Source organism: Nyctereutes procyonoides, unplaced genomic scaffold (assembly GCF_905146905.1).
Source record: "Nyctereutes procyonoides isolate TBG_1078 unplaced genomic scaffold, NYPRO_anot_genome, whole genome shotgun sequence".
NCBI classification, from domain to species: Eukaryota; Metazoa; Chordata; class Mammalia; order Carnivora; family Canidae; genus Nyctereutes; species Nyctereutes procyonoides.
In genome coordinates, this window is record NW_026575125.1 from 89,744,082 (window position 1) to 89,881,798 (window position 137,717).

The window sequence follows — 137,717 nt, forward strand, 5'->3', positions numbered from 1 at the left end:
AACCATACTGCAGTCTCCATTGAATGCAAAGAGCTCTCAAAGAGGCCTGTTCAGAACGCGCACCAGGATCTAGGGAAGGGGGAGGGAACGAACTCAGACACACAGACACACAGACAAACACACCTAAAACCTCACCCAGAGACCAAATATTAATCCTCCAGATCACATTTAAGGTGAAAGGAGGGCAATCCATTTTTAGAGTAAGATATATCCATCTCTTTGTTTGCGTCCAGGCACATTATGCGCAAATCTACAAGCGAGGCGGACCCTGCAGCTGAGAGACCTCATACAAACCGCCTCCCCAGGAGAAGACAGTAAAACCCCGCCGCCCGGGGGCTGGTGCTGTTTTATTTAATGGGGATACAAAGAGGGAGTGGTCAGGAGGAGACCAGCAAGGTTCCCCTCGTCCACCGCCCTCCCCTCCCCCCGCCCCCCCGCAGCCCGCGCAGACCCTCGAAGCCCGTACTGTCGAATATCTCTGCGGATACCGCATCCTTGGAAGGTCCTACGCAGGTCCAAGATTCTGCTATTCGTCATTTCCCACGCCCTCCAAAACCAGCGCCACAATGACCACCCCTCAACAATCCTCTTACAGGTGCTGCTTTATCTCCATCCCTGCTCCTAGAGGAGCTGCTCCCGTGATCCCCGCACCCTTCTTCTGGCTGTTATGTCATATCCTCTACCTCGCTTGGCTGATCTCCCCAAACCAACACTGAACCCTCTGGTGTCCTCCAGCACCTCCAAATCTCTAGCCTCTAACCCCTCGTCCGTATGCTGGCCCCGTCTCTATCCCGACCTCCATCATCGAACCCCTTACCCCGTCCCTAACCCGACCCTCACACCTTCCTCACCTGCAGCCCAGGAAAACGTGGTTGGTCCAGGCGGCGGAGAGCGCGAGGAGCTGGTCCAGGGCAGCCCCGGGATAGCTGTGCAGGTGCCGACAGATGAAGCTGCGCCGCAGAGCCCACTGCCAGTCACTTTCGTGGCTATAGCGCCACTGCTCCAGCACTGGCTCGGGCGGGGGCGGCGGGAGGGGCGGCAACGGCGGCGGCGGGAGGGGGGGCAGCGGCGGCGGCGACAGGAAGTCGCCCCCCAACAGCAGACGTCCGCCAGCCATCTTCTCCGCCCCCAAGCAGGGACCCCAAGGAAGAAGCCGGCTACCCACCAGGAGCGAGCGGGAACGGGGGTCGGTGGGAGGGGCCGGGTGAGGAGGGGCGCTCCTAGGCGCGAAGACCAACTCTCAGGGGACTGGAGTGTGTGCGGGGGCGGGGGGCGACCGTTAAAAGGAAAAGGCGAGCACGAGCTCACGTCCCGACGCCGGGGCTCACGCCGGCAGCACTCCTCCAACTCGTGGAGGCGCAGGAGAGCGCCCGCCGCAGTCACACGCGCGCCGGGGAGGCCAGGCCCGGCCCGGTGCTCCGCACTTCCAGCGACCCGCAGACCCCCACACTGCGCGGCGACCCGGGGAGCCACCAGCACGCTCTGCTCCCCCTCCTCTGGGCTCTAGCCTACCTACCCGCGTGCCGCCCCGAGGTTGTGAGGCCAGTGCGCGTGCGCCGCGGCTGTTCCCTAACTTCGAAATTCCGTCGCCAAATCTCGCGCGAGGTACATTTTCCCCTCCTGTGACGACTAACGGCCTTTGACGCACTACGGTGACAAGCGGAGGGCGGGGACTTTGGGAAGGGAATTTTGGAAGGTTCTCTAAGCTTCGGGAACAGGATTCCGTGAAATCCCTGGAAGGCGCCCTCGGATGATTGTTGGCCCGACAGCTCGCCTGGCGCTTTTGCTGGGTTTTTGAGCCGTGGGACAGTAGGACCGTGCCTTTTGGCGGGGGTGACGGAGGGGTGGACACTTCGGTTTGGATTTTACACTTTATAAAAAATGTCAGCCCCCCGAGGGGCTTTTTCTTCAGAGTCCAGCTTAAAAATCTCTGCATCGTGCGCCATTAGCTTTGTATTTTATTGTGAAAACATAGGGAATATGTGACACTTGCAAAGAAAATCATCCACAGCGCCACTTCTCAAGTCAGCCACTTGCATCATCCATATGCCATTCCAATTGCTGGCAAATACAGGCACCATGTTTACACAGATCTGATCGCAACTGCAAATAATTCTGTGTGTCATGTATCAATTTAAAACGTGCAAAATATTACTAAACACAAAAAGAGCTCAAAGTAGAAAGTTAAAAGCTGCACAGCAGCAAATGGCTAAATCACTCTGTCGTCACACGGATCACTCCACCTGTGGATCTGCTCCAGGCAGCTTCCTCAGTCTGTGTCTGCGCCAACCTGCGATAGTCGAGTAATCAACAAATGTCTCTCAGCTGGGATTGACACAGCACCTACTGTACGCTCAATACAGTAGAAATACAAAGGAAAAAGAAACAGGGTTTTCTCTGTTGTCCTAGAACTGATTACAGTCTTGGGAGGGAGAAAATAGTCTTGCATCAACCTACCATACCACTGGCAGCAGGACCATTGGATGAGGTGGCTTTGACTCACTGCACTCTTTAACTCTTTAAATGACATACTTCTCATTATATGACACATCTTATGTGTAGGGGTATATTGGACTAAGAAGAGCAGAAGATAACAGTTTTCACACTGTTTCATAATGATTTTATTTCTGTCTGTCCCATTATGCAGAGTGTGCTTTGTCTTTGACACAATGGTAAGCATTCATGTTTATTGAAGTAATGGCTGTCTTTAAACCATCAAATCAGAGAACATGATACTAGGAAGGAAGCTTTGAAATCATACATTCAAGGCACCCTTGTATGAGTGAGAAAAATAAGGCCAGAGAGGTGAATTGACTTGCTGTAGGCTGTACAGATTGTTCCCGGCAAAGCTGAGATCAGAATCTCTGTCACCTGACTCCTTTATCCGGTGTTTCCCCAGACATTTGCCACTGCATTGCCCTGGGTTGTTTCTTCTTCTCCTTCTCCTCCTCTTTCTCCTTCACAGCATGTATCAACTTTTGAAATTTATTTTTTTAAAGTTTGACTGTTCCCACCCCCCAGGAATGTTAGCTCTATGAGAACAAGAAACTCATCCATCTTGCTTTTAGCACCTACACCTAGCTCCTGTAGACACTCCAGAGATATTTGTTGAATTAAATGAATCATTGAATGAATGAATGAATGAGTGAATGAAGGTTCTTCCCATTGTTCCAATCTTGAGAAATTCATTTTCTTGGAGCCTACATTTTAAGCCAATTTGTTATTTCACAGCTGGATTAATTTCTGTCTTAACTGCCAACTTTGATCAAAATCAGCATTGTAAAAAAAAATCAGCGTTGTAATCAATATCCTAGAAAAATATTTGAAAAAATAAAAACAACTTCCTCTCAGCTTGGATTAAAACTTTTCCATCATATAGCAACAAATTATTGTAATCTGAGTTTGAACTTGGATTACAAAATGAGAGGCAGTGAGACTGATATTAGAGGCCATTTGCTTTGGGACAGCCATAACTGGATTCCATTTGTAACTCCCACTTGAAAAAAACAGTTCCATCCTCTGGAAAACGGAACAAAAATTTGCATGACTCTCCATGACCTTCTTTCCCTGATAATCCTTCATTTTTAAAAAAGATTTATTCATCTATTCGTGAAAGACACAGAGAGAGAGAACCAGAGTCACAGGCAGAGGGAGAAGCTCGCTCCCCACAGAGAGCCCAATGCGGGACCAGATCTGGATGCCCAACCACTGAGCCACCCAGGTGTCCCCCTAGTAATCCTTATAATCAAAAAAATCCTTCAGCCAACCTATGTTCAGCCCATTCCCTTCTCACAAGCCACAGATATTTCCTTAGTGAGCAGGAGCTGAGATCTCTAAACAGAAGTAAATTATTTGAATAATGGTTGAAGAGAAGTGTAGGAGGGAGCAGTGATAAAGGCAGCCATCACAATTCTAAAATGATCCAGAAACTTCCTGAAATCATCCATCCTCCTCTCCTTCATCATCTTTCTCTGCTCCAACACAGGCTCTTGCCACTGTCTTTACACACACTAACAGCTCTGAGCTTCCCTCCCTACCCTTTCCTATGGAAGAATCGGTGACTGATTAAAGGACAAAGGACAGAGACTTAGAGCCTGGCCCCACCCCCCATACGTTATCCCAGAAATTAGATCACCAAAAGTTCTTGACCAGAGTAGTCTGCACTACAATATCTTCTTGAGAAATGTTTCCTAGCAGATTAAAAGCAATAGCTAGGAGCTCCCACTGGCCAAATCTTGGTAATTTGAGCATCAAAATTATTAAGGACAGCAACGAACTATTGAAAAAAATGGGAAGCCATAAGTCCACAGTGTACTAAGCAGATGAAGAAGTAATGTGGGAGAAAGGAGGGCCTTGGCTTACAATCGAACACTATGTGCTGACTGATAAATATGAAGGGAGTGCTGGAGTTGGAAAATCATCATTTTGTAGATGGATTCAGGCAAGAATTATCAATAGATGCTAAATCTCAGGGGAAATATTTAACGAGGAGTAGGATATCTGCATGGACTTATAGTTTCTCCCCACAGATTGTTTATTAGTAGCAAAGAAGGGGGAAAAACCCAATAATTATATAGTTGAGAAATTGGGCAACAACTTGACCCAAAATGAGAACAATGTATTTTTTTAAAGATTTTATTTATTTATTCATGAGACACACACACACACAGAGGCAGAGACACAGGCAGAGGGAGAAGCAGGCTCCATGCAGGGAGTCCAATGTGGGACTCAATCCCAGGACCCCGGGATCATGCCCTGAGCCAAAGGCAGATGCTCAACAGCTGAACTACCCAGGTGTCCCAAGAACAATCTATTTTTAGATTGGGATTTTTAAAATATCAATGTCATGAGGTGCCTGGCTTGCTCAGTTGGTTAAGTGAACCACTCTTGATTTCATCTCAGGTCATGATCTCTGGGTTGTAAGAGCGAGACCTGTGTTGGGCTCCACACTGGGCATGGAGCCTGCTTAAGATTCTCTTTCCCTCTGCTCCCTCTCCTGTACATGCATACATTGATAATATTTATCAATGTCAAAACAGACAAAGGAAGAGTCTAGATTAAAGGAGCATAAAGAGACAGGACACAATGGGTGATCCTAGACTAAATCCTATATGGCAAGAAAAAAATGCTATAAAGCATGTTATTCAATAGATAGAGGTGTGTAAAAATGTTAAATTTACTGAACTTGATAACTGTGATTATATAAGAGAACATCCTTATTTTTTTTATTGGAGTTCAATTTGCCAACATGTAACATAACACCCAGTGCTCATCCCATCAAGTGCCCCCCTCAGTGCCCGTCACCCAGTCCTTATTATTAGGAAATGCCCACAAATATTTACGGGAAAAGAGCCATGATACATGTAAATTACCTTCAAATAGTTCAGAAAAAAATGTATAGCTATCTATAGATCTATATCTGTATACACAGAGCACCCAATGATAAAGCAAACGAGGCAAATTGTTATCAACTGGTGAATCTGAGTCAAGAGTATGTGGATGTACTTTATAGTATTCTCATAACTCAATTCAAAAATTAAATGTTTGAAAAGTGCAATAGGGGCAGCCTGGGTGGCTCAGCAGTTTAGCGCCACCTTTAGCCCAGGGCCTGATCCTGGAGACCGGGGATCGAGTCCCATGTCGGGCTCCCTGTATGGAGCCTGCTTCTCCTTCTGCCTGTGTCTCTGCCTCTCTCTCTGTCTCTCATGAATAAATAAATAAAATCTTTTTTTAAAAAATGAAAAGTGCAATAGTCGGGCACCTGAGTGGCTCAGTGGTTGAGCATCTGCCTTTGACTCAGGGCGTGATCCCAGGGTCCTAGGATGGAGTCCCACATCGGGCTACCTGCAAGGAGTCTGCTTCTCCTTCTCTCAATATCTCTGCCTCTCTCTGTGTCTCTCATGAATATATAAAATTCTTTTTTTAAAAGTGCAATAGCTCCCTACACTGCTAAAGAATCTCAATCTAGCTACCTCTTAATTACATGTTGTTGTGTATTGGCTCTTGACTGGGCTGACAGGCTATAAATGATGGTTCCTACCCGTAGGAAGCTTACCATCTCTTGAGGAGGGAGGTCTCTCAAACAGGAGGCAGAAAAGATTATAAAAGTTCAACTAGAAAGTATGAAAATGGAGAAGAGATCAGGATATTTGGATGGGATCAAGAAAGACTTCAAGGAGAAAGAGGGGCCTGGGCCTCAAAAGCAGGATTTCAATCAGTAGAGGATATTTCAGACAAAGTTAACCAATAGTTCATGTAACTCCAGGAGAGGCATGTGCAGGCTGAGCTGGAATGTTGACTGGATATTAGGAAGGATTGAAAAATAGGACTGAGTAGATAAGATGTGGCTAGTCTGTAAGTCCTTCAAGAGCAGTGTCTAACTAGATCTCATGCAACAATACACTCCATGGCATGGGGCACAGGGCCAAACCCACCGGGAGGTGTCCAATATATCCTTATTATTGGATTGAGGATAAGTAATTTAAGCCCCAAACCAAGATAAGGTGCTTGGCCCCAGGTCTACACGTAATAGATAGACTTATAATTTTTTATAGGTATTGAGCCTAGAGCAGGTACCTTCTAAAGTCCAAGCCAAACAAGGTAAGAGGTAGTGCAGGATCTGGATAGACACCAATATCAAGGTAGGACCAGGTGCCAAAACTACTGTGAGGTACTACTGTCTGATGCACAACTCTTTCCAGGGGTACCCACATTTTAAAAGAATGGCTTTGCAAAAAATGTGCTTTTAGCAAAGCAATGAATCTCCCATTCAGATGAGTGAGGATACTGATTAACCTCAGTGCTTACAACTGGAGCCCTGGCTGCTAGGCCTCTTGGAGGGTTTCAGAGGCCCAGTTCTCTCCCTAGAAGCAGTTGGCATTGTCACCTGCTCAGCAGTGCTCCAGGAGCAGGCCCTCAATGCCACAGCAGCCCCCTGCCCCACATCTATGCTCTAGCAAAACTGTATGCAAATTTTAGTTAAGCCCATTCTTCCCACCCCCCAACTTGCATTAAGTTGTCAGCTATTTGTCTTCATTTTGGATTTCTCTTGACTGGCCAGTTACTTGTAACACCTTTAGGTTCAATGATACACCAACCAGAACTAAAATGCATTAGAAGTGGGGTCGGCAAACTATGGCTCACGGCCCAGTTCTGGTCCCACTGCCTGCATTTGTAAGGTCCTCATGCTAAGGATGGTTTTTACATTATCTGATGGCTGAAAAAAATCAAAAGAATAATAATTCAGGACATGGGAAAATGAAATTCACTTGTGAATTTCAAATTTCAGTATCTTTTAAAATAATTTATTTGTTTATTCATGAGAGACACAGAAGGAGAGGCAGAGACATAGGCAGAGGGAGAAGCAGGCTCCCTGTGGGGGAGCCCAGTGCAGGACTTGGGACTCGATCCCAGGACCCCAGGATCATGCCTTGAACCAAAGGCTCAACCACTGAGCCACTGAGGTTCCCTCAAATTTCAGTATCTATAAATAAAGTTGTATTGGCACATGGCCATGCTCACCCTTTGACATATTATCTATGGCTGCTTTCGCGCTACAGTGAACAGTTGCAGAAGCCACATTGCCTGCGAAGTGTAAAATAACTTACCAGATGGTCCTTTATAGAAAAAGTTTGCTGACCCCTGGCCTACAACAATGATTCTCCATATGGGACGATTTTGCCCCCCAGGAGACATTTTTGGTTATCACAGCTTGGGGGACGGGAGGGTGCTAGTGACATCTAGTGGGTAGGGATGCTCCTAAAGGTGTTACAAGGCATAGGACAGCCCCTATGACAAAGAATTCTCTGGCCTCAAACGTCAATAGTGCTGAGGTTGAGAAACCCTGGGTAAGAGGAGCCTAAGGTACTTCAAGTAAAGGGAAAACTCTATCCTTAATAAGGGATATGGTTTATTGAACAACCAGGTTGTTAATTTACATTAGCCCATGTAGCTTTCACAATCACCCTGCAAGAGCATTACTTCTATTTTCCTTTTACAGAGAAGTTTTTAAACCAACTTGCCCCCGAGCACACACCAACAGCAAGGGTGTCTGGCTCCAGAGCCGGTGTTTTTCCACACACTCGGTGCCTGCCACCGCTCAGTGACGTCACAAGCCACTGCTCTCTCCTGCCCTCTAGTGTGCGAGCTGCGCATACGCAGGTCAGTGTCGTTTCCTCGGGTTCGGAGAGGATAGGGACCGCTCTACAGGTCTCAGGTCTCCAGTCTCCAGCATTGGGCCAATCGGGAAATGAAACCGAGGGGAGAAAACCCTACCTTGACCGCAACCAGAATTGTAGAAAGCTAACCCTTCTCCCCTCTTGCCCACCTTAATAATGCTGGGGGCACCAGGAGGCTTCCCTCTCTGGTAGACCCAAGACATAAAGTCCTACTTACTATCTATACAAGTATTTTCAAGTCTTTTTTTTTAAAATATTTATTTATTTATTATAGTCACGGGGAGAGAGAGAGAGAGAGAGAGAGAGAGAGAGAGGCAGAGACACAGGAGGGAGAAGCAGGCCCCATGCAGGGAACCCGACGCGAGACTCGATCCCGGGACTCCAGGATCGCGCCCTGGGACAAAGGCAGGCGCTAAACCGCTGAGCCACCCAGGGATTCCATATTTTCAAGTCTTTTTTTTTTAATTTATTTATGATAGCTACAGAGAGAGAGAGAGAGAGAGAGGGAGAGACACAGGCAGAGGGAGAAGCAGGCTCCATGCACCGGGAGCCCGACGTGGGATTCGATCCCGGGTCTCCAGGATCGCGCCCTGGGCCAAAGGCAGGCGCCAAACCGCTGCGCCACCCAGGGATCCCCATATTTTCAAGTCTTAATGGACAGTCAGGTTCATGAATTTCCGGGCCGCTCCCATCACAGGATTGAATGAAAGATGACATGCAGTGCAGAGTTCTTTTCCTTCAGTAACTAAAACTCACCAGAATCTTGCTTGGTAGGATCTGGAACTCCACTTCCTCCACCTTTTACCCTAGATGATAATCAGCTCAATGCATCAGTTAAATACATGCTAATGAAGGAAAAGTAGGACTTCCTGCTCACCCCCACACTGCCCATGGGAATTGCAGGCCCAAATGGAGAGGGGGGCACAAAGTAGCCCACCTACGAAGTTTGTGTATGGGCTTGCCTCCCTGAGCCTCTTCAGTCACCCACGTGGAAGGCAGCTACCCACTCCTCCTGGGGCAAACCGTGGTGGAATACTTCACCTGACGATTTAAGATCAGATCACACAACCATTGAGCATTTCTTTGAATTTTATTGAAAATTGACATGGACATTAGAAAGGTATCAAGCTAAACAGTGCTGGTTTTGGGATGTTTCTCCTGGCGAATGAAAGCCCCAGAGGGGCAGGGACCGGTCACATTTCTGAACAAAAAGAACAAAGGAGAAGAAAGGAAAAACAAACACAGATTCTGGAAAACATGCAAAGAGGCTCTCTCAGGAGATGCCAGGACAGTGGAATGGCAATGGTTGTAGGGATGTACGGTAATGAGCACACTCACACGGATTTTGATGCAAGTTAAGCCAATGAATTCAACTCAGATTGATCAACATGAAAGCTCTCCTTGCCAATCCCAGATTGTGCAGAAACCTCTCTCAAAACCCCAACTGGCCCTGGAGGGTTAAATGGAGTAATTTCGCTTACTAAGCTTAAACCCCCTCCTGCCTTTCTCTTCCCCACCTGAGTGTGAGTGGATCCATTTTCCCCCTTGCTGGGGGCAGGGTGGTCTGCAGAAGGCCCGTGAATGCTGAAGACTGGACTGTCGCTTGACTTTCTCTTCCATACTCAGAAATGTTTAATAGTGGCTGTAGACTGTCAACTGGAGAATCGGTGTTTAAAAAGGAAAATTGAAAAACGTGGACAACACTTCCACACCCACAGCTGAGGTCCTCCTGCCCCAGTCACTTACACTTGGGTGAGTCGTCCTGCAGTTGTCTCTCTGAGGTTACATTTGGTCCATTCTCCAGCTTGGAAGGTTCTTTTCCTGCCTTGGTTAGGTCAGGACAAGACATTTTCATTGAAAATACCATGTAAGCCAGGAGAGAGCTTCTTGCCTGGACACAGGACCACATGAACACCTGTTGAGTGTGTGGTGTGAGTATGTGCGCAGTTTGAGGGGAGGGGATTGGGTAGTTTCTGGTTTGAGACAATATAATGGCAGTCTTCTCCTTTAGACTTAGTGCAGCTGCTGAAGACAAGATTAAAAAAAGCTGGAGAGGGAGAGAGAAAGAGAAAGAAAACAGGAAATTAGCCAAAGAAAAAGGACATTCAAAGAAAGACAAGGCAAGGGGAGTGGGCAGCGTTAAGGTAGCACAGATTATACTCTTGAAGAAGACAGGTTAGAAATGGAGTCACGGATGGACCATAACCACTTGGAACTCGGCTGAGAAGGTTTTAAGAACACCACACACCGGTTGAAGCTTCTTGTTTTAATGGAAAACAGCCCCATGTGAATGCCAGATGATTAAAACCAAAACCAAAAGTGATCTGCACTGCAGCAAGGAAAAGCAAAGTTCTCGGCTTAAAACAAATGGCATGTGAGTGTATGTGATCACATATGGGGATTTTTCAGGAAAGCCTTTCCATTCCAGTCTGGGAAAATTAAAAGCGCAGACCATTTCTGATGACTGGATGTGTTTCACCACAAGTTAACAAAGTACTCAGGGTATTTTAAAAAAATAACAATTGTACTGATTAAAAACTTTCTTCACTGAATGGGGGGGGACACCCCCTTTCCGTCGACAGTGAGAAAAGCTACCCAGGAAAATAACTATTTTAATCCTTTTAATCAACTTTCTAAAGGCCTTATGTTTACTCACAGGTTAGACTTTTTTGTTTAGCAAACTTCCTTGATTACAAGGATCATGTAGGGCACCTGTTGAACATTCACAGGCCTGGGCCCCATTCCAGACTTCCAGGAAAACTGACCAGCCAACAGGCGCCGTCAGCAGAAACGCTCAGTTCAGGAGCTGGCCTGGAGTCCTCTGCTTTGTCCGCTCCTACCCACTCCATCCTCAGATATTTTTCTATGGGGGGAAAAAAACCCTCAAAGGCCCTGCAACACTAACTATTCATTTTCTCTGAACATCAAAGGACCTTGGTATCCAGCACCATATAGGAGAGGTTGAATCCATTTGTGAAACGGATCCAGAGTCAGGGGGACACTGAATTTCGCCTGGCTTCTGCCGCCAAGCAGCACTGGGACATATTGCAAGTCCCTCGACTTCTCCAGGTCTGTTTCCTTTGGGTTGCGTCTGACAGACCAAAATTTCTCCCTTGACACGAAATTCCTGCTTGGTCTCTGAAGTTTTCCCAAAGGCCGGGGGGCAGTCTGCTACTTAAGAAGTTTTCAGAGCTCCTCAGGCCTCAAGCAGTTAATGTGTAAACAAATGCAAATGAGGGCCCTATTATTTGTGATGCAAATAATAACCAAGGGAAAAGGAGATCAGCTGGTCGTTTAAGTTTGAGATTCTTAGGAAAGCTGTAAAACTGGACGGAGAGGCAGCAAAGCAGCAAATAAGATGCCTTTCCCAAGGAGACGTGACAGCCCTAATTTAGCATCTCTCAGAGCTACTGGCTGAGTATTCACGTTTTTGTTTTGTTTGGAACCTCCAAGCATGGGGTCTCCTAAAATGCTCCACTGTGAGACTTGGATTTTTCTCAAGAAGCTAGTGTATACTTCAAACTTGCCTCTGGCCACTAACCAATCAGTGACTCACCCCACAATACCCATCAAAACTGCACTCTTGCTCTGCCAACAAGAAAATATAAAGGGTGTGTGTACGTTTGCTTTTTGTTTGCTCTACTTTACCACTTCCTTTTATTTATTATCTATTATGGAAGAGAGAGGGAAACCCCTCCCTCCCCATTCTCAATGCTTCAAAAAGCCCTGAAAATTTGGCACAGCCAGGTTTAACTGTGTGTTTTGGAAAATAAAAAGAAAAAAAGGCGATCAAAAAAAAAAAAGAGAGAGAGAGAAGGGTCATGATCAGTGCCAGTGGACTCGGAGGCAGAACTCAGAAGAGGTGGGACTCCAAGTGGAGGTACACAGCAGGGACAGGGGTGGGGGCTGCTGCCTGGCACCCCAAAGGAAAGCTGTCAGTTAAAATCAGAACCTTGGCTTTAAAAGGCTAAATGGAGTCCAGTCCAGCTGTAGCGGGGAATACTATTCAGTACACAGCCATGGATTACTGCAAAGGAAGGGCAGAGAAACGGAGCATTAGCCACACATCATTGCCAGGTGACCTTCAGCTGGCTCGCTTGCTCGCTCTCTCTTTCTTGCTGGCCAAATACCAAAGGCCATCATACCTCGTGGCCCTGACAGTGGAGGGTTCTCTACTTCAAAGGGGTTCCCAAAGCCACCAGCAGATGGGCCCATTATAAAAATTGGGGCTGGAATCTTTTTTAAAATATCACATCCTTAGACTGGAGATAAAGTCAGGGAACCTTCTGAGATGCAACATGTCTTCTTTCCTCCCCAGCCGATTGTCTCACCTCTTCCTATGAGGGGGTGGGGGGGTGGAGGGTGGGGAATGCATGCAAAATATAGATCAAAACTCATCACATGCACCAAATAAACAGACTGGAAGACTCAGTAGAGCAAAAAACTGAAAACGCTGCTTCTCTGGAGTTTTTTTGTTTTTTGTTTTTTTCTATCTCTAATTTCTCTCTTGATCTCATGGAATATCATTGCTTTAAACTTCATCTGTGTGAAGATTAATCCCTAATTTATGTCTCCCTGGTTAACACTGCTTCTTTGACCACCCAGTTTGGCAGCTTCCAACGTGAACCTGCTCCTGGGCCCTGCCAGACTGGGATGGTGCAGAGCCCTAAGGGAGGTTATAGGGATAGTGAGGCACTGCAGAAGAGTTCCAGAAGTCTATCATTGAAGACACTAGGCTGGTAATAATATTCAGGTTTATTCTCCCCTCTGCATTTGTAGGGTACCCAGAATTATAGAGAGCAGAAATGTATGCCATTTTCTTCAGCAATCATGCTTTCTGGAAAGGGCTTGGCGTAAATAAACTCGTTCTGGACTTCTAACACAACTTTAGTGCACTTACTTAGAGCAACTCAAAACTGGGAAAGACTGGGCTGAGAGGCCAGAAGAAAAAGGCATCAGAGTGTCTCCTTTTGGAGCCCTCTCAGAAGGGGCCAGGCTCCCGTTGGGGGTTGGGGGTGCTCAAGGAAGCCCAGGGCTTGGACAGTAACGGGACTGATCATCGCTTACCCAGCCCTGGTGGAGGCAGATACTTCAGGGAACCAAGCACCAATCAGAATTGGAACAGGGGAGCTGATGGTGGAGACTAGCGGATGGGACCCTTGAACATGTTAGGGTCTGGCAAAGATGGTGGGGAAGGGGTTGGTGGAGTTGGGGGGGAGGTTGGCAGGTTGGGGGGGTGGGGCAACAGGAGGGGGACTGGGATGCACAAGCCATCTCTGAGCCATGTGACTGCTGGCTTCTTGACCAGAGGCCAGACACCATCCTCAGACCCCCAAGGCTCCTATAAACTTTGGCAGGAAGAGAGGGGAGGGCATGGGCTGTGTGCCCCTTCAGACGTGTTAAGGGGGAGTTAGAGAAAGTGAAGCCCAGCTCTGGTGCGCAGGAAAAGGGCGTCTACAGGAAGCCCAAACTGAAAATGAAAAGAGAATTTGGGTTAATGAATGGATGGATTAATGTACAACAATAACAACAACAGCAACAAAAAGGTTAGAAGAAAATTGTCATGATGACTAATGGATAAATTAGAATACAGCTATGTTAGAATAAGGTCTCATCGCATTGGCTCCTGGGAACATGCTTTCATGCGTGCACCCCCACACACCTCTAAGTGGCAGTAGAGTGGCACGAGCTAAGCAAAATAATTATCAACAGCCCCGAGAATACTGTATCTCTTCTGAATTACTAGGTCCTAACGCCCACCCAGACACTATACAGGAGTCCTGTCACCAAATCTCTGGGGTGCCTCAGGCCACTGGGTAGAAGGCCAGGCTCTCAGCCACGAATTGCCTTGTCCTATAGGGAAAGCAGACAAGGTGGAGGTTTCTCCTCAGTTAGACTCTGGAGCAGCTCCAGTTAGCTAACTGGTACCCCCCTCCCAGGGGCAAGATTGCTTGAGAAGTATCTAGGGATGGCTGAGGGGTCTGCAATAGGGTCCAGACCACAGTTACCTGAACACCTGAACTATGGCAATCCATTATGGGTCTGTGTCCACATAGCACTTTGACTTTTCTCTCATGTAAACTTCATGCCAGGGACATTTACAGAGCAAGTAGCATCAATCTCCATTCAACATAGGAGACCGGGGAACACAGATACCAGCTGACTTTTCCGTGGTCACAGAGAAAGAGTCACAGGGTCAGAGATTGTTTCCCTTGGCTGTTTGATCAAGACTCTTTCCATCACTCCTTGCCTGTGTTTCTAAGCCTCTGTTTATTGCCCAAAGAATACATCTATCTCATTAAATCAAGGCTGTTAGATGTCTAGGGGGGCTGTTACAAGCACATGCATATGGGAGTATGTTTGAACATTGAGTCACTTCCTCAGACCGAATACATCCATACAGCTCTCCACACATGCACCTCTTTTCTCCTCTCTCTCTCTCTCTCTCTCTCTCTCTCTCTCTCTCTCTCGTAAATAGCCATTTATGCTAGGAATTAGGAGTTCTGCATTCTTGTTCCAGTTCTGCCACTAACTTGCTGTGTGACCCCTGGTAAGTCTCCGAAATTCCCCACTCCTTCATTCGCTCATTGGCAAACTGAAGATGATTACCTTCTGCTCTACCTCACAGGACTGTTGTAAGGTGAAAGTTATATGTCATCTGGGGAAACCCTTTGAAAAGCATTAAAATGCCATATGAATGCTCACCTCTTACTTTAGTCTTTGTCTACTTTCCCCGGGAAGAGAGACTTAAACAACCCGGTGATGGCCTATATTCTGGGCTGTGTCGGAAGGTGGACCTATTTTGGCACATGTATACTGTCCACATACTGTGCACACCTCCCTAAGAGCCAAGGGGCCAATAACCATTGAGACATAGTAGCCACAACTGTGTAGGATCCCAGGGGAATTTCTCTTATAATTGCAGAGTGCGGGCCCCTAGCGCCTCCAGCAATTTCAAAACCCACTGAGGAACAGCAGGCCTCCCCTCAGCCCACACTCCAGTTAATGAGGCCTGGCCTTTGTGATCTGTGCCTGGAATGAGGGTTTTGGGGAGGGGACAGGCTGCCTCTGTGGCTTTCAGATCCCTTGGAGCCTCCCTCCCTTATTTGGTTTGGAACTGCTCTTGCGGTCCGCTGGGGGAAAAGCCTGCCAGGAAAAGCCAACCTCCTTGGAGTTGGGGTTGGCTGTTCCCACTGTTGGCCAATTGCCTCTCACTTGTACAGCATGGCTTTAATTATAGTTTTGCCAGAATTCATTTTCATAATGGCTACTAACAAGGATTTACTCGGGGAAACCTGAACCAAATTGTGTCAAGCCATGTGCACTGCAAGCTGAATCAACTGAAATCTAACCTCCCAGGATACATCTTTCTTGTGGTCCTTACTGAACATGGGCGAACAAACGAACTGAATTCCTACAAGTGCCAGACACTTCGCTAGGCATGAGAGTCGGCAGTAGACTGATGCTCTAGAAATTCAAAGTCTCCCCAAATGGAGATCTCCAGTTTAATTCCCGTCAACTAACAGGGGCTCCACCACTTGCCTTCAAGCCAGACAGTATATCATTTCATTGTTCTTTTAGGGTTATTTCCTTTGGCCCAATTTCAGGGGCCTTACGTTTCAGAAGCCTCTGTGGACTTCCTCTTAGAGATTTGCTTGAAAGTAGGATGTTCTGCCAGCTGCCCGAAGTCCCCAGAGCAATAGCTACAGCAATCAGTTTGGCGACTAAACAGCAGGCTCTCTATTTAAATCATAAACTACATTGGTGAGTGGGGAGAAGTCTTCTCAGTATTTTATATTCCCAGATCCAAACAAACCAAACATAAAAGGCATTTATGAGACAACCAGGGTATTCGGAGCACTGGCTAGAAATTTTATGTTAACAAATTGTTAATTTTGTAGGTGTGCTAATGGTGGTGTTGTTATGTTTTTTTTAAGAGTCATTATCTCTTAGAGATTCCTGCTAAAGTATCTACAGATGAAAAGATACAGCTTTTGCTTTACAATAATCCAGCAGGTTTGGGATAATAGATGAGATGGCATTGGCCATATGTTGACAGTTGTCTGGGGGCTGGGTCGTGGGCACATGGGGTTTCATTATACCATCTTCTCTCTTGTTCCTGTTTAGAAGTTTCTATGGTAAGGTTTAAAAAATAGCAATAAACCTAATTATGTTCCTAATTATGTTCCCTCCCTACTCACTGAGTCTAAAAGAACAGATAGAAGGTGCTTAATCATTGGTATAATCAACCTATAAACTATTACAAGCTGCTTTCACTTTTATTATAGTTTTTGGGGGAGGCACACAGCGAAAGGAAATTTGAGAATTTGAACCCCTTGGATAAGAAATAGCCACCAGAGGGAAATAGAGAAGCAACTTTCCATTGACTTGGAACATTCCCAAACCTGGGGGTCAAGGCCACTCTGACATCGTAAGACAGACTTGCAAGCCCAGTGATTTCCCTCATCGCTACACGTTAGTTAATTTTGAAAGCAATGATTAAGGCATGAGATACTGATCACAGGATCTACCTATGCTACTTAACTGTTCTAGCAGCAAGTCTGAAAACACTCCACTTTTCATCATGCAGGCAAACATTCCACATGTACACTTAGACTACAGCAAACTATTTCTTAATACTGTCAGTCACAAGAGCTAGGAGAGTGAAGCACTTTTTTTCGTGATTAGATATTTGTGTTGGGTGGGGGGCGGGATTTGGAGAGATGTGTTCTAGAAGCCACCGCCAGTTCTATTTAGAGTTAATAAAGCTTACCAGGACCCAGGGTCTCATGCAGCATGCAGCAAACAGCAGAGTTAACTGTAAAACAGTAAGAGCTGATGAAGATGGAGTGAGCTTGAGGAGAAATCCAATATTATGAGTTGACACAAACAACGACGGTTAGCGATCAAAGGAAACAAGGAAGAGAGGGTGGGGGAGAGGGACAGTGGGCTGGTAGGGACCCCTAAAACACCGGTACACTCTTAATCTCTTTAAAGGCAGCCAAAGGAAGTTCTCAATGTGTGACTCCATTAGATCCAACCACCATCTTTTAAGAGTAAGTGCCTACTACCCCCACTTCTGCCCTTAAAACCTACCCCCGCCATCATCACCATGGGACCCGAGTGGCACAGATGTAAAGAAGGGTTTTCCAGAAGTTAGCCAACTTTTCATGGAATTACAGAAGCAGCCCAGGCCTGGGGCCACTTATATATCTGGAAGGAAGGAAGAGGACAGTCTATTTTGTCAGAACCTAGTCACTAATATGAGGTGCCACATGCCAGCAAGGCCTTCACCCATCTCAGAGTTGGGAAAGGTGCTGTCACCAATCCCAAATATTCCTGGAGACTGGAGAGACATGTCTCCCTATGTAGGGTCTTCTGCCTGGAGTGGGAGAGGGGAGATCAGTTCATGTGAGACAACTAAGAGAGAGCCTGGTCTGGGAGGAACTTCCACTGAACATCTGAGTAGGGAATATTTATAGTTTAGTGTCAGTGGGGTTCAAACAAAGGAATCTTCTAATTCCTGCAAGCAGGCTGTGAGGCTGCCCTAGGGATTGAGTTAATAAATACCACAGGCCAAGAAGGCAACAGGTTAGAGCGAGGAGACAAATTTAGCTTTTTCTGACCTTAAAAATAGGAACCCTTTCCTGCAGGTGCAACTAACACACAAGGCCCAATCAGTTAATATACAGTATGTCCAAAGAGGCTTTTTTTTCTGACTAGTTAAACTTTATCCATCAGGTAACACCAAATCAAGGTCATGAGTGAGTGAATCTGACACAGAGTGTGGTGACTCGGTAACAAAAATCTGTGGACTAATGGGTGAACGTGTTCAAATTACACTTTTGAATAAGTGGATCGCAAAATCGAGTGCCTTCAAATATTAACTGTCGTACTGTTGTACAGAAGTCACTGTCTCATTCCTAAGTGATCAGCCAGGCCCAGAGGAAAGGAGGATGTTTCCCTCCTTCTGGCAGATATCCAGGGACAGGTGGCTGAGAACAAAAGGTATCGACCACGGGTACTTTTTGGATCCTCAGGCCCCTTGGGTAAGGACATGGCCCAACACTCCATGTGAGGGCCCAAGTCTCGTGGCACAAGCAACTCCAGCATAAGGGACTCCGGCATGGTTTCCTGGCGCTGCCCAGGTCCCACCAGAAATCCTTTCCTCTCCTCTGGTTCCAGGACGATGGATGGGGAGCTCCAGCCAGCAAAGCCTGCAGTCAGCTCAGGGTTATGGACCCACACGTAAGCAGGAGCCCCTGCTCTCCTGCCTTACCACACACCAGGGGAGATAGAGAGACAGACTGCGCCATCACTGCCCAGCTTAAGGATGGGGCACGTGGAGTCTACTAGCATCTGGGGGCTCCCCAGCAAGCTCTCAGCACCTCAGGCCAGGAGCAGCCAAGAGAGAGGGATGGCATAGGGTGGGAGAACTGGACTGGGCTGCAGCTAAGTGAGAAAATGGGGCTGGGGGGCTTCAGGCATGGGGAGGTGAACCCCTCAAACACAGGACAAACAAGGCGGTCTGTGAGCCAGATCAGCGCCAACCTCTCGGGGAGGAAGAGGGTGCCCAGAGGCTTCCGCTTGAGGTGCCCTCTCTCCTCTACCCTCTAGGGGGGTCCCTCTTCTCATTCACCTCTTTCTTACAACACTACAGATTTCATGGTTTCCTCCTTGCTTGCTCCCCTCCCACATTCCACATTCCATTTGCCTGTCTTCTATCCCTCCCTCTCCTCCTACCTGGAGCTTGCAGGGCTTTCCCAAAAGCAAAGCAGAGGGGCTGGGCCCCTGGGGACTACAGCCCTCCCCTATTCTCACCTCCCCCAACTCAGGGGACACAAAGACCAGTTACAGGGACCCAAACGCATTTGTCAGTCTATGGGTCACCTCTGGCCACTACCCCCCAGCATGAGGCCTCCACCGGAGTCTCCAGGCCCTGCACTTGAGGGGATGAGCAGGAGGAGGAAGGAGTCACAGGCCCAGAGCAGCCTACCACTTACTTTTTCTTCTCTTTGTCCCTTTTCAGAGTCTGTGAGCCTCCAGCCTGCGAGCCCTGGGACTGGAGCAGCTCAGCTGCTGTCTTTCTCTGTTTGAAGGCGTTCACTTCATCGTCCAGGGATTTCTTCTTATCCTCCAGCTTCTTCTTCTCATCCTGGTGTAGTTTCTTCAGGCGGTCAAACTTCTCATGCAGCTGGCAGGGGAGCACAGGGAGTCTGAGGAGTGTCCCCTGGGAACAGCTCCTCAAGGAACCAAGCCCAGGGTGAGTGGGGACCGGCAGGGTTGCCATCCTGCAGGACTGGGGGACCTGAGGAGACATTTCTGCCAAGGACTGCCCCGATGGCACCAGGGCACCATGGTCTGGGGAAGTCCCTTCTCCTGTCACTTCACCTCCACATTTCTGCTCTTGAATGTAGTCACAGAACTGTTATTAATGAATAGCAATTAATAATTAGCATCAAGACATGTTCTGTGATTCTCTGTGTTTTATGAGGAAACAGGAGGTCAGAAAAGTTAAGGAATTTGTCCAAGGTTAATCCATTCTTTAGAGGATTATATAGCGAGATCGCCCAATGTGAGTGGGGCCCCTGCCTTTCCTTACCCCCTCCGGTCAAGGAGGATCACCATGGGTTGCAGAGAAAACCTCAGCAATGCCAAAGCTGGTCAAAGGAAATACTTGTCCTCAGACATGGAAGGAGATAAAAGAGTTTTATAAAATGGAATGAGGGCAGAGACCTCAGCTTTGACCAAGGGGAGACTCAGCTAGCCCTGAATAGAACCAGACACCCAAAGGAGAACAGTACAAATGCTCTGGCACGCCAGAGTATTTCTTTTGAGGATTCTGGAGAGAATTTAGGATTCCATAGCACTCGAAGCATACCATGTACCATGTAGGAGGTCAGGGCTCCAGGTCTTACAGGTATTTGGGACTTAGTAAGGGGTGGTGGATGACAAGCCTGCTGTCTAGACCAGCTTTTTACTAGTCCCTTGGGGTACGGTGGTGGTCAGTTGCTCTAACCTAGTTTTTGTCTGCCGGCCTTTCATTCATTTATCTTTGAGATCCTCTCACCTCTCCTCCAAACGTACTGGGTGGCATTTTCTTTTGGAAAGGGAAACTGAAAAAAAAAATCCAATATCCATGCCACAGACTCTGGTCTTGACTCCTGAGCAGTATCACCCAACAGAACTTTCTACGGTGATGAAAATGTTCTATATCTGTGCTGTCCAATAGGACACACAGTAGTTGCAGGACAACTTAGCATGTGGCTAATGGGACTGGGGGACTGAGTTTTAAATTTTATTTAATTTAAATTCATTTAAATGTAAGTAGCGTGGCTACCATTTGGGAGAGGGCGGCTCTAGAGAATAAAGTAACCACCTGGCCTTGGGGAATGAGGGATGAAGAAGACACAGATCTTGCTGCGGCCTTCCCTTGGTACCAGCCAAGCAGGGCTGCAGATGCCTCGCCCCATTCCTGCCTGGGAGCTGCAGGGCTCTGCCCAAGCTCAGCCCGTCTTCCTGCCTGTTGGGCAGTCAGGGTCACATTTACCTCTTTCTCTGCCTCTTTAAGTTCAGCTTCTTTCTCTTTGACTCTCTGGACGAACATCTGTCTCATCTCCTCTTCTTTTTTCTGGAGCTCCCCTAGAAACTCATTCCTTTTGGCCTCATATGTCTCCTGTAAGCTGCAAATATGGTCAGGTTAATTCCCCTGCCTTTAGAATGGCTCCTATTCAATGAAGACTGGCTCCAGTGGTCCTCCTTGGGTTCCACACCACCACCACCATCCTCCTTTTCCCCAATTCTGAGACAGGTGCAAAAACAGAACCACAAAACCGTAGGCAGCTGGCCTGGCATGTGACAGCAGGGTCACAAGGCTGCTTAAGGGGGGGCAGGGCAGCCCTGGTGAACTGACATATTTACAACTGGAAGTGACTCAGAACACCTGTTTCTCTGCCCTGGTGATACAGATGAGGAAAGAGGACCAGAGAGGCAAGGTGATTTGCTCAAGACCACACAGCTAGTTACAGGCAAGGGAGGGACCAGAAGCTGGGTCTCTCATCTCTTAATCTGGGTCCTTCCTCTGCACCGGACCCCCAGGTTCTGGCTCTAAAACTGACCACATTAATGAACTATTTCAAAAAAACACTTGGTGAGATTCCATTGTGTGCTAGGCACAGGACTCAGTGATACTATGCTAGTCATTCAACATCTCAAGCCAACAGCCACTGTGCCCACCATCAAGGAACTCACGGTCTATCTGGGAGATGCCTGAGCCAAGTCTCCCTGCCCCCAACCTCAGGTTTAAAGCAACAGGAGCCAGCCTAGTGAAGAAGAGGAGGAATCATGCTCCAAAGAGGGCAGATGTGGAAGGGCACACATGGAGAGAGGATGATGTACTTGGGGAGCCAGGCAGAGTCCAACATGGCCGGAGATGATCACAGAAGCTGTGGAGTACAGGGAGGTGGGGTTCCTGAGTCTGGCAGGAAAGACTGGGTGTTGGATGCCACATTACAGGCCTGGTCATTTATCCATGGCAGGGTTTCAAGCAGAAGGACTGACTTCATGCAATTTGAAAATGAGAAAGACCACCCTGGCTGTTGCGTGAAGGAGAGACTTCCCAACAATCCAAATAAATGATTGGATCTCTCACTTCCATAAGAAAGCCATAAAAAATAATGAGATCTTGCCATATGCCCCGATATGGATGGAGCTAGGAGGTGTAAGGCTAGGTGAAATAAGTCAGTCCGAGAAAGACAAATGCCATGTAATTTCACTCATAAGTGCAACTTAAGAAACAAACGAACAAAGAAAAAAGAGGCAAACCCAGACCCTTGAATACAGAGAACAAACCGTGGTTGCCAAGGGGGAGGTGGGTGGCACATGAAGGAAACAGGATAAAAAAGAAATGATGGGATCTGAATGTTAAGGGCTGGTAGGGATGAAGGATTTGGGGGAACTTAAAGAATAGTGAGGGAGGCAGGACTCCTAGGACTTGGGGATGCCTGAGTGGCTCTGTGGTTGAGCATCTGCCTTTGGCTCAGGATATGATCCCGGAGTCCTTGGATCGAGTCCCACATCGGGCTCCTGGCAGGAAGCCTGCTTCTGTCTCTGTCTATGTCTCTGCCTCTGTCTATGTCTCTGCCTCTCTATCTGTGTCTCTCATAAATTGGAAGGAATTTCAAATAATTTGAGTGTGTTGGCTTGGGCAATCAGGTGGATGGTGGAATCATGAAATGCAGCAGGGAATGCTGGAAAAGGGGCACGTTTAAAAAGGAAGATGAACTGAAGCTTAGACCCCTGGACTTTTTGAGGTACGTCCTCCGTGGGAAGTCTGAGCGAGAATATCTGGTAGGCTGTTGGAGCAATGGGCTTGGAGCTCAAAAGTAAGATTTTGCGTGGGAGTCATTTCTTTCTAGGTGGGAAGCAGGGCCGATAGCAGAAAGAAGCTGCTGCCAAGAGAACACAGAGTGACAGGAGCAGGGGCCTGAGGAGAGACCCCTGGGGCATACCAACATGTAAAGGAGAAAGCTGAAGAAGAGGAGTCTGCCAATGAGATCCAGAGGGGTAGCGAGAGAGGACTTGAACCAGCCATGCCAGTGCTTAAAAAACCAAAGGCTGAGAGAATTTCAGCAAAGAGGCAGTAGGGAGGAATATCTAACGTCCAGGTGAAATCGGAAAAGATGGGACTCAGAGGCCATCATGGCCAGTCAATGTGATTGTTTCAGAGGCGCAGGGGTGGGGGGCAGGAGCCAGTAAATACAAACAACTCTTTTTCTCACCAGAGCTAAACTTCTTGAAAGAGCAGGGAATGGTGAGGAGGAGGAGCTAAGGGAGCTGTTTCTTCAGGATGTGCATGTTTGCATGCAATAAGGGAAGAAGACTCAGGTAAAGAGGCGTTCAGAATGGAGCAGGAGGAGGGGAGGGGCCTAGAGAGGAACCAGCAGAGGCACACCTCTTCCCCCACAGATGCAGATTAAAGCTATGGGAGGGGAAGGAGAGAGAAAACCGAGGGAGTGCCCACCAGACAGATAAGCACAATTTCCTCCATCCCAGCAGCTCCAGCAGCCCCTGCCCCTGAAGGGGAGCGAGTCCACCCTTCTGGAACCAGGCATCCCTGCAGGACTGGCCATGCTCTGCCCCGAGGCCAACTTCGGGCTCTGAAGCACCCCCCTCCCGTCCTGAGGCCTGACACTTCCTGAGGGGGCACTGAGCTGTAACAAAGAACACCACCTGGTAATTTAAAATGTGGGGCGTATGTCTTGCATCACGCATACAGATCAGACAAGGACACTTGGCAGATGGCTCCTGTGGGCCTAATAAACTGCTTTCGGAGACATGCCTCTCCTCTGAAAGCTTCTCAGATTCGGATTTGAGAAGTATAACAAGGATTAACATCTGGTGGTCAAAACAAAACTTGCACCCGAACTTCGGCACTAAGGACAGCACCTGAAGAGCGCGAAGGTCCCTGAAGGTCCCTGATGTGCGTGTGCAACAACTGTAACCCGGTCCCATCTGGTCCCATCGACTGGGTTTGGTAAGGGGAAGGAGGGGAAGGAGCCGACCGGAAACCTGGCGGGGCAGCCGGAGTCTGGAGAAAAAAGCGGGGCAGAGGACAGGCACAGACTGCCATGCTGCAGAACAAAGCCTCTGGCACAACTGACCGCAGCTGATGCCCGTGTGTGTGTGTGTGTGTGTGTGTGTGTGTGTGTGTGTGTGTGTGGCAGGGAGCCATGGGCCTTGCTGGTCGTCTGGGCCTCCTCCCTGGCCCAGCGCTCACCAAGCCCACTCTGCCACCGCAGAGGGGACAAGTAGAAGGGGCAAGTGACAGCCCTGCTGCTGTAGGCCCCGGCACCTGTGTCTCGCTTCCCTGGGTGATTTCTCCCCAGCAAGCCTTCCCCAGCCACTGGGTGGGCTGGGCTGGCCAGAGGGGTACCTGAAGGGTTTGCTGTCGGGGTCGGTGTCCTTGAAGCCCATCTCCTCCAGCTTGCAGCGGCGGTACAGCTCGTAGTGCCGGCTGTGGGTCTGCTCCCGGAGGTCGTCCATGTTCACCCGGATCAGCATCTCCCGCAGCTTCACGAAGTCGCAGTGGGCCTCGTTCTCCACTGCACAGCAGGGGAGGGGGGATTGAAAGCATACTGAAAGGAGGGCCAGAAGCAGCGGAAATGGATGAATTGAGAGGCCAGATGCCTCACAGCCACATTGCCTTTCCATCTGTGTACATGGAGCCTGTGAATTTGCCTCCTGACTCACTTTTCCACTGAAAACGCACATGGAAAGTTACAGGGCTGACAGTAGTGGAAAACTGCAAGACCATAAAAAATATCTAAGAAAACATTCAGTAGCACCTCAACCCAAATTCACCAATCAGGCAGGCACTCAGGGGAATGTTCGTTTGCTCTTCACCACTTTTAGGCTAATAGCAAATGCACATTCAGCCATCTGTCCAATAAATATTTGCGGCATCTCTGCTCCTGCTATTGTGTGACTCACCGGGAATTCAGAAACGAAGTCATGGAGTCTTGCCCTAAGGAGCTTACAGTGTAGTGGAAGAAAAGATGCAAATAGACAAATATAATACAATGCAAAAATTACCAAAATGGAGGTATATGGCCAAGGTGCAGTGCAAGCTCAGAAGAGGGGAGCCCAAGAAGCACCAGCAGAGTGAAGGCTTCACCAGAGGCAACCCTTAAGATGACTCTTGAGGGAAGAATCAGAATTTATCAGGCAGATCAGCAAATAGCCCACACAAGGTCTCAACAAGGTTAGGCAAGGTTCTATAGCTAGCAAGTTGCAGTTAGGATTGAAATGCAGGCGATCTAAAGGAGAGGCAAAGGATCTGAGCAGGTGCCAGGTCTCCGAAGAATAAAGGGGAAGAACTAGGACATCTATAGATGGCGGTGAGACAAGGAGGGGTGTGGACCAAGGTGTGGCCCATCTGGATGGTAGGTAGTAGCTTCAAAGGAGGTGTTTTTTAGAGGGTGGATAATGGCCTGAAAGCAGCAATGATGACCAGGACAAAGTGGACCTCACTTTCTAGCCTGAATGAACAAGCCTCCCTCCTCAAAAGAGTACAGCAAAGATTTGCATTTGGGCCAGTGGCCAAGAAGGACAGAAATAGACCAAATCATAACAAAGTGGACTTCCAGTTGGAACACAAGGTTGTGAGCAGTGTTCTGGTATGTGCCTCAGCCATGGCTGCGGAGGGGTTGCCTGAGATGACAAACTGGCATAGTCACCCTAGGTTCTGTTTTCCAGGGCCAGGGAGAGGGGTGTGGGGGCAGGGAGGGGGTCCAGGATGACAGGTGGGCCACACTTGCAGCAGACTGCCTTGTGGCAGAGTAACCCTTCCAAAGCTTGGATGGGCTCACATAACCCTTCTGCTGAAAATCCATTGCCTTGGGGGTACCTGGCTGGCTCAGTCGGAAGAACATTGCAACCCTTGATCTTGGGGTCATGGGTTTGAGCCCCACATTGGGTGTAGAGATTATTTAAATAAATAAAACCTTAAAAGCTGTTTTTAAAGATCCATTTCCTTGGGGATAAAGCTCCTCGCTGCCATAGAACATAAGCTAATATTAAAAATCCCATCAGTCAGGCAACTTCTCAGGAATAGTTCTTCCTCCATCTCCGGACAGTGATCCCTGGTGGCCAGTCAGAAGTGACTCCAAAAAAAAACAAAAACAAAAACAAACAAACAAACAAAAACAAAAACAGAAAATTTTTTTAAAAAGGAGTGACTCCAAGGTCACTTGAACAGAACAGTGAACTCCAACTTATCAGAAAAACCTTCAAAAACCCTTTGTTGGTTAGGTGTGCGTGATCTAAATTAGAGGAAGTCACTGGAACCATGTCTGCTGGTTTCTCCTCATTTTACTTTAGGCTCCTGTCTCTCAGACCACAAACTCACTCCCAGTTAGGACTCTGGGTCCAGGAACCATTCACAAATGTTCCTCAGACGGCAGAGAAGACCAAAACCTAGCACAGCTCTGATAACCAGTCTTGTCCTACCTATGGAAAATCCAGCGATCACTGGAGAGTCTATGGCATGCCCTAAAGCATGCTAGCCTTGTATGCAAGATGGACGATTTCTCACCCACTTCCCGTTGTTTGTTCGGTGGCAGGGATGAGTGTGCAGTGAATCAGCCAGCCTCTCACACATGGTGCCCCTGTGCTCAGAGACCCAGCCTAGAGCTGAAGACCTGAAGACGCCTCTTCCACCAATGGCAGCGTCCCAGGCCTTGCTTCATCCATAGAACTGACTAGTCCCACGGGTAGCTTATGCCGTGGTCAGGCACACCATGAAAGGAAGTTTCCTGAGTGTATATACAATACGTCTGTTTTGAAATTGTATAATAACCATATATATATGTATATATATACAAATATATATACACACACATACAGAAATAAAGAAGAAATTAATAACAATGTGTCTATAACCCAGGTGAAATAGTACCAGCACCTTGTGTCTCTTGACCTGGTCTTGAAAGAGACTTAACCACTATCCTGATTTGGGCTTTATCATCCTTCCTTTTTCTTTTTTTTTTTAAAGATTTTATTTATTTATTCATGAGAGACAGAGACAGAGACAGAGAGAGAGAGAGAGAGAGGCAGAGACACAGGCAGAGGGAGAAGCAGGCTCTGTGCAGGGAGCCCGATGTGGGACTCGATCCCGGGACTCCAGGATCACGCCCTGGGCTGAAGGCGGCGCTAAACCGCTGAGCCACCCGGGCTGCCCTATTATCCTTTTTCTTTATAGTTTCGTCACTTATGTATGAATTACTCAAAATATAGATCTTGTTCCATTTTGTCTACTTTGGGAATTCATATCGATGGAATCACATGGCATGCATTCCTCTATGATTTATTGCGCTCAACATTATGTTTCTGAGGTTCATTCGTGCAGCAGTAACTATAATCCATTCATTTTCGCCACTGACATCCCATTAGATGAATATTTTGCAATTCATCTGATCTATTTTTGGTGGATATCTGTGTTGTTTGCTGATTATCTGCTATATTCTTGTATGTCTCCTAGTGCCCTTGGGCCAATACACATGCTTTCTCACGTATTCCTTCTTACCTGGCTCCCCCTACATGTGTTTTTGTTTTAGGAATGCTTTCTCCATTAGGGACAAAGAGAGCTTGCTCACAGCAGAGAATCCAGGTGTGGGGCCAGAGTTTGCCCATCGCTGCCAGAAGCCCAAGCCAAAGGAGTACAGACCAGGGGACAAATTAGGGACTGGACACATAACGGCTGGAGACAAGGAACGAGGCAGATGGCAGGGGCTCCCCAGGCCCCGTCTCCCAGAGATTCACTCACCCTGCACCGTGCCCCAAGGATACTGCCGCGCCTTCATCATCTTGTTGCCTATCTTCAGCTCCTCCGTGCTACCGATGACAGCAAATGGCAGATGGGCCTGGAACAGAAGGAAAACTGGCTCAGAGCAGAGCTCCGGGAGGGAGGCGCCCAGTGTCCCTTGATATGACCATGGCCCAGGCTCCAGGGCCTTGGGCCCATCACACTGTGGTGTCCCTCCCCATCACCATCACCAAGAGGCATTTCTTCAGCTCTGCACTGTGTGGGGCTAAGAGACCTAGTCCAAGCTTCCACCGTTCAGAAATTCTCAATGACATGGCCGAGCAGAGAGAACAGGCAAAGATGAAAAATAAGCAGAATGAGCAGATACACAGATGAGCATGCTTTTCAGAATACACAGGTACTGAGGGGGAAAGCCTTTGGAAGGTGGCTAAATGGGATGAGGGGGGCTAACAGGGACTGAGAGGGCAAGGATCGCAGCCCCCTCCCTGGGGTGTGAGAGCCGCAGGAGCCGGGATGTACTGCAATCACACTGTGGACTGAGTTGTATGTTCCTCATTTTCATGGTTCCCTGAAGCAAGAGCTCACACTGAATTCTTGAGTCTAGAAGTCCACAAGTATTTTCCCACATACCCATAACTGTGCTGGGTTGTTTTAAAAATCTTTTTTTTTTTAAATTTTATTTATTTATTTATGATAGTCACAGAGAGAGAGAGAGAGAGGCAGAGACACAGGCAGAGGGAGAAGCAGGCTCCATGCACCGGGAGCCTGACGTGGGATTCGATCCCGGGTCTCCAGGATCGCGCCCTGGGCCAAAGGCAGGCGCCAAACCGCTGCGCCACCCAGGGATCCCCTGTGCTGGGTTGTTTTAAATGCCCTAAGGGAGACAAAAGAAGTAGAAGACACTCTAGGAGTTTATAATCTTGTTCAGAGCACCTGAATTGCACACCCAGAATCATATAAGACACAGTATGACCAAGGGCTCAAATATAGGGTCTTATACCTGCACACAGGTGCTTAATAAATGCCTGCACACAGAAGGTGTTTAATAAATACTACCTGAATGGCAGTAGCAGGGCCACAAAAACAGGAGAGAGGAAAGAAAGGCAAAGTACAGGAGCACCTGGGTGGCTCAGCGGTTGAGCGTCTGCCTTTGGCTCAGGTTGTGATCCCAGGGTCCTGGGATTGAGTCCTGTATCAGGCTCCCCACAGGGATCCTACTTCTCCCTCTGCCTATGTGTCTGCCTCCCCCTCTGTGTCTCTCATGAATAAATAAATAAAATCTTAAAAAAAGAAAATAAAGGCAAAGTACAAACTCAAGAGTATGAGTGTGGTGCCTGCAGGGTGATAAGGAGCTGGGTCTGGCTGATGAAGGCTTTGTAGGTCCAAGAAGAGGCAACTAACTGCCCCCAACAGGTAGCATGGAGCTTGGGAACTGCCTCTGGTGCCCAGTCTCTCAGGGAGCTGGCCAACTCATAAGTGCTATGATCACTGGCCAAGAAGAACCACTGAATAAATACTGTTGACCAATATTGTTTACAAAAATAAATAGTGGGTGAAGCTTTACCCAAAAGGGCTTTACACAGACAAGGGAAAAGTCCATTGGAGCAAGCTTTCTGAGCTTGCATGGAGAAACAGGTCTCAAGCACAGATATTTGGACTCGTTTGCTTACTCATCCATGCTACATGTATTTACTGAGCCCCTACTATGTGCTAGGTATCAATAGTACAACGTTGAAAAAAAGCTGGGAGCCTGCTCCTGGGGAGTACACAGTCTGGTACGGGAGAAAGACATCCCATAATAATAATACAGTAAAGTCTAGACTATAGACAGAGGTTCGAGAGCTGGAGGATCAGAGGAGGGAGCAGCTTACTTCATGAAGTCACAGCAGGCTTCACAGAGGAGGTAGTAGCAATTATACCAATAGTTGGGGCACCTGGGTGGCTCAGTGGTTGAGCATCTGCCTTCGGATCAGGTCACGATCCCGGGGTCCTGGGATCGAGTCCCGCATCAGGCTCCCCACAGGGAACCTGCTTCTCCCTCTGCCTATGTCTCTGCCACCCCCTCTGTGTCTCTCATGAATAAATAAAAAAATAAATCCAAAAAATTCATACCAACGGTTGTGGTAGCTATAGAACTGGTGTGAGCAGCAGCAGTTTAGGCAGCTCTAGGTCCCACCTGTCAGGCCCTCTATATGGCATGGCATCATTTTGTTGACCCTTTCCAACAGCACTGTGGAGTTAGGTATTATCAGCCCCATTTTATAGACAAGGAAACTGAGGTCCAGTTGCCAGCAGGCACACAATAGCAGGGGCCAGAGTAGGGATGGGACCCAGAACTCACTGGCTTCAAAGTCTAGTCTGCTCACCTAGGGGGTATGAGCAGCAGATGATGTGAGCACTCTCAAACCCTGGAGTGCCCCGGCGGCTCAAAGCCAGGTTATCAGAAGCAGTTCAATTCTGGCAAACCTACAGCAAATGTCTTTTGCTTGCTGAATCAGTGTGCTGATGTCATAGCCACTCCCTCCCCTTTATTCTCTTTAGCATCTGCCCCCCCCTCCAAGAATATTCTTCAGAGTGGAAAACCACAGGACTTAACCGGGAACTCAGCTCCAGGACACCCGCAAGTTCCCGAGGCGCTCTGCCATCCTGTGGAGGTGGCTCTCCCATCACCCCCTCTCAGCTGCTCTGAGTATCACCTCAGCAAACCCCTCCAGGCCTTCCCCCTGGCTGTGCCTGAAGTGGGGACGTGGAAAGAAGGAGGGAGGAGGTTATGGATATATAGAAGATGGGCTGGGGTGGACACAGCAAATGCTACATTGGTCCTGGGGTGGGGGGGGGGGAGACTGAACAAGAGGGTCATTGGGAGTGCGACACATGGGGCGTTGGGGGGCCCCGAAGTCCTGACAATCCTGCCCAAGGGCCAGAGCCTCCCTGACCTCTGCCAGCCGGCTTTGTCGGAGGGACATCCAGGCACCATCCATTCCCACTCAGGGCCCCACAACATGTTTTGGAAGCTCAGATTCACCCCCAAGCACTTTCTGGGGGGAAATGCTGCCCCTCCTGCCAAGACCCAACGCTTCAGCCACGTAACACAAAAGAGCCAGAGGGCGATCATGGCAGAGGGCTAGACCGAGGGAGGAGGTGAGAAAGAGAACCTTCTGGCGCATCCCTGGCTCTCAGCTGAAAGTGATGGAGGAGGGCGTGTGAAGTGGGTGGGGACTTCTCTGGGCTAAAGAGGAAAGGAAGGAAAAAAAATCTGAGAATAAAGGCATTAAAGAAAACACACACACACACACATCAGTTTTTTATTCCCTTGAGCCTGTTATATTTATCCCCGCAAGACATTGTTAGTAGGATGACAGGGTCACTTGCTTCCTCTCTTCCTTATAGCGCTGTCAATCTGTCTGTCCCCACACTAAGGCACAGCCCCCGCCACAGCAGCTTCTCGGGGCTCCTGAGACCTCCCCCAGCACACTCTTGGCAACTGGCATCAATGTCTGTTTCGAGAAGCATATGCCAGGGTAATTTTTCTGAGTGCTCCCAGGCAGATCTCACTGGCTTCTCATGACAACTATACCGTTATCAAACACCCCACTTGTGATTAGGGGGAAACGACTCGCCCAGGTCTGTAACTCCTGTGCCCAAATCTTCCCAGGGAGCAGTAAAGCCACCATGCTTTTGCTGCCAGCCTCTCCTAGCTACCCGCAGCAGCCTGCACCCTGCCTCCTGGCTAAACAGCATCTGCTGGAAGTCACCTAACCATGCAGGGCAGGAAATCACGGAGCCAGGCTTTGGCCCTCTTTCTGCTGCTCTTCAGAGACTGGTGGCCTTGACAACCAGGAGAGAGTCGAGCAGAGCAAGGAGATGGTAAACCATCCAACCAACCACATTCCCAGGGGTGACACTTTGTTTGTGTGGGCCCAGGGAGGAGACTCTGCTGGCTGCAGGGACTGAAACACAGGCAGATGTGCCTCCAGATGTCAGACGTCCTGTCTCTGAAAATTCCAACAGATACTCTCAAGCCTCCTCTTGGAAGCCTGTTTTCAGATTCACTACCTTTCCAGTATCGTGTCTACCTTAAATTCTTCTCCATAGGGCAGCCCTGGGGTCCCAGCAATTTAGCGCTGCCTTCGGCCCAGGGTGTGATCCTGGAGACCCGGGATCGAGTCCCACATCGGGCTCCCTGCAAGGAGCCTGCTTCTCCCTCTGCCTGTGTCTCTGCCTCTCTCTCTGTGTGTCTCTCATGAATAAATAAAATCTTAAAAAAGATTCCTCTCCATATATTTTAAAGTGTTTGATGATCCAATTGGCACGAATTATTCTATTCCAGTTCCAGTACATCCTTTAGAGTTGGGAAGCTGGATGACTGTTCTCCTCACCCTGGTGAAATAGAGACTGTTGGGACCATTTATTCCTTGTCTGAGAATAACCTGATCAGGAGTGGCTTCCTCCCAGTGAGGACACGATTTCCCAGGCATGCTGCTGCTTATGCCCATCCCCATTTCAGGCTCCTGCTGCCGACTGAGCAAGAGCACTGCTCAATCCTCTCTCAAGTCGACCTCGGGTGATTCCCGCAAAAGTACATGCAAACATTGGAAATGGCACTGCTGCCTTGGACAAGGGACAAGCTTATGGCTGTGGGTCTCCCTGTGATCCACGTGCTCTCACTGGGCTTCTATGCTTTTGGGGGAGCCAAACCCAAGACCTCACAGATGGCCAACTGACCGAGCCAAGTCAAGTAACTGGGCCTATGCCCTGGCCCCTGGCCATGGTTTGAGCCAATCAAAGAACATCATTCAATTTGAACAACATAGCAATTTTTAGCATTAAAGTCTACAGCCTTGAAAGTTATCAGAGCATGGGTTGAAGAAGCACGCAACAAGACCTCTCACTCCCTTCTCTCACTGACCCCCAATCTGAAGCCATTTTTCAGACCCACCTACAGGCCGAGGGGGAGGCTGAGACCTCATTACTCTTATTTCCCACCATGCAAATCCCTAGTGGGGAGCGGTGGCATGCCTGTACGCTCTTCTCCACTTAGGCAAGAGGCTTCTTCCACTTCTAAATCCAGTCCCCATGATGATTGGCTGGGGTGGCTGAAGCTGTGGGGCTGGAATCAAATCCAGAATTGAAAGGCCAGTACCCATTCCTCCTACCACCCGCACCCGGGATATTGATGATGCAGCTTTGTACACCACAGCTTGTCTGAAGACATTGGGGACTTTCGACGCAGTTGTTCTAGTGGCAGACAGGCTAAGTCATCCCACATATGTATGTTAGAGCAGCGACTCCCCACCCTTTCCCCATCACAAGAGATAACACGTGGCATTGACATGCATGCCCCCTCCCACGGACATGCCCAATTCCAGGCACACTCTTCCCCACTCAAAAAAGCACAGTGGGGGGGATCCCTGGGTGGCGCAGTGGTTTGGCGCCTGCCTTTGGCCCAGGGCGCAATCCTGGAGACCCGGGATCGAATCCCATGTCGGGCTCCCGGTGCATGGAGCCTGCTTCTCCCTCTGCCTGTGTCTCTGCCTCTCTCTCTCTCTCATAAATAAATAAAAAAATTAAAAAAAAGCACAGTGGGATGTCAAGGAATGAGTGCTGAGTGATGTTATTATGGGGATAATCCTAAATCCACTCAAATTTAGTTTTTCTTTTTAAAAAATATTTCATTTATTTATTTGAGAAAGAGAGCAAGTGTGTGCACATAGTGAGAGGGAGAAGCAGACCCCTCAGTGATCAGGGAGCCCAACACGGGGCCCAGTCCCAGGACCCCCGGATCATGACCTGAGCCAAAGGCAGATACTTCACTGACTGAGCCACCCAGGCACCCCTCAAATTTAGTTTTTCAAAGTGAAACACTGGCATACTTTGGACTGTTATAAGAAATGACCCAGAACTTCTTCACAGCCAAAACAGCGTGGTTGAGAACCACTGCTTCACAGCACAAGAAGTTTCCAACCCTGAGGCTGAGCCTACCTACCCTAAGTTCAATCAGGAGCGCACAGCTGGGTGCAGAACAGAGCCCAAAATGACTGTCATTCCCAATTCACAATGTAGTGAGCTGTCGTTTGGGGTGATGTCTTGAGATCGCTGACAACCCTTTCCCCTATTTATTTGTAGCAAATCAAATCACCAGTCCGAAAGCTACCTGGTGACATAGGGCACCCAAGTTTGAAGGTATCTACTAGGGCCTGATGCTCTGAAGTGACTAAGTGCTTCCAGACATCAGTGCCAGTGACACCAGAAGACGCTTCCCTCGAGGTTCCCCTTTTGCTGCAGGCTAGGGACCCTTTCAGGTTTCCTCATCACAACAGAGCCTGGTTCCCATAGAAGTGCCCAGACTGCTTGAGAGGAGAAGTGTTCATATTTCTGTTCCCCCTTTTTTCATGCTCATGATGGGTCAGAGAGGATAGGACTCCACCCACACCAATCCACGCATCCTTACTCATAGGCCACAGGAGTCAAAAGATGATGAGGGACTCCTAATAATGAACATATCTCAGGTTGTACTGATGGGCGGACAGGCCGGTCAAGACAAGGACTTGCTGCCCCGCTGCTCATTTGTTGGCCAAATTCTAAGAGGTAGCAACTGATAGCATAATGATAACTCAGGGGTGGTGGCGGCAGCAGGAAAGTTTTCTAAAAATGGCTTTTATTGCAAGGCTTTCCTGAGTTTGGTTATGCCCGGGCATTATGTCATTAGGAAAAACTGATGCCTCTCAACAGAGGGGAAAAAAAAAAAGTCTGTTCCCAAAGCAGAGGCTTTCTGAAAGCTATTAGCTGTCTCCTTGAAATCACAATATTGAAGATTTCGCAGCAACAGCATCAACATGTTGTAAAGAAGCATGAGGAGATGTTTGCCCGCCTTGCTCATTACTCATTCCTCTAGTTGGGGGGGTTAGCATGAGAGGAGAGGAAAGATGGCAAGTCAGGGTGGTTTTTTTTTTTTTTGGATTCATTCATACTTAATAAAGCAAAGCATAACCCTGAAACCTTTTTTATTATTATTTTTATTTTTTATATAACCCTGAAACTTAAAAATTACATGTCTCTGGTCGTGAGAAAAATTGGAGGCTATATGTCATTACCCCCTTCCTGGGGGTTGAGAGCTCGATTATCTGAGTACATATTATCCTGGAAGTCTCGGAAGCCAGCCAGCTTTTTCGCTGTGATTGTCATGGCACTGTTTTGGTCAGAGAGGAGGACCGGTTGCCTTTCTGGCAGTCCCCACGGGGGGTGGGGGGTGCTGGCTTAGACTGAAGCAGCATCAAAGAGTAAAGTGGAAGGAGAGGTCTGAATCTCCAGCTCCAGACTCTTCTCAGGTTGGCCTTTCCCTCCCTCGGTCTCTGGCTATTAATCTCTGCCTCTCTGAGGCTTTGAAGCTGTCACCGCTAAGGGAGAAGAGCTGTTCTGGTTCTGGATTCTTTCTCACAAACCCGAGATTTAGATGATCGAGAGTCGACCGCACTAAAATGGACTGTGATGTTCAGCGGCTTGTTTGTAAAATAATGACAATAGAAATAAGCAGCAAATGGTCAGAAAGATGAACCCCTGTGCTCCCACTCACGTTCATGGTTCCGTTGATCTCTGCCACGGACTCATCATCTGTAGGGAATTGGTAGATCTGGACCCCATTGCTGACAAGTTCGCTGGTGATTTTGATTTTGAACTTTGTTAGCTCACTCTTAGAGATGGCATCTGATTTGGCAATGATGGGGATGATGTTCACCTAGGGAAGGGAGGAGCAAAGCAGGATCATTGTTGGTAATCTGCAACCCATAGCAGCGTGACAGAGGACTTCCACCAGGTGCCAGAAGAACAGATCGACCCAATGGTTCAGAACTGGCCACCTCCGTCGCCAAAGAACAATATGACAAATGACAATGGGTGCTGCTTACTAAGCGCTGAGTACTGAACTAAGTGCTTTGACATGGATTAACACAGTGAGTCCTGACAACAACCCTCTCACTTTACCGATGAGAAACTGAGGCACAGAGAGGCTAAGTAACTTGTCCAAGGCCACAGAGCAGGTAAATAGCAGAACTGGGATCCAGATCCAAGTTTAGCCTTATTTCTAAATCCACAGTCTTAGCCAGCTCAGCTCCAAATTGATGAGCTGTGTGATATTTTCCTTATCAAGATCACCACTTGGGTGATTCCAAAGCAGAAAGATGACAATTGGGGATCTGTGGTTGACAAGGAGGGGAGGTGGCCACTCCTTGTAAAAAGTAAATTGTCCCAACCTATCCAGTGCAGGCGAGCCCCAGGGTTTTAGGGACCCATCCCCATGGGCCATGGCAGGGAAGGGAGGCAGGGCAGAGCTCCGTGCAGATGCTCACCTGGCAGCAAACATGCGAACCAACCCAGCTGGATGAAGATGACTCTCTCAGTTACCAGTGTGATCCGAGACTTAATGCAAAAAGAGGTATATACTGCCTGAGTTTCATGATTAATTTCCGCATAAAGCAAGCAGGTTTATGTGCCCAATATCAGACAGCAGGACGAAGGCCTAATGCCACCCCAAAGTTCAATCCACCTGAACCCTGCTCCTTGAAATTACTCCAAGGAGAGACAAGGCTTTTGGTGAGGGAAGGGAAAGAATGGTGAAATGCACATGCATTTGTGAGCCAGAGCACACCTAAGCTCAGATGCCCAGGGAGAACATGGGTGTCCCCGCCAGCAGACTCCGGCGGGGCAGCATGGATAGTGCTTGGGCCCCAGAAGGAGCTCTACACTTAGAACCTGAAATCGCCTGCTTTACGCTTTTGCCTTCAGAGTACCCATAAAGGCTGCCACCAGTTTCACATGCTAGGTCAAAGAAAGATTGGACCCTATAGGCACCCTCCTTGAAGTCTTTGCAGGAGGATGGCGGGTCAAAGCCCTTGCCAAAGTAGAACAGCAGGCAGAGCCAATCCGCCCTGTCACTTTCCACCATGTCCCCATCGACACTACAAGCATATGCCAAAGGCTGCTTAACTTCAACCCACCCACACCCCAGGTCACCAGCGCATGGCTCTCTGCTGCCCTATACAGGACATGCAGGGCATAGCGACATTTCCAGAGCAGCCCCCTTACTGGTGGGTGGGGAGCTCATTGCTGTAAAAAAAAAAGAAAAGAAAAAATCACTCCTATTTTGATTTAAGCTCAATATCGGTTTTTATCACGTATATGCTACTACATAATGCCTATCAGTTAGAAATGTCAGAAAATAAAATGCCTTGGAGTCAGAGAGAGCCAGGTCCAAATCACAGACCCATTACAAGTTGTCTGACCTGGAACAAGCTACTTCATTCTCCGTGCCTCACTCTTCTCATGAGGAAATGGGAACAACAGTATCCACCACACTGGATAATACTGGAAGGATGAAATAAAGTAATGCATACTAAGTACTCATCCCAGGGCCAGGCACATATGAAATGCTAGCGGAAAATGTATATGGCTTTTGAAAGAATCCTGTGTCAATTCTTCTGTACAGCCAACAATCCTTTCACATGAAGAATCCTCATCTGATTTCTACCTGGCATGGCACTTACATTTTTCAGTTCCTTTTAGAGCAGGACATGACTGATTCCCACAGCCATCTTTCTCAGGAATGGAGGCCATAGAACTTGGTTCCATGGATCTGAGTTCGAATCTAGCCTCTACCTGGAGCTAGCTATATGACAACAGGCAGGTCCCTGCACCTCTTAGAGCCTCCATTTCCCCTTCCATGAGTGGGGAATAATGATAATGCTTGCCTTACTGGCTTGTGAGAATTCAAGGAGATACTCCAGGGGGTACGTGCACAGTAGTGCTTGAGGATTTAACAAATGTTAGCTGCTGTTACTAAAATTATAATTGATAATAAAAACAATAACTTTCCAAGTCCAGTTTGCATGCCTGATTCTTGTCCAGGCCAGTTAATCCTGGGGCAAAGGAAAAACATCTTTCCGTCCCCAAAGGCTGAGCCCCTAGACCTAAACAGCCACCTTGCTCGCAGTCACCCTTGACACCCCTAGATGGCCAGGGCAGAAAGACAGCTCAGGGCAAACCCATGCCATCATGCAGGGAAGACAGATCACAAAGCACACCACGCAGGTGCTGGATCAATACCACCATCTTGGGACGCCTGGGTGGCTCAGTGGTTGAGCGTCTGCCTTCGGCTCAGGGCCTATCCCAGAGTCCTGGGATCCAGTCCTGCATTGGGCTCCCCATGGGGAACCTGCTTCTCCTTCTGTCTCTGCTTCTCTCTGTGTGTCTCTTATGACTAAATAAATATTTTTTTAAAATACCACCATCTTTCTGGAGGGACAGGGAATGGAGGAGAGGATGAGGCCACGAATTGTCTCCTGGAACCCGGCACATATGTGGCAAGAGAGATCAGTAAGAGTGATTCCGGTGTGCCCAGCCTCCAGCCGGCCCTCGCCCCTGCTGCGCACCTTACTATCCAGCTTCTTCATGGTCACCAGGTCCAGAGACTTCAGGGAATGGCCCGTGGGGGCGATGAAGTACAAGCAGGCGTGGATTCGGGAGTCGTGGTAGGTGTGCAGTACCCTGCGGATCTTCAGCTCCTCCTGCAGGTAGGCTTCGAACTGGGCGTCGATGAATTCTACGATGGGCTTGTAGCTGGGGGTGGGATGCGGGGCAGGGAGGGGGAGAGCAAGGAAATGGCCTGACTGCTTCCAAACCCCCCGGGTTTGGAGACAGTCCCTTTCCGAAGTTTAAAATGCCCTTGGTAACCTGACTTTCCCCTCCAGCTGGGTTCCTCCATCTCCCTTCGAAGGGCCGCCCACCCACAGTTGCTGCCAGTGGGCAGGAGACGTTGGCTCTGGAATGCTCACATCTCCCCTCTCATGCCAATCATGCCCTCCCAGACTTCGAGGTCATGGAATGTCCACCTCCTCTTCCATACAGCCTTCCCCACTTCTGCCAGAAATCCCTACTGCGACCCCAGAGCATAAAAAATAATAATTATGCTATTGGATCGCTTCCTCTGGCTTTACCAGGATTGCTGTTCCCTCAGATAGACTGCATTCCTCTGAGGGGCAGAGACCATGGAGGGCACTTGTCTACCCTGTGTGGGGCCCCAATGCCACGTAGAACCCACTGGTAGTGTCTGTGGGTGGACTGGTTCCACGTCTGTGCTTCATGAGTCTCACCCCAGTGCCTAGCGTGGGGGCCGGCTACGCAGTGGTGGCCAGGACATCTCCTTGACCCAATGCTGGGGCATCTGGTCAGAATGCTCCGGGTGCTGCTCTGTCTTGCTGGGTTTTACGGCACTGCCCACATAGCTCCCCTAAGATCCACATATTTTTCTGGTTCTCATTTCCCCCAAGAGTGTGGCTTTAAAATCTAAGCATGTGGACAACATTTGGTAAAGAGTCTTCTCACCCCAACCCCCACTCCCTCCCACCCCCAGCTCACTGAGTCTCCAGGCCAGGTCCCCTTTAGGACCCAGATTCTTGCCAGGGCGTCTTAAACAAGAGCCAGTCCTCCACTCCTCCCTGTCCTGGGAAGCTTCTCTCTTCTCTCTCTGGCCATTCCTGCCACCCCTGCAGCTTCCTTCTGCTCTAACTAGGTCAGCTGGGCTTCAGCTCGGCCTCTCCCCCTCTGCCCGCTGCCTTGCTGTCCAGGGCTTCCTCCCTTCAAGCCAGAGGAGGTTTGTTATCCAACCCTGGGGCAGTGAGCTTGCAGCTACCACTGCCAGATGGAAACACCATCAAAGGGAGCTGGGCCCAGCCAAGTCTTCCCACCTGCAGCAGCCCCCAACCTGAGCCTTTTTTGAAAGATCCCCGTAGTCGAGAAGGGAAAATAGCTTTAAAAAAAAAGAATCACCAAATTCTAGATTCTGAGAGCTACAGACAGAGGAGAGATCCAGGTGCAAGTTATCTCTGGAGCCCCAGAGAAGAATCTAAAAATAAAATCCTTTTTTGCTTCTTTTGATCTCTCTGAGCCAAACATCATTCTGAAGAGTAACAGCATCCAAGAAACTCTTGGTTGTAGAGATCCTTAGAAGGTTCCTGAAGAATTAGGAGCAAGGCTGGGGGATGCATCCCTTAGACTTATCTAATTAATTTTCAGATGACTGGCTCATTTAAACTATCTAATCATGGCACTGCTTCTTTTTTTTCCTCCATTACATAGCTTCTTTTACTTCTTCTTTTTTTTTTTTTTTGGTCTGCAAAAGGAACCAAAGGAGGGAAAAAAAAGGGTGCATTCTGAGCTTTTTCTCACCCTCCCTGCCACCCCCACCCCGGCCCACCCCAGTCTCTGGTGATACTGGGCCTATCTTTCTACTGCTGCCAGGCTCTTAGAGGTCTCGGAAGAGGTGCCTGGATCGGACCAGCCAAACCAGACAATCAACCCACAGCATTTGGTTTAGACTAATCATAATGGCTGATTCATCACTGTCTTACTCATCTGTGTATCATTGGTGTCCAGTGTGGTCATCTGGAATATGGTATGGTCTCCGCCCCACTCTGTTGTGGTCTGGAATACAGTATGGTTTCTGCCTCCAGTCCATTATAAACCTTACTCCCATAGGCAGGCTTCTGCACAAATGTTTCCTTCTCCTAGGTGACACCTGATTCTCCTTCTCCGTCAAAGATCTGCCTTCCTTCATAGACCTTCTCAGCTGGAAATTTCTACATCTCTCACACCCAAGTTCCATGGAGGGGTGGGGAGGGCAGCTTCCTTCTAGCTCATTACTCCCCAGCCTCCTACAATCTCTTCCATCTGCTACAAAACCCAGCCCCAAGGAGCACCTGGGTGGCTCAGTCCATCAAGCATCTGACTCTTGGTTTCTGCTCAGGTCGTGATTCAGGGTCATGAGGTTGAGCCCCGCTGTGGGCTCCTCACTCAGCGGGGAGTCTGCTTGAGATTTTCCCTCGGGATGCCTGGGTGACTCAGTGGTTGAGCATCTGCCTTCAGCTCAGGTCATGATCCCGGGGCCCTGGGATCGAGTCCCACGTCGGACTCCCTGCAGGGAGTCTGCTTCTCCCTCTGCCTATGTCTCTGCCTCTCATGAATAAATAAATAAATAATCTTTTTTAAAAAAGTGATTCTCCCTCTCCCTCTGCCGCAACCCCCACTGGTGTGCATGCACTCTTTCTTTCCAAAATAGTCTTTAAAAAAAAAAAAACAGCTTCAACATGATCCACCCTTCCTCATCACTACTGTTTGGCTTTCATGTTTTAGGGCAGAAGCTCTTAACCAGGGCTCCAGACTTCCAAGGGAAGAAGACTTCCAATGGAAAGAATTCATAGGATCCACAAAGTTGGATAGGAAAAAAAAATCTTCTTCACTAAGCGCTCTCAGTGGTTCCTTCAGGTACAAACATGGGTAACAATCTATAGTAATTTTAAGCAGTACCTATGATTTCACAGTCAATAGAAATCACTGATATTTTTGCTTCCAATCACAAGTTGTTGCAAATATCTCAAAATAGCAGTTATACTTACACAACTTCTAAATTATGATAGTTATTAGAGCTGCACACATAGGTATTATTTCAGGAACTAATAAAGAAGGACATGGATTACTAAATAACAATTTTAAAATATTTTGGGAACTGTATTTTAGTATAACTGGCATGTTTTAGGCATTTAAAATCTAAGAATGAGGTCCATAGGCCTCACTAGATTGCTAAAGAGGCCAAAAGCACAAAAACAATTCCTGGTCTGGACACTACTTCTTATTCCTTTCAATAACAGGGATAAAAAGTGACGGTGCAGGGGGATGCCTGGGTGGCTCAGCAGTTGGGTGTCTGCCTTTGGCTCAGGGCGTGATCCCAGGGTCCAGGATCGAGTCCCACATTGGGCTCCCTGCATGGAACCTGTTTCTGCATCTGCCTGTGTCTCTCCCCCTCTGTGTGTGTCTCTCTCATGAATAAATAAAATCTTTTTTTAAAAAGTGACTGGGAAGGCTTCCCAGACAATGTGATCTTTGAGCTGCACAGATGGGAATAAGAGAGCCATGGGCAAATTTGAGAGAAGAGCATTCCAGAGAGGAATAACAAAGGTAATGGTCCAGAGGCAGAAAAGAGCTTGAGGAGATTTGCCATAAAAAGAAAGCAAGGGGGGCACCTGGATGGCTCAGTGGTTGAGAGTCTGCCTTTGGCTCAGGTTGTGATCCCGGGGTCCTGGAATCGAATCCTACATCAGGCTTCTCCTTTGCCTGTGTCTCTGCCTCTCTCTCTGTGTCTCTCATGAATAAATAAATAAAATCTCAAAAAGAAAGAAAGAAAGAAAGAAAGAAAGAAAGAAAGAAAGAAAGAAAGAAAGAAAGAAAGGAAGAGGGGTGCCTGAGTGGCTGAGGGGGTTAAGCATCTGCCTTTGGCTCAGGTCATGATCCCAAGGTCCTGAGATTGAGCATCACATTGGGCTCTCTGCTCAGCGGGGGTCTGCTCCCTCTCCCTCTGCCCCCTCACCCTGCCCCTGCTCTCTCTGTCTCTCACATTACCAAAAAAAAAAAAAAAACTTTAATATTAAAAAAAAAAGAAAGAAGGCAAGGGAGCTGGGAGCTAGTGCAGGAAGGAAGAACAATGAAGTACTCACAATTGCCAAAAGATGAAAACAACCCAATTGCCATCAACTGATGACTGGCTAAACAAAAGTTGGGAGATCCATACAATGGAATATTATTCAGTCTCTAAAAGGAAGACAAGTCTGATGCATGCTGCCTCGGGGGTGAACCTCGAAAACACCTTTCAAGTAAAAGTAATCAGACACAAAAGGTCGAATGTTGTATGATTCTACTTACATGAGGTGCCTACAATAGAGTCATCAAGAAAGAAAATAGAATCGTGGTTACCATGGAATGAGCGGAGAGAATGGGGAGTTAGCGTTTAATGTTTCCTTTTGGGGTGATGAGAATGCTTGGAACTAGGTGGTTGCACAGCCTTTTGAATGTATCAAGTGCCACTGAATTGTTCACTTTAAAATAGTTAATTGTATATTGTGGGAATTTCTCCTTATTAAAAACAAGAACAGGGGCACCTGGGTGGCTCAGTTGGTTGAGTCCGACTCTGGATCTCAGCTCAGGTCTTTTTTTTTTTTAAGATTTTATTTATTTATTCATGAGAGACACAGGCAGAGGGAGACGCAGGCTCCAGGAGCCTGATGCGGGACTGGATCCTAGGACCCCGGGATCACGCCCTGACCTGAAGGCAGATGTTCAACCACTGAGCCACCCAGGCGTCCCTCAGCTCAGGTCTTGATCTCAGAGTCATGGGTTCAAGCCCCACGTTGGGCTCCATGCTGAGTGGGGAGTCTACTTAAAAAAAAAATAAAGGAAAAAAACCCAAGAATAGTAAAAGATGAAGCAAACGAGGTAGCAGGGGACAGATCACATAGGGTTTATGGGCAGGATATAGTAAGGGGTTTTTACTGTGAACAGGGTTTTCTGTTCCATAATGTTCTCTAGTTAGTTATTGTTGCTTGATAAGAAGTCCTTGGTTTTCTTCATGTCTGCCTATTTTGAAACCGGCTACCTAACCAAACTGTTATTCATTAGAATTGTTTTCCAGGTGATTGATTACCTCGGGTTGCTTAAACAGTCCTATTATAGAAAAATGATGATTTTACCTCTTGGTGAGCACTTTTCAATTGTCATCTTTCTAGACACTGTTGACCAGTTCCTTCTTGAAACACTGCCCTCTGACTTCATTGCCACCATTATCTCCTACCTCTAGAACTCTTCTTTCTCACTCACCTCAAATCTTGACTTGTCTCGAAGGTTCCATCCTGGACCATCTTTCGCTGTCATTCCACATATTGCACACGCCTATCCCTGGGTGGTCTCCCTCATTCCAGTGGCTGCAGCTGTCACCGCCTCCCAATCACACTTCCTAGACACCTCAGGGTCATCCCGGTCCCTCCCTCTCCCATGTGCCAGTCCTCTGGGCAGACACAGCCATCAGAGCCCCCCAACTCCTGCTAGAAACTCACAAAGCCCAGTCACAGACACTGTGCTTGAGCATAACCATCTCGGGCAGTGACACCAAGGTAGCACCAGGTCAGATCTGCAGGAACAAAGCCAAAAATGATGACAGCTAATTTAGTCTATCACCCACCCTGCAGTCACCTCTTCTTTCCTCCTCGGGAATCCCGAGTCTGCTCTGTCCTCCACGGACTCTCCCCCTGGAGCTCTCCTGCTTCACATGCTCTTGCACTGTGATCTCTGAAACCACCACCCCCAGAACCCTGATAAACACAACTGCCTACAGTTTTGCCACTCAGGGTCTGGTCCTTGGACCAGCAGCACAGAGACGCCACCTGAGGCTTGTTGAAAATGCACAATCCCAGTCCCCAACCCAGACCTACAGGATCAGAGTCTGCATTTTCTCAAGAGCCTCGGGGGCTTGAATGCAAGATGAAAGTTTAAGCAGCACTGACCTCTATCAGCTTCCTTTTACAGAACTTGCCTACTTCTTTGCCCTAAAAGGAAACCTAATCCCCTCTGTCCTACCCCAGGATACCACCACCCTGAAGACCTCATTACGTGGCAGCCCTCTCCAGAGGAGGCTGCTCATTCTCCCACGACCTGAGTGCCTTGGGGTCAGCGGGGTGGGCATTCGTGTAGCTTCCCAGTGCCACTTCCAGACTGTTCCTCCACTACCTCAGTGTAAAACCTTTTCTTCATCTGAGACGTAATCCATCCTCTCCTGGTGGCACCTGACCCACAGTCTCTCTCCACATCCTGGGTAACGGCCATGTGCTTGTAGACAACCCATCAACCTTCAGCCTCTCTTCCCTGATTGTCTGAACTCCACAACGTTTAGGCTCCCTCTACTGCAGCAGCCTACACACCTCACCAAGGGCCAGACCAGCTTCCCCCAAGACAGCCTCTCTCTAACTTCCCGCTCTCTGGCCACAGCCTCACATCTTTCCAACACTCTTATATCCTGGATCCTCCCAAACCTGATCTTTCACCTCATGGAATCCTCAGGTACCTTGACCTCTTTATTATTGTCTCACAGGTGATCAGCCCCTTGCTGGCCTCATCTCCTTCTCGGCCCTGGCTGAACCCTTAACTGATTACCCGAACCACTTTAAGCCACACTTTCATCTCCCCGATACCCCTGCCATTCACCCTACTGGCCCAGCAAACTGCTGCGATGAATCAATTTCAGGATCTGTCCTCCACTCCTACACCGAGGCTGCTCAAATTAGCTAGAGGCCATCACCAAAGTCTTGGCACCCGAAGCCATGGCCTCCAGCCTCAGAGAGAACAACAAGACAATGCCATTACTTGACCTTGATTGGCTGCATTTCCCATCACCTTCTTTGGGCATTCCAAACTTTCACTACTTTCCTCAAGCTCCAAAACCTACTCGTGACATCTTCATTCTCACAAGATGGTCTTACCTCCTACGTTACCAACAAAATTTGGGCAAAATTTGGGCCATCAGCCTCACAGCAGCTAGATTTCCTGCCTCACTCCCTCTCCTCTAAAACTGAATCAGCCCTTCCCGACTGCCTTCTAGTCTCAGAGGACAAAGGGCCCCTCATAGTGTGCAAGGCCCATTGTCCTTCGTGCACTAGCTCTCATTCCTTTTAGGCTCTTTGAGAATCTTGCTTCATCTATTAGCTCCTCGCCCCCTACTCACCCTCTCCTCAACCTATAAACATGCTTAAGTCTTCCTGCATCTCAAAAGAAAGATCTTTCCTCAACCCAACCCCCTCAACTACCCATTTCTTCCCAACTACTGCCCTGTCTTTTCCTCCCTTAGCAATCGGGTTTGTCTTCTGTATCTACCACAGGGCTTAGCATACAACAGAAGTTCAATAAATGTGTAATGGGTAAGTGGGGATTTTTTTTTTTGAAAGAACAATCTACTCATTCATTCCTCAACACATTGTAGACTGTTTTCTACCCTCGGCATCCTAGTTAACACATTCAATGGACACGTTTGGTCTTGAAAGATAAAAACTTAGAGGGTTTTTCTTTATTTTCCCCACCACATTGGGGACAATTAGGTACTGAATACCCATGGTATACCAGTTGGCTAACTTGCGCGCATCTTAGATTTCAAGACTTAGCTCAGCCATTCCTGAGCACCTCCTCTCCACCTCATCCCCCCACTGGGCTGTGCCGCTTGCCATTCTCATCTTCCATATGCCTTTGTTACTGTACTTACTACACTATGTAGAATTTGTATGCTACGTATTACCCCCTTCCACTAAACTACAAGTTCCTTATTTCTTAGTATTCCTGGCACCTGTACCTGACACACAGTTGACATTTAGTATAATGTTATCAACTGTACTATATCCCCCAAATCAATTGGGTTACTAAGTGTGGTGGACTCTTTCTCTTCTATCTACCTCCTCCTCATCTCTGCCCTTGAAGCTTCTTATCCTGTTCAAGCTGTCTTCAGCTCAGCCTCAAAAACATGGCCCCTGGGGGGCCTGGCTGGCTCAGTCGGAAGAGCGTGCTACTCTTGATTTCGGGGTCATGAGTTCGAGCCCCACATTGGGTGTAGAGATTACTATAAAAAATAAATAAACTTAAAAAAGAAAAAAAAAGTCACCCGTGACCTCTTTGCCTCCCTCTAGACACTGCCTTATCTCTTTTTTCCAGTTCAGGAAATCTTTTTAAATGAGCGGTCTACACCCACTTTATCTGCTTCCTTTTTAAAAATTTCATTCTTTTAAAAAAGTTTATTCTTAATTATGTGACTGATACATGTACTTATGCTCCCCTCCTCAGAGGTAACTACTATTTTCAGTTTGTTGGTTCACCTTGCAGATCTTTTTCTATGCATTTATGTGGGGGGTAGTGTTTGATGTTTCATTAGGAATGGTGGATTAAAAAAAAAGGAATGGTGGATTTATACAATTGGCATCATGATCTTTGTATATTCTGCAACCTCTATTTTCACTTGATAACACATCCACATGAGTGTACACAGATCTACTGCATTCTTTTAAATTGCCAAATGTATGCCATAGTACAGCTGTACCATAGCTCATTTAGTTGCCCTACTGATGGAAATTTAAGCTGTTTAAAGATTTTTTTATTCCATATCCAATGCTGCAGTGAACATCCTTTCTGTAAGTTTTTCATGAACATGTGCAATGGTTTCTCTAGGCTGTATACCTAAAAGTGGAACTGCTGGATCATAAGGTATTCACATTTGAAGTTTTAATAGGTCCCACCGAATTTGCACTCTAAAACATCTGTATCAATTTATATTCCCAGCAACATGAATGAAGTGAGCTGTGTTAACGGCCATTTATATTTTTATCTCTTATTTTTCAAATCTGATGGATAAAAAGTATTTCATTGTTTCATTTTGCACTTCCCTAATCACTGGTGACATTGGATGAGCGGCAGTTCATATGTTAATTGGCGAATTATATTTCCCTTTCTGTCAATTACCTGTTTATTTCGCATTGAATTGTAGAAGTTCTTTTTACATTTTAGAAAAATCCTTTCTCTATGATATAGGTTGCAAATATCTTCTCCCTATTCCTAGTTTGTTTTTACTTTTGTTTATAGTCTTTCAATATGCAAAGGGTTTTTTTTTATCTTAATAAGTTTAAATCTGTCGATCTTTTCTTATATGGCTTTGGGATTTTGTGTCACGATCAGAAAAGCCTTCTCTACCCCTAAAGCTATAAAAACATTCTCCTATATTTTCTCCTTATATTTTTAGAATTTGTTTTTAACCCATCTGGAATCTATTTTTGTGACTAGTGTTTGTGTGGGAGGGTCTCATTTTATTTTTTTTTCCTAATGGATTGCCTATTTTCCCAGCACATTTTCTTGAATAGTCCATTCTTTCCTTGCTCACTTACATATGCCAAATTCCTATATAAACGGGAATTTGATCTTGGTCTCACTTTACTTATTGCTCTTTTTGCTATTCTGATGCCTTTACTAACTTATCTTCCATTCACTCATGGCAATTTAGCTTCCACCCACAACTTCCCTAGAATTATTATTCCTTAGTGTATTAATGACATGCATGTTGCCAAACCCAAAGGATATTTTTCAGTTCCATTTGTCATTCCCCCCAATAAGCTACATGGTATAACTCTCCCTCCATTCTTCTACCAAAGAAAGTCATAATCATAACAATATCTTCTATCCATTAGTTACTTTGTGCCAGGCACTGTTTTTTTAAGATTTGATTTATTTATTTGAGGAGAGAGAAAACGAGTGGAGGGGAGGGGCAGAGGTAGAGAGGGAGAAGCAGACTCCCCGTGAAGCAGGGAGCCTGATGAGGGGCTTGATCCCAAGACCAGAGGATCATGACCTGAATTGAAGGCAGATGCTTAACCAACTGAGCCACCCAGGTGCCACTGTGCCCAGCACTGTTGAAGCCTTTAATATGCCAAACATGTCAAGTATGCCTCACATGACCCTCTAGGGTAGATATTAGTATTATGGTCATCCCCACTTTACAGGTGAGAAAACTGAGCCATAGAGAATTTAAGGGTCTTATAGTGTAAACTTTGAGAGTTGGTCTTTGTTTTTTGCCATGCAAGTGCCTGATTTAAGATTTATCGCTGAGGTATCCACTTCAAAGACAACTATCTGGAATAAATACACTGCCAGCTACCTAAAGGTTAAGAGTCAGCCCTCCCTCCACAAACCACCCCCCACAGGGCTCCTTTGTTTTAGAAATCTTCATTGATTTCCATTAAGTGACCATTTGGGCCACTTGTTTTTTCTCTTCTGCTGCCTTAAATTCTCACTCTTGTATTTTAAATTCACCGCCCCCCAGGGGATTCCCGGGTGGCTCAGTGGTTTAGCGCCGTGCCTTCAGCGTGATCCTGGAGTCCCCACACCCAGTCCCTGGATCAAGTCCCCGGATCAAGTCCCCGGATCGAGTCCCACATTGGGCTCCCTGCATGGAGCCTGCTTCTCCCTCTGCTTGTGTCTCTGCCTCTCTCTGTGTGTGTCTCTCATGAAAAAGTAAATAAAATCTTTAAAAAATAAATAAATTCACCCACCCAGAGCAAGCCCACCAAATCCTAGCCCTAAATCCTCCATCTCAATAAAAGCAGAACCCCAGACCCATGCCCTCTCTCTCTCTACCCTGTGACCTCACCATGTGGTCCCAGGTGTGCCCTGTGCTTTCCCGGACCTGTGAATAATAAAACTTTTTGGTACCCTGGTGGTTATTGTTGACCGCGTCTCGCAAGAACCACAAGGGCCAGACCAGCCAAACACTAGTTACCAAGAGGCTGAGAGAGGCACAAAACACTGGTCCAACATCACCGGGCTAGTAGGTGGCAATGGGATTTGAACCCAGGTCAGTCTGAGACTGAAGCCTAAGTTCCTAAGCATGCCTCTTTCCAGCCTGCCCTGGGTCTCCCTCTTGAGTTTCTTTTGCTCCCGCATCTTTGAAATAGTGGCTTCCCCTAGAATATGGCCTTCATCACTCCTTTTCTTAGTTGACCATGAACTCTGGGGAAAGTATCGCATTCTGGTGCTCTGCTTCCATGCAGCTGCACTGACAGATCTATGCCCAAATGATCCTGCCAGTACGGAGAAAACACTGCTTTTTATTACAAATCCCTGGAGCTTGCTCCATCCCTGCTCTCAGGCCCACTTTCTGAGAGGCTTTTCATATCTACTTATTTGAGTTTGTATTATTGGATTTTGTATTAATATGCATCATGTTTATAATCAGGAAAAACAATAAGGATATTACAAATGTAATGGAAGTAGATTAGCCTCTAAGGGGCCAGATCAGTTCGGTCCTCCCAAACCGTCATTACCAAAGCGGTTTCCAATGTCAGATATGTCAAATGTATGTTGCCAGAATTGTGAGAAATCTAATTGAAAAGATCCTGAGCAGTCCGTGGCTGAGATGACCCCAAATATCCATCCCCTTTCCCCAGGGTCCAATTTATTCTCAACCAAACAAAATTAGCATAATAAGCAAGGCTATAAAAAGCAGAGGTGTCCGTCTAGAATTTCAAATGAAAAACAAAATTCAGTTCAATTATTAAGAAGCTAAATATATTTATTCATTATAAGGAAATGAGTTCAGCTGTTGGAGCTTCAAGGGAGAGAAACAGGAGAATTTGGGATCCAGTTTAGCTAGGAAGCCAGAGAATCCTCAAAGGATGAGCAGACACTGCTCAAAATGTTGAATGGCCTTTTCTGAGATGGGCACGTGTAATAACCATGTGACGTCTAGTTAAATGCAGATGGTGCCTGAACCCCCTCCCTGACCCCAGCCCTCAACACATTCCCTCCTCTGAGCCGCTCCCCCCACTCCCACTCCATTCTCAAGCCACCCCCACCTGCCTGCAGTCCCTCCTCCTACCCCTCTGCATATTCCTGCTCAGTCTCTTTCCAGGATTTCATTTCCTCCATCTGCTGACTTAACATCCTTAAACTTTCTGTCTTTAGCCCAGTGTTCACCACGCTCCACTCTGATCCCTGGGTGATGTTACATGCGTCTGCGGTTGGAACATAGCACCTGTACCTTGATCATCCAAATCTGTATTTCCAGGGCAGGCCTGCTGCCGATCTCTAACCCGGTATATCCAGCTGCCCACCACGAAAGGTCATCAGGTGTCTCTGCAGTCCGCAGACAGCTCAACCTCAACAGGTCTAAAACACAGCTGAGTCTTTTAGAACCTGGCTCTCTCAAACATTATATGGTCTCATTCATTTGGGGAATATAAATAATAGTGAAAGGGCATAGAAGGGAAGGGAGAAGAAATGGGTGGGAAGTATCAGAAAGGGAGACAGAACATGGAAGACTCCTAACTCTGGGAAACAAACTAGGGGTGGTGGAAGGGGAGGAGGGCGGGGGGTGGGGGTGAATGGGTGGCAGGCACTGAGGGGGGCACTTGACGGGATGAGCACTGGGTGTTATTCTGTATGTTGGCAAATTGAACACCAATAAAAAATAAATTTATTATTTAAAAAAAAGAACCTGGCTCTCTGATATTAATTCTCCTCCTGAATGCCACCACCATTTGTCCACCCTCCAAAGCCAGATATCTGGGCCTCATTCTAGATTCTTCTTTTACCTTCACAATCCCACACCAAGTCTCTGCGGAGTCCCATTGATTCCATCTACTCAGTGTTTACCAAATCTGCCTCCTCCTCTTTCCTACCTTGCACCTGTGTTATGGCTGGCCTGCATTTAATTGGTCCAATAGTCTCCTAATTAGTCTTCCTGCTCTCCATCCCCTTCCAAAGAAACTTCAAGGCCAGACTATCTCATTCTTTTTTTTTTTTAAGATTTTTTTTTTTTTGAGAGAGCGCAGAAGCCATGGAAGTAGCAGAGGGAGAGGGAGAAGCAGGCTCTCCGCTGAGCAGGGAGTCTGATGTGGGGCTTGATCCCAGGACCCCGGGATCATGACCTGAGCCAAAGGCAGAAGCCTAACTGACTAAGCCCCCAGGCTGAGCCCTGAGACTCTCATTCCACTTCAGAAAACCTCTCAATGGCTCCATGTCTGACATTCTAGAAATTCCCCCATGATCTGACCCCTGCTTCCCTCTTCAGGCTCATCTCCCCCTCCTTTGCTCTAGCTCACGCCAAGCACCAGCCGAGGGGCAGACACAGGTACTGTGGGACCTTAAGCTCATACAATTAGAAGGGCCCTCCAAAAGACAACACAACATTATGACTAAAAATTAGTTACCGGACCTTGGAAGGGCCCATTCAAGTGAGGGCCCTTAGCTTCATCAGTTCCACAGCAAATCTGCCTTTGAGTTAGCCAAACAGAGCAAGCGCCAGATCCCTGGAATATGCCATAACGTTCCACACTTCTTTGCCTTTGTACAAGCATTCCCCCCGCACCTGGACTTCCCTTCCCTCCCCTTTGTGTGGCAAAAAAGTTCTTCCTTCAAGGGCCAGCAGAGGCACTTCCTCTGTGAAGGCCTCCCTGAGCTCCCCATATGGAACTGACTGTTCCCTCCTTCATGTTCTCATGGTGACTTGTCCTTTACCTCTTCGTACCCTGTCCTTTCCAAAGCATATCACACTTGATGGAACTTATTTGTTCAAGACTGGTCTTTCCTGTGAGCACCTCAAAGGCAGAGACAAAGTTATTCCTTTTTAGCTTAACAGGGTATGGCTGCACCTGGCACAAGGCAGGAATTCAATACGTGTCTGCCAAATGGAATGGAGACCTCACCTGTGTATATTGGAAAGACACCTTTCTTTTGTCAAAGTGTGTGAGGTAAACAGGGACCCTGGGTGAAAGCGGAGCTTGGGAGGTGTCTGTGGCCTGCACAGGGCCATTTTGGGAAGAGGTCGCAGGATTCCATGGTGAGCTCCTCCCTGTGGCCTCCCACCAGCCTCTACACCCCATCACCCTTCTTACCTGTCCTCCTTGTTGATCTGGTCCCCAAAGCCCACCGTGCTAACAATTGTGAGCTTTAGGCCTACGTTGCTCTCTTGGAGGTCGTAAGTATTGGACCGGAGCTGGACACCTGGCTGTGTGTGGGTGGCTGGCTCCCCCTCAAACTTGGTGTTAAACAGGGTGTCCATGAGGGTAGATTTGCCCAAACCTGTCTCTCCTGAAAAGCAAAAGGATAAATTATGGTCCATTCACACAACCACCATGCAGCCAGCCCACATCATGTTTTGGATGTGTATTCACGGACATGGGGATGTGTACACAATAACACACATAAAACTAGATAGACTGCTCTCAGTTAAGTGAAAGAGACTGAAAGGAAGTGCATCAACGTGGCAGCAGCATCTCCGGAGAATGTGACCGGGGTGATTTTTCTTTTAGTCTCCATATTTTTGTATTGTTTGAAGGTTGAGGACAGCTAGGTGGCTCAGTGGTTGAGCGCCTGCCTTCGGCTCAGTTCATGATCACAGGGTCCTGGGATGGAGTCCTGCATTGGGCTTCCCGCAGGAAGCCTGCTTCTCCCTCTGCTTGTGTCTTTGCCTCTGTGTGTCTCTCATGAATAAATAGAATCAATAATAATAATAATTATAATAATAATATGAAGGTTGAGGATGCACTGCTTTTGTGGTCAGAAAAAGAAACTATGTTGCAGGCAGCGATGAAGAGGTAGCAGTTATGCCTGGGAAGTCTGGAAGGACATACAATATACTCTAACCAAGAGAGCTATCCCTGGGTGGTGGGGGTTATGTACGGCTTTCATTTCTCTCTGCAAGCTTTTGTGTATTTTCCAAGTTTTATATGTGGAACATACTTAGCTTTTTTAATAAAAATTAAAGGGCTATTTTTGATTTTAAAAGAAAGGGGCAGCGGTCCCTTGTCAAATAAATATCCTCTCCTTTTCATCGCCACCTCACCTCCCCGCCAGGCCCAGACTTCGCTCTGCAGATGCCCGGAAGTGTATCCCAGTGGGGAGGCCATTTTTAGCTAATGGGGAGGGAAGTTAGCAGGCCACAAATTCTTCTTCTCCTTAAATTTCAAACAAACCAAACCAAATTTCATTTGTTTGTTTAACTAACAGGCTGCGGGATACTAATAAATTAAACCATTGGAATTTCAAGTCTTGACTTTCACACCGGGGGGGGGGGGGGGGGGGGGGGGGGGGGGGGAGCCTGTCGAGACCGGTGAAGGTTTTTGGAGGTCATTCCTGGGAGACCTGAGGGATGTCAAGCCACTGCCAGGAGCCAAGGGGTCTTCAGGGAATGAAGATGTTGGAGAAAAACTGATGGCTTGGGAGTTGGGCAGGAACGTGACCCAAGGCTACAAGCTAGGCTGGGTACCCACAAAGGCTTATCATCTCCATGGATCCAGACCACCCCACCCCTGCAAGCAATTCAGGAATGCCAGGAATAAAAGATTCAGTAGCTAATCACCCTGGATTGCCTTTTGAATATCTAGACCACCCTGCTATTCTGCTATCCTGACCCCAGGCTCCCCTATCCCCTCCCAACCCTTGGGAGGTCAGCATTGCCTTGTCTCCGCATTAGGGAGTGGGTTAGCACTGGGCAAATCCTGGCCTAGCAAACCTCCCCCGCTTGTGGTCGGCAGCACAGATCATCGGCAAGGTGGTCCAGAGGCTGGCGTTAGAGCCACACAAAACGTGTGAATACAAATGGCCCCCCTCCCCTCCACCCTCTGGGTGTGTCTAGCTTTGCATCTTGCATGCCTTTTATCCTGAATAATGAGCTATGAATAGAGGAGGTGCTTTTTAAAATATCTGTCTCAGATGAGAGCTTTCTGAGTGCATAGAGATTGGTGAGAGAGAGAACAAGAAGAACATTCAACTCAGCCTGGCTCCCCAGCCCCCCAGCCCAACTTCATAGCCAGGTCTGACTAACGTGGTGGATTGCCAGGGTGCGGGGGAAATGGTCCCTCACCCTGGACCATGTTCCATGGTAAGATCATGTTTCCAGCCAAGGTCTGCTAGACCTATTAGCAGCAAAGATTCTCCCAGAAGAGGCCCCTTTTCCCTCCCTAAAGGAACAGGAAGTATTTGGGTCTCAAGAAAAATTTGGTGAGGTGGGGCCTTTGCAATGGGAGGTGACAGACTTGGCCAAGCAAGAGAATGTAACACCCTCCCCGCCCCGCCCGAGGTGGGGGTGCAGCTCCTTTGCAGCACCTCTGAGGTGGGAACACTGGGGCAACTCCCTCACCCCTAACTCACCTGCCCTCTGGACATGGAGGTTCAAGGTCCATTTGAGCCCATCTTTGCGGGTGCCTGATGAACTTCCCATGTCCATCCCCACCACCACCCACTTCTGCTCTGGTAGCTCCTTGCTGAATGCCCCGCAGCTCCTAGACTGGTAGGCCCTGTCTCCCCAGCACCCAGAGCTGGCTTCCTGGCTCTTGATCCCAAGGATTCTCGGAGAGTGGGGGATGGGGCATCTTCCTGTACTCAGAGGGCCTAGGCCTGGCGCACGCAGAGGCCTCTGGAGCAGACTACAGAGCGCAGGCTGCTCTGTTTGCACAGCTGGAGGGATGGAGGCCGGCCAGGCAGGGCAGGGCAGGGCAGCCGGGAGGAGCGGCAGGGCAAATGACCACCCGAGTGCCTGCCAACACAAAAAGGCTGTGGAAATCAGATGCCCAGTGATGAGGGGAAGAAAAGAACCCACAGGCGTCCAGGGGATTGTGATGAATGCGACATGAAGAGAGAGCAGGGAATCCAGCGAGCTGGTGCCATGGCTATGGAGGGCAACCAGTCCCACTTTTCCATCCATGTGGAGCCTGCGGGCTGCAGGGGGTCTCTCCTAATGGCTGGCACAGACCCAGCCTGAGCCTAGGATGCTGGCCCATCCCAAGCTGCCCTGGGCCCAGCACAGAGGGGGAGCAGACTCCACACCCCTCCCACCCCTGCAGGAAGGTGGGGCCTTGGCAGATTCCAGCAGGAAACCTGGGGCATCCCCAGGGGCCAATTTCTCTCTCCTCTTCCCTCCTCAACAGACAGCAGGGTTTCTTAACCCTTTTAAGGTCATCACCACGGGCCAAGAGGATTCCATCTTGCTTTGCTTAATGGAGACCGTATGCTGGAAACACCCGGGTTTTTTTTTTTTTAAAGAATTTCCATTTAAAACGTGTAATGTGAAATATGCTTTTTCAAACTACACTCCCTGGGATAATCCAACATTGACCTCTCTCCTCGGCCTTTTTCCTCATCTGCTGCTAATATCCACATCCTCTGGCACCCTGTGTAATTAAGTCCTTGCGCCAAAGGAAATGCAGAGGCCCAGCCAGGTGATCACTGGGGGGGCCCGGCCAGATGCCATCCCCCCCTCTGGGCGACAGTCTCGTCCCAGAAAATGAACAGGTTGGACTAATAAAAATAGCACTTACCATGTGCCAGGCACAGCTGTTATACATATATTTTCTTATCTGCCCCCCCACACAAAGAGCCTAGGAGGTAGATATTACTCGTCCGTCCTTTGTCCACAGAAGGGTTAGCCAAGCCGCTTCCCAGCTGTGCGAATTGGCCGCACTCCCCAGGCCCTCCACACCTTCCTTCCTCATCTGTAAAATGTGGTAAGTGGCAGAGCAGGTCCTGAACGGAGTCAGGCTGGCGCCGGAGCCCATACTTCTAACCAGTAAATATGCCCTGGAGCGTCCCACAGGCAAGCTACGTCTGTTCATTGGTTCATTGGGTCCTACGACAACTGTCCACTGGATCTCTAGTAGGAGCTACACAGAGTGTTAGGGACCAAAGATACAAGGGTGAACAGGACCACCACGATCCCTGTCCACAGGGAGCTCACAGTCCCCTTAAGCTAAGATCTCAGCCAGCTCTGATGTTGGAATAAACCAAGAGAGACATCTCCCGAGGTCAACAAGGAGGTGTTCAAAGGGAAACTCTCCGGGAATTCCAGGGAGCCTACGGACGGGGCAAGGTCATGGCTGGCTCTGTAGCCTCGCCGTCTCCTCCTTCCTGATCTTGCCGAGACCTGGCCGACAGGGGTGTACCGGCACACGGGCTGCCCCAGCTTCCTGCTGGATCTCCCCAATCCCACGTGCAACGATGTCCCAGCTGGCAGCTTAAGACCTGCTACAGTGGGGGCAATGACACCACGGAAATGGGCAAATGCTGTACAACCCAAAGCAGATTTTCTGCCGAGAGGGAGCTGGTACACACTGGCCGGCACAGCGCAGCTGACAGCCTGTCTCAGGTGAGCCGCTGCCTTTCCCAGACACCAACGGATGGACCAAGCGATCCTTGACCTGGACAGAATGCTAGCTGTCCCTCCCTCCTCTATAGTGAGCCTCCATCCTGCTTCTCTTGTGTGTTTTATTCCAAGTTCAACACAGCCCAGTTGAGCCTGGAATCCTGAGCAGCTTCAAAGTAAATATTATCATTATGAGTCTTTGCACTCCTCACAGGCATTACTGTTGCTGGCACATTTGGAGGGCAGCGTCTCTCCAGAGCTTTTTCCCAGCAGTGCAGAGCGATGGGCCCCAGAACATTTGTACTGCTGGCTCCGGTGGCTCTTCTGAGGCCTTCTGCACTATATCTAGGATCATGGGATCTTTGTCATTCCCAAAGCTAAGCACAAGTGTATGTTTTTTTGTCAGGGGTGAGGTGGGGTGGGGGGGGAGAGGGGAACCTCACCCCACTCAGTAATTATTGTCAACCATAGAAAATCTGTTCGAGGGGCATCATAATATGCCCACACCTGTGTGCCTAGCCCTCTAAAAATAAGAAATGTAGGTGTCATTTATTGGTACCCTTACATATAAATTAGGCTCTGGATTCATAAAAATTCTCTCTCAATCCCACCATGCCCCTGTGCACACAGGCACACACATTCACAAGGGTGGAGGGGACTCACTCTCCTGGGACCTCTACAGTCAGCAGCCCAGCACCCAGATAAACAACACTGCAACAAAAATGTCCTAGGTCTCTGTCAATGATTGAAGCTAGCGTTGCTGCAATTTTACACTTAAAATGCCTTATGAGAAAAGAAAATCATTTGGGGGAACATATTCTATGCCTAAACAAACTTGTTTGAAAACGGTCATTAAGAGAGTAAACCTGATTGTTATTTATGCATAGGCAGCAAGCATGAAGGAACGGCCCTCGAAAGCCTCGCACGAGAGGAAAGATCACCTTCAGTAGTCAAGCCATGGACCCTTTGGGCAGCCAGTGACAATACCCACCCACCCCGTGGCTGGGCTGAGATTGCAGCCTGAGAGCCAAGCTCAACTGCTCGTGACCTTGGCCCAAATTGTGGGTTCTCTGAGCAATGACAGGGTTGTGAGAACAGAGAGCAGGATGCACAGGCTGCTGTCTTTTTTGGATCAGGGATGGGGTGTGAAATTAACCCAGCCCAGGTGGGCACATCCAGTGTGCGTCCCCGCAGCTCTAAGACGGGGGCTTCTAGGGCTATTCCCTAGGACTTGCCAAGTGAGGAAGGAAATAGGGGGTGACTCTTTGGGGATGAGGATCTCCTTCCTACCTGTCCCCTCTTGAAGGGTCTGGGGCAGTTGACCAATTCCACCCCAGCAGGTGCATACTGAAGCCGTTGTAGCTATACAGCGCCTGGGTGGAAACTTGAGGACAGAGGTTTGCTATTTACTATCTCCCACTCACTTTGCCCTGAGCTTGACTGCTTCTTCCTCTGGGTCCTGGGGGGTCAGGAGGCCCATGGTCCCCAGGTCCAATTGCACCACACTTCTCGCGCTCGGAGAGCCATTCTGCTTTGCATGGCCTCCCCCCTAAAGTTTTACTCACCCGCCCAACTGTACTTAGTTGAAAGGTTGATGAGGGTGGGCCCGTCATTGCACTTCCCAGCTCCTCAACTACAGTTCAGGTCACACCGAGCTCTGGGAGGAATGCCAAGGGAATCCAATATGTTTGTGCGGAAATTTTTCAGTAATCAAATATTATGCCAAAAAAGTTGGCCAACAGCCAAAGATCAGAGAGATCTGGCAGTGCTAATATTGAATGTGACAGTGTCTCGATGTTGATCACCGTGGCTTCTATTTATTTTGTATCCTTCTACTAATAGCATCTCATCATAACCACCAGTAGACTTCTGGCATTTGAAGAATTAATGGCCCAGCTCTGGATGCTAAGGCCCATGATATATATAATTCAATGAAGCACATATTTTCATCTCCTGGGTTCCCAAGCTGATATATGGGAGTGAGTCATTCAGCCAGTGACTGAGCCTAGCTAACTGCTTGTCATCCACATTGAGAAGTGGCCTCATTGTTCTCCGCTCATCCCCGAATTCGCAGTTACTCTCCAACAGGAAATGATGGAGAAAGAGCACTAAGGATGGAGGAAAAGAGAGTCCAAGGAAATGAATGCCCCTAGTTAGAAAGCAGAACTTTATTTTTTTAAAAAGATTTTATTTATTCATGAGAGACACAGACACAGGCAGAGGGAGAAGCAGGCTCCATGCAGGGAGTCTGATGTGGGACTCGATCTCGGGTCTCCAGGATCATGCCCTGGGCTGAAGGCGGCACTAAACCGCTGAGCCACCCGGGCTGCCCAGAAAGCAGAACTTTAGATTACATGAAAACTAAAAGATCTGGGGGCACCTGGGTGTCTCAGTGGTTGAATGGCTGCCTTTGGCTCAGCACGTGATCCCGGGGTCCTGGGATCGAGTCCTGCATCAGGCTCCCCACAGGGAGCCTGCTTCTCCCTCTGCCTATGTCTCTCTGCTTCTCTCTCTGTGTCTCTCATGAATAAATAAATAAAATCTTTAAAAAAGAAAAGAATAAAATACCCAAGTCAGCAGTGGTTCGGAGCCTCAGGATGAATGAGTTCCCCATACACTCTACAAACATAAGAAAGGGCAATTAGCAAAAGTGTCTGAGGGCTCTAACCAGCAGGAAAACAGACTCCATTACAGTATTTATGCAATCATTAAGGTTTGGAAGCAGGGTACTGAAAATATGCAGGTATACTCTACTATACTATAGAGTGAAAATCATATGCTGTGACCGTGTTTGCAAATTCCAGATTTTTTAAGGTTCAAGGGGAGATTCCTAAATACTGTCAAGCAACTGTTTTTCCTCCCATTTGTTTGGTTGGTGCTTGACAGTTTCCAAAGTGCCTTTGTGTTCTCAAGAGATGTCACTGGCGGCAGTTAGAGAAGCGGTGGGAGGGACAAGGGGTCAGCCAGACCTGGGGCCTTGTCCTGGCTCTGCCATTTATTCTCTGTTGCCCGGGGTAGTCCCTTATCCTCCCCAAATGTCTGAGTCTCCATCCGCTCCATGAAGATACAAATGTTACTCACTCTGCTCACTTCACAGTCCTAATCAGGACTCAAATTGCTACTATGGGCAAGTGCTGGAGAAGTATAATGAGTGGTTCCTGGGGGGTTAACTCATTTATTCGTTTCACAAACATCACTTAACTCTATTAGTGCTGTGATGAACACCTTAGAGGTGACTAAGGCATGGTTCCCACATTTGAGACTAAAGGTCCAGGTGGAAATATGCTTAAAAGGAATAAAAGAACGTTGCACACTTGAGCTCAAGCTGTACCCAGCATCACAGGGCTGCAGAGGAAAGAGCCCCAGCCCACTGCCCACAGCCATCAACCTTCCTCCCGATTCTGCCCTGGCTCCTGTTTTCTGCAGTCCAAGTGAACCTGACAGCAGTAGCTGAGTCAGCCAGCCAGCGCCCTTACAAAATTTCCACTGGCTGTCACACGGCTCAGTTTCCCCCAAGGTACAGCCCTGTATTCTGGTCTGCCCCGAGAAAAATATATTCACAGTCGGCTGCTTACAAAAGCAAACAGAGGGAAAAAAGAGGCAGAGGGGGTAAAACGCTTTTGCAAATAGGCCAGAATGACACAGTATTTAACCTAATTACCTGCAAAGCCACATCCAGCCATTAAGGATCCATATTCTGTAATAGAATTTCCTGCTATGGAAATACTCACCCACGCACAGGATGTTGAAGCAGAAGCCCTGGCTGACTGACTTATTCACCAGCTGGTCGGGCAAGCTGTCAAACCCCACATGTCCAGCCAGGGGAACGGTTCGGCAACCTTCACCCTAATTTGGAAAGGGGAGGGAGGGGAGAAAAACGAAAATGTGCTTAAAAGCAATCTGGGCCTCACTTCTCATCCAAATGATTTGCGAGCAAGGAAGTAACTCTCCCTCCCAGGCCCAGTGTGTCATACCTTCCCTTAGCTACTCCCTGCTCCAAAGCGGAGTGGCCTGCCAGCTTAGAAGTCATGGACTCTCAGATGCAGGCGTCTCCAGACTCCACCGTGAATATCACCATAGTTCTACACACAGCAAACTGCCCAGATGGCTTACGAGAGGGCTGGGGAGGGCCAGGTCAGGGGATAACGGTCACAGACTCAGGTTAACTCTCCACTCAACCACTTAGAAGCCAGGTGACCTCTCCGTGACTCCGTTTCCTTCCACGTCTGTCCGATGAGATAATATTACCTATCCGCCAGGTGATGGGGGACTCAAAGGTGCCACTACATGTAATGAGCGTAGCACGAGGCCTGGGCCTTGCCTCAGGGTCCAGTAAATATTACAAAAGGTCTTCCCAAAGCAATTAGTCCTCTCTTGAGGGCATTCTGGGCGACTACAAAGGTGGCGCGGTGTACAGGCTAAGAGAATAGGCTTTGAAATGAGACAGGTCTCAGAGAGAGTCCCACCTCCTCCACCTTCGGACCTCAGACAAGTTACTTAAGTTCTCAGAGTTTCCCCATCTGTAAAATCAGGGCCAGGTGGTTACCAGCTCCTAGGACTGGGGCGAGGATCACACAGGCTCATGCCCTTCAAGCACTGAGCACGGGGCCTGGCATGTGGGGAGTATCCCAACAACAGAAGCTGCTCTTCCTATTGCTCTGCAAGGTGACCCCTCTATTCAGACTCTGAAAATAACACGTGATGCCATGGAACACTTGGGGCTCCCTCCCTCTGCAGCTAGAAAGAGCTGCCTCCCAGCTTCCCCCGGTTCCCTGTCCCACGAGAGTCAGCCAAGCCATTCGCAGCCCTTGCTTCACCTGTTAGCTCCAGAGCTCCTGACTGTTAATAGTTTTATAAAACAGGGAGAGTCTCAAACTGGGACAGGCTTGCAAGGAGCCAGGGGGAAGGAAAAAAGAGGCCTGCATGTACTCCAGAAAAGTGCTAACTGCCAGTGGCCCCAGGGGAAGAGAGAAGGGGAGCTGGACACAGCCAGACAGGAGGTATGGGCCATGTAAGGAGTCGGGAATTTCTGTTGGGTGGGGCTACACCCAGATTTCAGGAACCAGAAAGGTGCCAAGAGCAATCCAAGAAGGGCATGGTTAGTGCCAGGAGATCCGTACCAGCATCCGGGGCTGTGCTAGCAGGTAACTCTGTGCTCACCTGGACCTGCCTTTAGGCTAGGTCCCTAAGGGTACATGTGCACGCAGGGAGGGATGGCCTGAGCACCTCAGCAGCTGATATTGCCAGAACTGGTTCCCAGATAGCCCCTTCACCCAGTAGTGCCATCAGGTCTTCCAAGAGCGAGAGACAGTACTAGGGCCGGGGCTGCCATCTGGCAAATTCATGACCCTCATATATCTCATCCCCTTGCACTCCCAGAGGAGCATTCCCACACCCAGCCATATGTCATCATTCAGTCTGACTTGGCGTATTCTGAGCCCCAGAGGGGCACCTGACGACAGCTGGGTTTCATGCATGGCCCACGCCACTTGGAGCTGGTTCTATGTACACCCCTTTCTGACTCCCCTCACCCCTTCCTCCTTCTTTCTCTTAAAGCAAACAAATGAAGATGTTAAGTCTCCCACTGGTTGTTCTTGGTCCTCAACACTGCAGGGGAGACAGAGACTAAAGAGCCAATATGCTTTCTCCATGGATCCTCCTACATAGCAGGCATCGGAAATTGGGACAGACTCAGAGTTGAGGTTTCCTGAGCCATATTTTATCGCCCCTGGCTGCCTCTTCCTGTCTCCAAATTCAGCACCATGAAACTTTGGCCTCTGGTCCAACTGCCAAAAGGAGAGGAAAGGGAATTTTCAAACTGAACACAGTGGAGAGATGGAGAGAACCCCACTTCTTCTTTTTTTTTTTTTTTTTAAGAGAGGGAGACCGGAGTGCCTGAGAGGCTCAGTCGGCTGAGCGTTACACTCTTGGTTTCAGCTCAGGTCTGATCTCCTGATTGTGGGATCAAGTCCCAAAACAGGCTCCGCACTAGTTGCAGAGTCCACTTCTGTTTCTCTCTCCCTCTCCCTCTGCCCCTCCCCTGCACTCTGTCTAAAATAAATGAATGGGGGGCATCCCTGGGTGGCTCAGCGGTTTAGTGTCTGCCTTCGGCCCAGGGCCTGATCCTGGAGTCCGGGGATCAAGTCCCATGTCGGGCTCCCTGCTTGGAGCCTGCTTCTCCCTCTGCCTGTGTCTCTGCCTCTCTCTCTCTCTCTAATGAATAAATAAATAAAATCTTTAAAAAATAAAATAAATGAATGGATAAATCTTTAGGAAAAAGAGAGAGAGAGCAAGGGGAGGGGCAGAGGGAGAGAATCTTTTCTTTTTTTCTCAGAGAAAGAGAAACCTGAGGAAGAGGGGCAGAGGGAGAGGGAAAGAGAGAATCTCAAGCATCTTAAGCGGGCTCCATGCTGGGTGTGGAGCACAACCCAAAGAGCTCGTTGCAGGGCTCAATTTCACAACCCTGAGATCATGACCTAACCCAAATCAAGAGTCGACTTTTAACCTACTGAGATACCCAGGCTCCACACCTTAAAGACTTACTTCGTTGTCAATAACTCACCAAGAACCTCCCATGTGCCCCACCAATGTTACCTCCCACTTAGCACAGTGCTGTAAAGAGCCCTAAATAGCAGAAGAAAGAGGATGGGCTTTATTCCTTAGGCATCGGGGTTTGGGGGCCCTTTGAGTGTTTTGAGCAGGGAGAGCCATGATACAAGTAGCGTTTTTCAAAAGATCATTCCAGCTGCAGGACATTTGATTGATTGGAGGAGAGAGGAAGCAGAGGCAGGAAGACAGATGACTCCACTAACGTGGACCTGGCAGACTGACATGCAGGCACTGTGCCAACAAATGCTGGCTGAACTGAGCTGATCTGACTTGGGACTCAGGAGGGAGGAACACTCTTGAGACGTGTCCTAAAGAATGGTGATCACTCAATCAGTGATTGGGAAGGTGGGAGCGAAGGTGGGATCAAAGCTCCAAGCCTGCAAGGTTTTGAGCCTGGGAGCTTGGACTGGTGGCACCATGGACAAAACAGAGAGAAGCCAGGAAAGGGTGCTTGCTTGGGAAATGGAGGATTCTGGCTTTAAATAAGCTATTACGTAGACATTATACTTATCAAGGATTTTTCATTTCCTAAAAAGTAAGCAATGTTTGCTGTAGAGATTTTAGAACACGGAGAAAATGATAAAGGAGAAAACAACAACTACTCATAATAGCACTCTCCAAAGGTAATCACTGTTAACATTTATATGGGTTTCCCTCCAGTCTGTATACCTTTTGTTTCTTACAAAATAGGGATAATTCTGGATATTCCTTTTCATTGCCTGACATTTAACATAGTGTGGATGTTTTCTTGAGAAATTAAGCATAAACTTCTAAAACGTTATTTGTATTGGCCACATAGCATTCCACTGAACCAATCTTCCATTGTTAGACATTTAGTGCGTTTCTGAGTTTTAAACGACGTAAACAATAATTCTTGTTCTTATAGGTTTCCATAGATCTTTGATTATTTCCTTAAGTTAAATTCCTAGAATTGAAGCTCGCTGGGTCCAAGGGCACACATGTTTGAAAGACTTCAGTACACACTGAGAAATCATTATAGTACAAATGTCTATTTCCGCCACCAATGTGCAAGAGGGTCTGTTTTACCTAAACTTAGACCAACACTGAGTTTCTGAGGCTTTTTAACCACTGTGAATGGAATCATTGAAAAATGGCATCATGGGGCACCTGGGTGGCTCAGTCAGGTACGTATCTGCCTTCAGCTCAAGTCACCATCTCAGGGTCCTGGGATTGAGCCCTGTATTGGGCTCCACACTCAGCAGAGAGTCTGCTTCTCTCTTTCCCTCTGCCCCTACCCACTGCACTCATGCTCTCTTTTTCTTTAAAGATTTATTTATTTATTCGTGAGAGACACAGAGAGAGAGGCAGAGACACAGGCCAAGGGAGAAGCAGGCTCCATGCAGGGAGTCTGATGCGAGACTTGATCCCAGGACTCGGGGATCACACCCTGATCCAAAGGCAGACGCTCAATCACTGAGCCACCCAGCATCCCATAAAAGCATTTTTTTAAAAGATTGCATTTATCTATTTATTTGAGAGTGATCGTGGGCACTCGTAGGGGAGGGGCAAGGGAGAGGGCCAAGCAGACTCCTCACTGATCACAGAACCCGACATGGGGCTCGATCCCAGGACCCTGAGATCACGACCTGAGCCAAAATCAAGAGTCACACAGACATTTAACCTACTGAACCGCCCAGGTGCCCCAAAGCATTTTATGTGGTAAGTAAAATACGATGGCTTTTATTTTCTGGTGAGATATGCAGGGGAAGAAATCCAACAAGAACTTAGCAATATGGGATTGTAGGCTCAAGGAAAATTCAGGACTGGGGTATGAATTTAGGAGTGGGAGGTATGAATCTGGATGTGTTCTCCAAGAGATAGTACAGGGAGAAAAGAGCTGGAGACTGAATATAAGAAATGCCCACAAGTAAGGAATGGGAAGATGGAAAAGATTCTTCCAAGAGGAGGACGTGATCAGAAAAATAAGAGATGCCCCAATCGTTTTCTAGCACCAGAGGCCAAGGTTGAAGTCAGGAAGAATTACAGAGAAATAATCATCAATCTGGAATTTGGTGAAGGTCACTGGTAACTTTAGAATCCTTATTTCTTCTGTATCCTTTTATCCAGTGCCCATCCAATACACTGAAATTAACTGGATGTTGGGGACCAGGGAGCATGAGAGCTGGTTACTGTGTTTTTCTTGCTAAGATTTCAGGAGCAAACTTTTTGTCTCAGTGCTTATACTCGAGAAAGCTTCAAAAATGTATTTGTATATATATTTCCTGCTTTAGGAAATCCTGTCTAGCAAGCACCATTGACTCTTGTTTTGATAAATCTTTTAAGATGTCAAGGTCATCATTATGAGTATTAGTCCTCATTGTTCAGAGTTCAATATGTAGAGGTAAAAAGGGCATCAGACTGAATGTACACTGACCTCAGGACAGCCCCTGGAAGTTTCTGTCCCCTCTCTCGCTAAAGCTCTGCTATCTTATCTCTTTCCTCTCTCTCCTTAAGGTGGCCTGATTAAGTGAGGTCTTAATTACTCTGATTGCAGTTAATTGAACGTTCCCTGGATTACAATGTGCACCAGAGAAAACAGAACTGATAACTTGGCCCAACGTTAAAACCTCAAGTTATCATCTCGAGTAGCAGGTGGTGTCATGTTTAAGGCCTGAATGAAGATGCCAGAAAGTCCACAAGGCACCAAAATGTTAAAGGGCCCATCTCCTGTCACCCTGCAAAGTCTCCTACAAATCTATTCTACAGAAACTCACATGTCTGTACAAAGACATATGTACAAGGAAATTCGTTACAGCATCGATTATAATACTGGAAAACTAGGGGGAAAAAACCCATAAATGTCTGATAATAGAAAAATATTTAACTACATTATGGTACATGCATATTTTAGAATACTCTGCAGCCATTAGGAAGAATGTGGTCGGTCTTGGGGCACCTGCGTGGCTCAGTCCGTTGAACACCTGACTGTTGGTTTCGGCTCAAGACGTGACCTCTGGGTCGTGGGATCTCGCTCCATATCTCATGTCTGGGCTCTGTGCTCAGCAGGGAGTCTGCTTGAGATTCTCTCTCTCCCTTTCTGCCTCTGCCCCTCTCCTGCTCATGCTCTCTCTTTCTCTAAAATAAATAAATAAACCCTTTTTAAAAAAGAAGAATACAGCGGTTCTCTATGTTTTAATGCAAATATCTCCAGGATATATTATAATATAGAAAGAAACTGTAGAACAAAAAGCACCGTAGGAGCCCCTATGTGCAAAAAAGCCCTATATATGTGTATTTGCACATAAATGCATGTGAGTGCAGAGAAAGGAGACAGAAAAGATTCCACCAAACCAGGGACATCTGCGGCCAGCTCAGGGGAGCTAAGCGGAAATAGGGGCTTACTCCAGGGGGTAGTCGGTATACTCCTGTATTGTTTGATCCTTTTACAGCAGGAATGTATTCATACATTACTCGTGTCATTTAAAAACATTTTTAATACTTCGAGAGAAGAGACTTCTCACTCAGCTTTGAGGCAGGGGTAATTAGGATGCAGAGTCTGAGAAGAGCTAAAAGGAAGGCAAAATGAAAGAGTGCTCCTGAGAATTGAGTGAGCCCCGTCCCCCTCCCCTCCCCAATTACATTTCCTGTTTTCTCCCCATCTGCAGTCACCTGCGGTTTGAAATACGTTATACCACATTTCATATCACGGGCAGAAACACCGTTCTCTTTCTCTTCCGCCTCCTCCCCTGGGGACACACCAATTTCATTTTTTAATTGAATATTCAAAGGTTCATGTTACGAAGAATGAGTTATGGCGGTTCCAGCTGTGCATCTTGCTCCCACTGCTGTTATTCTGAAAATAAAAAGTCCCGTAAGCACCCCAGTAAGCACCCCAGTGGGCAATGCCTGTCCTGTCTTCCGCCCCTAACCCCGCCCCTCTTTCAAACTTAGTGGTATAGGAAGCAAGCAGTATTTGAGGCCTCTGGAACTGTGGGTGCATATGTGCCAAGGGAGTTTCCTGCCTCTGTTTCCAGTTGGGGTGGCTAAGTTAGTGCCTGATGTTTTGAAAGACAAGACCAAAACAAGGCACCTGGCTGGCTCAGCTGGTAGAGCATGGGACTCTTGATCGCTGGGTCCTGGGTTCAGTAATCTCCGCAGTGGGGGTGGAGATTACTTAAATAAATAAATACGTAAGTATGAGGCCAAAACAAAAAGGTTGGAACTCATCGCTCACAACTGGCCTTTCCCTAAACTTTCTCCCCTGCATGTCATAGACACACTGAAATCGGATTCATTCCAGCAGACTCGCATGTCACTTCCTGGTGGGCCTGATCTTTCACACCTTTCCTTTTCCCCATCTCCATCCCAGCCCTGAAAACTCATCTTTGGAGACAGGAGCGGGGGCAGAGGGAGCAGAAGAGAGAGAATCTTTTTTTTAAAAAAGATTTTATTTATTTATTCATGATAGAGAGAGAGAGAGAGAGAGAGAGAGAGAGAGAGAGAGAGATACAGGCAGAGAGAGAAGCAGGCTCCATGCCGGGAGACCTAGGCGGGACTTGATCCCGGGACTCCAGGATCACGCCCTGGGCCAAAGACAGGCACTGAACCACTGAGCCACCCAGGGATCCTCGAAGAGAGAGAATCTTAAGCAGGCTCCACCCCCAGTGCAGAGTCCAGCCCAGGCTCGATCCCACCACCCTGAGATCATGACCTGAACCCAAATCAAGAGCTGGATGCTTAACTTACTGAGCCATCCAGGCGCCCCTGAATACTGATCTTTGAGAGACCCTGCAAACCCTCAGGATGATTAAAATCAATTAATCAATTATATGTCATACATATAATATACAAAATACGTGCTAGTCTTACTATTTATGTTATTGGTAAGGCTTCCAGTCTGTAGTAGGCTGTTAGTAGTTAAATTTGGGGGGAGATGAAAGTTATATGTGGATTCCTTACTGTGTGGGGGTCGTAACCCCTATCCCCTGCATTGTTCGAGGGTCAACCACCAAAATGGTGACAATAGTTACTTTTGGGTGGAGGGAATGTAGGTGTTGTTGCTTTTTTGTGTCTTCTGCATTTTCTACAACAGGCATCTTTTACTTTTTGGAGGGGCAGAGTTTACTTTAATAATCAGAATAGAAATTTTATTTATAAAAAAAAAAGATTCTATGATGATGCTTTCCTAGGTAGGAAAGTAGCCTTGGATATTTTGGCAAAATCTTTGACCACAACTACCAAAAAGGTGCTTTACATACAGATAATCAGAAAATTCAGTTAAGTAGTCAGCTTTGGGGCAGTTTTATTGTACATAAATATTTCTTTTACCAATAATACAATAAAGTCCTATTATTATCCTTATTATAACATTGTACATACATAACTTATTATTATATGGTATAACTTATTATTATAAGGATTCATGTGAACCAAAAGTCAAATCACATATCCTGAAACATGCAACAAAACTGCTTGCTGAAGCAATCAGGTGGATGATAGATAGCCCTATTTGCTGCCTCCAGTCAAGGGAGTGGATGCCACTGTATTATCAGCAGTAAGAACCACAAAAATACTGATAAGTTCTCAGAGGTTAAAAAAAAAATCCTCCAGTGTGCCTCACGCACCACGTGTCAGGATTTCCCTCCTGCGGATTAAGCCAGGCTAAGGGGAAACTGACAATAGTAGCAATGCCCTGAATTGGGAGGAGAAATTTAGGAGCCCTTCCAAGGAGAAATAAGCCCTGCCGACACTGGCCTCTCAGTGGGGGAGCAGCTTTGGGGACCCCGGGGACACACAAAGGACACCCTCCTTATCATACATGGGGAAGGCCCATTTTTTTTTTTTTTGGCAAACCCAATAGAAGAAACTCTGGATTTTAATACACCAGATCAATTCCTGAGTGGCTTTTCATTCTGTAAAAGGGTTCGCAGCAGGATTCCATTAAATGGCCAGCTCTCCTAGTGCATTTAAAATGGGATTCAACAGACAGAAATTCAGCTGTCATGTACCTTTATAGGAAGACAATAGCTATATCCACCTACAGGGACAGGCTATTTGAACGGTTGTTTCTATTCCACTCAGGGAGACCCTGATGAGCTAAAAGCACAGACCTGCCTCTTGCACAACTCCCTCCTCACCCTGCGCAAGGAAGGAAAGCAGAGAAGAAGTGGAGTTAAGAGTCTGTTACCTCAGTGGGAAGCAGAAGCAGGCGACACCCTAGATGAAATTAAGCTGGAGAGCAAGGAGATCCTAGAGAAAAGCTGGAGAGCAAGGAGATGTAAGGGCCATCCCATGGGAGAGCTGGTAACACCCTGACGGCTCACCTACTCCAGCCCACTCTCTCGTTTTACCAAAGGGGAAACAGAGACTCAGGGAGGGGAAGTGACTTGTCCAAGGTCACAGAGTGATTTAGGGGCAAAGAGCAAGCCGACTACCACTCCACGTGCCAGATAGATTTCTTCATGGTGCTCAAATTTTGGGGGCATTGGGCTGTTGCTTAATGGCAGTCAAGAGGGAGAAGGAGGGCAGCCCGGGTGGCTCAGCGGTTTAGCACCGCCTTCAGCCCAGAGCATGATCCTGGAGACCCATGATCGAGTCCCACGTCGGGCTCCCTGCATGGACCCTGCTTCTCCCTCTGCCTGTGTCTCTGCCTCTCTCTCTCCTCTCTGTATATTCTCATGAATAAATAAATAAAATCTTTACAAAAAAAAAAAAAAGAGGGAGAAGGATCGGGACGCCTGGGCAGCTCTGGGGCATGATTCCCGGGTCCTGGGATGAGTCCTACATTAGGCTCCCCACAGGGAGCCTGCTTCTCCCTCTGCCTAAGTCACTGCCTCTCTCTCTGTGGGTCTCATGAATAAATAAATTAAAATCTTAAAAAAAATAATCAGGGGTGCCTGGGTGGTTCAGTGGTTGAGCATCTGCCTTCCGCTCAGGTTGTGATCCTGGGGTCCTGGGATGGAGTCTTACATCAGGCTCCCTGTGGGGTGCCTGCCTCTCCCTCTGCCTGTGTTTCTGCCTCTCTCTTTGTGTGTCTCTCATAAATAAATAAATAAAATCTTTTTTTTAAAAAAGGGAGAAGGGTCACGGGTCACGACCCAGAACACTGTGGGCTAACTGAGGTGGCTCTGGCCCACGGAAGGCAACTGAGGCATCTGATGCCATAGAGAGGCTGGGACTTCTCTCTCTCAGGTTCCGTCATTTGCCTCTCTTGTGACTTGGGCCTAAGCCTGAGGCCCCAGGGCCACCTCACCAACCAGCCAGATTCTGGGTAAAAACAGTTCCACCTCAGGCCACGGACAACTCCTGCTGGGAGGAGGTCACCTTTCCCACAAAAGCCAGACAGATTTCCTTCAAGCCAGGCTCTTTAAATAGTTTTCTAGGTGTGCTGGCCACTGTTATCTCCAATCTGCTAAAAAAAAAAAAAAAAAAAAGAAAAGAAAAAAGGTTTACTCACAGGCCTCTGGATGAATGCCCAACTGTCCTCTAGGGAGCCTGATTTTGCCTCTGCCTCCATCTGGTCTCATTTAAAGTGGATCTGAAAAAACCCAGTTCCTGCCTCTGCGCCGCTGTTCAGAGCCGGGGCCTCCGCTGGGAAAGGAAACCCAGCTCGGCCTCACACCTCATCAGGGTGGGAAAGCAGAGTTCTGCTCCTGTTACCCCCAGGGCCTTCGCTGGGGGTGGGGGGGGGGGGGGAGGCTGGCAGGAGAAACCTGAGTCCTGTTCCCCGCCCGCCCCCACCCCGAGAGAGCCTGCAAATCGTTTACCGGGTCACCTTTGAGTGGAAGGGATGACCCAAGTCAGAGCCAGCCAGAGCACGCGGCATCGCTCAGCAGATGGCTGCCTCTAACGGGGAGACGCAGCACAAGAGGGTAACATTATTTCTCACCCTCCTGAGCATGTGGCCTCCTTCCTGCGCCGGCAGTGGAGAAACCCACGGTTTCAAATCCCAGCAGCAGAAGCCTCCTCCTGCCAAAGCCAGGAGGAAGGGTCTGTGTTTCTAATTTATTCTGCTCCCCCACCAAGTTGTTACTTAAAATAATCCATCATTACATGGCTGGTGGCTCCAAGATTTTTATTTAAAGCAATATGGGAAGAAAGGAAAAAAGAAAGAAAAAACCCACATATAACCCATGACTGCGCTCTCTGGGATTGAAGCTGAGAATATTTTTATCATCACAGAGCCTTCAGAGCACCCAAATATACTCTCCTCTGACCCCCTGCTCCGCAAGCGCACTGGGGTGGGGGGCATGCAATGAAAAGAGGGGGAAGTCAGGGTAGGCAGAGTTTTTATCTCTTAGAAACGTCACGAAAAGGGCTGGTTTGGTTGTTTTTAAAGAATCTGTGTCATGGGGGATCCCTGGGTGGCTCAAGTGGTTTGGCGCCTGCCTTTGGCCCAGGGCGTGATCCTAGAGTTCTGGGATCGAGTTCCGCATCGGGCTCCCGACATGGAGCCTGCTTCTCCCTCTGCCTGTGTCTCTGTCTCTCTCTCTCTGTGTGTGTGTGTGTCTATCATAAATAAATAAATAAATAAATAAATAAATAAATAAATAAATAAATAAATCTTTAAAAAAAAAGAATCTGTGTCATCCAGTGTGTGCCCCATTGTTTCATCCACTGAACAGCGCTAACACTTTGAACTAAGTCACTCGGTCTCCCTGTACCCATAAAATAAGAAAACAAGAACACTTGTCCAGGCAATGTAGATAAAAGCATTTTGAGACCGTTGAAAGAAACATGTTACACTTATCCATGGTGTTCTCTTTTCTTTCTTCTTTCTCTTTCTTGACTGTGGCCTTAAAAGTACACACAACTTAAAAGCCCTTCTCAATTGTTCATGCTAATATGAAACCATGACTCTGATAATCCAGAGACCCAGGCAAGTCTAGAAATCGGTCCTATTTAGTTTTGGAATACCTTTTTCCAGGGGACTTATCTTCCTAATTAGTTTTGCTCAGACTCATGCAATGGGTTTGTTCCCTTACAGCACACAAAGGGAGGGGCCGGGCCAGGTAACAAAGCCAGCAATTAACAGAAAATTTACAGCAGAGACTCCACAAGGTAAATGCTATGCACATGACTGCAGATCAAAATCTCATTATACTATACAGACAAATCGCTCAGCTGTAATGCAATTTTGTAATGAGAACGCTGCTAACCCTCACCATTTCCAGGATTTAGGAAATGAAAGGAAACGGGACTTATTCCTGCCTGTCATCTGGAAGCTCTCAGAGGGCACAGTCCTGTGTGCCTTGGCACCACCATATCCCCAGCACCTCAACACGTTGAAGGAATGAATGAGAATAAAAGTGTGTGAATTAGCAAATAAAGAGTTCCCAGCCCAGGAGCAGCATGAGAGCCTACTTTTCCTCACAGCTACCTCCTTTCTTAGCCAAAGCCCTCAGGAAGCGCCCAGTCATGGCTGGATTAGGTCTGCTTGTAATGAATTCTTTTTTTTTTAAGATTTCATTTATTGATTGATTGATTGATTGATTGATTTGAAAGAGAGAAAGAGAGAGAGCATGAATGGGGTGAGGGGCAGTGGGAGAAGCAGACTTCTCACTGAGCAGGGAGTCCCAATGCGGGCCGGATCCCAGGACCCTGGGGATCATGACCTGAGCGAAAGGCAGACACTTAGCCGACTGAGCCAGCCAGGCGCCCCTGTAATGAATTCTTACAGCAGGCAGCAGCTCTGCTGTGCAGCATTGATCACAATGATAATTATAGTTATTTAAGTCTGCCTCCACTACTAGAGCCTAAACTCCCTGAGGGAAGGGGCTGTATGCATTTGGTTGGGGGGAGGGGACATTGTCATTCCCCTCTCCCCACTTTTTCTTTGGAAAAGTCTCAAACACATAAAAAAGTTAGAAAATAGTACCATGATCACCAATGTACCCCTGATTTAGATTAAACAATTTTTAATATTTGGGGCCATGCAAATTTTCTTTTTGTGTTTAAAGATTTGTTTATTTGAGAGAGAGCAAGTGCATGTGTGTGAACATGAGGGGGGGGGCAGAGGCAGAGGGAGAGAGAATCTCAAGCCGACTCTCCGCTGAGCTTGGAGCCCCCTTGAGGGGCTTGATGCCAGGACCCTGAGATCATAACCTGAGCCAAAATCAAGAGTCAGCTGCTCAACCGACTGAGCCACCCAGGCACCATGTACATTTTCTTCTGTGCTGTATCCTCCCTGGAGGTATGGGTACATACTGGAGTTTTTGCTCTCCCTGCTTGGGGTATAATATTACTTTTACTGTGAGGTGATAGAGATGGCTGAAGCAGGGAGCTTCCAGGGAAATCAAAGGTAAGTGCCACTTGGTAGTAAGACCAGAATGCAGAGGCAAGCTTCTCCCAGCCTGTAGGCAGTTGTCCTGAGATAGCTGCCCCAGAACAACCCAGGTGGGGGCAGAGTTAGTCCCTGCAAGATCTTTCATTAGGGAGAAAGACCATTACCTAGCTACCACCGGAGGAGAGCATCACTGTCCACATTGTGGGACTGGTTCAAGCCAGAATCAATGAGCCATTCTTTCTATGGGCCAACACTTACAATCTGGACCCCAAAATACAACATTGAAAGAAAGAGCTCAATAAAAGAGCCAGAAGATGCAGCCCCTGAGGTCTGGGCTATGTCTTGCTAGGTGACCTTGCACAAGTCACCCATAACCTCAAAGAGTATATTAATAGCAGCCCAAGCCACCTCACAGGAAGGGGCTGGGAGTGGGGACATCCCCAGAATCGTCTATAGATCTCTAATTATTTCACAGCATCTATAATTTGTCTCTCCAACTAGACTAAGCTTAAAAGCCAGGAACTATGTCTGCTACTTTTTTTTTTTTGTAGAGTTGACCAGGGCTAGCCATGGTGCTGGACACTTATTAGACAAAAGTCAACGTGTGGACACACAGAGAAATAGTTTTGTCACACATCTTCATAGTGTTCATTCGAGATGGGATGGGATTGTATTGTGTGCACAAGAGTTGAACTTCCAAGCTGCATGTATCCCTAAACAAGGGTCCTATCCAACAACTCCATGGCCTGTTTCAGGTCACTAATGAGGTTACCTTACTAGCCATGGTGACCCTCAACTGACTCTGGAAAGAACACCCCCTCCCCCACGTGCACAAACACACCAGAGCAATGCTTGCATGGCACCGTATCTCAGAGCTCATTCAAAAGAACTCCTACAATAGGCACACTTAGGTTTAATTTCCAGTCTTCTCTTCTCAAACCCTGGATGCGTGATTCTTGGAAGAAACAAGCAGCAACCAGCCATCCAAGGTCTCCTGAGTTAATTCCATCTTCCCCTGGTGAATTACAACTTCTTGCAGACACAAAGGAGAGCAGAGAGACAAATGACACATAAACAAGAGCTTTACAGACTGGGGGAGGGGGGCAGGGAGAATGACGTCAGTTTTCCCAGAAACCCATTTATCCTGATAACAAGGTCTCAAGTGCTTGGGCTGTTCTTTCAGCTTCAGAATCTGGCGTACAATTATGTTCTTCATCATGCAGTATGGGCAAGGCCAGCCGGAGCAAACTAGAACCATGCAAAGCAAACCAAATGGCCCTAAACCACTCTCACCCCCCCCCATCTGCCGAACAAAGGGGACCTCTGGGTTGCCTGAATCTGCCTGAGGTGAAACACAACCTTCTGGAATGTTCCCCTTTGCAGTGTCTGCCCTGCAATCCTAATCCAGGCAAGGAGGACTGGTGACAGAGCATGGACAGGTCGATGCAAATTAATTAGCTGACAAGAAAAATCATTAGCATCCTTTCTGGTCACTAAAGATGGAGCAAGTGTAATCCAGGAGACTAATCCCTCTACTTAAGCCATGCCATCTTTAAAATGCAGGTAACGGGGAGTAGAAAAGCACTCTGGGAACCCTCAAAATGCCCCAGCAATAAATATTACAGTGCCAATCTTAGAAGAGAATTCTCTCAAATTCGATTATCACAGAGCACTGCCCCCTATCTAGTCCTGGTCCTTCCACATCATGAATGCATGAAGAGCTTGGTGCTGGGGTCTGTAGGGCTTGGGGAGATTCAAGAGAAGTCACCCTGCCCTCCAAACAGGGACAAGAGGGTGGAATAAATTTATATATATCCTGTAGTGAAAATGCGACCAGATTCTGGATTCAGATTTTGAAAATAAATCAATTTCAATTACTTCAAATACCTAGAGGCTTTTTTTTCCTTTTTCCTTTTTTTTGGGGGGGGCACTGGAATCTCAGTGCATGGACTGTTTCCCTAAAAAAGTAAAGCAATGGTTTAAAAACTTGTGTGTGCATGTGGTTTGGAGATTTTCATCCAGTAGGATTTGGTGCTATGGGGCTCACCTACCCCTACTTCACTCTCCCTCATCAGAGACTGTGGATAATTGTGGGCTTCTGAAGATCCCAGATACCCATTGATGAAAAGAAAGATAGATTGTCCCCCTAGACGGAATCATCCCCTCCCTTTACAACCAAACTTCTGGTCTAAAAAAAAAAAAAAAAACAAAATAAATATGGAGCCTCAGGTCACTTCAGTATGATTTCTCTGAACATTCTAGGCTGGAAAACTTCAGTTCTTTAAAAGAAGATTTTTTTTTCCAGAGTCTGCTGCCAACAAAAAGAGAGACGGCACCGCTTCAGCAAGCCTCACACTTATATGTTCCTGAGTCCCCACAGAAAGAAGCCAGCACCCCGGCTTTGGCGAACAAGCCGGGTTACACTGGACACGCACCCGAGACAGACCCCCCAGAGGCCCGCAAAACCCCGGTCAAGGCTTCCAGAAACGTGCCAAACCACGCAGCCAGCCACCTACAGGCCAACAAGCTGCACGCGCGCGCGCGCACACACACACACACACACACACACACACACACACACACTCCGCCACACGCGCGCACACTCGGGACCCAGAGGCACCCAGCCCAGCAGAGAGGAGTCCGGACACACGGACACACGTCACGGAGGTGAGCGCACACGGGGAAACAGACGGACTCCTGCAGGGTCACGGACAAGCCCGGCGCCGCCACCCGCCCCGGAGGCACGAGTGCGCGCGCGTGCACTCATACGCACACGGTGATACACACACACAGACGCAGTCACATATGTAATGCATATGGAGAAACCCTACCCCAGCCAGTCACCTCCCCGCCCCCCTCGCCACTCACCACCTCCTGCCCCAGGCTCACCCCAGCCCGGCGCCCCTCTTCCGCAGGAGGCCCGGGTGGGGGGCGGCTAGGCGCAGGGGCGCGGCCCCAGGCCGGAGAAAGCAAGACCAGGGGGCCAGGGACCCCGAGGGCTCGGCGGCTCTTGCGGCCATTCATTCGGCAACGCCCCAGCGGCGCGGCGGCAGCTGCAGCGAGGGAGGCGGCGGCGCTCACTGCAGCTCTTGGGCAATGGAAGTTCAGCTGCCCGCCCGCAGCCTCGCCCGGGTCCCCCGGCCGCCCGCCACCGCCGATCTCGGGGACAGGACGGGGGAGTGAGCCGCTGACCCCGGGGGAGAAGTCCCGCCGCGCCATGGCTCCTGGATGCTGCCCACTGCCCTCCTCGCCGGGGCCGCGGCGGCGGCCAGGTCTCCTCCGCCCTTCCCGGGCCCCCGGCCCCCGGCGCCGCGCCGGCACCCCAGCCCCGCACTCACCACCTGGCGAGCTATATCGGTCGCTGCCATCGCTCCTGCGTCCGCCAGGGCTGCCACGGGTGCCGCCGCAACCGGAGGTACAGCACAAGAAACAGCGAAGCTCCTCCGACAAAGAGAAAGTGTTACACTTCGGGCGCGACCAAGTCCGGTGGGGGGAGGTGCGAGGGAGGGGCCCCCGCGCCGCTGCTCCAACCCCAACCTCCCCTCTATCAACCCACTCCCTCGGAAGTGGGGTTCGGGGTGGGGGGCGGATTTCACGCGCCGCTTTCCCCGGCGGCGAGCCCAGTTCCAGTTCTCCCTGCAACCTCAGCTGTAGGCCTGTGCGAAGGGGGGCTGGGGCTCCCCTCGGTGACCACGTCCTCTGCCCCCCCCCGCCACTGGGCTCCGTGGTACGTCCCGACCTCTGCTGAATTGTCACACCCCCCTGCTCTCGCCTTACATCCCAGAGTCCCCAGACCCCTGAGGCTGGAAGGGAGCCCCTGCCCCTGCCCCTCCCCCTCCAGCGCACAGCTCCGCTGCTGAGCTCCGCAATCCTCCTCCCCCTCTTCCCCGCCCCCTGTACCCCCTCTTCCTCTCCACCGAGGTCTCAAGGTGCTCCGATGGGAGCGCCAGCGGCCGGAGACCTGAGGCTCCACCACACCTCCTCCCCCCCCCCCAGCCCCGGAGTGCTGCTGGAGCGGGAGTGGTGGGGCGGCTGCGGCACCTGCCGCTCCACAGTGGAGCTTACCAGGGGACAGCTGGGGGGAGCCGCACTGCGGCCCGGCCACTGAGCGGTGACGTGCGGAGTCCGAGGCCCGCGGCCTCGGAGTCCTCTTCTGCCCCGGGGTTTCCAAGCCTCGGATGCTGTGGGCGGTAATTTCGTGGAGCCGAGCTACCACTGTTGGGTACTTAATACGGACGGTCCCTGCGCCTCCTCTTCCCACCAAGCCCCAGAAGCGCAGTGTGTGAGCGGGGCCCTGACCACGACCCCCTTCTAGTGCCTAGGTCGCCGGGGCGTCTCAGAGGAGGAGTTTGGGGGTGAAGCCCCCCAGCTCTGTCGGGCGGGACGTGGGAGTGACGGGGAGCGGCCTCCGGTGGCTCTGTCCCGCCCGGATTTCCCCTTCACCTTCGCTCAGCCGGGGAGAAGGCGGCCGGCGGTGCGCAGTAAGAGCCTCCGAAGGCAGAGGCTGTGCCAGCCTGGTACCCCTTTCCTCCTGGCCAGCGGCCGCCGCGGATCCTCTCCGGCCCTGAGCCCCCTACCCCAGTCCCCCAGTCCCCCAGTCCCGGGAGCGGCCCCGTGCCAGCTCCCTGGGACTAGCAAACCCTGGTCGACTGCCTTGCCCCAGGCCCTAGCGGGCGGACGCTGCGCTCCACTCCTCGGTAGGGCTGGTGCCCTGGTCTCGGAGAGGCGCCAGAACCTCCAGTGGAACCCGGGACCGCAGCGGGAGGCAGGCCCGCGGGCAGAAGCCCGGACAGCGAGGTGGCCCGGCTGGGGCGGGGCAGCTGACCCGGCCGCAGCCCAAGGCGGAGCGGCGGAGGGGGAGGCAGGAGGGAGGAAAGGAGAAAAACAGGAACCAGGGAGAGAAAAGGCACCCCGTCGCAGAAGCCCAGGCCTGGGGAGAAAGAGGGAAGGCAGGGAAATGGGGTGGCCACAGGAAGTGCTTCCCGGGCACTAGGTTCCACCTGCCGGGATAGTGCTTCACACTGTCTCAGAGAGCTGCCTATGTGCGATGTGCACCTTGAGAAGAAGGCCTCCGGAAAATGCATCCCCAGTGCCTAGTCCGGGGTCTGGCACCCAGGAAGCGCCCAATTAAGCATCTCCTGAGCAGGAGGACTGGGGATTTGAATGGGAGGAGGCGCGCAGGTACAGAAGAGACACAATGAGGGGGTAGTAGTTGGGACAGTCGCGAGGAGCCAAGTATTGAAGGTGCCGTCATTGCGCTAGAGACCAAGGAGAACGATCAGGGACCAGTACAGGGGAGTTCAGCTGACAGCGCGGGCCCTCAGGGCAGATAGTGACGGCAAGGAAGAGGGGCGACTGTAGTCTCTGAGGTCCGCCAGGGTGCTGGGGCAGGGCCTGGGGGCGGCGCCGGGCCCTGGATTGGGGTGGCAGCGACACGCGGGACCAGCGCTGTATAAGAGGAACCGCGCGGTAAGGCTGGGCCCTGGCCGGATGGGGGCGGGAAGTCAGAGGTGACTGGCGGTTCTGGCTGGGTGTCTGGGAGGGAGACAGGTCTTCTCCGGAAAAGGCTGCGGTGCGGTGGACGACGGAGAAGGGCCCGAGGTCACTAAATGATCTGGACGTGGGACTTTGTTGGTGGCAGGACCAGAGGGGCGTATCTGGAAGCCAGAGGTTAGAGCTGATACCCAGAGCTTCGGTGAGCGGAGCCCAGCGGGGAGGAGGGCCTGGTGCAGTTGGCCTTCCTGGGAATCCTACCTGCTCTCCGGGATGCACTGTCCACCACTGCCCCTCCCATTCCCCCAACACCACCCCCACCCCTGGCCTTAGCGCTCTGCGCTGACCAAAGCTCCGTACACTTTTCAGCCCTTCAGAGAGGTACCTTGGCTCGAAATCCTTAGTTCCCTGGCCATGTGACCCACTCTACCTGCCTGTCCCTGGGGACCCTCAGAACCTCAGAGGCCCCCTCCTCCAAAAATCTGGACTGCCAGACTGGAACCAAGTTTGTAACTCAAGTCTCCAGCAACCCTTTGGTCCCTCTGAGACCTGCTACCTGCGGCTGCAAGCACTTGCTGGGGCCTGGGCATCCTGGTCTCCGTGGGCTGTAGGTCGATCGATATTGATGTGTGAGTAGGTGTGTATTTGCATGTATCAGTGTGTGTGTCAGCTATGTGTCTGCGTGTTTCAGTGTCTGTCGATGGGTGTGTTGGCATGTGTTTACTCACACACTGGTGTGTGTCTGCCCGTGTGTATGTTTCAGTGTGCATCTGTGTCTGTGTTGATGTGTGTCAGTGTGTTTTCAGTGTGTGTCGGTATGTGTATAAAGGGTGTGTATGCCAGTATTGTGTATTGGTGTGTGTGTGTCAATATGTGTGTGTCGGTGTTTGTGTCATTGTTTGTGTGTCGCTGTGTGTCTGTCAGCATGGGTGTGTAGATGTGCAGAGAGGTTTTAGCTCACTGTGTTCTGGGCTTTACATACCTTGCCTCACTCAATAAAATGAGCCAATAGCTGAGAGGTGTGGATTACAATGCTTATTTCAACAAAGAGGTTTGGGAACTCCCTGGGTTGGTGTCTCCCAATCTTTGGTCCTGGGTCACCTGTCCAGGCACAGGGCAGGCAGGGAAACCGAGGCAAGAGGGGCCCATGAGTGGTCAGTTCCTTCCTTGAATGTCCCCATTGATGAGTGGAACAAAAGATCCCCTTCCTGAAGAGGCATCATAAACTCTCAGGCATGCCATGCATACATGCTCATGTTCCATGGGGCCTGGGGGGATCCCTTGGGCCCAGGGCAGTGTCTGGCAGGTGCTCAGTCAGTGTTTGTTGAGTGAATGAATAAACGGAAGCATTCAAACATGCTGTTTTCAGTGTTTCCACTGTCCTTGAGAAAGCTGGAGCACAACGGATTTCCCAGGGCCAGCAGGTGACTGTCATTAGCATGCTAATGTTGTTTGTGGAGCCAGACTGGTGGTGGAGGGGAATAGCTACCCCTGCTTGGTGAGAGTGGAGCCAAGCTTTGGAAAGCTCACTCACTGCTGGGCTAGGGGGATTGCTAAGACTGAATGGGGGAACGGGGAGGGGAAAGAGGGCAATGAAATGGAGCTAAGGGCTCAGGAAAGCCTTTGTCCTGAAATGGTGGCTTTAGGATAGGAGAAGGAGAAAGATAGTAGTAGGGTAAAGCAGAGAAACTAGAGACCCAGCTGAAAAAAATCAGAAGGTTGGAGGAGGAGGACAAGACAAAGCAGAGGGAAAATGTTCTGGAATTAAAGAAATCCAGATAGTGCCAACGGAATCAGAAGCTCAGTTACGGGGCTGAGTCAAGATGAAGTTAGGGTTCCTTTGTGCATTATTACCTGCTGCCCCTGGTTTTACATTAATTTATCCCAGTGGTTCTCAAAATGTGGTCTTTGTCTAGCAGCACCACCTGGGAAGTTAGTAGAAATGCAAATTCCTAGCCCCTACCCAACACCTGCTGAATCAGACCCTGGAAGCCTGGGACCCAGCAACCTGTGTTTGAACTTAATGCCAAAGTGCGAGAACCACTGGCTCATCTGAAATCTAGCCCATGGAGGGATGGGACATAGGACTGGTAAGGCCAGAGAAAGGCTTGAAGCCTGGACTCTAGCAATGATGGCAGAGCCTGGTGGATTTCTACATGGACAGCATAAGGTTACAGAGTGCATTGGATTGGGGAAGGGGTGCCAAAAAAGGTACAGATGGCACCCCTGTAGGGAACTGGAAGGTTCTAAAAATAAACTTCACTTCCTTTACAATTTAACTCATTCATCCCACAAATATGCACCAAGTCACCGCTGCATATCAGCCACTGTGCCAAGTGCCAGGGAACTCAAGAAAAAAATGAGTAACAAGAATCCCTACTGCCACCTGAGGGAGTTCCCAGGCCAGTTGCCACATAGCTCCATGAACAAGCAGTGGCGTGATAAGTGATGTTACAAAGCAGAAGCAAGAGCTTGGGGAGAGAGAGAGACCCAGAGAGGTGAAGAAAGGCACATGAAAGAAGAGTGACTGGGTGGAGTCTTGAAGAATGAGCGGTAGTTTATCTGGTCATCGAGGGGGCAGGGTGGGAGAGGAGGCAGTAGAAGAATGGTATTTGTAAAATTACGGGGAAAAAGAACATTTAAGGAATTCCAAGTCTTGGCCAGGGCGAGTGGGGGCAGTGTCTATAAATGAGGCTAGAAGATAAGATGGGGTCAGATCTGGAAGCATCATATCGGTCATGCCAAAGAGTTTAGACTTCATGCTCTGTAGTAGGGGTTCCCAAGTTGGGCTCTCCAGAGACAATGCCCTGCTCAGTCTGGAAACATGCCCACCACAAATGGGGTGGATGCTCAGAGTGAAAAAAAAAATCAGATAATGGGTAGAAATTTCTCTATTTTAACTTTTTTTAAGCATAATTTTTTTCCTAAATCTTTGACAGATGCTCCTGCTTATCTGCTAGCAAGCAACAAAATGAATGAGCAAGAAGCAAATGAATATTAAACAGACGATCCCAGTATTGATCATGCTTAATTCAACAGTTTATTTTTTCATGGACATCTGTGCTTGTGGCTGTGATTTCCTATTGCACACACATAATGTGGATGTATTTTCTGCTAGCAGAAATATTCTTTAGAAAAGTGTTTTTTTATTTCATATATATCAATTATTTCAGGGCATTCTGGAAAGAATACCACGACATCTAAATGCTGTGCCACCTGAGCCAGCTAGAGAAACTGTCCCTTAGATGGTGAGGAGCCACCGAATGGTTTTGACCAAGGGAGTGATATGAACATACTTGCAATTCTGGAAGGTCAGTCTGGCTCCAGCTTGGGGAAAACATTGGAGCAGGGAGTGATTAATGCAGCTGGAACTTGGGAATCAGAACACTGTTGCACAAGAAATGATGGTGACAGTGACATGAGAGTGGAGTGGCAGGGAGGAAACAGAGTCAGCATTAAAAGGGGCCACGCTTGGACCTGCTGAATCAGACTCTGCATGGGAAAAGTACTGGTTTGTAACAAGCTTCTCAGGTGGCCCTGAGGTACATCACAGCTGGAGAATCACTGCATGAATGGTTATTGAGCAGTAGCATGACACAGTGAGATCTGTGTCCACACAGGTCACTTGAGTCACTACATGAAGAACAGACTGAACGAGGGCAAGAGGAGAGACCTGGGGATGCCTGGGTGGCTCAGCGGTTGAGCATCTGCCTTCAGCTCAGGTCGTGGTCCTGGGGTCCTGGGATCAGGTCCCATGTCAGGCTCCCTGCAAGGAGCCTGCTTCTCCCTCTGCCTGTGACTCTGCCTCTCTCTCTGTGTCCCTCATGAATAAATAAGTAAATAAATCTTAAAAAAAAAAGATAAGAGACCTGAAGGCCAGTTAGGAGGCTACTCCAATAGTTCCAGGCTGGCTTCATACATTGGACAAGAGCCAGAACTCAAGAGAAGGCTGGGCTGATGGCCCACATCATAATATATTAGTTATCCTTATATCCCAATCTGTACACACAGATTTGGACAAATTATATGGTTTTGTATGTCCTCAAACAGTTACTCCTCAGTGATCTTCCTAGAGTCACAGAGTTAAGCTAAGATGCATAATCCTGTAAAATGCATTGCACACCTACTATATCTAGGGCACTCACTGTACTCGGCACTGTGGGAGGTCTAAAGAAATATAAGGTATGATTTCTGTTCTCGGGAACTGTCTTAACTGAGGAGATTAGCTATGTATGCACTTAAAGTCAAGTAGTAAGTACCAGATGTGCCATAAGGCAGTGTTCAACACGCACCATAGACAATAAATACCAATACTTTATTTCTTAACCTGGTGGTGGTCACATGACTATTTGCTTTATAAATATTGATTTTTGCTGAATATGCTTTAGGAACTCTTCTAGAGTGTGTTACATTTCACAAGGTAAAAAAAATGGTTTAAAAAGACATGGGGCCCCTGGCTTGCTCAGTTGGTGGAGTATGGGAGACTCTTGGTCTCGGGGTTGTGAGTTCGAGTCCCACATTGAGTATAGAGATTACTTTAAAACAAAATCTTTTTTAAAAAATATTTTATTTATTTATTCATGAGAGACACAGAGAAAGAGGCAGAGACATAGGCAGAGGGGGAAGAAGGCTCCCTGTGCAGAGCCCGATGCGGGATTCATTCCCAGGACCCTGGGATCACTCCCTGAGCGAAGGCAGAAGCTCAACCACTGAGCCATTCAGGCACTCCTAAAACAAAAATCTTTTTAAAAAATTTTAAACAATAAGTTTGGGGTGCCTGGGTGGCTCAGTTGGTTGGGTGTCTGCCTTTGGCTTGAGTCATGGTCTCAGGGTCTTGAGATCCAGCCCCATGTTGGGGTCCCCACTGAGTGAGGAGTCCGCTTCTCTCTCTCCCTCTGCTCCTCCTCCCAGCTTATGCTCACTCGCTTGCTCTCTCTCTCTCAAATAAATAAATTTAAAAAGGAAAAAAAGACAAGAAGTTCTGTGATTTGAATGATATTAATCAACAGACCCTAGTCATGCTACAGAATCTAGAGAAACAAGGGCTCTACCCTGTGCCCTTACAGTCTACAGATGAACCACAAGCACTGTGAAAGTTTTGAAATATGAGACAGAGGGGTGCCTGGCTGCCTCAGTTGGTAGAGCATGACCTTGGAGCTCCATGTTGGGGATAGAGTTTGAAAAAAAAAAGAGCTGGAAAAAAGATGGCAACGACATGTTGGTTCACCCTGGCTTCACCATCACCATCATGATTGTCTTAAAAAAAAGGGGGCATCTGGGTGGCTCAGTCAGTTAAGCGTCTAATTCTTGATTTCAGCTGAGGTCATGATCTTGCAGTCCTGGGATCAAGCCCTGCATGGGGCTCTCTCTCAAATAAATAAGTAAATCTTAAAAAAAAAACAAAACAAAACGACGAGGTCTTCATTTGTCTCAATCTCTCAACACTTTGCACTTAGGTATTGATTTATCTTTGTATCCACATATATGTTCACATGCATGTGTGTATGTGTGCACACACATGAACACAACACATAGCATCTTATTCCAAAACAGATTTTATGGGTCAATAAACTAGGAATAGAACATCAAGATTAAAAGAGATAATTCAAATACGTTATTTATAGTGGGCTGATATGATTACTGTGATTAAGCTTTAAATATGATTCTTAGCTTCCTGGAAGCCTTAATGAAAGGAGAAATGGAGGCGTCTGGGTAGCTCAGTCAGTTAAGCATCTGCCTTCTGCTCAGGTCATGATCTCAGGGTCCTGGGATAGAGCCCCACCTCGGGCTCCCTGCTCAGCAGGGAGTCTGCTTCTCCCTCTGCCTCTGCGTCTCTCCCCTGCTCATGCTCTCTCTTGCTCTCTCTCACTCTCTCAAATAAATAAAATCTTTAAAATCTCAAATAAATAAATTAAAGGAGAAACACTAGCTGGCCTGGTTTTATGAATTTCCTATACACAAAAATCACTAAGTGGTTTACTAATCCCACAAATATTAATTATGTACCTATTGTGTGCCAAGTCTTAGACTAGATCCTGGAGGTCAATGATGAACAAAAAGCAGACTTAATCCGGGATCCCTGGGTGGCGCAGTGGTTTAGCGCCTGCCTTTGGCCCAGGGCGCGATCCTGGAGACCCGGGATCGAATCCCACATCGGGCTCCCGGTGCATGGAGCCTGCTTCTCCCTCTACCTGTGCCTCTGCCTCTCTCTCTGTGTGTGTGTGCCTATCATAAATAAATAAAAATAAAAAAAAGCAGACTTAATCCTTGGAGTTTATGGTCTAGTGGAGAAAACAGATAATCAAATAACCATACACATAAACACAAAAATAAAACTGTAATAATAACAATTAAGGAGCTATTTATTGCTGAGCATCCAACTCTTGGTTTTGGCTCAGGTCATGATCTCAGAATCCTGAGATCCAGCCTCACTTTGGGCTTCCTGCTTGTCAGGGAGTATGCTTCCCCTCTTTCTCTCCCTCTGCCCATCCCCTACTCATTTTCTCCCTCTCTCTCTCTCAAATAAATAAATAAATAAATCTTTAAAAAAATAAAATAAAGTCACACGAATGGATGACCTTACCTAAAGAGAGAATAGAGAAGAGAAGAGAAGAGAAGAGAAGAGAAGAGAAGAGAAGAGAAGAGAAGAGGACTCAAGACTAATCTCGAAAACACCAACATTTATACATGGGGAATGGAAAGAAGAATCTGAGAAGGGAACTGAAAAGGAGGAACTTTAAAAGGTTGAAGGAAAACCAGGATTATGTATCACACTGAAGCCCAAGGACAAGAAGATTTCAAGAAAGTAATGGTTAACAGAATTGAATACCTCCAAGAGGTTAGAAAGATAAGGGAAAACTCTCCATAGAATTTAGGGTTCACAGAGGTCATTGAGCGGGGCAAGAGCTATTTCAGGGGTGTGATGGTGGTAAAAAAATGGCTTAAGTGTATTGAAGAATAATTAGGAAATGAGTAAATGGATTCAGCAAGTCTCGTCAATTCTTTGAAGAAGTTTGACTGTGAAGGAAGACAGAGATGGTATGGCAGCTGGAGAAGGATGAAGTAGGGATTCGAGTTGCTTTAAAGATGGCAGAGAAGACTTGAGAGTGTTTAAACATAGTTGGAAAGGAAGCAGGTGAGAGAGAATGACTGAATATGCACAGTAGTTTGCTGGTAAATGTTTAACAACCTGTTCTCCAAGGAAGAAAACCAAACTCTGATATGTAGCACTTGCTGATTTCCATGGTGGAAATACTCTCGCCATGACTGATTTCAAGCTATCAGTATGAGGTCCCCAGCCCTCAATTAGGCTCCAGCATTCCACTAACACGACAAAGGGGACTGAAATGTTCAGTTGTCACCCAACTGTATTTTTTCTTTTATGAATTTTCTGTTCATGTCCTTTGCCATTTTTATGTTGAAACACATATTTTCCTGTTAATTCGTATGAGCTCTTTATATAGCATAGATATTAATCCTTTGTCATTCATTTTATGATGGAGTTTTGTGTAAAGAGATTTAAAATATTTATATAGTGAAAGTCTATCAATATTCCTCTTTATTATTTTTCTCTTGGTGTCCTAGAGTTTTTTGTAGGTTGGTAAATTGGCATTCTGCTTTAATTTTTTTCCTTTTATTTATTTATTTATTTATTTATTTATTTATTCTGCTTTAAATAATGTGAGTTTGGCTATCATGGGTTAGTTTTCCTGGGTTGAAGTGTTTTATTTTTTGTTTGTTTTCAAAGTTTTTATTATTATTTTTTAGTCATATAAATATATACATAGAATTTACCATTCTAACCAATTTTTAAGTGTACAGTTTATTAGCATTTTAAGTCATTCACATTGTTATGCAACCATCACCACCATCCATCTCCAGAACTTTTCTCATTTCCAAAATGGCAACTCTATACCTCTTAAATAATAACTCCCCATCACTTTTGCCCCCAGTCTTTGGTAACTACCATTGCTCTTTCTATCTCTAAGAATGTGACAACTCTAGGTAAACATAACGTCTTTAAGATTCGTCCATGTTGTAGTATGTGTCAGAATTTCCTTCCTTGTTCAGACTGAATAATATTCCATTGCATATATATAGCACATTTTGTTTATCCAGACACTGAGGCATTTTAAGTTGCAAAGGTGAAGAACAGACTGTGGATCTTAGTAAATTCACCAAGGTACTACCATCCTGTGAGTTCTCTTGGTGGCTGGGTAACTCCTCTGACCTCATCTTTTCTGCTAATTATTTCAAATATTTTAGTAGGTCAGAAAGCACTTGCCAAGAGCCTGCCTTCTTCTTTTTAAAATTGTACTCCAATAATCTGAATCGCATTTCAATCACCCGGCCCGATATTCTTCTCTACCACGGCAAATAGACATAGGGACTTTTAGTAGGCTGGTGACATGATTCTATCATCACCTGTCAAGAGGTATTTCAAAAGATAGGCATGGTACTTTGCCCCTATTAGAAGTGATTGAGATGAAATTGTAGGGGCGACTGGGTGGCTCAGTTGGTCAGGCATCTGCCTTTGGCTCAGGTCATGATCCCGGGGTCTTGGAACCGAGCCCCTCATCGGGGCTCGCTACTCAGCAGGAGGCCAGCTTCTCCCTCTCTCTCTGCCTGCTTGTGCTCTCTCTCTGTGTCAAATACATAAAATCTTAAAAAAAAAAGATGAGGGACACCTGGGTGGCTCAGCGGTTGAGCATCTGCCTTTAGCTCAGGGCATGATCCCAGGGATCTGGGATCGAGTTCCACATTGGGCTCCCTGCATGGAGCCTGCTTCTCCCTCTGCCTATGTCTCTGCCTCTCTCTGTGTCTCTCATGAATAAATAAATATCTTTTTTTAAAAAAAGATAAAATTGTAACCATTGACTTCAGCACATATTTTCTGTACTTAATTGGTCAATATTAAATAACTTTATAAAGTAGGTTCAGTCACCTGGGGCATATTGACTTGCAGGTAATTCATCAGAGCCAACTCATGGGGAAGTCATGTTACTTAAAATCAGACTCTTCGGGACACCTGGATGGCTCAGTCGGTTAAGCATCTGCCTTAGGCTCAGGTCATGATCCCAGGGTCCTGGGATAGAGTTCAGCATCAGGCTTCTCCCTCTGCTTGCTGCTTCCCCTGCTTGTGCTCTCTCTCTTTCTCTGAAAAATCCATCCCTGACAAATAAATAAAAATAAAATCTTTAAAGTAAAAAAAGAAATCAGACATTTCATAGTGTCAATCTCCAGCTAAGGGTTCAAATCAAGGACACAGCCAGGGTTTCAAGGAGTGAGTAAGCCAGTAGAATGAATTCACTTATCTGTTTATTTGGTACAGGTTTATGGGGCCCTGCTGGCACTGTGTATAACACCAGGGATGCAGCAGGGAACAAGTGCTATTATGGAACTTACGTTCTAGGTGGGTGTGGAGAAAGAAAAAGACATACAAAAGAAAAGAAAAGAAAAGAAAAGAAAAGAAAAGAAAAGAAAAAGACATACAGGCTATTTTAATACAAAATGATAAAGAGAACAATGCAATGTTCTGGAATACCTAGTGGGAAGTATATAATTCAGACTCAGATAATTCATTCAGAGGTAGTGATAATTAAGTTGAGGTCTCAATGGCAGTAGAAGTTGGTTGAGTGAAAGAGACAAAAGAAGTTATCATCTTCTCAGGATGAGGTCTAAGAATCAAACACTAGTAACCAGAAATGGGTTGAGAAATGCCAAGCAGTCAACAAAGGCTCAGGAGTGGACTCCAATAATATGAGTCCATCACCTTGAGCTGGAATAAAAAACTGAAGGTGAGCAGGATGCCTGGGTGGCTCAGTGTTGCGCGTCTGCCTTTGGCTCAGGTCGTGATTCTGGAGTCCTGGGATCAAGTCCCACATGGAGCTCCTCACAGAGAGCCTGCTACTCCCTATGCCTATGTCTCTGCCTCTCTCTGTGTGTCCCTCATGAATAAATAAATAAAAATATTTATTTAAAAAACCCTGAAGGTGAGCATGAATGTGTATCTGGGAGGTGGGGGCATAGGTTCTAGAACCTTTGGTTCTCCCTGCAGAGACATAGGATATGGGAACTTTGAAGAGACCTCTGAAGTAAGTAAGGCTGAAATAATCATGCCTCAAGTGCAGGTGGGATCTGGTCAGAAGACAAACACCCTTTACTTAAGCTCACTTTCATATGGTGTGCCCCCACCCCCCCTCCTCAGAGGGGTCTACGTGTTATCTCCAGAGCTAGAATAGTACTGAGGTTATTGATTAATTACATGCTTCATATTGTGAACCTCAGGGACTCGGTGAAGCACTTTTTGACATGCTGACAAATAGCCAAAGTTGCTTCCTGAGGAAGATCTGGGCTCCATTATACGTAGCTTCATGGCCCACTTCCAGAGGTCCTCTGACCTTCCATCTAGGTGAGAGCAGAGATTCAGCTTCTCAGCTTCCATAAAAGAATATCTACCAACCACCTCCTCTATTGATTTCCAAAATAAATGGATTAGCCCTCAATAAACAAGAGATAAAATACTAGCTGTTTAAGCCCCTTATCAGATATTACAGGTTTAAATGACTTCCCATGTAGTTCTGATCACAAATCCAGACAAGAGCACTGAAATTTCAGTAAAGTTTGTTTAAGGAGGGGCATCCACATTTTTTCCATCATAGGTCACATAATAAAAGATGCAGATATTTACAAGCCACACAAATTGATTGTAATAGTGAAATATGGCTAATTGGCCATTCAATACTAGGGACTGCAGGGACAGTAATACAAAAGCATCTGGAGGGACGCCTGGGTGGCTCAGTGGTTGAGCGTCTGCCTTCGGCTCAGGGCGTGATACCACGCTCCCGGGATCGAGTCCCGCATCGGGGTCCCTGCATGGAGCCTGCTTCTCCCTCTGCCTGTGTCTCTGCCTCTCTGTGTCTCTCATGAAGACATAAATAAAATCTTTTTAAAAAAGCATCTAGAAAAAGTTAAGTCAACTGTATTCATTCAAAAGTGCACATTTATAGGCCTATTATTGGCCATTGATCAATTTCCATTGGTTTGATAGGAATAGAACACTGATATGTACCAAAACAAACTGGAAAAGTAGAAGCTATTCAATCTGGGCATGTCTCATACTGACTCCAGAGACAGACCATGCTGGGCTTCAGTTGTAGCAGTTTTAAGAAAGAAAACATGGGGCACCTGGGTGGCTCCGTCAGTCAGTGAAGCATCTGCCTTCAGCTCAGGTCATGATCCCAGGGTCCAGAGATTCATTCTCTCTCTCTCTCTCTCTCTCTCTCTCTCTCTCTCTCTCTTTCTCTCTCTGTCAAATATAGATATAAAATCTTAAAAAGAGAGAGCGAAAGAGAACACAATTTCAGCTGCATCAGGAAGACCCTAACCTTGTCTAGAGATTGGCTATCCAACTGGGGAAGGTGGGATAATGTTTACTTGCAAAATTCTTGGCAGATTCCAGTTGACTGAGCTGAATGTTGACACACACTAGTAGTGGGTCTAATAATTTAGCAATAGGCAGGGTATACATAAATAAATGACAACCTAATATCTGTATTCTCGAGGTAATCATAAAAATGTCTTTTAAATTATATTTTGTTTATGAAAATTAAAGACTGCCTGTATTCATCAAAACATAAAAGGCAGATGAGTTGTGTGGTATGTGAATTATTGCTCACTAAAACTGTTAATACTAGAGAAAACAAAAGCTAGCAACCTCTTCTGGCCATCCCACCCCTGTGCCATCAATTCAGCTGGGACCTCTGCATCCTGTCAAGGCTGCTGCACAAAATGCAGGACAGTCAAGTGTGCTCAGTGCCTGCCAAGCATGGTCGAGGCCTGGAAGTTGGCTCTGATCCCTGCTGTCATTGCTCTGGCCTTTTTGGCACACAGATTGCTGGCTCTGTGTGTCCAGCCTAAGGTAAGAGACTCCCTCCTCCAGTCCTGGGTTCTCAGGATCCTGCAGTCAAACTCTCCTCTGCACCCATCCCCCTGCCTCCATGGAAGAAGATCCTCACACAAACTGACTTATTTTCCACCAAATGGAGTGCAGCATACTTCAAAATCCATGAATGCATTGAACTGAAGATAGCTTGATAATGGAAAATGAGCGGCTTCCTGTCACCATCTGCCCAATCCGCATGTCCAGCTGGAGTCTACATTTCCTTGAACAAATCAACGGAGCTCTTGTTTGTCCCCTGCAGTTTCAAGTCCAATGTGTTTAGATGTCTTGTCACATCTATGCGAAAATATAACCTTGCGCATCACTAGAGGGCTAACAAATTGGATTTGGGAACTCTTATTCCAAAAGCCCTTGATTGGAGATGGCAGCTCAGTAAATCTCCATACTTGAGATCAATCTCTTCTAAATGATTCATAAACTGCTCCTGATTAAAGGCATGAGCACAGATAAAATTAATCTTTATTGCTGTCTCCAGCACATCGTGTGGTGAACTGGACTTGCAAAATTCATGGCATGAGGCACAAGACAATGACAGCTGGGCCCACCAAATTTCTCTTGGCTTGAATCAATTGTTTAAATGTAGGTTTAGATTGCAGCATGTGTCTTACTAGCCATGTGATTCTAGGAAAAATGCTTAACCTCTTCTTTCCCTGTAGAATTCAGATCACAATAGTAACAATACCTATTTTATGGGACTCTTATGAAGATTAAATTTATTTATTTATTTATTTATTTGTTTGTTTATTTGTTTATTTATTTATTTATTTATTTAGAGCATGGGAACGGAAGAAGGGGTAGAGGAAGAGGGAGAGGGAGAGAATCTCAAGAAGACTCCCACTGAGCATGGAGCCCAACACAGGGTTTCATCTCATGACCCTGAGATCATGACCTGAGCCGAAATCAAGAGTTGGGTGCTTATCCGACTGAGCCACCCCGGTGCCCCTAAATATATTTAAATTTTGCAAAATGCTTAGAACAATCCTGGCATATAGTAATGTCATATATCAATTATGCCTCAATAAAAAAATAAAAGGCAAAAAAATAGGTAGGTGATCTGAATATACATTTCTCCAAAGAAGATAGACAGATGGCCAATAAGTTTGTGAAAAGATGCTCAACATCACTAGCCTTCAGAGAAATGTAAATCGAAACCATGAGAAACCCCCACTTCACATGCACTAGGACAGCTACAATAAAAAAGACATACAAAGCAAGCGTTGGCAAGAAATTGGAACCCTCCTTCACACCTGGTTGTACAGTATAAGGGTGCAGCTGCTTTGGAAAGCAGGCTGGCAGTTCCTAAAATGTTAAGCATAGTTATCATATGATCCAGAGAATGACCCAAAAGAAATGAAAACATTTGTCTACCCAAAAACTTGTATGCAAAAGCACAAAGTAGGCTTCATCATAATGACCAAAAAGTGTAAACAATCCAAATGTCCATCAATGGACGGATGGAGAAATAACATGTGGTATGTCTATACGATGGAACATTATTCTTCCTTGAAAAGGAATGAAGTTCTGATGCATGTTGCAACAGGATTAACCTTGCAAACTCGATGCCAAGTGAAAGAAGCTAGTCCCCAAAGACCATATGTTATACAATTCTAATTTTACTAAGTATCCAGAGTAGGGAAATCTATAGAGACAGAGAGGAGATTTGTATTTGCCTAGAGCTTGAAAGGTTGGAAGGGGATGGGGAGCGACTGCCGATGGCTATGGGGTTTCTTTTGGAGTTGAAGAAAATGTTCTAAAATTAGATGGTGACAATGGTTGCACGTATCCATGAAGTGCTTAAAAGTCACTAAATTGTACCTTTTAAAAAGGAAAATCGTATTATATGTGAATTATATCCAAATAAAGGCATTACTAAGAAAAATCTTGTGGTGACAGGTGCAGAAAAGAAACGGGAGGTAGTGAGACTGGGGGCCACAGAAGTGACTGTGCAGGAGACGATGAGGTCTGAGCTGGAACAGGGTTTGTGGAAGAGATTCAAGAGAGAGATTCCAGATGGATATAAGCCAGGACTCGGGGATGATTGAGCATTGGCTTAATTCTTGGTTCCATAGTATCTGTTCTGATGCTACCAGAGTTTATATCTATGCATTACTCTTTTTTTTTCTTTTAAGATTTTATTTATTTATTCATGAGAAACAGAGAGAGAGAGACAGAGAGAGAGAGAGAGAAGCAGAGACACAGGCAGAGGGAGAAGCAGGCTCCATGCCGGGAGCCCGACGTGGGACTTGATCTTGGGACCCCAGGATCACACCCCGGGGCCGATGGCGGTGCTAAACTGCTGAGCCACCCAGGGATCCCCTGCATTACTTTTTGTATACAAAACTGCCACACTGCTCCAAGCTACCACCATTATTATTCATCTCAACTACTGCCCTCTCAGATGGCCTACCTGCATCTACTCCTGTTCCCTGCCAATCTTGACTCTGCACTGGAGTCACAGTGATCTTTCCACGCTGCAGATCTGATCATGTCAACCTCCTGCTTTAAATTCATCAATGATTTCCCTTTGCACTTCAGATAAAGACCAAAATCCTTAACCCACTTGACCAGCCTGAATGTCCTAGCTCCTGCCTACCTCTTTGAAGCTGTCCTTCACTCTTTGTGCTCCAAGTCCACTGACCGCTTTTCAGTGCCTCACCATGCTCTCTCCTACCACATGATCTTTGCATATATTGTTTTCACAGTGGAATACTTCCTTACTTCACTTGATGACTCCAATTCTCCCTTCAGTTGCCAACCTAACCGTCACTTCCTCTGGGAAGCCTTCCCTGATGGCCCAAGTCCCCTATTTTGTGTTTGCCAAGCTCTTTGTACCTCTCCTTCATGACTCTTATCACAGGTGTGTTTATTTCTGGCATCCTTTGATTAATGTCTGTGTCTTTCATTCAACTGTAAGCTCCATTAAGATCGGTATCTGTGGCCATTTTTGTTCACCATCATATCTAGAGTACCTAATACAGTGTTCAGCACATAGTTGGTCCTGATTTATATCTGTTAAATAAATAAACTCCAGGAACAATTTTAAATGCTAATGAAAGCCAACAGTGATCTACCCTGTTGTGCCTATAGATTGGCAAAGTTTAAAAAGATTAAAAATACTCAGTGTAGGCAAGGATTGAAGAAAATGAGTACCCTCGTACTCTGGGTGCTGGGTGTGTAGATTGCCATGTCCTTTGTGGAGGGCAATTGGACCTCCAAAGGTTCACACTGTTGGACTCCAAAATTCTACCCCTGAAAATTTATTCCAAGAAAATGATCACTCATGTGCACAATGGTGTATACACAGGAGGATATTTACTGAAGCCCTGTGTGTAACAGGAAAAGGTTGAAAATGACCTAAATGTTCAATAGTAGGATATTAGTTCAATAAATCATGGTACATTCATACAATGGAATACCGTGCGGCCATTTAAAAAATCATGTAAATTGTATTTATTGACATCACAAGATGTTCATGATAGAATCTGTAGTAAAAATAAGCTGTTACTAGTAAGTGTGATAGAGGGATCTGAGGTTTTCTATTTTAATAGTATGTAATGCAGATCTCTAAATTCAGAGGAAAACAACTGCAAGGATAAATGTGAAGCTATTTACTATGAATTGCTTCTGGGGTCTTTCACATTTTACCCTATATTGTTCTATATTGTGCTAAAAACTTTATGAAAACGGACTCACTATCTTTTGCATAATTGAAGAAGTTTCAAATAAAAAAGGAAAAAGAAAGAATACCAAAGGTAAATATCCATATATGATCATATGGATATCTATTGTAGATAAATGTACATATTCTGTGATCCCAACTAATCACAGAAGTACTAACACAAAATCACAAAAGTACTAACAGTGGTTGTCCTGGGTTATGGGGTTTACAGGTGAACTTTATGCTCTCCTCTTGCTTGTCTGTATTTTCCATAAATAGCATCTATTACTTCTGTAATAAGAGAACATCATGAGATATATTTTGCTTTGAAAAAACATTACAATGAGAAATAGAGGCCAAGAGAGAAGGACTATTTATGTGGGCTAGCCAGCCCATTATGCTCCCCCGGGGCAGATCTATGAGAGGGGCCACATTTGAATGAGAAGGTTGCTAAGTGACCATAGAACCAGAGCAAAGGGCTTAGCTGGACGGCTCTAATGTCCAAAGACAGCAAGCAATGGTAGCGTGCTACGTTCACCTCCACTGCAGGCATCAACTGTCTGCCCCGAATAAACTGCCTTTAAAACAGCCTCACATACCTAGTGCCCCAAGAATAATCCACCCTAAGATTGATCCAAGATTGTTGGATCCCATTGCACTGGACATATGTATGTATAGTATGTATATATATGACTTAGCCTCACCTGACTGTGTCTTAGGGGCTGACAGTAAACTCTCAGCTGCATGACTCAGCTTTGCATCCATTTGAGGTCTGGCGTCTGACCCTCTGTTTTGACATTTGCTTTTGGTCTTCTTGAGGCTTCACCTGCAGCCTCCCCCCAACGGCTTTCACCCTGGACTTGCTCCTTTGCTCCCCCCCCCCCCCGCCCCACTAAGCTTCTCTAGCTCTGCAACCCGGTAGGGGCCCTGCCTCCACCTGCTCCACTCGTGGGGCGGGGCAGGACGTGGGGATTCAGACACACATCTGACAGGTGACCCAGACATTTCAAGAAGCTGGGTGAGGCCCTCAGACGTGACAGCACTGGGTGGGCCTTGCCAACTCTTTTTCTAGTTTCGGTTTCCCTGGGTTTCCTGCGGACTGCTCCCCTTCTGACCAACACATCCGCTCTTTAGCTTGTAACTCTTCTGTTAAGTTACCGTCTGTTTCTTACCTCCCTGCTTTGGGCCTGGTAAATATTTTGCCCTTAAAATATTTTTTGAAGATTTTATTTATTTATTTGACACAGAGAGAACAAGCGCAAGCAGGGGGAGGGGCAGAGGGACAGGGAGAGGTGGACTACCCATTGAGCAGGGAGCCTGATGTGGGGCTTTATCCCAGGACCCCGGGATCATGACCTGAGCTGAAGGCAGATGCTTAACCAGGTGCCCCTAAAATACTATTTTTAATGTCTCATTTTCTCCATCATACACCAATTTTATTACTTCGAGGGAGGAATTGCCCTGCAATTCTCCTACACAGATTTAAAGCTGTTAATCAACAGAAACCAGATCATACTTTCAATTTCTTATATACCCTTTGTGTCTAACACAAGGTCATTCATTCAGCAGGTGCTCAGTAATAATGGAGTGAAAGAATGAATACAATGAAAGCAGATGTGAAACATATGGACAACAGTGTGGGGATATGGAATAAATCAGCCTTTTAGAGTTTGAGTCTTTAAATATAAATTTATTATTAATTGCACAGATAATACATGAATCGAATGTTATAAAAAAGAAGACGAGGGATGCCTGGATGGCTCAGCGGTTTGGCGCCTGCCTTTGGCCCAGGGCGTGATCCTGGAGACCCAGGATTGAGTCCCACATGGGGCTCACTGCATGGAGCCTGCTTCTCCCTCTGCCTGTGCCTCTACCTCTCTCTGTGTGTGTTTCTCATGTATAAATAAATAAAATATTTTTTAAAAAGAAGAAGAAGAAGAAGAGAAACAAAAGAATGAAGTCAAAGTTCCCAGGGCACCTGGCTGTCTAGGTCCGAGGAACCTGGGACTCTTGATCTCAGGGTTGTGAGTTTGAGCCCCACATTAGGGGTAGAGATGACTTAAATTAAAAAAAAAACTTTTTTAAAGTTAAGTTCCCTTTCAACTATCCCCAAATGTCTTCCCTAGAGGTAACCACCATTTGACACACATCTTCTAAAACACTTTATATGTACATCTCTATGTGCGCTGACATGGAGTGAACTCAAAGATACAGTGTAAAATGAAAAAATATTGAAAAGCAATATTTACAATTTGGCACCACATATGCTTTTTTAAAAAACTCTCATTAACTATTACTTTGGTTCTGGACACAATTCCAATGCGTCGTGGGGGTGGGGTGGGGAAGGGGCTCCCCTCATACCCACAAACAATTTTCAGCTGCCAGCAGTGTGACTGAAGATTCAACTCAATACTAACACTATTAGGGTGCCCAGGTGGCTCAGTCAGTTAAGCTCAGGTCATGATCCCGGGGCCCTGGGATAGAGCCCCGCATCAGGCTCCCTGCTCAGTGGGGAGTCTGCCTCTCTCTCTCTCTCTCTCTCTCTCTCTCAAATAAATAAATATATTTTTAAAAAATACTGACACTATCTGATAGTGTGAGATCTCACAGGTCAAGGGTTGAATCTTGCAAGACTGTCCGCTCTGCCACCACTTCAGATACCAATGGCAAGTAGGGGTTGTTAGGGCTATACATCAGAGGGTCCCAGAGCCCCCTCCTCGGGTTCAAGTACTTTGCTTGAGTGGCTCATAGAACTCAGGGAACCACGTTTACCAGTTTATTGAAGTGTATGATAAGGACGCAGATGAACAGTCAGATGGAAGAGGCGCCTAGGACAAGACGTGTGGAAAGTGGCCCAGAGCTTCCACGCCCTCTCCAGGAATGCCACTGTCCCCAATCTCCACATGTTCGCCAACCTGGAAGTCCTCTGAACCTCATACTTGGGGGACTTTATGGAGGCTCCCCTTACGCAATTACAATCAATCATCAATATCATTTTCAGGCCTTCTCCCTTCTCAAGGAAATAAGGGGCAGGGCGGAACATTCCAAGCTTCTTTTTTTTAATTTTTATTTATTTATGATAGTCACAGAGAGGGAGAGAGGCAGAGACATAGGCAGAGGGAGAAGCAGGCTCCATGCACCGGGAGCCTGATGTGGGATTCGATCCCGGGTCTCCAGGATCGCGCCCTGGGCCAAAGGCAGGCGCCAAACCGCTGCGCCACCCAGGGATCCCACATTCCAAGCTTCTAATCAAGGCTTGGTCTTTCTGGTGAGCAGTGCTCATCCAGGAGTCATCCAAGAGCCCACCCAGAGTTGTCTCATTAGAACAAAAAACATTCCTGTCACCCTGAAATTATAAGGGTTCAGGAGTCCTATGTCAAAAATTGTCCCCCCAAAATCCTGACATTAGAGCAAAAGATACTTCTAGTGCTCTTATCACTCGGGAAACGGTTCGGGAGCCCTGTTCTAGGAGCAGAGACAAACAGGTATTTTTTTTTATTCTATCATCTCACAGCTCACCCTCTGGTCTCTGGCCACAGAACCCTTACAGCAAAATGATTCACAAGTCAAAAGATGCAGACACATTACTAGACCCTCAGTAATCCCTACCCAGTCCATCATCATACTGGGTGAAAATATCTCCCAAAACAAGGCCACTCAGGCGTGCAGGCTTCCACTCGATCTTGTCAGGTCCCCAAAGCAAGAGTGGTTTCAGCAAGCATATGGCTCCACCATTTCAGGCATCTGGTATAATTCAGCTAAGAGCCAACATCATCTTTTGCTCTGAGCTTCTTTCGAGGTGTTAATGTAATATTGGATTTCCCTTGATTGCATAATCCATGTGTTTATTTCCTAACCCTCCATGACTCTTCTTCCTTCTCTCCATTTATACCCAGACTTTTTCAGCTTTGGGAGGGACGTTAGGTCGGGCCACTATGCTGGTCTAGACTGCAGGAAGCACTACCAATCCAGCAAGTGCCTCCCCTCAGCCCACTGCTGTTCACACGTACAAAACTGGCCGGATCTCTTTCCAACCAGGAAGTATATAGCTGCATTTGCTGTTAATTCTAATTTTGCCAGATGAGGGGAAGGTACATCCTGCCCCATTAGGCCCTGAGAAGCTGTCTGACATGCAGGTTAAAATTAGAGTTACTGTGTCTTGTTCAGAATTCAGCCCTGCTTCCAGCCCTTGTAATTGCAGCTCTGGTCCTATGACCACTGCACCAAGTAGGGGGAGAAAAGATGAGGTGATATGGGGAAGAAGGGGGGAAAACATATAGCCATGATGCCTGTGTCTTCTCTTGGCATGAGCTGCATAGTCACTATTCTGTGATGCTAAGTGAAATAAGTCAGACAGAGAAGGACAAATACTGTATGATTTCTTTTATATGTGAAATCTAAAAAACAAAAAATTAATAATAAAAAATAAAAAACAAAACAAAGGAACAAACAGGGTGCCTGGGTGGCTCAGTCAGTTAACCGTCTGCCTTTGGCTCAGGTCATGACCAGGGTCTGGGATCGAGCCCTGCATCAGGCTCCCTGCTCAGTGCAGAGTCTGCTTCTCCTCCCCTCAGTTCATGCTCACTCACTCTCTCTCTCCATCTCTCTCTCTCTCTCAAATAAATAAAAAAATCTTTAAAAACAACAAAGGAACAACAGAACAAAAACAGACTCATAAGTATAGAGGACAAACTGGTGGATGCCAGAGGGGAGGGGGTGGGGGGCTGCATGAGGTAGGTGAAGTGGATCCGAAAGGTACATATTTCCAGTTATAAAATAAATAAGCCATGGGGATGAAAAGTACAGCACCAGGGAATGTAGTCAGTAATACCGTAATGAATCTGTGGGGTGACTACACTTATCACGGTGAGCACTTTGCAATGTATATAATCCTCAAATCACTATGGTGTACGCCTGAAAGTAATTTTAAAAAGAATTGGAGTTTTAAACCATGAATTGAATAGTCATACCAGTCATTCCCCACCCCCTGTTCTCCAGACCCACCAGAAGACAGAGGAACCTAGCCAGTCAGTGGAGACACTCTATGTCCGTGTCGGGTGTGAGCACATACTTGTGAAGGCACATAAGCCAGCCCTTCATGCTTTTCTGTCCCCAGGTTAGACAACCACGCGATCAAGCCTCGCATCAGACTCCTTGCTCAGTGCCTCTACCTGCCACTTCCCCTGCTTGTGCTCTCTCTCTCTGTCAAATAAATAAATAAAATCTTAAAAAAATCAAAATTCCGGGGACACCTCTCTACCCATGGTTGGGCACTATGGGCTGCAAAGTGAGTCCCATGGTCTGAAAAAATGGCAGCCTGCTGGCCACACTGCTGCAATGTCTTCTGTTCCAGTTCTTTTATAGCACTCAGAGCATTGGCCTCTACCACCGGGTAGGCAGCACCTACACTAGAGTCAGTGTCCATTTGTGTCAGGACCCACCGGTGGCCCCCACCGCTGCCACCATCACCCTCACTTGCCAGCTATGTCCAGGGCCTTCCTACCCTCAGTCTCACAGCCACCTGCAGTCTGTGCCTCTCTTGATGGCAGACACAACAGTTTTCATTGGCATTTTGTGCCTCGGAGGGTGCAAGAGACTAGATCATCTAGACTCAGCCCAGCTCTGCCTTGCTGTAGACTTCCAATGTCTACTTATTCCATGGGCCCAGGTGGCCACAGCAAGGGAGCACCCGGGGATATCTGCTTGTCGATTCCAGTCATCTTCCAAACCTGAGAGGGAGCTCTTCTGCTGGGTATTGACGTGTCCTTCTTTAACACACACATCTAACTTCCAGAGATCTGTGTCCCATACAGACATCCTTGTAATAGACCAGGTTTTCATTCTCCTCCTCTCTGACCCTATGACCAGGCCATTGGCCACTTCCCATGAGTTGGTAAAAACCCCAACATAGGGGCTTTTGCACTATTCAATTCTATCACTGCAGGAAAACAGTGTGCACTTCAGCACACTGAGCTGATTTGCTTCTACCTTCTTCAGTCAGAGTGGTGGCCATCCAAACAAGATGTTGCCCATTCACCGTGGAACTGCCACCCACAATTTAAGCGGCTCTTTGTTGGTCCATCGAGAGCCATGTAGAGGGCACTGTCCAAGTACCAGCAGACTCCAGCAGGTCCTCACACAGTTCCAGAGTCAGTCTAGGGGGGGAAAAGTCTCCTTGCTCACGAGTTGCTCCTCCTCAAGATCCCATATAAACCACTTCCAATTTATTATGGAACTCTTCTGGGTGCTGCCATTTCCATTAGAGCTTTGCCTCAACATCACCCAAGATATTGCAAGTATTTCAGGATTCAAGAACATTTTATGCCCTTCAGTCATCGGGGTAGTTTTTTAAAATATTTTTTATTTGTTTATTCATGAGAGACACAGAGAGAGAGAGGCAGAGACACAGGCAGAGGGAGAAGCAGGCTCCCTGCAAGGAGCCCAAGGCAGGACTCATCCCAGGACCCCGGGATCATGCCCCAAGTGATTGTTGGTCAGCTTTCTCATAGTCATCTCTACCTTGCAGCTTTTAACATTTTAACACCAGTAGTGCCTGGATGGCTCGGTTGGTGAACTCGGTGTCAGCTCAGGTTGTAATCTCACGATGGAGCCCCACGTTGGGCTCTACACTGGGTGTGGAGCCTGCTCAAGATTTCCTCTCTAGGGGCAGCCCTGGTGGCACAGCGGTTTAGTGCCGCCTGCAGCCTAGGGCGTGATCCTGGAGACCCTGGATCGAGTCCCACATCAGGCTCTCTGAATGGTGCCTGCTTCTCCCTCTGCCTGTGTCTCTGCCTCTGTGTGTGTGTGTGTGTGTGTGTGTGTGTCTCTATGAATAAAAAAAAATCTTAAAAAAAAAGATTCTCTCTCTAACCTCTCCCCCTGCCCCTCCCCTTGCCCTCCTTTAAAAAAAAAAACATCAAAAATAAATAAATAAATGTTAACACCAAACAGGGATCAATAGAGTAGACTTATTTGGGTCACTCTGCTGTTTTTTAAAGATGTTATTTATTTAGTTATTTACTTACTTACTTACTTATTTGACAGAGAGAAAGAAAGAGAAAGGGCACAAGCAGGGGGGAGAGGCAGGAAGAGGGAGAAGTGGGGAGTTGGGGCTCGATCCCAAAACCTGAGCCAAAGGCAGACACAACCAACTGAGCCACCCAAGCACCCTCATTTTAGTTTGTTAACTTTAAAAATAATACTGTCAGTTATGGGGGTGCCTGAGTGGCTTAGTGGGTCAAGCGTCTGCTTTCGGCTCAGGTCATGATCTCAGGGTCCTGGGATCACCTCGCATAGGGCTCTCTGCTCAGTGGGGGAGTCTGCTTCTCCCTCTCCCTCTGACCGTCCTGCTCCTCCTCTCACTTGCATGCTCTCTCTCTCTCAAATGAATTTAAAAAAATCATTAAAAAAAAAACCTGTCAGTTATTTTACCAGCAACAATGGGTTTATTCCAGAATAGCGATTCAGGACAAGAAAGCTACACAAATCCATAGGTCAGTTCAGAGAACAAAGGAGAAGACCACCCTTTTATAGAGGAGGAAAGCAGGGGGGAGTTGGGAGGGCTTTTATAAGCACATTGCTAGGGCCCCACGGCCCCTGTGGTGATGGCCAAGAGGATTTGCTTTGCAGGCCGCTGCTCAGCTCTTGCCATCGCCAGTAAAAAAGTCACCTTTCCCGGGGCAGGAGCTAATTGCCCCAACGTCTTCAGAGAGCCATTCGGATCAGACCAAACACTCCCAGAGAGTCCTTGTAAACTCTAGTATTTACAGTCTAACTGTACCTTTGGTATAGTTGCTTCTTGATATGTTTTTATTGATGAGCCCCCAGTGGGGCTCTGCAGCTGAGCTACTAGTTCTTTATTATTTAAATATTTATTTATTTGAGGAAGAAAGTGTGTGTGTATGTGCGTGAGCTGGCGGTGGGTGGAAAGCGGCAGAGGGAGACAATCTTAAACAGGCTTCACGCTCAGTGTGGGGCTCGATTCCACAAACCCGAGACCATGACCTGAGCCAAAACCAAGAGTCTCACACTCAACTGATGGAGCCACCCAGGTCCCCACCCCAAGCCACTGAGCTTTTATCAGTGAGAACAGGTGAGAGGATAATATCCTAACACGACTTACTCCATTCTTATATCAGAACAACTTTCCCTCCAAAAACAACTTTTTTTTGGTCTTTGTCATAAATAAGTATATTAAAATAACTTGACTTGAGTTGTAAACAAGTGGATTTGAAATCATAACAAGCCGATACACAAGAATCACTCTGCGGTGTCTGCCTGTCTCAGAGCCATCCCTTTCCTGCTCTGGGGAGCACCCCCACACATCCGCAGGATGGGCCCTGCACTGATCCCCAGGGCTGCTGTAGCAAAGTACCACAAGCTAGGTGACTCTGAAAGCTGCACAGGAATCCCTCGTCTCTTCCTAGCTTCTGGTGGTCCACCAGCAACCTTTGGCGTTCCCTGGCTGGGAGGTGCATTGCTCCAGCCCTCCAGGATCCTGTGACTTTCTCCCCGTGTGTCTCGCATCATCTTTGCTCTGGCCACGTCTCTGTGTTCGAATTCCCCCTTTCCATGAGGACACCAGCTGTATCAAATTAGGGCCTACTCTGTTGGCTTCATGTCAACTTGATGACTTCTGTAAAGACCTTCTCTCCAAATAAGGTCACATTATGATGTGCAAAGGGTTAGGACTTCAACATATCTTTTTTTGGAGGGACACACTTAAGCCCATAACAACCCCCAGGAAACCATGTTTAGGTTACAGTGCTTGCCTTCCTGCCCGTGGCTGATTGAACTAGGGTGACTCAAGGTGAATTAGTAGACCTTTTGCTCTCAGGATTTTGGATCTAGAATCGAGAAACCTATAATCTCCAGGTGCGGCTGGAATTGTACCATGTGAACTGGGAGCTGAAAAGGGCTATTTTGCACTCTGCGGATGAGAAAAGCAAAAAAAGCCAGTCTGCAGAGGGAATATGGAAGCAGATGCACATAGAGACATAGAAGAGGAAAATACTTAGTCTACACAGTTTCCATTTACTGAATATGGATGATGTGCACAGTCTGGTAAACTGCTTTCTTCCCGTTAGCTGATTGCCTCATCTTAACATATACTATCCCCATTGTAAAGATGAGAAAAGTGAAATTCAGAAAGGGTAAGTTACTTGCCAAAAGCCAGCCGGCTATTAAATCACAAAGTTTCAAATCTGCCTGGATTCACAGTTTTATACTCTTAGTACTCACAGGATATTGTTACCCTGGCTCTAGTCCATCCTGAGACCCAAATACATTTTTGCCTTGAATTCCAGGACACATCATAATAAAGCACACATATGCTAAGTGTATAGATCAATACACTTTTATATATTTTGGGGGCAATATAACTGACTGGGTGGCTCAGTCAGTTAAGCATTTGCCTTCAGCTCAGGTCATGATCCTGAGATCCTGGGGTTTAGCCCTGCATAGGCTCCCTGCTCAGCGGGGAGTCTGCTTCTCCCTCTGCCCCTCCCCCTGCTTGTATTCTTGAGCGCGCTCTCTCTCCCTCTCTCAAATAAATAAATAAAATCTTTCTAGAAATAAATAAATTTTTGGGACGCCGGGGTGGCTCAGCAGTTGAGCGTCTGCCTTTAGCTCAGGGCATGATCCCAGTCCAGGGATCGAGTCCCACATCAGGCTCCCGGTGAGGAGCCTCCTTCTCCCTCTGCCTGTGTCTCTGTTTCTCTCTGTGTGTCTCTCTATTTATTTTTAAAGATTTTATTTATTTATTCATGAGAGACACAGAGAGAGAGAGAGAGAGGCGGAGACACAGGTGGAGGGGGGAGCAGGCTCCATGCAGGGAGCCTGATGTGGGACTGGATCCCAGGACTCTAGGATCACACCCTGTGCCGAAGGTGGCACCAAACCGCTGGGCCACCCGGGCTGCCCATTTTACATATCTTTATGTACACCAGTGTACATATACCTAATTCATGATGGAGGACATTTCTGGCACCCTGGAAGCCTCCCTTCTGGCCCCTCCCAGTCAATTCCCACCAAAGGTGACCACTTCTCTGATCTCCTTAGCACAAAAGACAAAGGTGTGTTAGGTTTCTTTTTTTCACCAGCTCTTGTGATCTTTCCTTACCTACAACCTGAGAGTCCTCTAATTCAGTGTGTTTCATACCAAGTTTCAACCCATTAGTGGCTTTTGAAATCGAGCATTTTCTTTTTAAGGGAAGAGAAAACATCAGAGTACATACATCAGACATAGGAAGGGTGTTATTTTGAAACTTTTATGATCATCTGTGTCTGTGCATATGAGTGTGTGTGTACTGGGTCGTGATGGAAAATGCATTTCTCTGTATGGGTCATGTTTAAAAAATGTTTTCAAAACACTGCATTAACTCCCACAGAGGGCTGGGGAGAACGGTGGCCCCTTCTCAGGCCTGGGCCTAGGGGGTATCCATCTCAGCTGGCCAGCTACGAGGGCCTCAGAGGACACAGAACACCTCCCTGAGCCCTAGGTCTCCCTGTGAGGTGACCCTGGCTCCCTCCATGCCCAGCTATGTGCATCCGTCAAGCCCCAAGGAGATGTGTCCACGCAGGCTGGCTGCAAGCTAAGCTGTGCAGCTGGATCTGTGGTGAGCAGGGCCATGCACAGCACCTCCTGACCTAGCGCTGCCCTTGAGCTTGGCTTCTTCATGCTGCCTTCAGATCATGTGGAACTGGCTGCCGTCCCCCTAGCCTGGTGTGTTATCTTGGCTGCTCGAGGTCCAGGGTGGCTGAGAGGAAGGCAGGGCTGGCAGCCCCCCGAGAAACAAAGCCCTTTTAAACTGGAGTGAACACGGAGACGTCTGTGCCCACATCTTGCAGCTTTTTCTGGAAGCTAGAAATCATTTCCGAAATAAAGAATTTTAATTTGAAACCATTTTAATTGCCTTCTGGAGACTTCTTCCCAATAGAAACAGCTCACAGAAGCCAGGATGGTTCTCACTGGATCCTCGGTGGTAGATGCAATGGTAGAGCCTCAGGAAAAAAATAAAGAGATTCATTTTCATTCCTCCATTCCATAAATATTCCTCAAGAAGCTGCTCTGTGCTGGAAACTAGGGATACAGCTGAGGGAAGGACCGCCAGCATCCAGCTCTCATGGAGCTCACAGTCTAGTAGAGGTCACTAATTAAAAATCACATACAGGGGCACTCACGGCTGGCTCAGTCAGTAGAGCATGTGACAATTAATCTCAAGCTTGTGAGTTCAAGCCCCATGTAGGGCATGGAGCCTACTTAAAATTCTTAAAAATCACATATGGGGCACCTAGGTGGCTCAGTTGGCTAAGTATCCGACTCTTGGTTTCAGCTCAGGCCATGGTCTTGGGGTCCTGGGATCAAGCCCTGGGTCAGGCTCTGCACTCAGCAGGGAGACTGTTCAAGGATTCTCTCCCTCTGCCTCCTCCCCCTGCTCACTCGCTCTCTTTCTTTTTTTAAAGATTTTATTTATTTATTCATGAGAGACATAGAGAGAAGACAGACACACAGGCAGAGGGAGAAGCAGACTCCCTGCATGGAGCCCGATGCAGGACTCGATCCCAGGACTCCAGGATCATGCCCTGAGCCAAAGGCAGATGCTCAACTGCTGAGCCACCCAGGTGTCCCTCTCTTTCTTAAATAAACAAACCTTTTAAAAAGATAAAAATAAATAGAACATCACATACAGACATGTAAAATTATAACCATAATCAGGTCCAGGAAGGAGAATTAGGTGAGAACCCATAATAGGAGGAATTCTCAGGCCTTTTCTGAGGCAATGATCATAAGATCAAAAGGATGAAAAGGTATTAACTAGGCAGAGTGGAAGGAAGACTTGTTTCAAAACTGGAGAGGGCAGTATATGCAAAGGCCCTGTGGTGGGAGGTCACTGGCCATCCATAAGGAACTGAAAGTATGTCAGTGACACTAGAGTCCTGAGAGCAAGGGGGACCTTGGGGATGATGAGACTGGAGAGGAAGCAGAGCCAGACCACACAAGACCCCAGAGGCCAGGTCAGGAATTGTAACCTTTATTTTAACAGGGAAGGGAAACAATTGAACTATTTTTGACAGGGGTGAGTAGAAGCAGGGAAACCAGTTAGACAACCAACCAGGATTCCAGTAAGAAAGATGAGTACACTGGTGAGAGTGGAGATGGAGATCCAAAGAAGATCGGTAGCCACAGGACTTGGTGGGTTAAACAGAGAGGGTGGAAGAAGAGAGTGCAGATATGGAACCCACTGGAAGACAAGAGGGCCAGAGGTCTGGAGGTGAGCAATCATGTTCGAGAAGCAGCTAGATATGTGGTCTGGAGTTCAGTGGCATGTCTGGGTTAGCCGTGTGAATTTGGGAGTCAGCAGCACATAGATGGTATTGCTGCTGGGAAAGACGCAGAGAGGAGCCCAGAAGGAGGATGAGTGCAGAGACCAGAAGGAACGAGGCTTGAGGCACACCTCCTTCATGGCCAGGGAGAGAAGACGGAGCCTGCGAAGGAGACAGAGAAGGAGCAGCCAGAGAGGTGGGAAGAAACCCAAGGGACTGTAGGCCGTAGGAGCCCAGGATACCAGCAACATTGAAATTGGAAAACCCAGAATCTTCAGAAGAGGGCTGCAAAATGACCTTTGCCTGGGTGACACAGAGACCCTTAGTGACCTCGCTGATGGCTGTTTCTGCAGAGTGCTGGTGGCAGGAGCCAGCCTGGTGAGGGTGGAAGGCAAGGCGAACAGGGAACAAGTGGAGGTATCAAGTATAGACAACCCATGGGGTGTCATGACAAGGGGGCAGGAGACATGGCAGTGGCTGGGAAGGGGTGTTGTGGGGTCGAGGCAGGGATTGTGTGTTGTGTTTTACGTGAGGATCTTGAGCTGACTTTGATGCAAACTAGCCTCGAAACAGCAGAGGATGGTCGAAAGAATTTGGCTTTGACCTCAGTTTAAATTTCATCTGTGTCAGGTTGTGGCTGGACTGCCTCAGCTGTAACCCCAGCTCTCCACTCAGGTCACACCAGGGAGTGACCGTGGGTCAGTTACGTGCTATGCCATGGTTTCCCTTTCTGTCAAATGAGCATAGTCATGGGACCCACCCATAGAATTGCTGGAAGAAGTGAGATAATTCCTGCAAAGTGCTTAGAACAGTGAATGCCCTGGGCAGAGTTAGCGCTTGTGGGGCGCATTAACTGCTATTAGTCTTGCCAGTGAATTGGCCTTGGCCGTGTCATTTAACCTTCCATTTTTCTTTCTTTTCTTTTTATTTTTTTAAGATTTTATTTTATTCACAAGAGACACAGAGAGAGGCAGAGACAGAAGCAGGAGCCTCAGGGGGCCCGATGTAGGACTCGATCCCAGGACCCCAGGATCACAACCTGAGCCTAAGGCAGATGCTCAACCACTGAGCCACCCAGGTGCCCCCCATCTGTCTTTCAAGCTCTCATTTAGCTTCTCATCATTCCTCTCTTGATTGCTCTAAGGATTCAAAGCACCTGGTGCATAACACCCAATTACAGTTCCCTTAATCCTTTTTTTCTTCATTCTTTATACAGTAATAGTATTTCACATATGAATCCTTACTATATGCTGAGCATTTTACCAATTGCCTTAATTATCCTACCGTATGAGGAAGGTGTGACATTGGGAAGTGGGTATCTCCCCGAGTTTACAGGTGAGGAAACGGAGGGGGGCGTATAGATTGCGACTGGCCCAAGGGCATAGACAAAGTGGTGGCGCTGCGATCTAAACGATTTCTTTTTCAAATATCGATTCTGGAGCGGGTGATGGCCCTTCGTCTGTCAATTCAGTGGCTGGTCCTTTACTGCTGTGCTTCAGACTGATGCTCCTCATAGGATGCCTAGCCTCCCTCTGAGCAGGAACACTTTGCTGCCCCCTTGTGACTCATCAAGGTGTTCCTTCCAAATTCGGCTTCATTAAAAAAAAAAGGGGGTATCCCTTTTCTTTCATTCTTCTTTCTTTTTTTCAAGATTTGATCCATTTATTCATGAGAGACAAGAGAGAGGCAGAGACACAGGCAGAGGGAGAAGCAGGCTCCATGCAGGGGAGCCCGAGGTGGGACTCGATCCCAGGACTCCAGGGTCACACCCTGGGCTGAAGGCAGGGGCCAAACCGTTGAGCCACCCAGGATGGATGCCCGAGTATCTCTTTTCTATTATAATAATTTCCTTCTAGGAAAGGTGTTGCTCTGGCAGCGGCAAGGAAAAGAGATAATTGGGGTTGACTTCTTCTAATAGAGAGGAGACAAACATGGGTGTCTCTTACACCAATGGGGGTGGTATGCCTGGTATATCTTTCCCCCACGGGAAAAAAGCAACACAGCAGCTGACCTTGGTGGAGGGGAATGTTCTGACAACCAATTCAGGCTACAGAGCCTCCCCACTGCTGGATTTCTCCAAGCAGGGCTCCCTGTTTGCGTCTGGGCTCAGCTCCCAGGAAAGCGGGTACTGGCCCTGCATCTGTTCCTGGACCTCACAAGAAGGATCCGGGGGAGTGGTGGGAGGGCTGCCGGCTCCTGGTTCTGCCCACTGTTGCTTCTGTTCATGCACAGCTGGCCCTGGCCCACTGGGTACCTTGGCACTCCTAGAGATCCCACTTGTGGATGGGGGCCCCAGCGAGGGGCCTGGGCAAAGCCAGACCTCCTAAGGTCAGGTGTAGATACCCGACTGTCTTCCGGAGAACTTCCTTGAAATGGCTAGTCCGCTACCCATGGAATTAAGATGGTCGACAGGCACCTGCTACAATGTGAGGATGCTACTGGAACGGAATGGAAGGTGCAGTGTGACTTTACTGGTGTATTTTATATATGCATGTAGAGGCATCTATTGTTTTGTATACACACATGTACATGTTGATGCCTACACACATACCAGGGGAGGTTATGTCCAGATATTAAGTGTTTAGCACCAAGGATACAAGACTGTGGATGGGTTTTCTGTACACTTTCTAAATATTCTCTAGTAAATATGCACTAGATCCAAAAGCCCTGACTCTAAGGTGCATTCACCCTAACAGAACCCTGAGCAGCCATAGGTCCCACCTGTGATAAGTTTAAAAATTTTTCAGTTGAGCATATTTGAAGATCTAATTGGCTTTATTCAACAATTCACGGATTGAGCAGCATCCCACCCAGCAAATAGAAAGGAGCTCTGAAGAGCTACACAAAATAAAGGGCTTTTATGGACAGAGAGGGGGGCAGGAAAAGGAAATTTCTAACAAAGAGTGGATTTTTAAAAATATTTATTTGTGAGAGAGAGAGAAAGAGAGAATGCAGGCATGCGTGGGGGGGCAGAGGGAGAGGGAGAGAAGCAGACTCCCCACTGAGCAGAGAGCCTGACATGGGGTTCCATCTCACGACCCATGAGATCATGACTGGAGCTGAAATCAAGAGTTGGATGCTCAATCAGCTGAGCCACCCAGGTACCCACAAGAGTGGATTGTTTTAGGCAAGGTCATTGTCTTATGGGGGACAGGCAAGGTTTATCAGGTGGATTACCTCCCTAGCACTGACCAGTGCTACTCAACCAGATTGACTGGTTGAGTTTACATTCCTGGGAGAGGCTGAAACTGCAGGTAGGTTAGGTATTAAGTCTTAGTTTGCCAATGTGGGGCTTAGCACAAATGACTCCATTTTCAGCCTGCTATTTCTTTTTTTTTAACAGATAGATTTTTAAAATTCAGTCTTGTTGTCTCCAAAACACATGATCAAACTTGTCAGATAGTGGGTCCTAATTCTGGAGTTTGGAAACTAAAGTCATTGTGGTTGAGAGGTTAGTGTCTGTTTCTAGAAAGTTTGGGTAGGGGGCACTTGGGTGGTTCAGTGGCTGAGGGTCTCCCTTTGGCTCAGGTGGTGATCCTGGGGTTCTGGGATCAAGTCCCATATCGGGCTCCCTGCGGGGAACCTGCTTCTCTCTCTGCCTATGTCTCTGCCTCTCTCTGTGTGTCTCTCATGAATAAATAAATAATTTTTTTAAATTTCTTTAAAATAATAGATGATAGATAGATGATAGATGATAGATAGATAGATAGATAGATAGATAGATAGATAGATAGAGTCTGGAGGCCAGAAGGGGGAGCTCTAGTGCCCCACTACTCCTCCTCAATGGCAAACCCGGCAGGATGAGAGGTACCTGACCTCCTTGCCCAGCAACAAGCTCAGCCAATAAGAAAGTAGCACAACTCAGCCAATGAGAAACTGCCACCCCTAAACTTTCGGTTTCCTCCAATAAGCTTTATTTCAAAGTAGCGCCTTCCAACTTCCTCTTTTTCTCTATAAAGTAACATTCCTCTCCCCTTTGCCTTTTTTTTCCCCTTTGCCTTTTTAAAGATTTTAAGTAATTTCTCCCCCCAAGGTGGGGCTTGAACTCACAACCCCGAGATTAAGAGGCGCAATGGCCACTGACTGAGCTGGCCAGGCACCCCTCCTCTCCTCTGAGCTCCCCACTTGCCTGCTTTGCGTCCCTTTCATGCCCTGAATTGCAGTTTCCCCCTTTCAGAATAATTCATTTTGCTGATGTAGTAACTGGCTGTTTTACTTTTAAGGTCGACAGACTTCAGAGAAGAATCAATGGGAAATTTTATCTGTTCACACACAAACACACAGAGACGCTTTTATTTTTTTACTTTACAAAATATAAACATTTATTTGTTTTTATTTAAATTCAAATAATTAACATATTATGTATTATTCGTTTCATAGGTCAGGGACTCATCAGTTGCATGTCACACCCAGTGTTCATTACATCACGTGCCCTCCTTAGTGCCCATCACCCAGTTACCCCAACCCCCACCCCCTCCTGCAGCAGCCCTCAGTTTATTCCCTATGGTTAAGAATCTCTCATGGTTTGTCTCCCTCTCTGATTTTGTCATTTCATTTTTCCCTCCCTTCCCCTATGATCCTGTTTTGTTCCTTAAATTCCACACATGAGTGAGATCATATGGATACGGGACAGCCAGGTTCTTGTCTCACCGAGTCCAAGGACGAATCTTGCCGACAACAGAGAGTGAACAAAGCCATAGAAGTGTATTAAGCACAGATACAGAGAAAGCTCCCAGAAGTCCGATGGGTCCCAACAGGAGTGCCACTGAGGGATTTTATGGTCTGTCTTTTATAGGAAACTGACCAACTGACTTGGTAAATTTCTTGTCAATATCAGGGTGGATCTTTAGAAAAAACATGGGTGGACTTGTAACTATCATAATAACAAACAAGATGTTTTTGTAAATATCATGAGCCCAAGCAAGGTGTTCCCTTCTCTCTGGTTAATATTTCCTCCATAATATTTCCCTACAGCTGGGATTTCTGTGAGCCTAGTCAGGTAGCCCATGGCCTTGAGATTCTTGTGACGTCTTGGTTTGAGCAGAGACTATTGATAACATCCTAATGACATATTTCTGTGATTACTCAGTAGCCATTAAAGGGGGGACACTCCCTAACATTTTGGAGCTAGGGGATCAAGTTTATTTTTTCTGTTTTTACTGTCTTATCTCTGTTTTCTTGGGATGGGTAGGAGCCTGACTCTGGGGCCTTTCCTTTATCTTTTCCTGTCTGCCCCTAATTTGTTCCTACATCAATATGATAATTGTCTTTCTCTGATTGACTTATTTCGCTTAGCCAAATACCCTCTAGTTCCATCCACATTATTGCGAATGGCAAGATTTCTTTTTTTTTGATGGCTGAGTAGTATTCCAGTGTGTGTGGGTGTGTGTGTGTGGGGGGTTGTTGGTATATATATATATATATCCACCCAGTGTTAAGAGGGTCCCCCTTTCTCTGCATCCTCACCAACATCTGTCCTTTCCTGACTTATTAATTTTAGCCATTCTGACCAGCACACACAGTTTTTAAATCAGTGTTTTTGTGTCTTGTTTGAAATGCTGCACGCATACCACACAGCAACAGCAGTACGTCTCGGCACCAGTATGCTTACCTTGAGTGTTCCTGTCCATGATCTCATTTGATCCTCACAAAAAGCCTGTGAGGTAAAAAGCAGTTCCTATCGGGCAGCCCTGGTGGCGCAGCGGTTTGGCGCCGCCTGCAGCCTGGGGTGTGATCCTGGAGACCCCGGATCGAGTGCTCCCTGCATGGAGCCTGCTTCTCCCTCTGCCTGTGTCTCTGCCTCTCTCTCTGTGTCTATGAATAAATAAATAAAATATTTAAAAAAAAAAGCAGTTCCTTTCATGTCCATTTTTCAGATGAGAAAATAGACTCTCAGAGAGGTTAAGTAATCACCCAAGGTCACACAACCGGTGACAGGCAGACAGACCTAGGACTCTGATCACATGAGGTCTTAACCTTTCTCTTGGCTGCCCATTTTTAGCCAATTTTCAAAGTATGAGGAGTGTAGGCAGCAAATTCCTGAGGCATGTCCACTCACGAGTTTGGAAACCAATGTCTCTGTGGGGAGTGGTGGCTGCTTCTCTCACAACAGTGATCCAGGCCAGCCCTTGGCAGGACTCCCTCCCTAGAGTTGGCTTCAGAGTCAGCCAGCTGGCAGCCAGCCAGGCTCACAGAGAGGACCCAAATGGAGTTAAGAGCCCTGTGAAGAGCATCGTAGGGACATGGGGTCCAAAGGGCTGGGCCCGTGTGCTTCTGCTCCAGGGAAGACCATGGTAAGGGGGGAGACAGAAGGCACAGGCTAGGGCTTCCTTGAGAAGTGCTAGAATCTTCCATGTGACTGCTGAGCAGGGGTGGGCAAAGAAGGCAGATGGAAGACTACGCACAGGCAGTGACCGTCGAGCTGAGGCTGTATCAGGATGCCAGTTTGAGGTGCTGGTTGAAGGAGGGAAGTGACAAGCTGAGCTAAGTGGTGAGAATGGGTAGGAGGGCAGTCCAGGTTCTGGTGATACACAGCACATGATCTTTCCTTTGTGACCATGGACTGAGCAGGAAAATATCACTTTAGGGCCTGGAAGTGGCGAGAGAGGCATAATACTGATTCCTGCTGCAGCCTCCTTCCCACCCAGAAGCTAAGGCAGTAGGGCAAGGCTGCCAGACTTGTGCCATCCCAAGCTGACAACAAATACACTTGGCATTCAATGTTCAGTCACCAAAGTCAAAATCAGGAGCCCCGAAGACCCATCGCTGGAGTTGCTGTGTGGCCCAGATGCTTCAGGGGCCAGAGGATGGACAGGGCCACATGTGGGGCACCTGTGACAGCCCATCAGGCAGGAACCCAGGGGAGAGAGGCTGGCTCGATCTTGTTCTCTGAATGACAGCTGAAGAAAGCAAGCCCCAGGGAGAGGACAGAGGAGCCCATGGCCAGCCAGGGAGGTCACAGCTGACTTGGGATCATAAAACAAAACCAAATCAAATCCAGCTGCCATTAACAGAGGCTTGCCACACTCCAGGCACGGTGCTAAATGCTTTCTTTGGATCTGCTACTTCAATTCCTAGGACTACCTTAGGAGGCGGTCATAATTATTATTCGACACGTGAAAGCTAAAGTACAGAACAGCAAACTGCCCTACAAAGGTCACATAGTGAAGTCTCCAAATTGAAGTTCACTCCAGGTCCGTCTGACTCCAAAGCCCATTCTGTTAATTCTCCCCCATACAGGGCTCTTGTAAGCATGAAGTAAAATAAGGTATGATACTAATAACAGAAAAATAACCATCTCCTTGCATTGCACACGTATTATGAACCAGACATTTCTTCTAAGGGCTTTTACTGTCCAAAAAAACAAAAGCTCATTTAATTGTCACTATCAGCCTGGAAGTAGATTTTATCATTGCTGTAACCTTCCTTCTACAAATGAAGAAACTCATTTATGAAAACTGAGGCAGAAGGCCCAGTTTTTGCAAATTTCCCAAGGGCTCCTGGATGGCTCCTGGACGAGGGCTGATCAGAAAGGCCAAGGGCACCTGGCTGGCTCAGTGGGTAGAGCATGACTCTTGACCTCGGGGTGGTGAGTTCAAGTCCCACGTTGGATTACTTAAAAATAAAATCTTTTTAAAAGATTTTTTAAAAGAATCTTTCTTTTTAAAAAGAAAGACCAAAAAAAAATAAAATAAATAAAAAGAAAGACCAAGCCATAATTAGAAATGTGGAACTTTCAGCCCACCCCCTCCATCGTCCAGAGAGAAATAAAGTTAATAATCAATTATGCCTGCATAAGAGAGACTCCATAAAATTCCAATAGTGGGGTTTGGAGAGCTTCCAGGCTGACGAAAACATCCACACCGGGAGAGTGACACATCCCGATTTCAAGGTGACAGAAGCTCCTGCACACAGAACCCTTCTGGTCCTTGCCCTATGTATCTCTATCTGGCTATTTCTCTTGTTAAACAATAAAATTTCAGCAGTTTGGTGCCACCTTTGGCCCAGGGCGTGATCCTAGAGTCCTGGGATCCAGTACCACGTCGGGGTCCCTGCATGGAGCCTGTTTCTCCCTCTGCCTGAGTCTCTGCCTCTCTCTCTCTGTGTGTGTGTGCGTGTGTGTCTCTCATGAATAAATAAATAGGGTCTTTGAAAAAACAATAAAATTTCAACTGAGTACATTTATTTTGTGTCCATTTTTTTAAAGCTTTATTTATTTACCTGAGAGAGAGAGAGAGAGAGAGAGAGAGATAACGAGTGTGTGCAGGGGCAGAAGGAGAGAATCCTCAGACTCCTTGCTGGGCAGGGGAGCCTGACTTGGGGCTGGATCCCACTATACTGAGATTATGACCTGAACCAAAACCAAGAGTTAGAGCTTAACTGACTGAGCCACCCAGGCACCCCTCAACTGAGTACATTTAAGGATCAAATTAGCTTTATTCAATGATTCGTGAATCGGGCATCATCCCATCTAACAAATAGAAAGGAGCTCCAAGGAACTGCACAAAATGGAAGGCTTTTACAGGCAGGAGGGGGAAGAGATAAGGAAAGAACAGATTGTCTCACCTTCCTTTGGGGGATAGAAAGGATTTATGTGGAAGATTACCTCACAAGTGCTAACCAGGTTATTCCATATTGACAGGTTAAAAGTCACATTCCTGGGCGATGTTCAAACTGTAACTATGTTAGGTATTAAGTCTTGGTGTGCCAACATGGGCCTTAGCACAAGTGACTCCATTTTGGGCCTGCTGTCTCCTTTTTAAAAATCTATATATTCTATCATATCCTTTATTTTCATTTTATTTATTTTATTTTTTAAAAGATTTTATTTATTTATTCATGAGAGACACAGGGTGAGAGGCAGAGACATAGGCGGAGGGAGAAGCAGGCTCCATGCAGGGAGCCTGGTGCGAGACTCAATCCCAGGATTCCAGGATCATGACCTGAGCTGAAGGCAGGCCTCCACCGCTGAGCCACCCAGGTGTCCTTATCTTATCCTTTAATAAACTAGTAAACATAAATGTTTCCCTGAGCTCTATGAGCTACTCTAGCAAATTAATCTAAACCAAAGAGGTTGTTGGAACCTCGGTCTATAGCCAATTGGACATTGATAGTGTTAGAATTGAATGAAATTGTAGGACACCCAGCTGGTGTCACAGAGAATTGCTTGATGTGGGGGGAAAAACCTCCACACATTTGAGGGACCAGGAGTGAAGTGTTTTGTGTGATCAGTAAAGGAGGCTCACAAGAAAGAAACACACAAGGGGAAGAACTGGGTTTTCCCCTACATAGCATGGAGGAAGGAAAAATAATTTCTCCCCTATCCTTCTAGGTACATGGCTGAGACATCCCTGCAATAAAAGACATAGTCACAGGAGAAAAGCAAGCAAAAATTTACTAACATGTATACCTCCTGCATCCATGGGAGAGACCCAGGAAAACAGAGGAACTCTCCCAAATGGCCCAAAACACCAGTTTAAATATCTCCAGCTAGGGGATCCCTGGATGGCGCAGCGGTTTAGCGCCTGCCTTTGGCCCAGGGTGCGATCCTGGAGACCCGGGATCGAGTCCCACGTCGGGCTCCCGGTGCATGGAGCCTGCTTCTCCCTCTGCCTGTGTCTCTGCCTCTCTCTCTCTCTCTCTCTCTCTCTCTGTGACTATCATAAATAATAATTTAAAAAAATTAAAAAAAAATATCTCCAGCTAAAGGCACAAGAAGCTGGGCAGTGGGGACAGGAGGAAGTAGATACAAAAGAAATGACCACAGTCCCTTTTCCCTTGGTATAAATGGAATGGTGGGGGCACCTGGGTGGCTCATTGGTTGGGAGTCTGCCTTCAGCTCCGGTCGTGATCCCGGGGTCCTGGGATCGAGTCCTGCATCGTACTCCCCACAGGGAGCCTGCTTCTCCCTCTGCCTATGTCTCTGCCTCTCTCTGTGTGTCTCTTGAATAAATACATAAAGTCTTTAAAAAATAGAAATGGGGGGATCCTTAGGTGGCTCAGCGGTTTGGCTCCTGCCTTTGGCCCAGGGTGTGATCCTGGAGTCCCGGGATCGAGTCCCGCATCAGGCTTCCGGCATGGAGCCTGCTTCTCCCTCTGCCTGTGTCTCTGCCTCTCTCATTCTCTCTCTCTCTGTCTATCATGAATAAAAAAAAATCTTTAAAAAAATAGAAATGGAATGTTGTTTTGATGGTGGGGATTTGAAAGAGGACCGCAACTACCTCCATTTTGACTTCAGTCTACCTCCTAATTGATTAAATTCTTCTTTCCAGCTTATCTCTTAACTTGGGGGAAAGATCCTGTGGGCCAAGCGTCCCAGGATGGGCACTGAAACTACCCCCTCAAGCAATGGGGGCTGCCCTGAGCCAGCAAGATGCCCCATGACTGACCCCAAGAAAATTATCGACCTGACCTTCTCCCCACCCCCACCCAATGACCTTTGTTCCACTTCTCCTTATGTGAACCTGGAAGGCTTTTCAGCTCTTCAACATGGTCTTGGAGCTGCTAGTCTGCCATCTTCCTGGTGGCGGCCTCACTGAAATAAATCCCTTTCTTGTCTCACCACCACTCATCCCTCTGCCTTTGGATTTTGGAGTGAACCAGCCTGGCCTGTTTGCCGGCTCCCCCGGCAGCCAGGTGCTCTCACACCCCTGTGGCCTGGTTACAAGAAAATGGGGGGCCTGCTCATGGGTGACCCTGCCCTGCTCATGAGAACATGGGGTGAGGGACGGCCGGAGGCCAGAAGCCCCATCTTCCTGGATCTACTGTCTTCAGGTGCAGAATGGAGCCGCCCACAGACCAGGCGGGCGTGGGCAAGAAAGGTCAAGAAAGATCCCCGGGAGGGTCAATATCTGTTAACTCTGATCAGTATGGTGGTGTTATTCCATCCCCTAACCCCAGCCACGTGGGAAGGCTCCTTTGTTCTCTGTGAGGCCAGACTCCCAGGGCAGGTCCCCGGAGGCCCGAGACAGCCTGCCAGGATGTGGGCCTCCAGGGACACTGTTTCTGTATCTGTGGAACCCACGCCTTCCACCCAACAGGCCTGGCTGAGTGCCTGGGGAGGTCCCTGGCTCCCCTGACAGGACGTCAACCCTGTGAGGAAAAAGGCTGTTTCTCCATCCCCAGCTCTTAGAACAACCCAACAAGGGATAGGCACCACGTAAACGTCATGTGTGAGGTACGGGGGCGAGGGGGGGGCTGGAAAGGGGGGCAGCACGAGAGACCATCAGCAGCCCCCAGCCCAAGAATGGCTTGTGGCACTTACTGAGTCCTCCAAACCTTTTCTGTTTACTTCCTAGAAACCGTTGCCATGTATCATTTTTAATGGACCTCATTTCTATCTCTTTTAAATCCCACAAAAGTAATACAGGAATACATTTTCCTTGGCAAAGAAACATTACAGACGCCACTGAAGTCTTCTTTGGCACCCCTCCCCCCACCCCCAGGCCCACTAGTTCTAACTGCTGCTACTGCTTTGGTGTGGTGGTTCCAGAGCCCACTCCGTGCATTTCCATCCATTTGCATGCATATATACAGAGAATGGTGCCCCGTGGGTGTTCTACATAAATCAGATCACACTATTCTTCTTGCTCTGCAGCTTGCATTTGGCATTTACCAGTCCGTCTGGGGAGGTTAACAAACATTTATTGAGCACTTGTCCTGTGCCGGGCACTGTTCTAGATGCTGGAGAGACCTAATGACCCAAAAGTGTACAACACAATGCAACACAAAAATCCCTGTGCTCACGGAGCTTACGTTGTCCTGGAAGGGAAACAGTTAATAATAAAGAAAATAATTGCGTAAAACAGATAGTATACTAGATGGTGAAGAGGCCTGTGGGAAAAATAAACCAGGGAAAGGAAAGTGGTACAGAGGGGCTGGGCGGGGAGAGTGGGGAGAGCTGCAATTTTAAGTAGGATGGTCGGGGAAGGCCTCCCCAAGAACCCCTGAAGGAGGTGGGTGAGCAAGCAGACCAGGTGTCTGGGGAAAGAGCATTCCAGGCCAGGGGCTTGGCTGGCATCTTGGAGGACTAGCAAGGAGGTCCACTGATTCCTGGAGCAGGTTAAATGGGGAGAATAGTTGGGAGATGAGGACTTGGGATTTTGCATTGGTTAAGATGGAGCCAGGGGCACCTGGGTGTCTCAGGTGGTCAAGTGTCAGCCTTGGGCTCAGGTCAGGACCCCAGGGTCCTAGAATTGAGTTCAGATTGGCTCCCAGATCAGCGAGGTGTCTGCCCCTCCCTCTGCCTCTGCCCCCACCCTGCCTGGGCCTCCTCCCTCTACGCATGGCTACCCCCCCCCTTGCCGGCTTGCCTCTCAGATGAATAAAAAATTAAAAAAAAAAGTTGGAGCCATTGGGCCGTTCTGAGCAGAGAGATGAGTCGTGGTCTGATTTATGTTTTACTGGGAAGTGAGAAGAGGCTAGGTTGTGGATGCATGTTGAAGACTGAGCTGACAGGATTTGCTGATGAATTGGACAAGGGGTGCTAGATGACCCCAAGGTTTTCACTTGCGGGACTGAAAGCATGGTGTTGCCATTTGCGGAACGAGGAAGATTGCCGGAGGAGCAGTTTGGGGGCAAGGTGGGGAGGTTCTGGTGTGGAACCTGCCGAATATGATATGGCAGTTAAACATCCAGGCGGTGATGTCAAGGTTGACCACCCAGGTGTGGAGTTCACGGCAGAGGCCTCTGGGCTGGAGATGCGAGCATGGAGCTGTCCTGCATCCGCAGGCAAGAACCGCCTTCAGCGTCTATTTAAAGCCGCGGCCTGGAGGACACCGCTAGGAAACACTGGGGAGGAAAGGCTCGGAGGACACAGCCCGGCAGACTGTTTAGAAGTCAGGCGAAGAGGGCAGCGTGAGGGGGCTGAGGGCCAGTGGGGTAGGAGAAACGCCAGGAGAGTGCGATGTCCTGGAGAGCAAGGGAAAGGTCAACTTTATGGACTATGCAGAAGGGATAAGTCAGGAAGATGGAGAAAACTGATCCTCGGATTCGGCAGCATATAAATCGTTGGTGATTGTATAGCGAAAAACCTCGGTTTTATTCCTTCCACTCTAGGGGCAAACCAGGTTCTTTCCTGTGTGTCTCCTTTGCCTTCACAGAGAATGCTTCACTTCTGCCCCTTTCTGGTCGCCAGAGGTGGCGGTCTTTCCCCACACCAGCAAGCAATCCGTGGACACCAGTACGGTGTCCAGGAATCCAACTCAGTTTGGACAGTAGTTACCTACAAATGGCATCAGATTCCAGGAGTTAAGAGCTTAGCCCAGAAGACTGCCCCCCCCCAATTTCAGGTGCCAGTCACAAGCCCAGGCTTTCCCCTGTGTTTCTGATCTACCAGCTATGGACCAGAACTTCTGATAACCTTTCCCCATCTTAGGTTCCATGAATTTGCTACAGCAGCTCACAGAACTCAGGGAAACACATTTACCAGTTTATTCAAGGATATGATAAGGGACACAGATGACCAGCCAGCCAGGTGAAGAGATACACGGGCAAGGAGCTCCACGTCTCCAGGTGATTGGGACACCTCACCCTTCCGGTGTGGATGTGTATGGATGTATTGTTCACCAACCTGGAAGCTCTCTGAATCCCCTACTATTGGAATGTTAGGGGGCCTTCCTCATGTAGGCACAGTCCATTATTAGCTCCATTTCCAGCCCCTTTCCCCCTCTCTGGAGGATGGGGTTGAGGCTGAAAATCCCAAGCCAATCATGGCTTGGTCTTTCTGGTGACCAGCCCCCCATCCAAGAGCCATCCAGGTGTCCACTCAGAGTCACTGCAATAGCACAACAGATGCTCCTAGTGCTTAGGAACTTAAGAAATTGCAAAGGTGGGATGCCTGGGTGGCTCTGTGGTTTAGTGCCTGCCTTTGGCCCAGGGCATGATCCTGGGGTCCCGGGATCGAGTCCCGCATTGGGCTCCCTGCATGGAGCCTGCTTCTCCCTCTACCTATGTCTCTGCCTCTCTCTCTCTCTCTCTCTCTCTGTCTCTCATGAATAAATAAAATCTCTTTAAAAAATTGCAAAGGTTTCAGGAGCTCAGTGCTAGGAACTAGGGGCAAAGACCAATATATATTTTGTCTATGAACTCACAATGATCTTAAGAACATCTTTTGGTGGAGTGGTGGGAGCAAAGGCCAGATGGGAGTATGTACAAGAGAGGCCTGGAGGAGAAAGATGAAAGGCAGCAAACGCAGGCAGCTCTTTTGAACTGTTTAGAAAAAGGGAAGGAGAGAAATTAGGCAACAGCTAGAGGAAATCGGTTTTCTTTTTCTTCAGTTGGAGAATAAACAGCATATGTGTGTGCGAATAGAAAAGATCTAATAGAGAAGGAAAAGCTGATGAGAGGAGAGAGGGGCCAACTGCTAGGCAAGGAGTCGCAAATAAGCGGGAGGGAAAGAGACCCAATGCAGAAGTGGAGCATGCACAATTCCTTATAGTCACAGGCCTGTGCAGGGACTCAGTATAGAATCTTCAAGCCTTTTAAAGGTTGGAAAAGACCTGAGAAGTGATGCACTCTGGGGCTCCTGGCTGGCTCAGTCTGAAGAGCATGCGGCTTTTGATCTTGGGGTTGTGAGTTCAAGCCCCACGTTGGGTGTAGAGATCACTTAAATAAATAAAGTCAAAAAAAAAAAGAAGAAGAAGAAATAATACACTCCAACTTTGTTCTGCATGCAGGAATTCCCCCTGCAGCCTTCCAGAAAATACTGGTCCAGCCTCTGCTTGAACATCTCCAGTGATGATGAACTGGCTCCTTCACAAAGCAGCTATTTGCATGTTAAGATCTCTCTGTGGGTTAGGTAGCTCTTTGTAATCAATGGGACGGCGCCAGTCTCCCTCTCAGTTTCAGCCAGGGCACCGCGCTCTGTGCTCTGCTGCCACAGAAACTCACAGAAATATAAATCGCCATGGATTTTGCAGATTTCAAGCACTCTTTTATAGACCACCTCTCACTGAATCTTCACAACAGCACGATATTATTCCCCTCCTCGCACCAATGAAGCAACTGAGGCTCAGGGAGATTCAGTGACTTACCAAAGGGAGCAGCCTTGGTAAGTTGCAGAGCTGTGAATTCAGCTGGGGGTCCTGAGTCCAAAGCCCACCCTACACTCCTCCACTCTGAGTCCCTTCCAGCTCTCCCACAGGCCAGCCCTTTGTTTTTTTAAAGGCAGCTGTCATGTTCCCCCGTGAGCCTCCTCCTCCTCCAGCTAAACAGTCTCAGTTTCTCTCAGCTGTTTCTCATCAGAGTCCCTCCACTCCTGGCCACTCCCACGAATGGGCTCCAAAACCTGAGTACCATGTTCCAGGTGGGGTCTGGCCAGTCCCGTGGAGAGCAACCTTCTCGTGCCCCCCCCCTTGCTCTGGACACTGTCCCACTGTTCCTGCAGCCTAGAATCAAATGCCTGCGTTGCTAACAAAGACTCATCAATCTGGTGTCTTACTTATTTTTCACTCACAAATATAAATAATTTGCATCTGTGTTTGGTCTGTTTTGTTCCTTTACAAAATCTTCAGTCCCCAGGAGCCCCGAGGAACAAGTGTTATATGAGCACATAAGGAGATGCATGAAGCAGCCCCGACATTTAATTATACTTTGAAATGTGTGGAGAAGTGTGAAACCTACCCTCCCCGACTTGCTAGATTAGGCTTGTGGGTCCTATCCGTCTTTGGAAGGAGTGTGTCCCCTCCCCCTGGATCTCGATGAATGAAACCATGTCTAGTTGTTGCATCCGTGTGGATTTCCAGCAGCTCTGAGCGTCTGGCAGACAGGAAACAACAAATCAAGTGACTATTCTTCACAGCCTGCTCTTGCCAAACCGGCTGCCAGGAGACCCTAGCCACAGAACCCTTGATGATGCCAGCTGGCCAAACTGGAATGGGGGGGCCAAATCGGGGCAGATTCTTACTCCCAGATAAAAAGGAACCACCTCTTGATAGGTAATACTGAGCTGTAGGCTTCAGGATCCTAGAGCGCCCGGTGGGCATTTGACCCCGATCCCTCCACTGTCCTCCCAGGGCCAGGCAGGGTTGTTTTCCTTCAAGGGGTTGATAACCTGCGGCATGTATGCCAAGGATGGCAGGCAAATCAGCGATGGCCCTGGGACCAGTCGCAAAGGTCTCTCCCTCTCCCTTCCTCTGCTGTTTGTGGGCACTGCTAGCCATTCACTGGAAGAGCTAATCCAAGAATAGTCTTCTCTTGAGAGCCATGCTGAGCTTGAGGCCCTCCTTGCCCCCTCTACCAACCTGAAGCAAACCCAGCACATCAGACAGAGAGATTGTGCTCTTAGCAGACCAGTTGTAAGAGACCGTCCACACCTGCCCTAACCGGTAGATGAGAACAGAGTTATGATTTCCACAAGGCCATGGAATGCACAGGTGACAGCCACAGACTCGGTGCCATCAAAGCACAGGCCCTGTTTCTTTTTTCTTTTTAAAGATTTTATTTATTTATTTGAGAAAGAGCACAAATGAGGGGAAGGGCAGAGGGAGAGGGAGAAGCAGGCTCCCCGCTGAGGAGGGACCTGAGATCATGACCTTGAGCCAAAGTCAGATGCTTAACGGATTGAGCCACTCAGCCGCCCCTCTTTTTTTTTTTTTAATCAATTCATTAGCATATAGTGTATAATTAGTTTCAAAGACAGGCCCTGTTTCTTAATCTCCAGAGCCAGGACAAATGACAAGTAAGGATGATACAAAATAAATCAAAAAATGCTTTCCGTTGAGATCATTGCCCACCCGAGTCAAAACAATATTCAAGTGAACTCAGGCCTTACAAGGTGGCTGAAACATTGAGGCCAAGGCTTGGAGGCCTTGAGTCATTCGGGAAGATGCCACGAGTGCCCAAGTAAGGAGCTATCTTCCCTCATGTACTTCATGCAAGAGGCAGGATGGTCTCCCAGAGGAGCTGCCATGAAACATAGGGCTCGGATGGCAGAGTTGAGTGTGCCTCCAGGAAAGGACTCCAAGACCAGCAATCTCTCCCCTGTCAGGCTCTTCCAGGTCTGAGATCTCCACCATTAGAGCCTCTCCTTCAGTTTTATGCATTGAAGGCTCATCGTGATAATAAGGCAAATAGTTCACAGTATAAACCATTGGCTAAACATCTGCCCTTTGAGCCACACTGCCCAGGTTTGAATCCCAACTGCACTGACTATTAACTGTGCAATCTTGGGTGAGTCATTTAACCTTTGAACTTCTCTGTGCCTCAATTTTCCCATCTGTAAAATGGAGACAATAATGGAACCTTCCGATGAGGTTAGTTGAGGGATTCAATGAGTTAATACATGCAAACCTAGGAAGTGCTCACCAGATGTTAACTGTTACCATTATGATGGGATCAGATTGTGGAGGGCTTTGAATGCCAGCCTAAGGAGCAATGCGGGCTCAGGTCCTGCCTAGTTTCCAGACTCTACTCCACCCCACTCTGTGGCTGGAGCCAGTTTCCAAGGATCCACCAACCCTCTAGCGATGGGCTCAGGCCTGCCCCAGGCTCTAGGCCAGAAGGACACCAGAGACAGAGGGACACCACAGAAGCTCCAGCTCCAGGAGTGCCCGAGTGGCTCAGTGGTTGAGCATCTGCCTTTGGCTCAGGTTGCGTGATCCCAAGGTCCCGTGGAGTCCCCTATTGGGCTCCCCACAGGGAGCCTGATTCTCCCTCTGCCTCTGTCTCTGCCTCTCTCCGTGTGCCTCTCATGAATAAATAAATAAAATCTTTAAAAGAAGAAGAAGCAGCTCCAGCTCCGTACTCTGAGACTCTGCCTGGGGTCACCCTACTGCTGAGCCAGCCCTGACTTCAGACCTCCGTTCTGATAACTGGGCAGCCCCTCTGTGTCCCCTCCCATCATGCTTCAGTTCTGGCCGCTAAATTATTGCCTTTTCCCCTATGCTTGCTTTGGGGACCTTTCACCCAGCTGGGATATTGAGATGTCAGTCACTGAGAACCATCCAGGCTCCTATATGATAACATGTTGGGTTGGGTGTTCCAGACTGCAAGGGTCCTGTGAGGGGGCAAGTGATTAGGATTTGAGCAGTCAGGCAGAGCTGCCTGGAGGAGCAGAGCTGGGATAGGTAGCAGTCACTCTGGCAGAGTGGAAGGGAAAGGCCAGAGTCTGGTCACATGCCTGGACCTTTAGCTTAGCCCCTTAAAACTCACTTTACAATCTAGTTCTAGTTCCCACTGTCCTGTTCCACAGCAGTTAATGGGTCATGTCCAGCTGCATCTGGAGAGATGGCAATGCCCATTAAAACTGAGGACAGCAGTGGCAGGTGTGGACTTTGAGGACGGTACATTGATACCCTCTGTTGATGGATGGTCATCGGAGTACCACCAAGCAAGCCCTCAAAATAAAAATGACACTGGATCTTTAAAGGCAGCATCATAGGGCAGCCCGGGTGCCTCAGCAGTTTAGTACCACCTTCAGCCAGGGGCCTGATCCTGGAGACCCGGGATTGAGTCCCAGTCGGGCTCCCTGCATGGAGCCTGCTTCTCCGTCTGCCTCTCTCTCTCTCTCTCTGTGTGTGTGTGTGTGTCTCATGAATAAATAAATAAAATCTTTTTTAAAAAAGGCAGCATCATAAAATAAATAAATAAAGGCAGCATCATTATCATCTAAAGCCAACTGCCTCCTCCTCTTTGGAGAACCCCTGAGAGGAACAGGGTCAGGCCCTTATTGTTTTCCACAAACCCTCATCACCAGGTTCAACCCAGGATGAATCAAGTCACTCCTAGAAAACTTTGGGAACCACTTGCAGGCAGCTCACCACTCCTCTTGCTTGGAGTTGCCCACTCCCACTCTCAAAATGACAGACCATGGGCATGGGTGGTGCACAGGATTTGTTTATACTAGTGCTTTTCAAATGATCTGTGGTGAAAGAGAAGTTTTTTTTTAATTTCCAATCTGTCACGAGCAGATACTTTAGTAAGATAAAAAAAAATGAATCATGTGCTTCAATGCCGCAGTCATATAGAATTTCCATAAATGCTTCTAAGCTCTCAATTTCTTTTCTTATCCTGTTGGACTGGCATCAGTCCACAGACCACACCATTCTAGGCCTCTCTGGATTCCTTCTGCTCAGTGAGGAGATGCCGATGGCACAGCTATCCAACTCCCTAAGAAAGGCTGACTCTCAGGGTGCCTGGGTGGCTCAGTCAGTTAAGCGTCTACCTTCGGCTCAGGTCATGATCTCGGGGTCCAGAGATCGAGTCCCACATTGGGCTCCCTGCTGGATGGGCAGCCTGCTTCTCTGTCTCCACTGCTTGTGCTCTCTTGTGCACTCTCAAATAAATAAATAAATAACATCTTTAGAAAAAAGGAAGAGAGAAAAGAAAGGCTGGCTCTACTTAGATTCTATCCATTCTCTACCCAAAGCCATGACAGAAGGGATGCTTGACTGATAGAAGATCTGCCACTTGCTAGCAGCCATGTGACCCCGGACAAACTGCCTAGCCTCCCTGAGCCTCAGTTTCTGCATCTGTAAAATGTGTATCTTTCTTGTGAGACTATTGTTTGAATGCAGTGAGATACAACACACGGAACGCAGTTGTCACAGAGCCTGGCATGTTGCTAAGTCTTACCGTATGCTTGCTAAAACCACATCATCTATAAGGCAGGTGGACTAGAGGCAATACTGCATATTGGCTAAGGGCCCAGGTTGAGGGGTCACTGAAATTCTGGCTTGGATTGCCTGCGTGGCCACCTAATCCATTTGTCATCTGTGAAATGGAGATAACACTCAGACCCAACTCCCAGGGCTGCGATGAGGATTCAGTACTCAGCTCTGCGTCTTGCACATAATAAGTGCCCAGTGACTGGTCGTTAGATTCCAATTTTGCCCACATCCTCTCTCTAATCCTAAACCCTACTCTGCCATAGACCACCCGGAGGGAAATGTGCCCTCAGCTGAGAAAATAAGATTCAGCATTCACCATTCTGGCATCTGAAACCAGAAACTACGTGTCACTGAGTCAGCCAGAACCTGTGGGGTGTAATTGAAGGAGCGTGGGCACTGGAGGCAAACAGACCTGTTTGAATACTGGCTCCATCCCATATCGGCTGTGTATCCTGCCAGCACTTCAGTTACCTGAATTCTAAAACGGAACCGATGCAATGGACCACTTGTCTCCAAAGTGAAGGGTGTGAGATGACTCACTGAGGTGTGGGAAGAAAATATGAGAACTTCTATTCAAATTTCTTTTGTGACAAAGATGGAAGAGAAATGGAAGTGTAATGTACACAACACATGGGTTGACGCTGGCACCCTCATCCGGTCTCTTTGTGAGATGATGCCCGATAGATGTCCGGAGGGAAGACCAGGAATTCCATGACAGAAAGACTGATGGTGACGCCAGCCCTCTTTCATTTTATTTTTAACTTATTGCAAAGTTCTGCAATTTTTGTGTTGTGTTGTGAATTTCCAGATTATATCATCTGGTTTTAACTAAACCAGTCCTCCCCAAATGGAAAAGTGGCTTGAAGAGATTCCTACAAAACCACCGCCTGAATGAAGATAATATGAAGGATACAAGTACAAATGGGCAAAGGAAAATGCAGAACTGATTCGTCTCCATTCTTAGTGTGAGCTTCTTATCCGCCCTATTAGAAAGTAACAGCAACAACAAATTGATTCTGGTAAGAAATCAGCCAAAAGAAAAAAGAAACAACAACAAAAGGAAAATATCAAGAAAGCTACTTAAAATATGATTTGCATCCACTTTGTTAATAATAAACTAATTATAAGTGTGTTCTTTGCCTCAATATACCGGCTAATAATAACATGAAGGGATCATGATTAACTGAGTCCATGAGCATGATAAAATGGTTATTTCGCACCGCTAAGTTTTCAGGTGATTTGTTACACAGCAGTAGGAACTGAAGGAATAATGAAAAGGTAAGGACTCTTCTGAGTGCTATGATACCCTATTTCTTGATTTAGTTGCTGGTGGTAAATCTGTAAAAATTCATCCAGCTGTACACTTACGATTTGTGCACTTTTTAAAAGTATGTCCTAATTTTTTTTTAAGTTTACATTTAAAAACTGGGCATCCAGAACATAATGATAAATCTCTGGGGCGGCTGGGTGGCGCCCAACTCTTGGTTTCAGCTCATCATGATCTCAGGGTCGTGAGATCTAGCCCCACGTCAGGCTCTGTGCTCAGCAGGAATCTGAGCATTCTCTCTCCCTGCCCCTCTCCTTACTGGTGTGCTCTCTTTCTCTCTCAAGTAAATAAATAAATCTTTTTTAAAAAGGTAAATCTCTACTACTTTTTCGGCAATGTTTAACATCATGTGAGTTTCTTTTTTTTTTTTTAAGATTTTATTTATTTATTCATGAGAGACAGAGGCAGAGGCAGAGACGGAAGCAGGCTCCATGCAGGGAGCCCGACGTGGGACTCGATTCCTGGTCTCCAGGATCACACCCTGGGCTGCAGGCAGCGCTAAACCGCTGCACCACCAGGGCTGCTCTCCTGTGAGTTTCAAGACAGTACTCTATTAAATCTCACTAAATGGGATGCCTAAGTGGCTCAGCGGCTAAGTGTCTGCCTTCAGCTCAGGAGGTGATCCCAGAGTTCTGGGATCGAGTCCCACATCAGGCTCCCTGAGAGGAGCCTGCTTTTCCCTCTGCCTGTGTCTCTAATTCTCTGTGTGTCTCTCATGAATAAATAAATAAAATCTTTAAAATAAATAAATTTCACTAAATGTAAAGATACATGTTTAGAAGCTTTGTTTGGAGTTTCTTGCTAAATAATGAAAAACAAAAGTCCATAGATCCCTTTGGGAAAACACTTGTTTTTCCTACCACGGTAAAAATGGTCAAAATCAGGGTAACTGGGTGGCTCAACTGGTTAAGGGTCTACCTTTGGCCCAGGTCATGATCTCAGGTTCCTGGGATCAAGTCCCATGTTGGAGTCCCAGCTCAGAGGGAAGTCTGCTTCTCCCTCTCCTCTGCCCCTACCCCTCCTCTCGTTCTCTCTCTCTCTCTCTCCCTCTTTTTTTTTAATTTTTTATTTATTTATGATAGTCACACACACACACACACACAGAGAGAGAGAGAGAGGCAGAGACACAGGCAGAGGGAGAAGCAGAGGGAGAAGCAGGCTCCATGCACCGGGGAGCCCTACATGGGACTCGATCCCGGGTCTCCAGGATCACGCCCCGGGCCAAAGGCAGGCGCCAAACCACTGCGCCACCCAGGGATCCCCTCTCTCTCCCTCTCTCTAATAAATAAATAAATAAATACAATTTTAAGAAAATAAATTAAAATGGTCAAAATAAATCCATGTGAAATAATACGGTGACAAACTGAAATTCATTCTTTTGTCAGCAAATACTGTTGGAAGGCATCTAAAGAACATTCCTGAAGATTTGAGCACAGAGTATTAGAATAAATGATACAGTATGGGAAGTTCACTATACAGCTGGATAAAGTGTTTCTAACATTTGCAGCTTTGTATTTGCTAGATTGTTTAACGAAATCCACAAAAAACTACTTTTTTGTGGGCTACTAAAGGAAAGATATAAATATGTCATTTAATCAAAACATGACTTTTTAAAAAATGACTGGTTTAATTATTTAAAATTATTTTAAAATTATTTTTATTATTATTTTAAAAGACTTTATTTATTTATTCATGAGAGACACAGAGAGGCAGAGACATAGGCAGAGGGAGAAGCAGGCTCCCTGCGGGGAGCCTGATGCGGGACTCAATCCCAGGACCCCGGGATCATGCCCTGAGCCAAAAGCAGACGCTCAATTGTTGAGCCACCCAGGTGCCCCTTAGTTTATTATTTAAAAAAAATTTAAGTAGGCTCCACACCCAACACGGGGCTTGAACTCACGACCCTGAGATCAAAAGTCCTATGCTCTATCAACAGAGCTGGTCAGGCACCCCCTAATTTTTAAAAATATCTTATAGAAAAACTAGAAATACAGTAGTGCTGCTTTGACAGGAATTTTTTTCAAAAGGTAGGGGTGGATTTCCGGGTAAGTTACTGAGCAGGTTGGCGAGATGTTACAACTAAGATACTAAAGCATGCAGAGTGCTATAGGATTCATCCATTATGGTCTAGAAACAAGATTTTTTGATACACAGTGTTCTATTTTGTAACAAGGTAGAGAATGACACTCCCATTTTCACTTTGGTACCACATAGAGGCTGTTTATTTTGTGACAAAGTCCTTAAAAGAGTTTTCAACCTAAAATATACACTTTCCTTTCCCACAAAGATATGTGTTTCAAATTTATCAGTAAAAAAAAAAATAAAAAAAATAAAAAAAAAATTTATCAGTAAATTTACTGAATGTCCTATAGCAGTCAGTGAACATAAAAAAAAAAAAAATCCCAGGGACGCCTGGGTGGGTCAGCGGTTAAGCGTCTGCCTTGGGCCCAGGGCGTGACCCTGGAGTCCCCGGGATCGAGTCCCACATCGGGCTTCCTGCATGGAGCCTGCTTCTCCCTCTGCCTGTGTCTCTGCCTCTCTCTCTCTCTGTCTCTCAAGAATAGATAAATAAAATCTTAAAAAAAAACAATTATAATAAACATACCCAATCTAGCTATTCAAGGTTAAACTGATATTTTAGGAATGAGGGAGAGGGATCCCTGGGTGGCGGAGCGGTTTGGCGCCTGCCTTTGGCCCAGGGCGCGATCCTGAAGACCCGGGATCGAGTCCCACGTCGGGCTCCTGGTGCATGGGGCCTGCTTCTCCCTCTGCCTGTGTCTTTGCCTCTCTCTGTGACTATCATAAATAAATAAAAATTAAAAAAAAAAAGAATGAGGGAGAAAGTAACTGCTCTGGAAGGAAACTCAGTACATGGAGAGAACATTTGGAAAATGAATACATGTTTTTCACTGTTATGTAATTTTATTGCCAACAATGATGTAAGCTGCATACCTAGAAAACCTCTCGTATCTCCACACTTACAAAACTGGGACTGAAATTTTCTACACTGGTTTAAAATCTCTCAAACGTAGAGTTTTTGTGGGTTTTGAAGACATTTGTTAAAAACGCAAAAGTACAAAAGGGTCTGATTGGCTGGCAAGAAAAATGATTGATGGGCACCTGGGTGATTTAGTCAGTTAAGCGCTTGCCTTTGGCTCAGGTCATGAAATTAGTGTCCTGGGATCAAGCCCCATGTTGGGCTCCCAACTCAGTGGGAGGTCTGCATCTCCCTCCTCCTCTCCTGCTGCCCCAACCCCTCTCATGCTCTCTCTCTCTAAAATAAATAAATAAAATCTTAAAAGAAAGAACAAATGATCGAGATCAGGAAAGGTGACCGTTTACCAGCTGAATTTCATCAAAAACCATTGCATAATTGGTGGGTGGAATTGAAAAATGAGAATCATGATGTAGTAAGCCTAGCCAGTGGAATTTGCCTTCTGTAGCGGGCTGTGTCTCTTTGAGGTATCTTTCTCATCAAGACAGCTCCTGAAGCCAAGTGCTGAAATAAACTAAGATTAGAACCACACCTTTGGGTAGCTACATTACAGTGTTAACCTGTTTTTTTTTAATTTTCTAAAATTTATTCATGAAAGACACAGAGAGAGAGAGGCAGAGACACAGGCAGAGGGAGAAGCAGGCTCCATGCAGGAGCCCGACGCGGGACTCGATCCCGGGACTCCAGGATCATGCCCTGGGCTGAAGGCAGGCGCTAAACCGCTGAGCCACCCAGGGATCCCCAGGTTTTTTTTTTTAATGAAGCATATGCAATCACATTATCTTGTGAAAAAATATTTATGATAACACTGTAGTGACAGTCAAAATCGGTTTTGTACTCTATATAAAAAGTTCGTTATTTGTAAATAGTTTATTTCATCCTTGTCTCACCCATGAAACTGTCCTTTTGTGTATGCTTTATAATATACATCATATATCAGTAGGGTAACGCACATCATTTTGAAATTACAAAACACTCAAATGCCGAGAATACTGGCTCAAAATATTTTCATTCCAGGGATGTACAATCAAAAACGTTGGGAGAGGGGATCCCTGGGTGGCTCAGTGGTTTAGCGCCACCTTCAGCCCAGGGCGTGATCCTGGGGCCCGGGGATCGAGTCCCATGTCGAGTTCCACGTCGGGCTCCCTGCATGGAGCCTGCTTCTCCCTCTGCCTGTGTCTCTGCTTCTTTCTCTCTCTGTGTCTTTCATGAATAAATAAATAAATAAAATCTTAAAAAAAAAAAACCACGTTGGGAGACCAGGGCGCCTTGGTGGCTCAGTTGGTTAAGCATCCAACTCTCTATTTCAGCTGACTCGAGTTATGATCAGGGTTGTGAGATCAACCCCCACCCCGCATCAGGCTCCAAGCTGGGTGTGGAGCCTGCTTGAGATTCTCTCTCTCCCTCTCCCTCTGCCCCCCACACCGTCCCCAGTCACGCAAGCACATGTGGGCTTTCTAACTCTAAAAAAAGAAAAAAGTTGGGAGACCACTGCTTTTATGTATCTACCTTGTTTTAAGCATCAACAAGATCATGAACGTAATGTGCTTGGCACATAATGAGTCCTCAGTAAGTGTCAGCTCTATCAGCATCCTCTATCTGAGCAAAGCACTCAAGGCAGTGTAAGATACGGTCAAAGGCAAGGACATCTGGGTGGCTCAGCGGTTGAGCATCTGCCTTCAGCTCAGGGTGTGATCCCGGGGTCCCAGGATCGAGTCCCACATTGGGCTCCTTGCATGGAGCCTGCTTCTGTCTCTGCCTGTGTCTCTGCCTCTCTCTGTGTGTCTCTAATGAATAAATAAAAGTATTTTTTAAAAAGTATATGATCAAAGGCAGGAGCCTTGTAGTCAGGCCAGATTGAATGGGTTCCCCTGACACTGAGTGAACGTGACCACATTATTTTCGTTGGGCTTCAATTTCTCACTAGTCCCCATCTCTTAGAGTTGTAAAGATTATGAGAGAGAGTGCACCTTTTTTTGGTAACAGCTTTACTGAAATATAATCCACATACCATATAATTCACCCTTTTATTTATTTTTTTAAAAAATTCAGTTCTTTTTTTTAAATTTTTATTTATTTATGATCGTCACACACACACAGAGAGAGAGAAAGAGGCAGAGACATAGGTAGAAGGAGAAGCAGGCTCCATGCACCGGGAGCCCGACGTGGGATTCGATCCTGAGTCTCCAGGATCGCGCCCTGGGCCAAAGGCAGGCGCTAAACCGCTGCGCCACCCAGGGATCCCAATTCACCCTTTTAAAAGTGTACACCTCAGTGATGCCCGGGTGGCTCAGTGGTTGAGCGTTTGCCTTTGGCTCAGGACATGATCCTGGGGTCTGGGGATTGGGTCCCACATCGGGTTCCCTGCATGGAGCTTGCTCCTCCCCCTGCCTCTCTCTGTGTGTCTCTCATGAATAAATAAATAAAATATTTTTTAAAAGTGTACACCTCAGTGATTTTTGGTATATTCACCTGGTTATGCAACTATCACCACTATCCAATTCCAGAACCTTTTTGACACCCCAAAGACAAACCTGTACCCATTAGCGATCATTCCCCAATAGCCCTTTCCTGCCTCCACCCCACCTGCCAGCCCTAGGCAACCACTAACCTACTTTATCTCTCTATGGATTTGGCTCTTCTGAATATTTCATATAAATGGAATCAGACAATATGCAGTCTTTTGTGTTGGGCTTCTTTCACTTAGCCTCATGTTTTTGTGGCCCCTCCATGCTGTAGCAGGTGTCATTATTTGATTCCCTTTTATGACCAAGTAATATTCCACTGCATGGATGCACCACATCTGGTCCATCCACTCATCTGTTGGACACTGGGATCGTTCCTACCTTCCGGCCGCTGTGCATAGAACTGCTATGAGCTTTCATGTAGGATTATGCACATTTAATACTTGGCACAGGGCCTGCCAGGCACTCAAGTGCCCAATACCAGCAGGTGGCTGTCACCCTTGTTACTAGGGAGTGCTACGTTGGGTAATGTGGGGCACAGGGTGTCTGGATTCGAAACAGAAGGCAGAAGGCACCATGGACAATATTCACATACCACACAACGCTGCTGACAGCTGTCCCCTGCCCACCATCCCCAAAAGAGTAAGGCAGCACGACAGGAAGGCAGGAGCGCAGACCCTGTTCCATCACTTTTGCTCTATCACTTTTGCGCTGTGTGACTCTGGGCAAGTCACTTAACCTCTCTGAGGCTTAGGTATGAATTGGAGATAAATACTGTCTTTTCTACATACCTCACAGGCTTGCCCCCTGGGTCAAAGAGATAATCAAAAAATATCAAAGCGCTCTGCAAAATCACAAGGGATTATTATTCCAAGCCTTACATATTACAGAAGCCCACCCACCCCTCTCTGATAAAGTAAGGAAACACTTCGCTCTGTTCACCGTCCTCCTCTTTCCAGATTGTTCGCATTCTCTTCAAGATGACGTCTCGGCCTCCTCACCACAGGCCCTGCTGCTACTGCCTCCTTCTTCGCATCTATTTAAGGGCCGAGGGTGAGCCGCCTCGGTGAAAACCTGAATCCACATCAACAAAGGACCCGCAAGGCCTCTTTCCTCCCAGGTTGACATCTGCGCGACCTTCCCGGGGTGCCGCAGCTCCGGTGGGTTAGGGCGCCCTCGTGTGTCTCCACGTGGTAACGCTTCAGGTCTTGTCCGGAATGTGACATTTTCACAGCAGTGTCATATAATGGGTCCTGGATTTTTTTTTTTTTTTCTCTAGTCACACTTCAGAGCCCGTGCTTGACACGGGGAAGGCAGTTAAGCATTGCAGCCCAAATCTGAGGAAGCTTACTGTTTGCTTCAGGGCTTCAAGATTTCTTTGTGCTCCCTGCACACCCCTTTCTCAGCCGTTTTGAAAAACTCTGCTCCCATCGTTCACAGATGTCAACTCAGGCCTACCACCTTCTCCTGTTCCAAGCTTATCCTGCTCCTGGAGCAAGATCGTAACTTTTTTTTAAATATTTTATTTATTTATTCATGAGAGACACAGAGAGAGGCAGAGACACAGGCAGAGGGAGAAGCAGATTCCGGGTGGGAAGCCCGATGTGGGACTCGATCCCAATACCCCGGGACCATGACCTGAGCCGGAGGCAGGCGCTCAACCGCTAAGCCACCCAGGTGCCCCAAGATCATAACTTTTTTTCTCTAAAATATACATCCCGGGGATCCCCGGGTGGCTCAGCAGTTAAGCATCTGCCTTTGGCCCAGGACATAGTCCTGGAATCCTGGGATCGAGTCCCACGTCGGGCTCCCTGCATGGAGCCTGCTTCTCTCTCTGCCTATGTCTCTGCCTCTCTCTCTCTGTGTGTCTCTCATGAATAAATAAATGAAATCTTCAAAAAGAATACATCCCACTTTACTGAAGGACTGGGGGGAGGGGAGAGTAATTCCAAAATACTAGGAAAGAATTTTAAAAGAGTTTCTAAGTAATTTGTTCTATCAGGCAAGGAAAAGGTATTCAGAATGTTAAACCTTTCACAAGGGTATCCTCATATAAAGACCTAACACTTGGAAAGTGGAAAATGACAACCAGAGATGGTCACGCCTGGCAGTGTGTGCGAGCACACGAACACACACTCAAGCATACACTCACACAGGCGTTTACACACAGCCACACACTCTTTTGCTCAGTGGGAAAGGAACCTCCTGGGATCCCTGGGTGGTGCAGCGGTTTAGCGCCTGCCTTTGGCCCAGGGAGCGATCCTGGAGACCCGGGATCGAATCCCACATCAGGCTCCCGGTGCATGGAGCCTGCTTGTGTCTCTGCCTCTCTCTCTCTGTGACTATCATAAAAAAAAAAAAAGGAACCTCCTCTCACGGCTTTCTCCTTCACTGAGAATCATGTCATGATATTAGTACAGGTCTCTGGGAGAAAGAAAACATTTTATATCTAGAACCTCAAGAATGTTCCCTACTCCCTCCATCAGCCAGGATTATAGAAGCTGGAGGGACTTCCTTCCCGCATCCCACCTATTCCCCTCTTGCCTGTTTCATAGTTGTGGATTTTTCTAAATCTATCAGCCTCACTGGCAAACTCCACCAAAAGCCAAAGATACAAGTGCCTTTGGCTTCCCCCCAGGACCGTGTTCCTGGAAAGTGGCATACAAATTACATCTTTTGCAGATCATTTTTCACTCCCCACTGACTTCTAAAAAGATAGGCCAGCCCCTCTTCACTGAGATCCAATTTCAGTGTATGCCTAACACCTCAGCTTGAAGTTTCTCTGCCTCCTGCCACCCCTTCTGACAGTTAAACCACGCCTGAAAAATGAAGAAATAACGGACGAAGACGACAAAACATTAAGTTCTAGTTCAAGTAGTCCAGGATCTGTAAATAAACCCAGAAATACATCAGAGAGGCTATCTGGAAAAGACACCAGGCGTCACAATTTGAAATGCAAATACCCATCCTGCAGGCAACTTTGAAGGAGACTGTTTCCAGAGGCTTAAGGGATTTTTGTCCCCTGGCTTGGGAAGGGGCAGCCACTTCAGGTGATAGGCATCTTCATTTTAGGGGGTCAGTACTGTCCCTTCTGCTTTCAGCTACTTCTACCCCACTCCCAGCTCTGAAACTCCAGAGACCCTCTCTACTGTCATAGAGACAGAGTGCTGTGGCTCTGGGGAATCCGTGTATGCAACTGGCTACCTAGGGTAGGAAGTACTTGCTAAGTAAAGATGGAACCAGTTGTTAGGGAGGTGCCATGGCTTCGGTCTCTGGCAACAGACCCAGGCAAGGGCACGTGCGTCATAGGTGTGTGGTGCTGGTCAGGCAACTGCCTTTGCAGTCTTTGGACTGGAACCAGAGATATTATTAGTGGTGATAGGGAACGGACTTGCCTGCTCAGTGACGAGGAAAGTTAATAGTCCAAGCATTCTTCCTTCCTGCATTCTCCGTCCTGGCATTTTGATTAAAAAAAAAACATATATCGCTGCAGCTGTTTGCATATTCTGGAAGTGTGTGTGCATGTATGTGGTTTGGTGTTTACAAATTTGGGGTTATGAAGGGGAGTTTCCAGAGCAACGGAAGTAGCTGCTTGTCAGTCAGGGTTCATTTTGAAAATGAAAGCCTGAAAGCTTGGGGCCCACTCTGAGCCTGGGCCTGGTCTCTGAGGAGTCAGCAAAGGCCAGGAGGTGGCTTTGGCTGGTTGGCTCAGTGAAGCAACTACTGGATCACTCCTTTACTTTTTATGAATCGATGAAATAGGAGTTGTTTTTGGTGTCCTGCAGGTTCTGAGGCAGAGATGTGGGAGCGGGCATGGGGGTTCCAGCAGCAGATGCACCCCCCCAACACACGCATACACAGTGCCCCCCTCCACATACACACACGATTACATTTTCCCAGGCTGCCGAATCAGAACAAGGTAACAAATGTTTCTCACGCCTCTACTAAGTGCACAGGATAGTGTGACGGAATTGTCAAAGAGTTTCCAGTTTAGCTGGCCTGTTGGAGCAAAGGAAAAGAAACACAACACAGGGCAGTCTGTGCTGGGTGCCAAAGGAGGAATACAACCAGCCGGCTGAGAGGGGGAGAGCCATCGCTCTGGGCTAGGGTAATCCAAGGAGGCATACTGGAGAAGGTGGAAGCTGAGGCCAACCTTAAAGGACAAGGAGAATTTCCTAGACAGAAGCTCTGAGGGAGGACGTTCTTTTTTTTTTTTTTTTAACCTTTTTAAAGCTTTTATTTATTTATTTATTTATTTGAGACACAAAGAGAGTCAGAGACACAGGCAGAGGGAAAAGCAGGCTCCCTGTGGGGGAACCTGATGTGGGACTCCATCCCGGGACCCCGGGATCACACCCTGAGCCAAAGGCAGCCACTCAACCACTGAGCCACTCAGGTGCACCCTGAAGGAGGACATTCTAGAAGAGGAGAGCAACTTCAAGATATGCTCAGGTTAGGGCAAGTCCCTCTGTTGGGCTGGAATCTGGGGCTTGTGTGAGTGATCTACAGTTGATAAGCCTGGCTTGAATGCCAGTCCCTTGGTGCCAGAACAAAGGCTATGATGTCACACAGACCTGCTCTGCTACTTCCTGCTGAGTGACCTTGAGCAAGTGGCCTGACCTCTCAGCAAACTGGGGACAGTAATCACACTTAGCTTTTGACGTGGCTGGGAAGATTCACACTGTTTGTATCTATATATCTACATCTATCTATCTATCTATCTATCTAAATATATGGCATCTAGCACAGTGCCTGGCACATAATAAATGTTCCAACATTGATTACAAATGCATAGGCTGTCAGGAAGGAAAGCTCAAGATATTTTGGGCAAAATATTTGAGGGCCAAGGAGGAAAAGCCTCTGATACCTTCCATCATGGTGGCCCAGTGGAGTGAGCTGGCTTGGCTTGAGACCCCCATCTCCTTTGGCCTAGACTGTTGGGACAGTCTCCTGGCTTCTAGTCTCTGCCGCTCCCAGAGTCACCTTCTGAAACGCC

General features: G+C 47.5%; 2 protein-coding genes across 8 annotated transcripts in view; both read right to left on the minus strand.

The window, feature by feature from the left end:
* Nucleotides 1-1,521, minus strand: part of NKRF (NFKB repressing factor) — a 17,285-nt gene extending 15,764 nt beyond the window's left edge. Inside the window, exon 1 of the mRNA XM_055339150.1 lies at nt 852-1,521. Within this exon, the coding sequence (XP_055195125.1) occupies nt 852-1,117 (266 nt within the window). The 5' untranslated portion in view covers nt 1,118-1,521. The remainder of the gene's footprint in view (nt 1-851) is intronic.
* Nucleotides 1,522-9,248: 7,727 nt separating this feature from the next.
* Nucleotides 9,249-77,373, minus strand: SEPTIN6 (septin 6). Of its 7 annotated transcripts, XM_055338664.1 has the most exons (12): nt 76,956-77,373; nt 76,229-76,331; nt 59,767-59,881; nt 51,792-51,987; nt 37,926-38,112; nt 35,075-35,236; nt 27,502-27,598; nt 24,112-24,280; nt 20,728-20,860; nt 19,181-19,371; nt 16,951-16,995; nt 12,915-13,647 (listed from the first exon to the last, which is right to left on the minus strand). In XM_055338664.1, exons 2-11 carry the CDS (start codon nt 76,256-76,258, stop codon nt 16,992-16,994), a joined length of 1,284 nt encoding a protein of 427 aa, XP_055194639.1. In that variant the 5' UTR covers nt 76,259-76,331; nt 76,956-77,373; the 3' UTR covers nt 12,915-13,647; nt 16,951-16,991. The 7 variants fall into 7 exon arrangements, with proteins under 7 accessions (XP_055194638.1, XP_055194636.1, XP_055194635.1 ...); XM_055338663.1 differs by lacking the exons at nt 12,915-13,647; nt 16,951-16,995 and adding an exon at nt 9,249-10,224; XM_055338661.1 differs by lacking the exons at nt 12,915-13,647; nt 16,951-16,995 and adding an exon at nt 10,231-12,204 and having other exon boundaries at nt 76,229-76,328.
* Nucleotides 77,374-137,717: the final 60,344 nt, after the last annotated feature.

What these genes read in the sequence shown, in the direction of transcription:
- SEPTIN6 (XM_055338661.1), bottom strand. Translation starts at nt 76,258, where the DNA reads ATGGCAGCGACCGATATAGCTCGCCAGGTG. An exon ending in CTTCAACATCCTGTGCGTGG is followed by an intron (nt 51,988 to 59,766) that starts GTGAGTATTTCC and finishes TTTGCTTTTCAG; the next exon opens with GAGAGACAGGTTTGGGCAAA. An exon ending in TCCTTGGGGCACGGTGCAGG is followed by an intron (nt 24,281 to 27,501) that starts GTGAGTGAATCT and finishes CCTGCTGTGCAG; the next exon opens with TGGAGAACGAGGCCCACTGC.